Raw genomic sequence first — 128,380 nt, 5'->3', positions numbered from 1 at the left:
CTTTAAATAGAATATAATTATACACTAAATGCAATTTTGTTCTTAAACTGTAATGTGCTGCCTTTAAAAATCTACAATACCAAATAATAGCTATATATATACACTAAATATACATGTAGTTTCTTATTAACAAATTATCAAATTTTACCAAAATTGGCCATGAGAGTTTTTGTAGATATATATTTCATACAATAATGTGCCAGTGTGTCATAAAGACCCTGGAGGCATACATCAAAGGGATCAAACAGGAAATTACCATATGGCACTATTAAAGGGGTCCAGTACATCAAAGGGATAAAACAATTAAGACATTAATTTCTTAATTGGTAGTGATCATGTGATGGTCATTAGGAACTAGTCAAAACAGATTTTTATTAATTATAATAATATACCACATACTGTCTGTTTCCATAGTGATTCAAGTGACTTCTGGTTTAGGCTACTGCATGTATATGAATGAATGCATTTTTTGTATGCAAGAGCAGCTATTGTGACAGCTCAATAATAATATTAAGCAGAAATATTGAAGATACAATGAAAATGACTTCAATAATTACAAATCAGAAAACTAAACATTACATGCTATTTATACTGTTCACTGCTTTAAAGTATATACTTGATAAATCACAAAACAGCAGTATTTTCATTCTATATGTTCTAAAGATATATATTTAAGCCATTGCCTGATTTGGCCCTGACTTTTGTGAAATGCGGCTATAGCATAATATGTGTTATGATATATCTCACTTGTAATGATGGATGTCATATCAATATGTACATTTTAAACTATCATTATTATTACAACTATATACTGTGATCTTAGTTCAGATATAATAATTATATGTAGAAACCCAAATATTACCAAAAAGATCTTATTAAATGAGCTCCAATTTAAGGTAAAAAAAGCCAGATTACATGTAGACCACAATGATGACAAACTCAGTGACAATGGTTTTAGTACACTTTCAAAAGATGACCCAAAAAACGACAGTGATTCAACAATTGTAGATCTTAGCAAAGATCCTAATTCCGAGAATTCTGCATATAGTGGTGCCAGCGCTAGTCAGCTTAATGAAAACAAATCCGTAACAAACACAAACAATGGTATGACATGTACACTCTTAGAAAAGGAAACATCAAAGGATGATGTAATGAATTACTTGAACAATGACTCTGAAGACAATTTTAATTCCAGTCCTGTTGCCTCTCCATTACCAGATCAACCGGTGGACATGTCAGTGAATTGCGGCAACAGAGAAGATGATTTGATACATTTCATTAAGCAACAGGAAAGTACACTTCTCGACTCCTTGTTGGCAGATCTAGAACCTAATACTGGAAAAGAAGATTTTGAGGAAAATGAGGACACAAAGCAAATGTTCACAGAGAAAGAAAAGAAGATGATGCTCCTGTTCAACCTGGTCATTGGCTTACACTGAAAACAAGTGTACTCCTCATTTGGATTTTTGCAATTACACACTCATTGACTTCTTCTCAGCTGAAAGATCTTCTGACATTAAAAAACCTGCTTCTTCTTCAATCAAACCCTGCCTTTGAAAGCTTGTACAGGTTTAAAACTTATTTTTCAAATTTGGAAATGCCTGCTAGGAAACATTATTATTGTGCCAGTTGCTACTCGCCAGCTGACGTTGAACAGCATTCATGTGCAAATCCAACCTGTCGTAAAGATCTAACTAAGGTCAACAACAAAGAATACTTTCTGGAACTAGATATTCTATCCCAATTGAAAACATTTTATGCAAGAGAGGAATTTGAAGAAGGGTTAAAACATAAATTTTCAAGAGTTAAAAAGAGGAATGATAGCATTGAAGATGTGTATGACAGTCAACAATATCAAAATTTGTGTGTAAATGATGGCCCATTGAGTAAACCATATAATGTTAGTTTTGTTTTTAATACGGATGGCGTCCCAATATTCAAAAGTTCCAAAACTTCAATTTGGCCAATCTTTTTGATTATAAATGAATTACCGTACAAAATGCGAAAAAGTAGAAAATACATGATTTTAGCAGGCTTGTGGTGTGGTTCAGCCAAGCCATCAATGAACATCTTCCTAGAGCCCATGTTGAAAGCCTTATCAGAACTTGAAAAAGGTGTTGAAGTAACAACTTATAGTGGAAAAACAGTGAATATTAAGGGTTTTTTGCTTGCAATATCATGTGATTTACCTGCAAGAAGTGCTGTTTTAAATATTAACCAGCACAACGGAGAGGGCTGTTGCATAAAATGCCTACAGCTTGGGAAAAATCATCGAACTCAGACTGGTGGGAACATACGGGTATTTGAATATAAAAAGGGTGATCCATCAGGACCTTGTAGAACCCATGAATCCATAATGCAGGATGCTCAAAACATAACAGACATGAATAAGAAAGCTACTTCTCACATTAATGGAATTAAAGGGCCATCAGTTGTTATGTTTTGCCCCCAGGTTGATGGTGTGAAGAGTGTGGCAATTGATTATATGCACCTTGTTTGCCTTGGAACTGTTCGTCTTTTGTTGAAACTATGGTTCAACGTCTCTCATAGTTTGAACAATTTTTCTCTATACCGTTATACAGAAATTGTTGACTCCCGCTTGGAAGAAATAAAGCCACCACATTTAATTTCCAGACAGCCTCGTTCAATAAGTGAACATATGAAATTTTGGAAGGCATCAGAATTACGTTCATGGTTTTTTTATTACTCGATTCCATGTATTGCTGATCTTTTACCACCATTATTTTTGTATCACTACTGCGCATTTGTTGAAGGCATTTATTTGCTTTGTCAATCAAGTATTAGCCTGTCTGACATAGAGAAAAGTGAAGAACTCTTGAGGTACTTCGTATTTATGTTTTCGTCACTTTATGATGAGAGATATGTAACCATAAATGTACATTCTTTGTTGCATTTACCTCAAACTGTTCGAGATCTTGGACCTTTGTGGTCAGTTTCATGCTTCTCTTTTGAGAGCGTAAATGGAGAATTGTTGCAGTTATTTCATGGGACTCAAAGCATTGACCTTCAGATTGTGAATGCAGTTCATGTTTTTCAGATGCTCCCCTTGTTGTCTCAGACAATCTCAAGTCAGTCTGTTGCTTTTGAATTTGTTAGAAAACTTACAAAATGCAAGAAAATGCTGATTTATCACAGTTTTCTTTGCTGGGCAAACCTTATCAGAAACATATTTCAGAAGAGCTTAAACTGAACATTGTAAAGTTGGCAAATGCAATACAGTTTGATGTTAATTTCTACAACAGAGCAATTGTAAGGGGTGTACTCTTTCAGAGTTTAGATTATACTAGAGTGTCAAAACGGAATTCTTATACTGTTAAGTATTATCACAACAGAGTGTTCTGTTATGGCTTTGTAAAATGGTTTGCTGAAGTTAGTGATGGAATACATGGCAATTCTATTCAAATTGTCTGTGTCAATGAACTTATGACAAAGAATGTTTGTTTGTTTAATATGCATCATGATAAAATTGCTCCAGATGAACACATATCTGAAAATTTTATAGATGTAAAGATTCCACATATTCATTTTTTCCAGAAGAGTGATAAGGAATGTATTGTGCTTCTGAAAAATATAATGGATCTTTGTATTTGTATTGAAATGGAGAATTTTATTGTTGTTTGTGATGAACCAAATCACCATGAGAGAAACTTATAAGTATCAGATATTATTACACTGGACATGTGTAGTTACAGCATTTAATTTCTGCAGGTCAAACATGCATGCATATTCTTCACCAGAGTCTGTTCAACAAATTTTGTAATTGTACATTCTCCAAAAACAATGCTTGGGATAGAACAGTATGGCCTATAGTTTTAGACTATTTTCCATTGAATAGATAAGTATTGTTTTAAATATTTTGGGGTTACTTAAAGCACAGGTAATGCCAGATTTTCACATGCCAAGTTTCTCACTAATGTATAGTTTAATATTAAAGTCAAAAGACATTCACAAGAATAGTCATCAATAATTCCTATTTTATGCTAACCAAGAAAAAAGTTTATGTCCAGCCTATGCTTTTACCAGATACTTTCAAGCGGCTCTACCTGGTAATGGTCAACTTTTCTTGGACAGTAACACAACCTTTTCCTTATGATCAGTGTTATAGGTATATTGGTGGAGCTTATCATTCTCACCAATCCAAAATGTCTGCTTCCAAAATACAAAAGCTAGGATGTTGAAATTCTCAGCTTACCTAAAATACATCAGTCCTACTGTTGCAATACACCGTGAATTATGAAAAAATAAGTGCAGAACGAAATTGTCAAGTATTTTTTGTTTCGGATCTGTTGGTTTAAGGCAGCTGATCCTGCTTTTTAATAACACAATTGCCTATGTTTTAATCTGCTTGCTGACGGTTTTAGGCCACAGATAAAATTATGTACTGTATGATATTTCAGTTATGTCTGTCTCATTTTTGGCTTGCTGATGGTTCAAGGCACAGGCAATGTATATTTATTTTCATTTATTTTTCTGTCTCATTTTTGAATTACTGATACTTCAAGGCAGCAGACACTGTTACATTATATTTTTGTTCTGTCTCATTTGTGAAATGCTGAGGGTCAAGGGTTGCAGTTAATATTGTATGACGTTACATTTATATTGATGTCACAATTTTGAACTGCTTATAGTTTAAGGCTGCAGATATTGTCACATGACCTTACACTTATTTGAAAGTCATGTGTTTGAATTGCTGACCGTTCAAGGCCGCAGACATGGTTATGTGACAGTACATTATTTTTGTTTAAAGCTATTTTGTGCATTATTATATATGTAGGTTCATGTTAATGTTTATGATTTCTTGCAGTTTAAGACTTTTTATCTGTCTTGAAATATTATATATATTACTCAGTTCTTGTCTGTTCATAATTCAAGGGTTAATTATTTTGAGCTCTTAAGACATGTGCAATCCTCACTGGGTGGCAGTAACTCCTTCTGGTGTTCATCAAGTTGTTTTTTTTCAGGCCATTTTTATTACAAAAAGAATGTGAGGTTATGAACATAATTGGTGTAATGTGAATTTTTATGGTATTTTGAATAAATGCCAATTTTTCATTTAACACCAAATGCGTTGTTTTTCACATTCAAATTCTACACAATTTTTGATCTTACACCTCAGCCTTGGACAATTCATATCCTTGGACAATTCATAATTGTATAATATTGACTGTATTTATATTAAAGGCAAAAGATAACAAAATTTAAGAACTCCATTCAAAAACTGGTTATGCCAATCTTTAATTGAATTTTTAATAAGTTGTTGGTGACAAGAATTCAGTTAGACCTTCACATTTAAATTAGTGTTAATTTAGAAAGCTTTGTACCAAATATGCATAAAATGACTTTTTTTTTATATACTGAACAGCAAAAGAAAATATCCAGTTTTATAACTGGGGTATTTTTTATTTAAAAACTTCAATTTATAAATCACTCGTGTTTTTCATATCACATTACACTTGAAGAACTTTACATGTAAAATTTTAAAAAATCAATCAACCGTGAAGTCAGAAGTCCCACAATAGCCGTTTTGCACGAAATTCACGTGCATCTGTAATTAACAAATTTCTTTGTGAAATTTTATTGTCATTGGAAATATTGACAATTGGCTAACTCGAAAAACATCATAAAGTTTAAAAAATATTGTTGGTTGCACCGCACGACTGAATCAAATTTAGCACGAGCGCCCAGTTGGGATGTTACAATGCAGCTGATGCGCAGAAGATATAGCCTTTCAAACGGCTATTGTAGGAATGCTGACTTCACGGTTGATTGATATTTAAAAAATTATCACTTGAAGATCTTCAAGTGTAATTTTGGTATGAATTGAAAAATTAATTTTTATTTCAAAATTTACCAGTTATACATCTGGATAGTTTCTTTTGCTGTTCAGTATATTATAAGACAATCAATATTTTAAAGGGATAACATATTTTATATTGAAGTCTTGATGAATTATTGTGAGATCAATGTTTATAGTATGTTTTCATATCAATGCTGCAAATATTAAAGTTCATTTGAATATATTTATAATGTGTTTAGTTTTGAAAAATTGCCTCCTTTGGGGAGATAGTGTTTTTGCCATACATGTCCAATTGTCACAAAGTCTTGAACCCTCAATGTTTTCCTGAGATTACGGTTGTGGGTTTGAATCTTTTCCGTGGTTTTTGACCGCGGCCTTAACAATCCCTACTTCCAGCGGTAAACTGGACAGAACTGGTCATTGAGAGAAGTTATAACTAAGTTGTAGGAACTTTACATTCACTGTAGAATTAATTTATTTGGTTTCACTTTTGAAACAAAGTCCAATGGAACATTAACAAAACACACGATACATAATACAGTTTCAATTTCATTGTTAAGTACAACGAAATATCAACAAAACATTTTCTTTTTGCACCAAAGTTCAATGCAATACCATCAAAACACAATCTTCATTTTATAAGTCAAATGAGATACCAACAAAACATAGCATGTACAAACTGAAGTGTAATGAAACACTAAGAAAACATGGTTTTCATTCGCCAAAGTGTAATAAAACATCAATGAAACACTACTGATGAAAGAAAACAGTAACAAAATACTATACACTTAAAATCCTGAAAGTACAGTATTGGTGTTTTGTTAAATGCTGTACTAACAAAACATCCTAACAAAATATTAAAATATGTTTTGTTGATGTTTTGCTAGTGTTTTGTTAGTGTTTTGTTAATTTTTTTTTTCGTTTGGGCAGTTGGACAGTTTTGAATTATTTGATACTTAGATAAACTGAATGTTCATAAACAATAATTATATAACAATGAATTTAAGTCTAGTAACAGGTTAATTTTTCACAGTTTTGTCTTGATAGAAATCACTTAACATGAATGTATATAAATTCTGGCAGTTATGACAGTGGGTTGTTTACTTATACTAGATTTAGCTTGTTTCAGGATATTATGTTGGGGCATCAAAATCTATAGACCCAGAATTTTTTTGTTGACAATTATTTTGTGAACCACTTAGTCTTACTCCTGATTAATTGTAAAACAAAGATGAGCCACGCCATGAGAAAACCAACATAGTGGCTCTCCGACCAGCATGGATCCAGACCAGCCTGGGAATCTGCGCAGTCTGGTCAGGATCCATGCTGTTCGCTTTCATAGTCTATTGCAATTAGAGAAGCTGTTAGCGAACAGCATGGATCCTGATAAGACTGAGCGGATGCAAATGCTGGTCTGGATCCATGCTGGTCGTAAAGGCATAATGCTGGTTTTCTCATGGCGCGGCTCAGATAAAATTTTCTGTGTGTTTCCAATGGCAGTTGATAAAATTTACTTATAATCACCGACATGCAGCATTATAACCATCATTTTGTGTACATCAAAAGTAGATAAATAATACAGTGCAATAAATATAAACATACCGGTATATTTTTGTACAGTCAGATATGATAAAGCCTTTAATTTAATATTTTAATGAACAGTTAATGAATTGTGTACATTTGTACATCTTAGACGTTATTTAACTGTATTTTGTCATCTTTGACTGAAAATGTACAAAAAAGGTGTATGTGTACTCACAATAAACCTACCGCTGACAGTGACTTTATTTGAAGAAAATCCACCATTATATTTCAATTTGAATTGAAAAAGGAGAAATTATTTATATTGTTCATTGGCACAGATGCTGATTTAAAAATACGTTGTCTCACACATTTTTGGTCATTTTCAGCGCATCTGATTTTTAAAAAAAATCTGCAAGGTATTGTTTTCACTGATCGTTGGCGTCAGCATTGGTTAAATTTTTTGTTTTGGTTCTTCTTTTCTCAAAAACTGTAAGAGCTACAGCTTTGAACCTTTGCACACTTGTTTGTCTATGTAGGCCAAGAACCATAACTATGATATGCATATTGTTAGAATTATGGCCCTTTTTTGTTCTTAGAAATTTGATTTTCTTGGTTAAAATTTTTGTTTAGGTCCTTTCTCAAAAACTTAAAGAGCTACAGCTTTGAAAGTTTGCACAGTGTTTATCATCATTAGGGGACTATGTAGGCTAAGATCCTTTACTCTGATTTGCATTTTGTCAAAATTATGGCTCTTTTTGTATTTAGATTTTTGGTTAAAAGTTTTGTTTAGGTCACCTTTTCTCAAAAACTATAAAGAGCTACAGCTTTGAAACTTTGCACACTGATTTACCATCGTTAGGGGACTATGTAGGCCAAGACCAATAACTCTAATATGTATTTTGTCAGGATTAAGGCCCTTCTTGTACATAGAAAATCTGAACAATTATCCAGCACTTGTAGGCGAGCAATGGCACCCATAGGCAGTGCTCTTGTTCAAGGGTTAGTGTGTCAAAGGTAAAAGTTACATTCATATAGAGACACAAAACAATTTGCCGTCAGTATCTATGGTATGTATGGGCCTACATTTGTCAAACTCAATGCAATATTTAATTATTTTTTGTAAGTCATATACTTTCCCCATAAAATAAAAAAAAATTGAATTGTTGTATGGACTTGCTTGTGCCAAAAAGCTAAAATTAGAAATTAACGAATATTATTAGTCTTCTATAAAAATTTCTGATTTTACTGTTCTTGCAGATAATTAACAGTATTACCTATTATTGATAATTGTTGTGTAATAAATTATTTTTATACCGTTGTCAATAATTGTTTTTCTTGGAAATTGTGAAAAAACCATATATCCCCTAATTAACGCCCACCCCTTAATAAACAAATAGTCCTCTGCCATAAAAACGTAGGAAAAGTGTTAATTAATTTTCAAAAAGATCGGTACAGGTCATTAGTGTACACCAGCACTAAATTATTAAAATTCATTCATTAGAAATTGGTTTTATAGTTGATATTTACTAAATGAATGTAAAGTTTGATAAGAATAAAAGAATGACATTAAGGCCTTAATATTTACCTCACTCCAGCAAAATGTAAAAGTCTTGGGAGAGTTAATTAAGGAATATACGGTACAGAATACGTTAACGAGACAAATTTACTTGTATTGCTTCTTTTTATTGTACAATGTATAAATGTTTTGAGTAGATATATTTGCTCATTCTGTAAGCGAACATGGGCTCATATTGGGGCGCTTTTTATATAGTTTATTTATTATTCTGAAAATACAACAAAGAACTTCAGGTGGGCCTCCTCTGCTGCTTGCCATTGTAACTGTGAGAGTTGATAGAAGACCAAAATTAATGAGAAAGGTTCTTAAAAGGGTCTGAATTTAAGAACAAAGATTAATTATGATAAATGCTTCTAAGAAAATGCTTAAAAACCACTTGAGATAGATTGGTTGAACCAAACTATTGAATGAGTACTTTCAAGAAGCTATTGAACTAAATGAAATTGGTTCATTAAAGTGATTGAGGAGCCAGATGAGATAGATTCGTAAATTTGGTTAAATTAAAGAACCCAAACTATTGATTGAATCTTTAAAAGTGGCTAAAGAAGTAAATGAGATGGATTCATTTGTTCAAGTTACTATTTAGGAAGGAATAAGGTAGATTCTTAACCCTTAGCCTGCAGGTGGCAAGTGATTCTGCCTTTGCGACCGTGCAGGCTGATCATGATCTGCACTGTTCGCTTTTCAGTCAGCAAATTTTCTGTGAACTCGCCTTCGAATAATAAATGGTATTACCCGACCAGTCCATTTTAGAAATTTAGCACGGTGAAGGTTAAAGGTAGCAAAAGAATCCATTGAGATAAAGTTAAAAGTGGCTATAGAGTTTTTTAATTGGGAACTTTTTTTTTTGGCTTTTATTGACCGATACTGGGAGTTTTTGCTCAATAACAGCTATTTCCAAAAAAAAGTGCCAAATGTTTTGTCGTGACATGGAGGCCCTGATTAAGTTTAACCTGAGTTTTCTTTAAGTAGTTACTGTGAGGTAACACACAAGGTATTGTTGTTTCAAAGCCTAAGGCTTAGATGTTGGCATACAGCATTGTGTAGAGGTCCGCTACCAAGAAATCTTGTACTCATTTGAGTCAGGTGAGCAATATTGGGCCATCTTGACTCTCTTTTTTTAATTTATGGTAATATTTTTTTTAATGCTAGAGTTTATTCACCAAAATCAAAATGGGGAATTTGTTTGCCTTGGTCAAATTGAGCAGAAAGTTGAGGTGCGTGTGTGTGTGTGGGGGGGGGGGGGGGGGGGGGGGCGGGGGGGGGGTAATATCTTAGCCTTTGCCAGGTTTCTGTTCATCAAGAAAACTGGAAAATACATGAAAGAAGAACACTGGCTATTGTTTGGAATTTTTCAGAAATTTTTCTGCAAGGAATGTGTTATACTACTAGTGTTACAATATTTGTCATAATGTTAGGAGTAGTAAAGGTGAAAAGGGACCTCAAAAAGAATATGAGCCATGCCATGAGAAAACCAACATAGTGGCTTTGCGACCAGCATGGATCCAAGATCCGTGCTGTTTATTAACGGTTTTCTTTAATTGCAATAGGCTTTTAAAGCGAACAGCATGGATCCTGACCAGACTGCGCGGGCTCATATGCTGTTTATTGCTTTGTACATTGATTATAACATCAAAATAATGCACGCATTTTAAAATACTATCAAATCTTCTTGTTTCAGTACTGCATGCAAAAGGTATCACATTATGTATGCTAAAATTCATTGTTAAGTTGTATTACATTTTATAACCAAAATAGTTGAAACTCTGTAATCTCCAATTCCATGGGATCAAAGGTTATACTTGGATATTTGAAATTTGACTTAAAATGATATTGTGTGAATGTTCTTTTTGGGAAAAGACTTGAAAATACCTTCGAGATAGCCAGAATTTTGAGATAAGCATGTTTGAGATATTTGTTTAAACTGTACTTTATCATGCTGTAGATGAAACAGTCTTCCAAATTTACACGTTTTATGCTTAAAGTTTCAGTTCTGTTTACTTTCTGTTACTAGCTGAAATAAAGTATAATGATATATTCAGATGCTATTTGACAGTTAGTACTTTTATCTGAAGAAGAACATTTTGTTTAACTCTAGGTCCTTTTGCACTTGAAATTTTAAATTTTATTTATTATTTATTTTAGTATTATTTTAATGTTTGGATGTTTATATATGTTATGTGATTTAATTGATTTAAGTAGTTTATTGTTGCTTAACTTTCCAGCATCATTGATACTACTGAATTGTATTACCAATATAAATCAATAAAATTTATGTACATACTTTTTTGTTTTTTCTTCAAACATTATGTAGATTTTCATCCGACTGTATAAAGGAATTTTTGTTTACTGCAAAATAAACTAGAGTTGTCACAGGAGTGACGAATTATACCCCCACAATATGGCCTTGTCACAGAACTAAGCCAATGTCAAAGCTGAACTTGCTTGACCTTTGACCTACTGACCTCAAAATCAATAGAGTTCATCTGCTGGTCATGATTAACCTCCCTATGAAGTTTCATGATCCTCGGCCCAAGCATTCTCAAGTTATTGTCCGGAAAAGGTGTAAATGTTCCGGGTCACTCTGACCTTTGATCTTAAGCACTCAAAGTCAATATGGGGTATCTGCTGGTCATGACAAACCTCCATATTAAGATTCGTGATCCTAGTCCCAAGCGTTTTTTTAGTTATTGTCCGAAAACTATTTAAATGCTCTTGGTCACTGTGACCTACTGACCTCAAAATCATTAGGGGTCATCTGCTGGTCATAACCAACCTCCCTACCAATTTTCGTGATCCTAGGCCCGAGCGTTCTCAAGTTATCATCCGGAAACCGTTTAACTGTTTCGTGTTATTGTGACCTTGACCTTTGACCTACTAGCCTCAAAGTCGAAGATGACCTGTATTTTTAGCTCACCTGTCACATAGTGACAAGGTGAGCTTTTGTGATCACCCTTCGTCCGTCGTCCGTCGTCTGTGCGTGCGTCCGTCCGTCCGTGCGTGCGTGCGTCAACAATTTCTTGTCTGCACGATAGTGGTTTCATTTATGATTTTATTTTAACCAAACTTGCACACAACTTGTATCACCATAAGATCTCGGTTCCTTTCTTGAACTGGCCAGATCCCATTATGGGTTTCAGAGTTATGGCCCCTGAAAGGGCCAAAATTAGCTATTTTGACCTTGTCTGCGCAATAGCAGCTTTATTTATGATTTGATTTTTACCAAACTGGCACACAACTTGTATCACCATAAGATCTTGGTTCCTTTCTTGAACTGGTCAGATTCCATTATGGGTTCCAGAGTTATGGCCCCTGAAAGGGCCAGAATTAGCTATTTTGACCTTGTCTGCACAATAGCAGCTTCATTTATGATTTTATTTTAACCAAACTTGCACACAACTTGTATCACCATAAGATCTTGGTTCCTTTCTTGAACTGGCCAGATTCCTGTATGGGTTCTGGAGTTATGGCCCCTGAAAGGGCCAAAATTAGCTATTTTGACCTTGTCTGCACAATAGCAGCTTCATTTATGATTTGAATTTAATCAAACTTGCACAAAACTTGTGTCACCATAAGATCTCAGTTCCTTTCTTGAACCGGCTAGATCCCATAATGGGTTCCAGAGTTATGGCCCCTGAAAGGGTCAAAATTAGCTATTTTGACCTTGTCTGCACAATAGCAGCTTCATTTATGATTTGATTTTAACCAAACTTGCACACAACTTGTATCACCACAAGGTCTTGGTTCCTTTCTTGAACTGGCCAAATTCCATCATGGGTTCCAGAGTTATGGCCCCTTAAAGGTCCAAAATTGGCTATTTTGGCTTTTGCAGCCATATAGAGACTTCATTTATGGTTTTATTTGATACAAACTTCCAAAATATCTTCAACAACAATAAATCTTAGATTCCATGACAAATCAGATCCAATCGTAGGTTCCAGAGTTATTTTATATCTGATTACCTCCCCTGATTGTAATCAAAATGGATTTATATCAGTAAGTACTTATAGGACTTATTTGAAATTTCATTATTGTCATTAGTTGGACTGAGACAATCAGGGTAGATAACTATGGACTGATTTTATGTCAAATTACCTCCCTTTATTTCAAATTAAAATGGGTATATCTCTGTAACTAATGAAGATACTGATCTGAAATTTCATTTATGTCAACAGATTTATTTGGCAGAGCCTTCTTTTGTTCACTTACAATATTTTTTTTTAATTACTTCCCTTTTACGTTACTATAAATAGCTTATTTTTAGTAACTTTTTTATTATTGGCCGTAGGGAAAAACCGAGACCACCTTTCTGTGGTACAACATGGATGGTACCTCCAATTTTTAGGTGCATTTTGACATATCTGTACCTTGTAAGAATTGTTTTTTCTTTTTGGTTAAATTTCTTCCCTTTGTTGTTCCTGTCCTTTGGACTTAAATATTTTTACTGAGGACCTTCTTGTCCTCAAGTGCAATGATAACAGGTGAGCGATATAGGGCCATCATGGCCCTCTTGTATCATGTTATACCTGTGTACAAAAATTTATGATCCTAGTCCCAAGCGTTCTCAAGTTATCATCCGGAAACTGTTTTAACGGTTCCGAGTCACTGTGACCTTGACCTACTGACCTCAAAGTCGAACTGGCCTGTATTTCATGATGTTATACATTTGTACCAAAATTTATGAGCCTAGGCTCAAACGTTGGAAACCGTTCAATTGTTCAGGGTCACTGTGACCTTGACCTACTGACCCCAAAGTCGAACTTAACCTGTATTTTCTGATTTTACACCTGTGGACCAAAAATTATTTATATTGGTTAAGCCTTTCACGAGTTATCATCTGGAAACCATGAAAACCAATGGACCGACTCACAAGCTCACTCCTATATACCCGCCTAAACTTCGTTTTGTGGGGGTATAATCACATAAATGGTTGCCTTTTTTTTAGGTTTAACGTTACATAGACACAATTATAGGTCATATTGAGACTTTACAGCATTTCATGGTGAAGGAGGAGAAACACCCCAGGTGCACCTCCCGACATTTTTGTTGAGCCTGCTTGCGGAGAGCTCGATATAGTTGCCACTTTTGGCGGTTTGGTGTGTGTGCGTGCATCCATCTGTGCGTCCATGCGTGTGTCCGATTTTGCCCGGACCATAATTCTGACCTGCATGGACCAATCTTGTTTACATTTGGCATGAATGTTAACCTCAATGAGAAGGCATGTCATGCGCAAACCCCATGTTTCTATCTCAAAGGTTAAGGTCACAGTAACTGTTGGAGTTCAAAGGTCCAATTGAAGTTTGTCCGGGGCATTTCTTCTTCATGCATGGTTGGATTTTGATGTTAGTTGGCATGAATGTTCAACAATTTACATAAGCGTTTCTACTGAAAATATTAGTCAGAATCACACCAAACTTGGTCATTCGCTCTCTGGCATAGATTTGTCTCAAGTTTATTCAAATGGTTTTAGTTGGTCCTTGTTAGGGGCCATACATGTAAGCGCTAAAAATAAAAAAAAACTTCTCATGATCAACTTTAAGGATTTTCAGATAACTTGGTCATTGGTCTCTGTTAAGTGTGTTCAAGAGTCAATTAGCTTTTAGGCTAAAAACAGAAAAACCTTTATACAACTTCTCAAACTACTTTGTAGGATGGTTGAAGCTTTGCCTGTTGCATCCTTACATGGAACAAGCTTAAATATTTTTTTCAGTTTAGTTTACTCGTTTTAAGCACTACCAGAGCTGAAAAAGGAACTGTAACGACTTTTGCTCATGAAGTATTTTATGGACCTTTGCCAAACATGGTCTATAGCATAGACCTTTCAGAAATGTTTTGCTTGAACTCTTGTAGGGGCTGCCAGAGCTAAAAATGAACAAAAAGGCAATCATAGCCCTAGATCGCTCACCCGAGTCTCAGAGCTTAAACAGGCTAGTGGGTGTGCAACTTTGGAAGAGGACCATATGCTTCAGATGTAGAAAGTTCCAGGCACAAGTTGGTTACGTAAATTACTAAAACTGATGACATTAGAGTTCAAACACTATATGCTTCTTACTAGGTCTATATAATTGAAATATAAAATACCGACACAACTTGAGCAGGCTGAGAGTGTTTTGTTATTGTGATCTGCATCCAGCTGCTCATGACAACGAGTTGCTAAAAATATTCCGTTATTTAGCTCTAGTGGCCTCTACACTGGTCCAGATGCATCCCCCCACCGGCAGACAACCTTACACTTATGCTACAGACCAAGTTTGATGAAGATCCATCAAGCCATACATTAAGGCATTTCTATTTTGAGCTCAAGCAGCCCCTAATAGAGGCCACCCTCGCCCAATTGAACAAGTTTAAGAGCAGACCTTACAACTACGACCCAAATTAGAAGAAGTAGTTTCTATTTCTAGCTTATGTGACCCTTAAAAGACCAATGTAAACCCATTTGAAACAAGAAGCTGCGTTCAATAAACGCTTGATGCCCCCGAAGTCAACCTAAGTCGAAAACGAGGTAAAGGTCAAGGTCAAACTGAGGTCAGGTGATGTCTGAAGATGAGGAATGGTCAAAGGTTACATATGCATTAGTATAAAGTCATTCTAGTAAGGGGTATTGATGCTAGATGAAACGGTCCAATTTGGTTAACCTCGTATGGACGGACGAACGAACGGACGGACAGGACAATCACTATATGCCTCCCGTATCAGTAGATGCCGGGGGCATAAAAAAGCGAGAGGACCTTATTAAATGATACAGACCAAGTTTGATGACGATCCATTATGCAGTTCATTGTGAATAAGTAATTCAAAAGTATGTCTATTTTAGCTCTAGTGGCCAAAGATCCCCTATTTGGACAAGTTTGGGTGTGGACCCTATAATGATGAAACACATCAAGTTTGATGAAGAATTATCAGAATACCAAATTCAAGATTTGAGCCACGATATGAGAAAACCAACATAGTGCGTATGCAAACAGCATCCGTGCAGTCTGGTCATGATCCATGCTGTTTGCTTTCAAAGCCTATTGAAATTAGAGAAACCATTAACGAACAGTATGCTGATAGACTGCTGATGCGCAGACTGGTCTGGATCCATGCTGGTCACAAATGCACTATGTTGGTTTTCTTATGGCGCAGCTCATTTCAACTTTCAGTATACCATTGAAACAACTGTTTCAGCTGGTCAGGTAACAGAATGCAACAGGACTGCCAACATGTTTTGTCATTACACTTCCCTCTCCTTCAGGCCAACTTGATAGAACTAAAACAGGGAAGTAAAAAAAAAGAAAACAAAATGTATATGATTCTCTTAACATTTTATCATAATCAACATCAATAACAAAGTCAATATTGATTTAAAATCATAAACTATGGAGAGACTTTATTAACATACTGACAATTATCAGAACATTTGTACTGCATAATACATATACCTTAAACTGCGTATCAAAGAACTGCAAGTTTTCAATTAATTCATAATGCTTTAAAATATACATACATATCCCCCCATTGAATTGCTTAAAACTGTAAAACTTTTCTAGAATTTTAATACACGTATCCACAAGTAAACAAGAACAATATTAATTTCAGTTAACCTTTAGCCTGCTGGCAGCAAGCGATTCTGCCTATGCGACCGTGCAGTCTGATCATGGTCTGCACTGTTCGCTATTCAGTCAGTAAATTTTCAGTGAACACCCTTTGAATAATAAGTGGTGCTGCCCAAATTGAATTATGGACCAGTCCATTTTAGAAATTTAGCAGGGTAAAGGTTAAAAATCTAGTGCATGAAAGCTTAAAGTATCCTTTTTCAATGCAGATATACACTGTACAGTGAAATTCTGTCAATATATTACCAGTCCTAAAAATCCCAGGTCTGATATCTACATTTAACAGGATGGTTGTATCAAGTTATGACTGTTAAAGAAGTCTACCTCTAGATTTTAGTCACACAGTTTTTAATTTATCAAGAACTTTTACTTTTTATTTACAAACAAATAAGTCCCCCAATAGGATTTGAACAGCTGTTTGTCTGTATACCTTCACATTTTACTAACTCAAAATGGTATTCAAAGACATGCTGATCATGATTTACACTGGTCAACTGAATCAATTATAACCAGCATGATAAGGGTTAACCTCACTGATAAATAAAAGAATATCAATTATACCTAAATTACTGCACCATGTACATACAAATAACTTTTAAAAAGGGCTATTTTTAGGAATTTAACAAGTAAAAGTGTTTAAAAAATTGACAATTCAAAAACTGAAAATAGACACACATATCCTAAACAGTGATTTGTACAAGTTCAAATGCAAATGAGTAATATCATTACAACATAGCTGAATGTTGAACAGAGAAAATCACTGAGATGTATTATTTCAGGTAATATCATTTAGACATCTGCCAAATATTTTCCACTTCTGTGTGGTTTTCTTTTCTTATGTGATGCTATGACATCAGTCACTATTATGTAAGAAGTTGCAGAATTATGTCATAATTTCAGTCTTCTTTGTTTAACTTTTAGCCTGCTAAATTTCTAAAATGGACTGGTCCATCATTCAATATGGGTAATACCATTTACTATCTGAAGGAGTGTTTACTTGACAAGAGAATCGAGGAGCTAAAAAGTAAATATTGCCCTATTATTTTGCAATGTAGTCCTTGCCGTATCATAATCTGATATTACAATAAATGGAACATCATTTGTTAAATTTTCAAAATTTTACGAAAACAACAAATTAAATTGCTTTTCAAAACAGAAATTCAGATATTTTCTTATGTTTTTATGTCATCCAACTAAAAAATTCCTAACATAAATGTGTCAAACAATCCAACAAAGTTCTGGTCAAAACCATGAAATATGATACCCACAAAATATGATGTTTTCACAATATCAGAACTGTGCATATACTATAAAATCTAAACTATTTTTAGATCACACATGACTGGATGACAATCTAAATACAAAATTTTCTTAAAGTGGAATATGCTACATTTGACAATGCGTTCATTTAGAAAGAGCTTATTAAAACTTACTAACTGGCAGAAAAAAGATATAAAACTCTGACTACAAACAAAAAAATATGGCAATTCAAATATAACCTGGTCCACTTTAATGAAACAGCAGCCATTTTTGGGAACAGTGTTGTCATAATGATTGTTCTTTCCATATGTAGGGATTACCAAATATACATGTAGTACTGATGGCAAAATTTTGTTCAAAACAATCAAACATGGAACATAAATTTAAGGTATACACTTTTTACACATAAGATAATGTTCATAATATACTATAGTATAACATATAAAATATGATTCTCCTAGTCTTTAATCACTGCTTTATCACAAAGACATTGTCTGACGGGAACATCAACACTAAGACCAGTCAAGTAAAGAGTCTCCAGCCTATAGGAGTTTGAGCCTATCATTATTAAAAGAAGATTGTAAGTTTGAAACATTAACTGGTTTGCCTGATTCCAGAAATTATCTAACTTATAACTGAAAATCATTTACGAATCATTGGTACACGAATCATTTAGGGAAGGTAGCCAGAGGAAACTTTATGCATGATATATTTTCCCTTACCAGCTTTACGTTTTAACAAAGGATATTCTACATCGTTTGTCAGCTAGTCTAAGACATAGTCACCTTAGCGACTGAACCCATTTCATTGTTATAGATACTAAAGGTGTAGGCAACTCCCTGGGTCGTAACTCGTATCAAGACACAGTTCAGTAAGAAAGAACAAGTGGAACGTAATTCTAGTGGCAGTTCTGGAAACCAAGTATTAAAACCAAACCTTATACACATATTTATACATAATCGACCTAGTCATCTGTCTATAGCAAACTCAATCTACATTTTGCATTCCTGAGCTATCCATGACGCACTCAGGCAAATTTAAAGAGCACGTATGGATACGACAGTTAGAAACAAATCAGTTTTGACAACGGAACTAGGATCCGTTAAGCAAGTTAAACTAAACAATGACAAGATAATTATATTAATGTTGCATCCGGAGATACTTAAAGGTGTCATATACGTCATTTTCTTCAAATAAGAAAACAAATACGTCGGGGGCAAATGGATTTTATTTCTTATAGAGGGGCTGTTTACAAACTCATTCATTCAAAATCCTCCAGTAACTGCTATAAAGGAGACGTTTGCTAATGCAAAACAAATCAGATATAAAGGAAAAAATGAAATATATATTATTATGATAATTGCTTATTGCAAAGCAAACGGGGATTTTCGGTATTTTTACCAGTGGTGAAAAATCCATCTTACACTACGGGATGTAAGATGAATATTTTGCTGAAAATGACGTATTATGAACAAAATATAATTATGTAGAAAAATTATGCAGTAATTTATATTTGATTGTATAAAACAGAATAAAACTCCAATTCCTTGACCGTTCCTCTTTGTTTCTGATAATATTTTCCTCGATTAAACAGAATGTTATTTTATCAAAAAATAATAACATTTCGCGGCAACTTATAAAACGAAACAAAAACATAAACATTCATTTGTTATTTGTCTTTGAAATGTCATGACGTCTTTCCTATTTAGGAACGTTGGATTCCAGAACTTTGTTTAAATAAGCTGCTACGAGAAACAGATCGACAAAGGAAGCAGTTCGATTTATTTTATTACTTTCCAATGCAGTAGCCAGAGACAAATTTTAAGCGAGGCAATCTAGGGGGATCCGGGGGCATACCTTCCTCCCTGGAATTTTTGTCCCCAGGAAGGCTCTGGTGCGTTCTGAAGCCCTCTCAAACAGTGTTATATCACAGTAAAAACCGTCCTTAAAGCCCTATTTATCACAGTTACTTTTATATTTTAAGAAAAAACATATTGATAAGGATACTTGGAGATTTATCCTAGTCTAATATGGTTGCATACAATCATTTTATTAACTAAAAGGCAATAAAATCAGAAAACCATCAGTAAAGACATACAAGAACATGCTATTCATCAATTTACTAGTATATCTAGTTTATTAGTTTATAGCCCGAGATGGGGTAGGTACGGGATGGTGCTTTTGTCCGTGTTGGCGGCGTGGAGTGGGGGGGGGTGGGTGGGTGGGGGGGTGAGGTTGTGGGTGTCAGAGGATCTCCCCATAGAAATGTTTGAAATGCAGGTATGAAATGGTGGCCTGTGGTGCAATTTTTGGTCTAAATTTTAAGGTATGGTAGGGATTTCCCCCTCATTTTAGTGGGGCCAGTGGGCTCTCTTCCTAGAAAATTTTGAAATACAGATTCGAATTGGTGGCTTATGGTGCATTTTTATCTTGATTTTTGAGATGCTGTCTCCAGCTAAAAACAAATGATATACAGGTATGAAATGGTGGCCTCTGGTGCATTTTTTTGGTATAAATTTTAAGGTATGGGAGGGGTTCCCCCATCATTTTAGTGGGGTCAGGGGGACTCTCTTCCTGGAAAATTGTGAAATATAGATACGAAATGGTGGCCTATGGTGCATTGTTTGGTGTAAATGTTTAGGTACTGAATGGGAAACCATCTCATATTAGGGGGGTCAAGTGGCTCTCCCCCTGGAAAAATGAAATATATATATAAAGTGGTGGCCTCTTGTGCATTTTATGGTCTAAAGTTTGAGGTATCGATGTACCCTCACTTTAGTGGGCCTGCCGTTGCATGACTAAAATACTGTTGAAAAACGGGGTTAAACCCCCCAAAAAACAACAAAAAACCCAAACCACTTTATTGGGATCAGGTGGCTCTTTCCCAGGAAAAGTTTGAAATATCGGTATGAAAGAGTGGCCTCTGGTGCGTTTTGGGGTTTAAATTTAATAATGATAATAAACAATTGGGTTTAACTTTGATGAGTATAGTTAACTTCTCAGCCAACTGGGTGTGGAGAGGGGGATGGGGAACGGGCCTGGCAAGGATATCAGTACGACTGCTAAGATTTCTACTTCACCTTGCCTCAAGGATGCAAAGAGGCAAATGGTATTCTGATATATTTTATTGATATTAATATACTTTTTTGAACTTTTGTAACTGAATTTTTCATCAGTGTGATAGGCCTACTTTTTACCTGTTTTTTTTTTTTTTGGCTCCTCAAATTTTAACCGAGGCAGTTTGCCTCAGTTATGGCGCTGCTTTCATTATTTCTTGATTATGGAGTGCAAGAAAAAGATTCCATCGCTGGCTGTAGCCGCAAATGGGAATATCCGACTCTCACATAACTGTTCATGCGGTATTCGACTGAGCCTCGTTACTGCCTAAACAGTTACCCTCGAAGCCGGACATTCTCATCTCCATCTAAAACAAGTAAAAGACGTAATCTTCTAAGTTAAAAAGAAACCAGGAAACTTAAGACCTTTCATAAATTAAAAACCTCTTAAACATTATTTCCGGAAGAAACACTTGATGGATACGCTTACAAAAGTGATTGACCTAGTTCAGAAAGGCGATTGTCGAGCTAAAAGATGCATATACTTTATTACAGCAATTTCAAGAAAGTATCGCAAGTATCTCAGATTTTGTTGAAAAGGTCAAGTTTGTAAATTTCGAGTTCTTTGTTTGAGCTGTTTCATCTTGTTTTCTAGCAACATTGTTTCAGCAAAAGTGGCTGTCCAAAGTGGTTGTCAAATCCATTCTTTTGACTGGAATGTCTTTGGAAGGCTTTCAGGTGGACATAACGATGACTTGAGATTTGACCAAACCCGGAATTGGCAGGTATGTCAACAATCAGGTAGTTCAGAACAATATGTCAGAGGACACGACTTCACAGCATATACATTTCATGGAGCTAGACGCTGTATACAGAACTCTGAATATTTTTCTGCAAGGTATGCAGAAGAAAACAAGTACTTTGCGCCTTTTTCTAATTTGGTCGGAACCAACATTAAATCGAAATGTTTTCAACAGCAGAGAATCGACAATATCACTTGCTCATGGTAACAACACCCGAACGACTTAGCAAAGGAAGCACTATCGATAAGTTGGGAAAAATGCTAGAACGTGTTACAGTTTAATACAAGAAATCACTATTTTCTAATGAAATCTGAACAATTTTAGAACACAGTTTTAGTATATAAGTGTTATATTATCAAATCAAACTGCATGATTTTCATTTGAAAATGACTGGAATAAGTTATCTTTTACACAAATATTTTCGCAATGATGTCAGTTAGCATATATTTAAATTGCTAAGAATTACGTACTTTCAAGATAAAAGCTATTCACTTTGCGCCCTAACTTTTAGGTAACGTCATGATGTCGATGACGTCATTTTAGGAAAACAATATTTTAAATAGTTTTCCTGCTGTATTGTGTTCGCTATTACACCATTAGTGAACTAATATGAAATAAGGCAAAGCCTCCAGAAGAGCTCAATATATATATATATATATATATATATATATATATATATATATATATAGCCGGTGTCACGGTGACGTCATTATATCTTTTTGTCACGATCCCGTGGCTTTATGCTTATTAATGACATTTTTTCCATTTTCTGGCCACTGCTTGATCTTTTAAAAGAAAATCATATTTTTTTCAAACAATTTGAAACCTTTCTTGCATTTTTTTTTTAGTTATGAATAGTTTTCAGCAATCGAAAGAAGTTCTGTATTCACTACAGAGAGAAGTATTTCCTGTCAGCCTTTGTCCGCTAGGGTGCGCTTTTGAACAACTACCGAAGAAACTTTTAAAATCCATCACCAAGTGTGAAAGTATACTCGCGTTATTGTAAAGCTAGATTCTCGACCAGGCCCTCTTCGAGCTCGCTATAATGCCTCAGACCAGAGACAGGTAAATGGATTTGTTCTCAGAAGAATAAATATACAAGCACATTTTGTTATTCATTAACGTTTTCGTAAATTGTCTTATTAGCTTCTGGTTGGGCATGCGCATATACAAATGGTAAGGTTACATACCTCCATAAGCAAAGGCCAGAATTTCTTTGATGCAGGAATTAAATAATTACAGATATAAAATGATAGTGTGAAGGCATGTGCATATGTATGCATTGTATATTATTATGGAACTTAATATATGGATATAAGGCAAATTTAAAAAGAAATGCACACGTTAATCAATTTTGTGCAAAAAGTAGTTAAAAACCATGAAAATGAAATGGGTCATGTCATATGAGTATGATTCAAAGTGAAGAGTATATCTTATCATAAAATGTTAAGGATAATTAGAAGACAATCTATGTTATTTCTTTTTCTCCGTGAGAATGCCTTTTCGCCTGTCTGCCTGTCCATCAGTCAAATAAGGTTGTTCTTGCTACGATTTTATAAACCTTTATACATGAAACCTATTTTATAAGACGACGGCAGTCTGAACAATCTGAAAAATATACCATTATATTTCATCCATATGTTGTGCCTGTCTGTCTGTCTGTCTGCCTGTCTGTCAATAACGATGGAAATTAATCGTATATCTCTGTAATGGAAAAATATTCTGCGGCAACTAACAAGAGCTAAAAGAAACATTTTCAGATTTGGCCAGATGTTGTTTATTATGCATGACAGTTTTTAATAAAATTCTGTAAAATGTTCAGTTAAACTGTTCAGAGCATTATATATAGATTTTGACCAAAGAAGTTCCATATTGATAGGAAAGTTAAACAAAAAAGTTGCTATTTCAAATATGTTACTATGATAGTAGAGATGGTACCTAAAAAATTCAAATTCATCTTTACATATTTTTTACAGAGTGAAATGATAGTTAAGTGCACCAAATTACTAAATAACATTTTTATGGTTTTCCTCCTCTCCATGTAAAAATAGAAATTTTTGATATTTAAAATATGGCTTTCTCAAAATATCTGAATATACATAAATTCAGTAGAATATAGTGTAAGTTTAGTCTACTTTCAACACTTTGAAAGAACCTATACTGAACTTCCTTTTGTCTTTTAATAAAGTCAAAATCCAAGACTAGCCAAGAGACTAAACCTAATGAAAAAAATCTGAGTGAAAGAGGATGATATGCTCTTAATTATAAGCTTACCAAAACTATACCAAAAATGTACCTGAAAGAAAACATTAAAGATTTTATAATGTAAACAAACCCCTACACCATTTTGTCACCAATATTTTTCATTGAAGAAAGCACTCAGTTCAGGTGATAATTGTTGATATATAATAAATGAGAGGCCCTAACGAAATCTTTTTCTCAGGTTGTGTAAGCAGTTTAAGTTGTAAATTAATGTTGATATCTGAAGCTACCAGCTTACCTTGTTTACAAGAATAAATAAACACCTTGTAGTTTTTAAGGGTAGTTGACCAGTAACGCAAATCATCAAAGTAATCTCCATAATATTATGCTTTTTCAGCATTTATTCGATTTTCATGGAAATCAATGATCGTGAGAGTTCCATCCAGAAAATGTTGAATTGCTAAAAATACACTGCAGGGTAATTACCTATCAGTTACCTTAAAATGTTGTTCTTACACCCACTACCTTAAAATGTTGTGATTTCATTTGATGATAATGACTTTTTGTGTTACATTATTTGCAGCAAAGTACATTGGATAAGTATGAGAAAATTCTTCGAAATGACTAAAACATAAGAAACAATTCCAAAATGATCGATTGAAATGACAAATATAGCCTGTCTGGCTACGTTGTTACACAAACTTGATATCAATTTAACTTTATTTTAATTTTTCATTGTTGGATATATAAATTTTATGGTTTTTTTTTTTAAATTTAGTATGTAAATTTTGAGTAAGCCAATGTATTATCATTGGGAACAATAAATAACTTTGACTTTAAGTTAAAGAAGAAATCTTAATAACGTTTCTTAATGTCGTAAAATTTCTTTAATGGAATTTATGCATTATTTTACTTTATTTTCATGCACTACCAAAGTTTCTATCAGGGCCTTACTACAACTTATAAAATAATTGTCAGTGCAAGCCATGAGAAAAGCGTGCATATTGTATATTGATATACAATGAGATTTAAACAAATGTAGGCCATATTTTGTCTGCCTGATCAGTTGTTGTTAAAAGGACCTATTTGATTTTTCTTTCACTTTTGACCAATGGTTTATATTGGCTTCAGTTTATTGGTCAATTTAGAGTTGTTCCCTTTAGATTTTCTTGGGTAGGTACCATCTCTATGCTATGTATATCACCAGAGAGTATCCAAACGTTCTGAAAAAATTGGTAAAGCGTGAAAATATTTTTGTATGTTCTATGTAATTGCATTTACAGTGAGAACCATAAATGCAATAGGATTAATTGTTTTACTATTCCTGCCTTATTGCAAACCATTTGTGAATTTTTTTATCCTTCTTGACTTTTTCAAACAAAAATGAATGTTAACGTTATTTTAAGATGTACATTTGCATTCAAGCATTTTTTTCATTTTTGTGACCCCTTGATGCCCATTGTCCGTACGTCAACAGTTTCTAAAAAAATCTTCTTCAAAATTACTGGACAGATTTACATCATAGGTACGATCTTTTGTTGGCTCTCTTTCAAAATTGGCCAAAATCAAAATCCTTTAAGAACCGAAAGGAAAATCTTTAAGAATCTTCTTCTCAGAAACTACTAGTCGGGGAATTCAAAATATTTTGTAGAAATGATCTCTAGGTGACTTTCTACCAGAATGGCTTAAGCATTTCTATTTCTTTAAAAACATGACTGCCAGAGGGCGAGGCTCATTTTCCCTATATGACTTCTCCTCTGAAACCTGAATGCCTAGAGCTTAGATATTTGGTATGTTGCGTTGTCTAGTGGACTTTTATCAAGATTGTTCAAGTATTGATCCCGGGGTAAATACTGGTTCCTCCCCGTGGTCTCTTGAATTTACATAAGAGCTTTTAGGAAATACATAACTCTGAAATCGAGAGGGCAGAGCTTAATTATCTTAATTTTGGCATTGTCTAGTGGCCCTTTACTAAGATTGTTCAAATCGTGACACAGGGTCCATTTAAAGCCCTGCCCCGTGGTCACTTAGTTTTTGCATAAGTTATGTAGGGAAATATTTAAAAAAAATATCTGATCAAATTTCCTAGTCTGCTTGATTATAATTATTTCATGCCACAAGCAATTAGGTGTCACTTGACAATGACCCTGATCAACTGTCTTGTTGTTTTTTTAAAGATAAAACCCTTGAAATGTGGATGACATACATGTATATGTCAGTTTTGCTCACCGATCTTAAAACTGACTTCCAAATATCAGGAATATGACCGACTGACCTACGTACTTAATATTTCAGCATCAGTAAGACACTTTGAACATGTTCACACAAATGGAAAAAAGATTTCAATGCTTGCTTATATTTGACTTTCTTACCTGATCTGTTACATTTGTCAAGAAATTTCATATTATAGCATAAGAGCCGTAAGGGAAATATGGCATCATTAGTTTGTCATATTTCCTAGACTGGTTTAATATATTTATCTGATGACCCATACTACTAGTAATTTAGGTTCCCTTGACTCTGTAACTCATATTACTCAGATGTGCGATCCAGGGTCATCATGACCCTCTTGCATTTGTTTTTCATTTTTATACGTTTAAACTGCACTATATAGCCATAGCTAGATGCATCAATTGCTAATCAATGGAAAGTTCAGCAAATCTGAATTTTGACACACATTTTCAATTATAAGACAACACCTGAGTATAGTTGTAAAATTACATTGTTTTATAAATATGTGACTTTAATTAAATTCAAAGTCCAGATCTAATTTGGAAGCATGTCTGGGTAACGCACTGGTGGAGTTATTTTGTTCCTTTTTAATGTTTGAATAAAATTTATTACATATAAATATGCAAATGAACAATTTTAAGCACGGTTCTTCAAATAATTCTGCACAATTGTATAAACAGAAAGTAATAAAGAGACTTCATTGATCTGGATAATGTAGAATAAAGCCTATGTATGAGTTACTGGTGATCGTGTGTTCATTAAAAGGCAATGTCTCTATCTATCTAAAAATGAAATTGCTGTTGACAAGAAATAATTCCAATAATTTCTTCAAATCAGAAAGAAATAAACAGACTTCTTTCATTTAATACAATCAGTTATCTAAAATATGCACAAAGACATTTACAATTAATATATGCACATTAATTTAAAACTGTGAGAAGGTTCAATAAAACATGAAATGTAAAATGTTTTTTGATTTTAAAAACAATTGTGATTTTCCCACAAACTCCAATAATAAAACTTGCTTAAGGTCCAGATTTTTTAATCAGTCTTGTGAAAATGCAAGCAAGCTGCCATATCAATATCTGGTACAAATGAAAGTTTGTCTCCAGGCAGTCGACAAGTCACAAAAACTATTCAAAAGATATTTAAATTGAACGATACTGTCATTGCACACGTCAAAAATTAATAAAATAGGTCATTTGGACCGTCATGGGCTCTCCTTAGAGAAGCACCACTGAAAGACTAGAGTCATGCTTCTATCGATACCTTTGTAAAATGTATCTGAAAACCCCCAGTGCTAGTTTTCTGGGGGATTAGACTTTCCTTTCAGTCGAGTTATATTCGGCACATTCAAAAACATATCAATGTCGATGTGCTCATATGAGGTAGAAGCCCTTTCTACAGTTTATGGCTGTACAGTATTTGAATGATAAACTGTGAAACCGTATACTAGTATACATATTTAAATAATAATTTTGACAGTAGAATGACGAGAGTTATGTATACAGTGTAGATAGGTACAGACGAGGGATTTTAATAAAGGAATAAAACAAATGGAAAATATCTATTGGTAAGCAGAAAATTTTACAGAGATAGCCAACCTCCGGGAGGAACTGCATGGAAAATCAAATCCTATTGTACATATGTCAGGTAAGTTGATAATTATGGACATTTAAATAAAATTTCAAAAATTATACTCAAAATTTAACATTTTCTTTACATTTTATATGTACCTGACATATGTTACAATCCTCCCTTCTTTCCAAATTTGGAAAAAAAAACTTTCCGGTTTATATCCACGCGTCAAAGTGAGGTAGATTGAGAGGAGTGAGATAATTTACTACCGGGTATGTTAAAAAACCTACACCGTATTGTATTTACCTTAAGTATAATATCATAGAATTAAAATTTAGCTACAAATATTTATATAACATCAAAAGTACTGATTAATTGTTACTAAACTTAGTATGTAAATGCATAGCCCTCTTTTAAACATTTATAAAAGCCTTGTCCATACCCTACAGGGAGTTATTAGGGGAGTATACATACGTGAAGAAAGTTCACACCAGTGAGTTAAAATACGTGCTATACTAGTATGGATATACAAGTACTTACAAAGTTCGTTTCTATCATCTGTATTGTGTATCCATGTTGCTCTTTAAAATGGTGCATACACGCATTGATTTTCATTATCTTGAATAATTCTGGATCTCCTTTGGTTTTGCCCATCAATAATCCTACACAATGCAAAAAGCCGTGTTCATCTATTGTAAAAACAGCTGACCCACTATCTCCCGCACGAAAAAAATCTTTGGTCGGAGGAAGCATTTCCACCAGACAAATTGATTCATGAGAGCCACCGTAGTGTGAAGGACATGGATATATTCGCGCTTCTGACATGCGCACTTCCTCGGCAAACACAACTAATTGTATTGTCCCAGATTGGTCTTCGCCGTTCATTTCTTCGAAAGTTAGCGCACTCACACCTAAGAATACAACAGAACTATAAGTTACTGATGATTTTATTGACATATATATAAAATCTAGAAAAAAACTAGTCACCTAATTATTCTACAATTCTTATCATACACTCGATCTGTCATTACCCTACGTTTCATGGAGATACTACTCCAGCGCAGCAATAATTAAATGTTGAGTGACGCCTGTGAAAGTCATCCGTTCTTTTTTTTTTTTTTTTTTTTGGTTCCCCGTCTGGACATAGAATGCGTCCGAACGTTCGTCCGTCAGCCCTTGTGTCCGGTCCATAACTCTGCATTACTTGGTACAAATATTCCATGAGCTGATGTACCATGTGCAAAATCAAGACCCTAGCTCCAAGGTCAAGGTCACATTAAACATTGTTGTTGTGTCGTTATTGATGATTTTTGTTGTTTTTCTTTTGGTGTGATCTGTAACATTAATATGCATCAGTGTGTATTCATATAACTTGGCATAAGTATTCCCTTTTACAAGACATTGTGTCATGAAAGGTCAAGGTCACACGCACCCAAGTTTACATTTTTTGTACACCTCTTTTACCTCTCTTGTATATAGTACAAGCATTTTACTTAAAGCATAATTTCATTTTCAGTTAGTTGAAAAACTGGAAAAAAACATCATTGAAACATATTATACTTTCAATAAAATGCAAAATACAGGAAATAACCAATTTATCTGTACATATCAGTAAAATTTATGATTCTCTGACAATTTAATAATAGACTACATGTCAAGTCTACAGGAGTTTTATGCACCTGACAGGATCTTGTTTATTGGGGAATTAAGATGTCTGGCATTTGGGGTGCGTGGGGGTCACTTATATAAGAGATTTTCTTTGCCATTAAAGTCCCCGAAAGTAGACTTAAGGTCAGAGAGGCTTCCAGAAGTGAGTCTGACCGAGTCCCCGCAAGTGGATATTCTTTCCGCTGGCATAACGTAATTAAACGTATTAGCGTCTGATGGCCATTTCACGCTTCCGTAGAATCAACATTTATTACACGAAATTAATTTTGAAAATATTTCTGAAATGTCCAGGTCTGCAGCTTTCAAATACGGTTATATCTTACATCAGAGGTATATACTAACACTTCCAGACAACTTCAAAAAGGACCTTTTGAGCGATTTGATGAAGTTCCAAAATTATCAATGTATCCTTGCTCCGTTTAGGACCCCTGTGGGATTTGTGTTTATCCCGAGCTCAAATATCTTTTCGTAGATGAAAAGCTGAGATGTCGTACAAAAGCCCAGGTAATTTCATTCGTTACAAAAATTGACTCCCCATTAGCAAAATAAAATAGTCCACGCGCATACATTTAGACAGGGTGACCCCTGCTCGTTAGCCCTAACTATCGACGAATCAAAATACGGCTTTAGTGGCAGGGGCCAGTTTCGCATTTGACCCGGGTACGTTTTTTAAATAAAATAGACAGATGTGTTTTAGGTCAGTCATTTGCAGATAATACGGTACAGGCGGTACAGGTCACGCAAGGTGTGCATTTTGGGCCATTTTTGCCTCAAAACTTAGTGTCCTGAAACCTGCGTTTTACTCGTTTTTATCACAAAAGCAAAATAATCGACAGACTGAAAATGTCACACAATGAAGAACTAACTAAGTATGTGCAATACATTCGCTCAAGACTTGCCTTGAATTTATTGTCACGGTACGGACTTGGTCACGTAAGGGGAGATTATGTGTCAGGCAGCCGGTTAGCTCAGTCGGTAGAGCACTCGCCCTGTAAGCGAGGGGTCCCGGGTTCGAGCCCCGGACTGACTGCACATTTTTCTCACCCTGTGACATTTGGCGCCCAACGTGGGGCCGTGGCATTCTTGCTTGGTCAGTCTAACAACGCTTGCAATATTATGTACCTCCGGAATTCGAGGACGAATTTCCAATTTGTGGGGGTGTATGTCACGGTACGGACTTGGTCACGTAAGGGGAGATTATGTGTCAGGCAGCCGGTTAGCTCAGTCGGTAGAGCACTCGCCCTGTAAGCGAGGGGTCCCGGGTTCGAGCCCCGGACTGACTGCACATTTTTCTCACCCTGTGACATTTGGAATTTTCATGATTTTTTACGCACTGGTATCAGCACGGTGAGGATACGTACACCGGATGTTGCCATTAATTGATAAGGTATTTTCCGAAAACGTGATTATTTTTCGTCAACAAGGTAAGTAAAACCCTGATTTACTATTGTATTATACTACTACAGAAGAAAAGAGCATTACTTTTCATAACTAGATACTGTGTATATGCTCTTACAAGCGTAAAATGAGTCAATCTTAAGTAGAAATGATAAAATTTGTGATAAAATGACAAGTTTATCATTTGATTAATGCATGCCGTAAACACATTTCTCCCTATACCATAACCTATTTGCATTGTGGGGAAAATCTGAATCGAACGATTTATTTAGTTACATACAAAGAAAAATTGTGCAAAATTTCAGCTCTGTACATGTTCAACTCACGGAGAAATCGGTGATAAATGAGCGTCGGTGGTGTACTGTGTATTGAGTTTTCAAAGTAATATTTGTACTGTGTATTGCAGTTTGGTGTAATGAGTATTGATGTTGAAAAACGTGCATATTTTTCAGCATTTATGGTCATCAGATAGACAAATCATGTGATTTTAACATATTTATTCCCAACAATATACTTAACTATATTTGTATACTAACATTGCAAGTACAGCTGGTGGAAAGGATTAGAAAAAAAGACAAATCTTATAGAGTTCTTCTACTATCCTATCATTATCTTTGCTATTTTATGAATTTGTGTTTAGGTTTCAAGTTTGTTTAATAAATATTACAATGTACATGACTATTTGTTCTTTATCAAAGTAAAACATGGCTTTTATAATATTGCTTGTCAAATAATGTTTGGTAAAATAAATATGTCACAACAGAACCTATTTCAGTATCAATACCCACTCTTATGTGAACTCTAATGTACACTCATAACATTTATGCAGTAACTAGCTACTTCTTATAATTTCAATAAGTATTTGTCTGTTTGCTTTTCTCTTTCCTCTTAATGTAGCGTCAAAAATGCGGTCTCTGTTATGCAAGCCGTTGTATAATTGTAAAATCATTGGAAGAGTTATAAGCCTGCTCTTCAAAACAACTTGCAGTCTTCACTATACCTCATATTAACCAAGTCGATGAAAACATTTTGCGACGTCAAAAAATATAGGAAACTGTAAAATCACTTAAAGAAAACGTTTCTTGGCAAACAAACAAATTAAAGCTATTTATTCATTCATCTATTTTGTCATTCTTTCATCGACAGTGTAACAATATTCTCCGAAAACCTTGTCTGTCCATGGAATTGCACTCTGTGTAACATTGAAAGTTCCAAGTACACCACCGTGCATGTGTCTCTATATTATATTTTTGTACTGGTAGCATTGTGTAAATGTTAAGCTAGATGGCGTGGTAGGTAGCATACATTTTCACTACCGTCAGTGAACAGATTCCTCACCATTTGCCGAAATCAAAGGTTACTTTCTGTTCTATTGCAAATTGGTCCCTTTTGTAATCGGGTTCCTTTTTAAAACATGTATGTTAATATTTTCTGAATCGACAGTATTTTTTCTGCTTTTTTTTCTCTGCATATGTCTTTGGTCGTTAGCACACAGAACTATTCTCGTCATGTTGGTGGTGTTCAACAAAGTTACGTACAATGGTCTTAAATATGTTCGTAGAGCCAGTCATAAACACACATACACAAGTGTTGAATCTGCAACGGAAAAAAATCACAATATAATATTCATTAGTAGGACCGGGCTGTCTCCAAGATATTGAGAGTAAGTTTAAGTGGCGTCCCAATACAAAATTTTAAATGATACATGTACCTTTAACTGTACTGAACGGTTTCAGTACTAATGACTTTCTTCAACACGAATAGCCTCTGTTTCTTTCAAAATACGCTACAATTGACAAGCCAATAGTTATTGTTGGCGACTTAAACTTTCATCTAGACATACCTATGGATCGTGACGCTTCCAAGTTCAATAGCTGTCTAGAAACATTCGGTATGGAGCAACATGTTCAAGGACCAACACATGTTGCAGGACATACTTTGGATGTTCTTATCACAAGAGACACTGAAAATATTGTATCAAATATAGAAGTTACTGACCCAGGACTCTCTGATTCTGATGGGAAGATATCACGTGACCATTTCGCTGTGGTATTTCATATTCAAGCAGAAAAACCTGCTCCAATAAAGAAAACTGTGACATTCCGAAAGTTGAGATCCATTGACATTGAATCATTTAAAAACGAAATAAAATCTTTGGAGATTCTTGACACGAACACGTTAATTTCTGATGTTGACAAGCACGTGGAATCATTAAACAACAGTTTGATATCACTCATTGACCAGCACGCCCCTTGGCTTACTAAAACAATAGTGCTTAGACCGACTTGTCCATGGTATAATGAAGAACTACACGAAGCCAAACATCTGAAACGAAAACTTGAACGCAAATGGAGAAAAACAAATCTGACAGTGGATCATGGGATATACAGAAATCACTGTGCTTCTGTGAATAAACTGCTGAAACAAACACGTGTAAATTTCTGTTCTGAAAAGATAAAGTCCTGCGGACGAGATCAGAAAACTTTATTCAAAGTGACAAAGAATCTTCTTGGTAGAGTCGAGGAGGCCGTGCTGCCAACATCTTCCTCTTCCAAAGAACTAGCACAAACTTTCAGCGATTTCTTCATCGATAAAATTGACGGAATAAGAAATAAAATTAGGTCAGAAACAGAATTACAAACCGGTGTTACCACCGAGGAAATTTCGAACACGCAAATAGATAAACTTGTTGAATTCACTCCAGTCTCACAGGATGAAGTGAAAAAAGGTAATTTCAAAATCTGCAAGTAAATCCTGTGAGCTAGATCCACTTCCAACATGGCTTTTGAAAGAATGTTTAGAAGAACTGCTACCATTTATCACTTAAATAATCAATTATTCTTTGGAAAAAGCATATGTACCGAAATCCTTCAAAAGTTCGTTGATCACACCACTCATCAAAAAGTCAGATCTAGATGCAAATGTTCTGAAGAACTACAGACCTGTATCTAATTTACCGTACGTGTCTAAAATACTTGAAAAGGTAGTCGATGCTCGTTTGGAAAAGCCACTCGTCATTGAACAGTCTCCACGAAGAACACCAGTCTGCATACAGAAAATTTCACTCCACTGAGACTGCATTACTGAAGGTTCAAAATGACATTCTTAACTCCCTTGACCAAAATGATGTAACAATGTTAGTGATGCTTGACCTTTCGGCTGCTTTCGATACCATCGACCACAATACACTATTGCACCGCCTCCACGACCACTTTGGTATCGCAGGGAAATGAATGGATAGCCTCATATCTGAGCGACCGCTACCAAACAGTGACCATAGATAATGAATTGTCAAAACCGGTGCGAATGACATACAGTGTCCCACAGGGGTCCGTTCTCGGACCAAAATTTTTCACTAAACCAGTTGGTACAATATGCAAGAAACATGGACTAAATCATCATTTTTACGCCGACGATGGGCAGCTTTATTTATCTTTCAAACCAACAAATCCGGTCTCTCAAAAGGATGCTTTACACTGTGTTGAAAACTGTCTCTTAGAAATCGTATCTTGGATGAACAGCAACATGTTGAAAATCAATGCCGATAAAACTGAAGTCATTGTATTTACCTCTCAAACATATTGAATCGGTTACTGTGAAAATTGGAGAAGAGAACATTAAACCATCTAAATGTGTAAGGAATCTTGGTGCTTTTCTAGACTCCAAAATGAGCATGGAAAAACATATAAACTCAGTTTGTAGATCAGGGTACGGACAGCTACGTCAAATAGGCCATATCAAGAAATATCTTAATACAGATGCTACAAAATCTCTAGTAAATTCACTCGTCACTTCACGCCTTAATTATTGCAATGCGCTCTTGTATGGTGTTCCGAAGGTCTTGCTGAATAGACTTCAAAGTCTTCAGAACACTGCAGCTCGAATTATAACGAGAATATCGCGTTATGATCACATTACGCCGGTATTAAAAGAACTGCATTGGATACCAGTTACTCATAGAGTGGACTTTAAGATTCTAGTTCACACATACAAAGCATTGCATGACCAATCACCGGTCTATGTTAAAGACTTACTGGAAGTCTATCAGCCAGCAAGAAATCTGAGATCCAAGAACAACTCAAAACAACTAGTTGTTCCAAAAAGCAAAACTGTGAGGTACGGTGATCGTAGTTTTTCATCAGCTGCACCGAAGTTATGGAATGATCTTCCGGCTCCATTTGAGACGCTAAAAGCTTGGATGCTTTCAAACGATCATTGAAAACACACTTTTTCTTCAAGATTTATTGAAACTCACTTTGCACTGGAAAACAAGCTTAGCAATGGAAATTATTTTCTATTGTTAATTGTTCTTTAAAAATAAATATTGAGGACAATTAAAATGTAGAGTAAAACCTGATTCAGGCTAAATACCTTTTATTGTTGATTTTTTTGTGTTGTATTGTATGTCCATATCATTCTGTGATATGTAGTTTGTACAGCGCTTTTGAACGTTTATTTTATAGATGAAAAGAGCGCTATAAAAATCTGGTAAATAATGATAATAATAATAATAATAATAATAATAATAAAATTTTAAATGATACATGTACCTTTTTTTAGATAATTTATTTAATATCAACTTAAACAATGCTCAATGGAAGAACAGAATATATCTATACATTTAAAACTGGTAAGCATAACAAAAAAATATTGCCCACTGTTTCACTATGGTGACTGTGAGTTACGTTTAGAGCTTATTACATGATTTACAACAGAGTAAACGCTATAAATATCAATGTAAAACATCACGTATCTTCAGGACTAAAAATACTGTACTTTGAAAAGGAAATGATAATGTACATTTTGTAAGATTCATTCTACAAAACTCAGCGATAATGTAAACAATACACAGTACACTAAAATGTGATACAGGTCAATATACAGTACATATATTTACAATACACAGTACACCACCGACGCTCATTTATCATCGATTTCTCTGTCATTTGAACATTTACAAAGCTGAAATTTTACATATGTTTTCTTTGTATGTAACTAAATAAATCATACGATTCAGAATTTTTATCATAAGACTGTAAGTGATGATATCGGGAGAGATGTGTCCCCGATCTGCAATTATCAGATGATAAAGTTGCCATTTTATCACAAATTTTAGCGTTCCTTCATAAGATTGACTCATTTTACGTTTGTGAGAGCATATACACAGCATCTAGTTATTAAATTTAATGCTCTTTTCTTCCATAGTAGTATAATACAATAGTAAATATGTGTTTTACTTACCGTGTTGGCGAAAAATAAACACGTTTTCGGAAAATACCTCATCACTAAATGGCAATATCCGGTGTACGCATCCTCACCGTGATCAGCGCAGATTTGTGGAATTTTCAAATTAACTGTCCCTTGCCCCCATAAGAAAATTCGGCCAAAATTAAATTTCGAAAAATATCTTGATTTTGCGCAGTTTTACATAGTTTAGAACCTCAAGATTGATATTTTAAACTTTCTGGGGACTTAAAACGTTAATTGACGGCACAGTAGCTCAAAACTGTTACGGTTAGGACACATCAAGGTATGAAGGTCAATATGTACAGATACATTTTTTTTTAAATTCTACCACCATTAACAGTAATTTAGTACCGTAAAAACATTATTTTCATTATTCTTAACCCACGTAGCGCATATTTAGCCAATCAGCTCTGCATTTCGTCAATCAGGAGGATGCTTGGAGGGTGTGGACCCCATGATATAGGCAAATAGGGGGTGGGGGCATATTATTTTCGCAAAATGATGCGAAAGTGACTTTATGTCATTATTAATGACGGAATACGTTAAATTACGCCAGAAAATGATAAAAACGGACGTATTTTACATTCTTTGTCTCATAGCGACAAATTGTAAATTTTGGCTCATTTTGCGCGGGAGGGGTGGGCTAGTTTAGACGCTCACATACAGACATCTTTTCATGCTACTAAAATTATTTTTGTCTGGTTTTATTTGCAAAAGATGTATTAAAGTTCAGAAAAAGTAAAATCCGCTTTTGGTCATAAATTGAAAAATCTTAAAGTGGCATGGGCCAGATTCGCATTCGACCCGGGTACGTTTTTTAAATAAAATAGACAGATGCACTTTAAAGGCATTTATATTCAACTGGTTATTTATGATGTTTATAGAACTGAGGATTCCTGCGTACGAGTAGTTATTGTGTAAAGTAAATATGTACTTGAATCGATTTTCCTACCTCCGTGTAGACGGCCGGGTCTAAAGTCTTTCCTGAGGTAACGGAATTCAGACGAAATGGAAACGATCATTCATCCATCCAGATTCAGCTCAAAAAAGCGGAAAAGTAAACGGTTATGAGACACTTTTCTTCCCACCATTATTTTTGTCTGGCCACATGCTTTAAAAAGATGCATGTGTTTTACGTCAGTCATTTGCAGATAATACGGTACAGGTCACGCAAGGTGTGCATTTTGGGCCATTTTTACCTCAAAATTTAGTGTCCTGAAACCTGCGTTTTACTCGTTTTTTATCACAGAAGCAAAAGAATCGGCAGACTAAAAATGTCACACAATGAAGAACTAAGTCTGTGCAATACATTCGCTTAACACTTCTCTTGAATTTTTCAAAATTGGATTTTTCATGATTTTTTTTTGCACTGGTATCAGCCCAGATTTGTGGACTTTTTAAATTAACTGTCCGTTGCCCCTATAATTTCGTTTTCAAGTTAAGGATTTCTACTTTCATTTTCTTCACTTCCGGAAAAAGCTGAAGGTCGAGAGACGTCATTTTCTGTGTTGTCAAAAAACATAGATATGCCTGGCGAGATTACATAATTATGTGCCGGTGTAATGAAGTATTTCGACCCCCATAGAATAACGACCCCCGGTCAATATTCTATAGAAAATGTGAAATATTGACTCCCCTTATAAAAAACTGACTCCCTTTGAAAACTCTATAGAATAACGACCCCCGAACATTATTCTATAGAAAAACTGACCCCTCCAAGTAAAATACTGACTCCCTAAAGATGACTCCCTTCGAATCTCATAGAATAACGACCCCGGTTATTATTCTATAGAAAAAGTGACTCCTTCCATGTAAAATACTCACTGCCGAAATTACTACATTCGAACTCTCATACAATATCGATTCCCGGACATTATTCTATTTAAAAAAGTTACTCTTTCCGTGTAAAACACCGGCTCCTTAAAAGACTTTCGACGATAATATCTATTAAAAAGTGATCCCCACCAAACATTACGGACAATTTTACTAGATCTACAACTCTAATACCCTCCATTGCCAATAGTTAACATTTTGATTGTACTACTACTACTGGTGCCGCTACTTCTAATGCTATTACTACATGTACTTCTTCTTCTTCTACTACTACTACTACTACTTCTACTACTACTACTACAACTGCTACTACTGATACTACTATACCTGCTTCCACTAATACGTCTTGTACATCTACCTCTTCTTCTCCTGCTGCTGTTGTTGCTGTCACTTATTCCTCTGCTGCTGCTGCTGCTGCTGCTACTGCCACTGCCACTACCACTGCCACTACTACTACTACTACTACTACTACTACTACTACTACTACTTTCTATTGTTGCCGCTACCGTACTTTACTGTCACTGCTAAGTATTGCAACTTCTATTAATACTAAATTCTATGCTAGCAGTTTCTTGTGCAGTTTTCTTCTGAAGAATTACTTCATACCGAAGTTTGCAGGGATTATTTAGAGATAGACCCTAAAATTTTCAATGATAGTAATACATTAAATAAAATCTAGAAATTGATTTCCAAGTCCTTGAAATAACCAAAAATGATTTCACAAATGTGAAGTTTATGATAGTTTTGTTAATATCAATATCAGAAGTTTTAATTTTTAATTTAAAGTTGTGATCCACAAAGAATGACAACTCTTGCCTTGGGCTAGTACGTATAAGCAGAGATATCTATTAGTTTACTTCCGTTGCAATTACACAATTGAATGGAAAATGAAAACTGTTTTAGACACAATATCATACTTTTTTGCACAACAAAAACATTAAGGATTTATTCATTTGTGTTTGATTTACCCCTCAAAACATGGTTCCTATGATTCTGTCAACTAGCACATGGTAAAAAATTAACTTTTAACAAGCCAATAATAAAATGAAGTACCAGTAAGTAACCAATAGTGCAGATAATACAGTTTTGCTTGTATCAAAATGTCACAATAGAAGCACTTTTGTAATACAGAACACCTGGAAGGATTAGTAAAGGTGCAATTATATTGATCTCTATTTCCTATGCCTAGATTATTGACACTGGTGTGTTTTGTGAACGTATTGTGAATTGTTATTTTCCTGAAAAAAAATGTATACACCAAGATACAGCGTCTAGAAATAGAATCCCTTTTCCCGTTGCGGAATGCTCTGATTTCTGTGTCAAGTGATGGTATCTGGGGCTAATGGTCAAACGGAAGGACGGACGGACGGACGGACAAGGGCAAATCTATATGCCCCCCTCCCCCGAGTGGGGGCATAAAATGCAGCAATTAGGCCTTAGATACATGAGTTATCACTTAATTTGACCAAATGACCGGGGGTCTTTTTTTATGGGAGTCAATATTCTTCGTGAGGTTCAGTTTACTTCACGTGGGGGAGTCATAGTACTATGATCTGGAGGTCATAATACTATGACCGGGGGGGTCACTTTTTCTATAGAATAATGTCCGGGGGGTCATTATTCTATGGGGGTCGAAATACTTCATTACACCGGCTGTCCTAAAGATATGAGGTTATAGAAGCCGCCGGTATTGCAGCAGTTAAAGTCCCCGGAAGAGGACCTAAGTTAAAGGTCAGGAACTCTAGCAAGTGAGTCAATTTAGGTCATCGTAAGATGACATAGGGTTAACGAGGCTTGTGGGAGTAAGATTTTAGAAATCCCCGGAAGAAGACAACAGGTTAACGCTCTCGAAAGAGAGTCATAAAGGATTCGAGGACAAGGTGATAGACAGTTGTAAGGTAAACGTGTTCGCACAAACATTTAAGCAGACAAGCAATGCCGTAAGTAGGTATGTTCATGTAGAAAATAACGACAATACATGGAGTTTGAAAGCATTTGAATTATGCAGAAGTTTACCTGGAGATAATTAGAAGCTATAGGTAGGAATTTACTATGCAAAGTAAAAGTGTTACAGAATAAAGTAGTAAAAACATACACGGATAACAAGAATATTACATATATTATCAAATCGGGAAGTAAAGTAGATAACCTTCATACCCTTTGTTTACAAAGTAATGATGTATATCGAACTGCATAATATTAGATATAGTGTTCTGTGAATATTTTGAGCTGGAAATCAGAGGGCAGACTATTTAGGTCACTATTTAGATTCAGATGACTGGTCAGTTAGTGAACATTTTTACATTTTTAGATAAATTATGGGAAACGCATATTTTTGATAGATTTTCAACACTTTATGATAATAAAGCGTTAGATTCATTTCAAAATGGTGGGTCCCGGGCACTGAAGCCGTTGTTTAAACGAATGTTGGTCTAAAGAACTTAACTGGCTAGTTCCGCTTCCAAGTATGATTACAGAATGTATACAAAAGATGGCAAAAATAAATGTGTAGGTACATTAGAAATACTGGCAGTCGGCACCGGTATGGATATTGTTTGTAGACAAAAATGACAAATACAAAGTATGTGTGAAAGATGAGTATGCATTACCAGTTGTATGGTATGTTTGCCAAGGCCGAGAACACAATGGCGTTTTTAGTAAAGAACCATTTTCTTTCAGAATACTGGCGCTGAGATGAAGCTTAGCTGACAAAGACAACATTTAATTATAAATGAAAATGAGAAACGTTTACATATATTTATATAAGATTTTATGTTTTTCAGATGTTGACATAAGACACAATCTGAAGAGCAGGGGGATGGACGTATTTTGCATTTTGCTGCTTTGTTTGCGAGAAAAATGCTGTTTGCAGTTCAAAATGGTGTTATTTGTTTACTTTTTTTATCTAACAGAAGGCACATTTTGCAGTGGTGAGTGTGATTATTATATACAAATTTTCAAACGATAATACCCAGTTGGTGGCTATATAATTTATCTTTACTCGTTTTTGGTCTTTCAAGTTTATCGTTGTTTGTTAAAAAGTTATTGAAGGTACAACGCTAGTTTATAGTGACAAAAAAAAATCGTAATTGTAATTCCTGTACAAAACGAACTCTTTACGGGATGTTTATTGATTTGTACATATACATAAATTTATACAGTAATTTCAGATTTTTATCTGCTACCTTTAAAACCTGCCATTGCAAAATTATTTTGGTACAAGCAACATTTTGTTGTTTGATGTTGTATACAGGACAACTTTGTTGTTCGATTGTTCTACTGAGATGTCCTCTTGAAGTTTTCAATCTAGTATAAAGACTGGTAACTAGAAATATTTAAAACTGATATATATACGAGAAATATATATTTGTTTTCCTATAATATTAATATATGTACAATTAACAACATAGAAATGTCAGTTTATAAAAGTTTTCAGATTGAACAGCTGTTTAATTTCATTCTAATTATATCACAAATATTATTCATTGTTTGTGCATTAATAACATATCTTCATACTGGCATAATGAAACACATACTTTCTTCGTGTTTAACTCCCGTTTTTGTGTGGAACCTACATAAGTCATGTGGTCTTTCTTCTTCTCATTATTTTTATTGTTGTTATATAATTTTTATTAGTAGATTTACTCAGCACCCGTCCATTATGAACAAGTTACATACAGAGGCAGGCACTCCGGGTGCCAAATTCTCTTTCAGTACAGACAAAGAGCGGTCTGACTAGAGCGACAGAGCGGAGAAAGTCCCAGTAATAGAAAGAGAGAAATCGTTTAGAAAGAAAAAATTCTGGCTTACTGAACTTTTCTCTTTTATAATCACTTAGTGTACAACATCAATACACAAGTAGCACTGTTTCATTGGAAGAACCAATGCACACCTCATAGCTAAGTGGTCTACTCTAAAGAGCATCTCGTAAATGTCAGTGCTTGACTGGTATTTGAACCCTGGACCTGAGGATTGAAAGTCAAGCGTGTCACAAATATAACAGCGTTTCATAGCATTTATTTCACCAACATTTTCATTACCAGACCGGATTATAAAGTAATTAAGGGACTTGTGCTGTAGATTATCAAAATGATGTAAGTTTCAAAATTACAAAACAATTTCATGAAATGTTTCCTCTTTAATTCTCAATCCCATGAATCCATGAATGTGTTTTAAATATATTTCCTTCCCTTTTTAAATGTATTTTTTTGGGTAACTAAAAAAATCAAATGTGAGTCCACTGCAGGATGTAAAATATTGACATTTCTTTAGAGATGGTGCATTGTACCCTAGTCCTCAAAGAAATCTGCAATTCTATTTAGGTTCTTTCTAACATTTGTACTTAACGGACTCGTGCATATCATGAATATGAACTTTGACCTTTAATTGTTACCTTAACCTTGAAACCAGCCATCCAAAACTTGCACTTTGCACGTTGTCTCGATGTTGTGAAAATTCTCTTTTAGTCTTTAGGTCAATATGTCCTTGACCTTTGATCGACTGAACACAAAAACATACAAGATCCTTCCTTGGTGTTTAGTCGAAATGTCAAATTTGAAAACTACACCAATTACACATTGTTACTTACAGACAATGTTGAAGGACGGACAGATGGACGGTTATACGTCCCGTTTTATTCAAATAAACAAATTATTTGAAAACTACACCAATTACACATTGTTACTTACAGACAATGTTGAAGGACGGACAGATGGTCCATTATACGTCCCGTTTTATTCAAATAAACAAATTATTTTAAGGTCTATATAAGTTATATATAGTATGTATATTTAGAGACTTATGCCATATATAAAAGAAATGAATATAGGGAGATATCCTTTAAAAAACGTGGTAAAAGTTATGTCCTTGTGCGCTGCACTTTATCCCAATGTCCTCTGCCATTGTATACTATCTGCGTAAATTCCCTACATCAGTTGTAAAGTAATGCCCTGGACTGTAAAACTTACTAAAGGGACATTACTCAAAAAGTAGGATAGAGCAATGGTTTTATATATATACTTTTAAATATTTCTAATTGCCAATCTTTATATTGGATTTAAAAACTTTCTGTAGACCTTTCTGTAGAACAATCAAACAACAAAAAATGTCGTGTACACAGCATCAAACATAAAAATGTTGCTTGTACCAAAATATTTTTGCAATTGGAGGTTTTAGAAGTAGCAGAACAAAACTGTAAATTAAAGTATAAATTTATGTATATGTACAAGTCAATAAACATCCCGTAAAGAGTTTGTTTTTTACAGAAATTACTTTCCGTGCACGGATACGATTTTCTCGTCACCATAAACTGGCACTGTACCTTCAATAACTTTTTAACAACGATAAAATCTGGAAAGTAGATCCCTCGGAAGCACCGAGAACAATGCACACAATGAAAATTGCAGACTCGGTTTGATTGAGTCTGTTCATGAGCAGTAATGGAAAATGCAACACTGCCCACGCCCCCTAGCACCGGCTTAAGCAGTATTCAATCTTCAAATCTAAATGAATTGAAATCAATGATCCTGAAGGATAAGACTTAAGATGTTGCGATATGATATTTTATTCGGATTATATATTTCTCCGTATTAGGTATAGTAAAACAGACTAACAGAGCTGGTAGATTTGCATTTTTTTCTAGAGGATCCACTAGTGCATGTCCAGTGTTAATGTTACAGCAATACATGCAGATGGCTAAGCCCCGCAATGAGACAGAAACATATTTATTTCAACCCACGTGCAGATCAGAGTCGAAATGGCTTTTGACTTAATAAGAATAAAAAGCTATACACGCGGTATTGTCCAAAAATTAATGTCTGTACCGCCTGAATTGAAATAACACAAGTGATGCTTCAGAGATGTTTTAAAAGATTCATACATTGATGATTCAGTTGAAAAGAAATTATATATAACCAAGCAATTAAACAAATAGAAACGTGGAGTATAGACAATGTCAGTGACTAGATTATAAAGTATTGTTCTCATCTAAGAAGGGGTAATTTTGTGAACTTGAAAACGCTGTGCTAGCTTTTGATCGTTCTATAAAATCTTGCCTACAGCAATATGTGTTAAATTTGTTTTACGCAGATGCGTTGAGACTTGCTAGTTCTGCACGTTACGCAGTCTAGTGCAGAACGAATGTCTCAACGTTTATTCAGTACAGCGAGCGGTTCAGTGAAGCGTAATATTACGTGACTTTATATGAAAAGATAGGTTTTATTGGAGGGAAAGTCCAGTCGGCACCGTAAAACGTACTTTTAAAAATTGAAAACATACGTGATTATGTATACTTACATATATGAAAATATTAGAAATTAAAGATGTATTCATTTTACGAAATGTATTTGCATACTCGGATAGATTTCGTATTTCTGATAGTTCGAGGAATGAATTAGAGTTTATCTGTTTTAGTTATACACTAGGTGCATACGCTAAGTTTACATTTATGTGCCCCCACCCCCCGCCCGCCATGATTGGTGGGGGCATATAGATATGGTCTTGTCCGTGTGTGCGTCCGTCCGATGTTCGTGACGCGCCCAGCTCAAAAAGTTTTGATAAAAATTGATGAAACCTTGCATGAGTCTTTATCATGATATGAACTTGCGCACTTCCTGTTTTTCGTCTGGTTCCGCCCCCTATTTCTATAGTTATGGCCCCTGAAATAGTCAAAAATGCACCTTTTCACCTGGTGACACGCCTAGCTCAAAAATTATTTGTTGTAGATTCATGAAACCTTGCATGAGTCTTAATCGTGATATGACTTTGCGCATATCTTTTTTTTTCATCTGGGTCTGCCCCCTATTTTCTAGAGTTATGGTCCCTGAAATAGACGAAAATGCACATTTTCACCTTGTGACGCACCTAGCTCAAAAAGTATTTAATATAAATTGATTAAACCTTCCATGAGTCTTTATCATGATATGAACTTACTCATCTCCTATTTGTTCATCTGGGTCAGCCCCCTATATCCATTTATGGCCCCTGAAATATTCAAAAATGCACATTTTCACCTTGTGACACGCCTGGCTCAAAAAGTGTTACATATAAATTGATTAAACCTTGCATGAGTCTTTATCATGATATGAACTTGCGCACCTCTTATATTTTGTCTGCCTCCGCCCCCTATTTTCAGAGTTATGACCCCTGAAATTGTCAAAAATGCACATTTTCACCTTGTAATGCACTACCTCAAAAAGTATATGATATAAATGGATGAAAACTGGCATGAGTCTTTATCATGAGATAACTTGCACACCTCTTATTTTATGGCCAGCTCCAGCACCTATTTTTAAATAATGGCCCCTAAAATAGTAAAAGAATGCACATTTTCACCTAATTATGTGCCTAGCTGAAAAGTATTTGATATAAATTCATGAAACCTTTCTAGAGTCTTTATCATAATGTTACCTTGCACACCTTGCACACTTGGCATTCTTCTTGAGAATCTTAGCGCTTATTACAGAGTTATATGGCCCTTGATATAGCCAAATTAGTGGACTTTTTGTTTGTGATGCTCATAGCTCAAAAAGTATACGGCCTAGAATAATAAATTTTTTTCATAAAATGTTTGTTTAGGCTATACCCCATTAAGACTGCAAACAATTGAATTAGTTCCTCTAGTGACAAATGTACCAGTTGTGGGCACGCCCTGTGTACTACAGACCCATTCTAGTTTTGTTTGTCTCACAGAGCTCTTGGTTTGTGGGCGGCTGTCACTCCAGTGACGAATATTCGTTGGGCTTTACATACTTCTTCTTCTTCTTCTTTTCGTTCGCGACTACACTGTCAGACCAGTAGCCTCGATGAAACTTGTGGTTTGCCGCAGATCCTCAATGCCTCCATACAGTTTCTGGTGGATTGAGGTATCTATCGGCCAAGTCGCAGCTCGCTCCTGGTCATGCATTTTACATCTCTGAAGTATATGCTCCGCAGTCTGATCTTCTTCACCACATGGACAAGTTGGCGATGGTGTCAGTCTGTATTTCTTGTACATGTGAGCATTGAGCTTGTTGTGCCCTGAGCGGAGCCTGACCATCATCACTTGTTCAGACCGATCAAGGAGATGAAAAGCATCCTCCTCCATCCCTGGTCTCGTTAGTGCCTTGATGATGTTGACTTTCTGCTTGTAACTCACAGGTTCTGTTGGTTGTTCTGACTGAGCTCCTAGCGTAGCCGGTTTGTCTGCCTCTTCATTGCCTGCAAGTCCACAATGGGATGGAATCCTCTGAAGTGCTACTTTGCAGGTTATACTCAGGCTCTGCATTCTCCTAGCTAGCTGCGGAGCTTTATTATTGATCAGAGCTTCCATGACAGACAGTGCATCTGTAAGAAAGACGACTGAGGAGCTTTCTTCTGCCGAGTCTTCAACCATTGAGACGGCCTTCATGAGTGGTTACAACAAGAAGATAAACCAGAATAATAGACGCAATTTTAAATCAGAGACAGACATGTAGTAAGGAGAATCAATTCGAGTGAGAGATTTCCAGGAGCCTCTAGGCTTATTGCAAGGAGGGTAACTTTTACTTTTTGTGTTGAGAAATCACAGACTGATTTTCTAAACGTTGTCAAGAAGAACAGTTTGATTGACAGAAATATACAGTGTTATTTAGACATTTATCAGTGTATATTTTTCACAATGTCAAAGTCACGCAAAGGAATACGGCACGACTATAAAAAGATGCGTGAAGGTACCGCAGAAATTGATTCTGAGCCGACCGAGTCAGTTACAGAGGATGTCGTAAAACTGGAACAGGTGTGAAGAAAGTCTTCTTCTATTTCATTAATAGAAAGAGAAGAAGCCAGACTCAAAAAGTTACGAGAGAAAGAGGAGCTTCGCCAGAAACTAAAGAAAAAGAGAGCAGAGGTCAACGCCCTAAAAGGTAAAAGTGAACTTTCTATCGATAAACAAACTTCATTTAAATCAGAAATCTTATCAGAAGTTATGGCATCAAAATTGAATGTAAACGATTTGAGACAGTCCAAAAAAATTAAGAAAAGCGGCAAGAATAGAAGTACAGAAGTTGGGAATTTTTAGTTCCACTGAGCACCAGTGATTCGGACAGTACATCTACAGCTCTAGATTCAGACGACGATAAAGATAATGCGCAAGATCATGATAATAATGTTTCAAAATCTAAAAAGAACAAACGTGAAAATAAACATAAGAAATCAAGCAGAAAGTCTGGTATTGCTATGAAATCTTCAGACAGGGTTAAAAATAAAAAAACGTTATCCACATGCTCAGTTACGCTATGAATTTGTCAGTCGTCATGTATCTTTTCAAAATTTAGATATTAATTTGTTTGTTGCAGGTGAGCTAGAAATTATCTCTGATCCAAAAACAAAAGCAGCTGAACAGTCAGGTCGTTTAGAATTGTTAAAGAGAATAATGTATTTAAATACTTCTCATGATTTCAAAATTTTGAAATCCTATTATGCTGCTGTACTAAGGGAAATAAAACTAGGTTCAAAAACTTGGAATGATGATTTTACATACTTAGAGATAGTTCTTCTAAACAAAAGTAACTCTTCTCCCATTGGTAACAAGAGTTATTTGCATCAGGGCGTCAAACCTAAGAAATCCCTAGCGTCTCAGAACCTTAAAACAGACAATACTTTTGAAGAATCACACATTTGGTTCTGTTCACTTTATCAACGCAATCGTTGTGAGCACAAAAATAACCATACAATTGTTGTTAAAGGTAGAATGCGCCTGGCTCAACATATTTGTGCAACTTGTTGGCTCAAAGATAAAGTAAAGTTACAACACCCAGAAAGCTCCTCTTCATGTCCACATACTTCATCATGACAACTAAATCTAAAGACAAAATTCTGGAACGAACATAAAATTGAGGATATATTTTTACCAAAATTTCTCTTCAGCTCAGGTACACAAGATTGTGAAAAGTTGGGGACTTCGATTGATTCACACATTTGTAATCATTCAAAATCTTGTAAACTTTGTAATGAATTAGGTTATGGTCATAAAAATATAAATATAGCAGAAAAGGTCAAAGTACATAAATTAGTAAAGGATTCAGGGAAATATAATTTTGAGGGTTGTCGTATTAAAGTAAATCATAAGATCAATGTTAATTATATACGGTCATGGTTGACTCACTTTGATTATAAAGATTTACTGGTTTGTGACTTGTTAGAATTTTTGGTTTCCCTATAGGCTTTGAAGGTAATGAAGATTTGATGTCGCCTACCAAAAAGACATGGAAGTATAAAAATTATAAAGGGGCTACAGACTTTCCTGTTGAAATAGAAAATTATCTGGTGAAAGAAATGTCTCATGAAGCTGTTATAGGACCATTCAAAAATAATCCTTTTGAACATAATTTGTTAATTTCTCCATTAAATTCTGTTCCTAAGAAATCTGTGTCTGAAAGACGAATTATTTTAGATCTAAGTAGTTGTACATCAAATGCGGTCAATGACTATATAGACAAAGACTTTTACTTGAATGAGAAAGTGTCATTAGTGTTTCCAAAAATTGATGATTTTAAAAAGCTTATTTTAGCGAAAGGTCCCGGTTGTTTGATGTATAAAAATGATTTGAAACGAGCTTACAGGCAAATCAGTATGTGTCCTTCACAGTATAATTTAGTATCCTTTGTATGGAAAAAAACAACATATTTTTGTGACACTGTATTATCTTTGGGTTTACGTAGTGCAGCATCAATATGTCAAAGGGTGACTAATGCTGTCGCATTTATTTTATTCAGTATAGGAATACACATTCTTAATTATCTTGATGATTTTGCAGGGGTTGAGAGGCCTGAAAATGCTCAAATGGCATATTTGACTCTGGGTAAAGTGTTGGAGAATAGTGGTATTGTGGAATCTGCTGAAAAGAGTTGTCCCCCTTCTCATATCATGACCTTTTTAGGAGTGTTGTTTAATTCAGTAACAATGACTATGGAAATTACTCCTGAAAGACTTGCAGAGATTTTGTCATTATTAACAGAATGGTTACAAAAAGAAAAAGCTTCTGTGCAAAAATACAATCATTATTAGGAAAACTTAATTTCATAGGAGCATGTGTTAAATCCAACAGGATTTTTGTTAATCGAATCTTAAACTGGTTGAGATAACTTCATAATTCCAACATTCATGATTAACATGAAATTCCAATTCTGGTCAAAAAAGATGTTCAGTGGTGGAATGCATTTTTGCCTTTATACAATGGAGTGTCTATGATATCTCTGGGTACTTGGTTAAAACCAGATTCAGTTTTTTCTTCAGACGCATGCTTGATTGCGTGTGGAGGATTTTGGAATAGAAATTTCTTTCATGCACAATTCCCTTCTTTTATTTCAAATAGACAATTGCACATAGGAGCCCTTGAAATGTTGTCTCTAGTGGTCTGTGTTCATTTATGGGGAAGTTTCTTCAAACAAAAAAGGATTGTAATTTTGTGTGATAATCAATCGGTTTGTATCACACTTAATACTTGTAAAGCACGCTGCCCATTTTTGCAGTCTTGCCTTAGAGAAATTTGTTTCTTCTCATCTATCTATGAGTTTGAAATTAAAGCACAACATCTGTCCTCAGAAGAAAATCGAATAGCTGATCATTTATCAAGGTGGCAGTTCAGTTCAGTTCATGAATTTGAATTCAGACAATTGACTAAGGAATTTGATACAGTAGAATGGTCGGTTGATGATTAAGTTTTTAAATTTGTAAATGATTGGTAATAAACATTTTTAACTAGCTACATGTTGATTTTTTTTTCAGAGTCTCAGCTTGAAGTTTTGAGAACTGACTTAAAGGAATCCAACAAAAGAGCTTATGCTGAAGGTTCTCGCAGAAACCTCAGAATTCAATGGGAATCCTTTGTCTTATTTTGTTTGTATCTTAAACTTTGTTTTGTACCAGTAGCAACTGAAACTTTAAAGTTGTATGCTCAGTTTCTAAGTAGGTCTTTTAAGTCCACTGACTCATTAAAAAATTATGTCAGTGGAGTAAAAACTATACATGTATTACTTGGTTACAAAGTAGATCAGGTGAATGAATTTTTGCTGAATTTATCTTTGAAAGGAATAGCTAAGAGTTGTTTACATTTAGTGAAACAAGCAGAACCAATGACGCCAGAAATTTTGTGTAAGATATATTCTGTTCTTGACTTCGAAAACAAAGATGACATCACATTCTGGTGTTTATTTCTTTTTGCCTTTTTTGATAGCTAGGAAATCAAATTTAGTGCCATCTTCTTCAAAAGATCTATTAAATCCAAACTTTTTGCTGAGGAAAGATGTAGAAATTTCGGATGAAGAGTTGTTGATTTCAATGAAGTGGACAAAGACTATCCAGGCAGGAGAAAGGATTTTGTTTACTCTTTTGACCCCAATAAAAGGTTCAGTTCTATGTCCAGTCACAGTCTTTAAAAGTATGATCAAGAAGTTACCTGCTTCCTTTCAGTCTCAATTATTCATACTGAAATCAGGAAAGGCTGTGACATATCATAGTTTCCTGTCTAAACTCCGTCAAGTAATTAGTGACATTGGTCTAGATCCTAAAATTTTCTCCACTCATTCTTTTAGAAGAGGTTTTGCTACTCTGGCCTTCAGATTAGAAATTCCTACAGATCTTATTCAGTTAATGGGTGACTGGCGCTCTGATGCATATAACAAATATATACAGTATTCATTAAAAGATAAAATAAAGGTTTCACATTTTATTGGACAACAATTAGAAGATCTCAATTGAAATTAAACAATTCTCATAAATTTATAGATAATTCTTTATTTTGTCAGTTATGATTATCATTGCTTCTATCGGACTTCTTGTCATGCGTTTCGTCTTAACAGAGAAACTTTTCTGTTGTCGGTCGGATTTTTTAACTTACCGGACAGAATAGATATGCAAACTTTGTCATAACAGAGTCATAGCAGTCATTGATAAATATTAAATAAATTTGATAGTATTTGTTTCCTTTAAAAATTGGACAGATTATATGTTATTTATTTCGTCCTAACGGAGAAACTTTTCTGTCGTTGGTTGGATGTTTTAACTTTCCAGACAGAATAGATAGTCAAACGTCGACATAACTGGATCTTCCTTTTTATGTTTTTCAAAGAATATTTTACCTTAATTGATATAATTATTTGTTTGTTTTCAGGATTTGTGAGTATTTGATTGAAAGGTGGTCTTTGTTTTTATCTTTCACTCTTCTTTATAACAATATAATATTATATATAATTAAATAGGTAAATTAATAATATTATCAGTTGGAATTTTTTTATTAAAACGGACAGAATATATATACCAATACAGATATCGGCATAACTGGGTCAACAAGTGTAGTAGTAATATGTTGTGCATCACATAATAGTTCCTTAAGTTATAAAATTAATTAATAGACATATTTGCCTATTTCTATTTATTCTAGGTACTTTGATTCAATTATTATTTACAATTTATTTCAACACAGCTACCTTGTTTACAGGCCTTTAATTAAATACTATTTAATAATTTATGTTGATTTTATATTGGTATGTCCTGTGTAAGTGTTTTAACTCCCTTTATGTATTTGCAGGAGTGCGACAAGTGATTGTTGTTGGGGACTCCATTATTAAGAATATTCCACCGATCGAGGGAGTACAGTTGCAGTCTTTCCCAGGTGCCACCATTGGAAAATTCTCCTTTCTGGTTAGTCAGAGAAAAGTTGATTTAAGTGATAGCCATTATATCATTATTCATGTTGGTACCAATAATATCAGTAATCACCATTCACTACATTCTATGTCTTCAGATTTTACCAATTTAATTGCTGCCGTCAGACACGAAAATCCTGCAATAACGATTATTATATCCTCTATTCTCCCTCGACCGATGGACCATACTATGTCTGATAACAAAATAAAGGAGTTAAACCATTTTCTTGAGAATGTTTTGGCTGCTGAACTGAACTTTAAGTTCATCAGGTCTTATCGTCCTTTTTGTTTTAAAGGACAAGTCAAAACATTTTTGTTTGCCGAAAAAGATGGTGGGCTACATTTGAATTCGGAAGGCTCTAATCGTCTCAGACATTTCTTTTTAAGGGTGATCTCTACCTTACCATTTTAATCAGCTACAAGCTAGTTTAGATTCAGACTTTTCTAAAACAGACTGAGATTATGTGTTTAGAGATTAACTCTAGTCTTTTTCAAATTACAGATATAAGACACTGTAATGTATGGTAAGATGTTATATTATTATCTTGCTGCTTAATTTATGTTTAACGCATTTGGATATTTTGTTCTTATGCTACTTTTTTGTTCTTTATGTTCATTTATGCTTGTTATGTTGCTTTTGTTTTGCTTTGCTTTGGCTGTTGATTGGCGGATTGTGATGATATATTCATGAATTATATAGATAATAATCATAGTTCATATTATTTGTTTGACATTTGAACTTAATTTGAATGTGACACGTTATTCATTCATTAAATTTCATTATTATATTTGACGTCTTTCTTATTTACTTCTAAGCAAGGAGTTAATTGGCATACATTTTTTACAGTCATAGTAAGGAAATTCTGGTTTACAGAGGATAGAGATAATAATTAGTGAGTGCTGTCGATGTGTTGCAATGTAAAAGTTTGCAGACGATAAAGTGCAAGGACATTTCTTCTATTTCTAGATTCTTCATATAACATCTAACATATATACTAATATCACACCGTCGTTTATATGACTGAAAAATTGTTGAAAAAGACGTTAAACCCGAACACACACACTAATATCACCGTGATGAGTGTAAATGAACATAGTGAACAAAATATTATTAGCGAATTTATATTTATATAATACATATAATTAAATATTTTGTGTTTGTGTTGACCATTTTCAATAGGTCTATGAAATTGATGAAAACTGCGTGTTTGAACAGATCATAAACGAGTTTCAGGTGTTTACTGAGTGTGAAGAAATTTCCTATCAAGGTTAACGCTAGGTCACGTGGATTAGGTGCACGGTTAGTCTGTTTGTAAACATTATCGATCATTTGACCTATATATACGGATGTACGGGTTGCGATTTTCCCACGCTGTGAAGTGTTTAAATTATGCACTTCCTTTACGTTGTTCAATATTTTTCAGTTCGGAGGAAAACAGCGAAACAAACATAGTAGGATGAAATAAAATTACAGACCGTGTGTGTGTGTGTGTGTGTGTGTGTGTGCGTGCGTGCGTGTGTGTGTGTTCGGGTTTAACGTCTTTTTCAACAATTGTTAAGGATTACAGACCGTGTGACATATATTAAATATTTAAAGTGGGTATAGTGCGTTTTAATCGACCTGGCGGGGCGGGGCTTCGCGACAATCCACTGCATTATTGTGCAGGATGTGTAGTATATTCGGCAACCTGATTTCTTATTCAGTGGTCATCTACCTTACACTGTAACCATTGTAGCGTTGGATTTTAGTCATCGGTTTGCTTTACCTATTTTGACCCTGTTTTGAGATTACCATTATTTGCATAAGTCAGAGATTAACTCCGCCCAGCCAGGTCAAATAAAATGGACTAAAATTTGACCATTGTTCCAGAACTTGACCTATGTTTTGACTTTAGAGTTTAACGGTCAATCACGTTAGAAATTTAACATAGTGAGCTACCTGAAAACTTATTCGAAACTCCTTATTTTGTGTTTTACGTTTTTGTTTGTTTTGTGCGTTTTGTCTCTTTTGCATATTGTGTGTAGAATTACCGTCATAAACACTGCATAAAATCATATACCTTTCCATACATAATTTTTGTGTGCGGTGACTTCCAACACGGATCGTCTGAAGCCAAAAGTACTTCAGAGGACACACAACTTAAGATGGATGAAGTACTTAAATTGATTGAGAAAATGTATCAACTTATTCTTAAGGTTAGTAAAACTGCTCCGTCTACAAGTATAGGGACACCATAGTTGAGTTTGAAACCCAAAATATCTATAGTAAATCTCCCATCAAGTACCACCTCCATCACTGTTTTTTCTGGATATTAACCAGTACCCAAGGGAGAAGTACCGAACGTGGTTTAGCATTATGGGGTCAAATGCATGTCGACTAATCCAGAACAGATCCCATATTCTGTAGTTGATTAGAGGATCTATGCGTGGCACAGCCCGATCATGACCATACCACTAAGACAGACGGCTACTGTCCTTGATATTCTTACTAAATCTGATATTATGTTTACAGAGGCCTCAACAAAGGAAGGTCAACTGTCGCATTTTCAATACGTCACAGCCTTATAGAATCTGTCATTACCTATGGTTGCAGATTGGAGGCCCTAGTACTATCTATTATTAATGAAGGCCAACTTCCGGACTTAGCCCGTAATGATATCCTCCGTCACAAATTTTGGACCAGCCAAAGTCCGACATCCTTCGTTTGTAGACGAGACACACATATTATTTCCTAGATGTTTACAACTTGTTACTCTGGGAAATCAGAAAAATTGAGATGCAGATTTCTTCCACACTAACTTTGCCTAATGTCCCAGTTTCGCTTCCATTTGGAACAGCTGCGAAGTTACCAACAGCAAATCAAGCGGCTCTTTATGCTTAATACTCGTTTAATCAGCATTTGTCATCACTTTAAAAAGAAAACGGAGACTAAAATATCTAGTTTAGAATCAAAACTCTCATCTTTCAAAGAAAATGGTTGATATGAAAATTGAATCGAAATTTGATATGATTTTGCAAAAATAAGAAATCAGAAATCATGGAATGTCAGGAACCGTAACAAGAATAATTCGTCCAACCGTTAAGATAACAATGCCAACTATACTCCACCTCCCTCTTCGTTTTCTAGTACAACCCCCTCCCCCTCCGCCGCCCAACCCCCTAGTCTTCAGGTCAAAGTCGCGATAGAGATCAGGTCAGTTATCACGGAGGTCGAGAAAGAGGTGGTGACTGTTACCATGGAGACCAAAGCCGATGTAGAGGCCACGACAGTTACCTTGGAGACCAAAACAGTAAAGCGGTTACCATGACTACCAGTAAAACAATTAACCTCTACTGTAAAGGGCGATAATGGGGAAGGGCAGACGACAGTCAAGTCGGATTCCTTTGTAGATAGACCCATTGATACGACAAGCAAATTCTGTTCATTCAATGGGAAATGATTTAAATATTGTTTCAGGTTCTATGGTGTCTACTATGAGACATTCTGCTTTCCAGTCTTTAAGTCCCAAAGTTTCCATACACTGTTTGGATTCTCATGTTCTTTCATAGTCAGTTGCAGATGGTTTAGTACTAAAATACGATGGATACTTTGAAGCTACAGTTCTGTACCGTTTTTACCTTCTTTTTTATTTTAATATACTAGAGGAGAGTACCGTACCAAAGGAATGGAAATTTGCCATAGACAGTCTAGATTCTCGCACTTACCCAGATAAAATGTTTGGAAAAACGACCATTTCCGTTGGGCCTTTTGAAAGTGTTACCATAAACGGAATGATTAGAAATATTGACTAGCAAATTTCTTTAGATATGTCGTCTTTCTCAGGAGTTTCCCTGTGAGCCACCAATCAATGATATTTCAATGGACACATCCAGTATTAATCTTGGACAGACGCTTCGATTTATCAAGTCCTTGGGAAATGGAAAGGTATTTTCTGTACATCTACCGAGGATATTAGCAAAACTGAATAAAGCATAAAATTGACATAGAAGACGAAATCCCTTTTATAGAACACTATCTGCTTTGTATGAGGTCAGGTAACATGTCAAAGAAATGTTAGACGCCAATATTATTAGGGATTCAGACTCACCCTATATTTCTAATGTTGTTCTCGTTTGTAAACCGAACGATGCCCTTCTTTTATTGTGTGTGTTGACTGGCATACACTAGACAACAAAACTCGCAAGGACGTATACATATAGATTTTACAATACTATCAATCCTTTGACAGGCGCTAAATTCTTTTCAAAGATTGATTTTCATTCGGCATATAGGCATATTATGAAAGAACATTTACCCGCAACAAAGTGCAGTGTAGGCATATTCCATAACCCTGAGAATACGGCACCTTCGCCTGAGCTAGCCATGTCGGTAACCTACACAATACGATGCATCCACATCCTTAATAAAGGATGTTTCAACACGTCATATATAGGAGACCTGAACATGGCTGACATTTCAACGAGTTCGAAATCCCCATAGACTACACTATTAAGTGGCTATCAATGTTGTCTGAATTACTAGTACTTGTTTCATTTTCTTCCTGTAAGTATAGAAGACGGCCGTAACACACCCCCACTTATACTGTATGATGACGTAAGGCTCATGCTGAACTGATAATTCCCACCTTCATATGAGGTACTTCAGTTCCTACACTCGTTTGTGGTACAATCTCGGACGAAGCCCTATCTTACAACAGACAAATTTCAGTCGGAAATTTAGGATTTTACATATTGAACCTTGTAGGGTTTGGACTTTTCAACGTTGCATGGAGAAATGTATTGGCCTCTGAGAGAATGTTTGATATTTTTAGACGACTTGTTATATTTTCGTTATTTTAGAACCTATTTCAAGACTACAGTCGGGTTTTCAGAGACTCAGTTAGCACAACTTGCATGTCAAACCATCTAAATGTAATTTTTTTAAATCTGCTGTTTCTTACTTAGGACACATTTTTTTCAGACTGGTAGTGGATTTTCAATGGCTAAATTTAGGGGTTTACTTTTAAATTCTCCTGGAATTTTGAAATTGGGATTATTTTGTTCCATGAAACTTCTATTCCAATAAAAGTATCATCCTCAAATTTTCATGTCAATACTTTGGCGGCCATCTTGAATTCAAAATGGCAGCCTTGGATTTCAGTGATATAACCAATAAGAACTATACATCTTGGTCAAATTTAGATATACGAGGGATGTTCGAAATGAATTGCTTATTTCTATCTGGAGACTTCAAATTTCAGCCCGCCCGCTTAGCTCAGTAGGGAGAGCGTTGGTCTACGGATCGCGGGGTCGTGAGTTCGATCCCCGGGCGGGACGTATGTTCTCCGTGACGATTTGATAAAAGACCTTGTGTCTGAAATCATTCGTCCTGCACCTCTGATAATTCATGTGGGGAAGTTGGCAGTTACTTGCGGAGAACAGGTTTGTACTGGTACAGAATCCAGGAACACTGGTTAGGTTAACTGCCCGCCGTTGCATGACTGAAATACTGTTGAAAAACGGCGTTAAACCCAAAACAAACAAACAAACAAATCAAATTTCAAGTTAGCCCAAAAGGGCTCATTTCATGCCCTCGAAGTACTCCCCGTGGCTAGAAATGCAAAGTTTCAGCCGATGTATCCACTTCTTGAAGGCGTCACGGTACGCTGATTTGGGCACAGTAATAAGGTACTGATGAATGGCAGATCCAAGTGCCTGTCGGGACTGGTATTTCCGCCCAGCAAGGAATGATTTCAATTTCGGAAACAAAAAGAAATCACATGGGGCAAGGTCTGGGGAATACGGGGGGTGAGGCAAAACAGTTACTTTTTCTTTCTTCAAAAACGCCGTAACTATTGCGGAGGTATGAGCGGGGGCATTGTCATGTAGAAGACGGACATGTTTAAAACCAGTGGCAGGGCGTCGTTTCTGATAATACTTTTTCAGTTTCTTCAGTACTACGTCTTTGTAGTATTTTCCGGTGATGCTTTTGCCCTTTTTCACCGGCACTTTTATTGCGACTCCTTCACCAGAGAAGAAGATTGCATACAAAACCTTCTTTGCACTCAAAGAACATTTGGCAATTATTGGGCGTTTGCTGTGTTAGTGGCCCAGATCTTATTGCTAACCTTTCTGACGGGCTCAAAATAATGGACCCAGGTTTCATCACCTGTGACGACATTGGCAAACTGCTTTTTGTCATATTTTGGAAACATTTGAAGCAGCTTTTTGGCCACTTTAACCCGTTGCCTCTTTTGCTCATCAGTCAACAGATGTGGCACCCATCTAGCAGAAATCTTTCTGACTTTCAAATGCTTCTTCAAAATAAGGTGAACCGTTGATAGTGATATGCCTACCTTTCGTGCAATATCATGAACTGTAAATCTGGCATCTCCTTCAATGATTTCCTTTATTTTGGAAACGATTTCTTTACGAGATGCAGATTTTGGCCTACCTGATTTCGGTGCATTTTTGATGGACTCTACACCAGACTCAAATTTCTTTTTCCACCGCCGAACTGTGTCATAAGACACACAAGAAGGTCCATAAGCAGTAGAAAGTTCAGTCATCAGCTGCTTCAAAGAACAACCAAGTTTTGAACGAGCTTTGATGTAAGCCCGTATTTCATCTTTCTTGTCGACGCTTCTACCAACCATTTTTACTACAGTGGTCAATGATTGCGTGTATTCAAATGGCAAATTTTATGTCTTACACTTAGTCTAACATGTACATTTATACACCGTTGTGTAGGTATTGAATAACCCTATACAGGTAGGTATTGGTTTTTATCGTGCCCCACGTGGATATCGAGCTACGGGACAATAAGCAATTCATATCGAACACTCCTCGTATAAAAACCCAAATAGTATCAACATGCATTGCCCTTTCCTTTTCAGTTACTTTATGTAAATTAAGTTATTTGCATATTTATGAATATAAATGATTAGGCCACACCAAATTAATAAGTTGTTCATCGGATTTTTTTCTGAAAAAATTGAGGCAGCGAGCGAAAAAATAATTTAAATATTTTTTTTGTTTTTGAGAAAATCAGGAGCGAGCGAAGAGCGGAGAAATATATTTGTCTTCCTTTGGCTCTCGACTGACTAATAAAAACCTTAAAATAGAATGTATAGCCCTTTTAAAGTAAAAAGTAAGTCCCCAGGGATTGAGAAAATCTGACCTGCAGACGCACAACAAAGCGAACTCGTGAAAAAAAAAAGGTAATAACATTGTCATACAGTACACTGTAATCAAATAATGCATGCTTTTGAAAATGCTGTTAGAAAATATGTTATAAAAAACAATGCATAACCTTACACCATACATATCACATACATATGTGACTTGAATATTTACTGCTATGAAAATGTAGCATTCTTAGCTGACTTTACAAAGTTTTTGATACATCAAATATCTATGTGAGTGTTACTAGATCTATTTAAGCTTCTGATTTGAAACATAGAACAGTTATTTACTGTCAAAGTCTACACCAGGAGAAACAATACTCTTAAGTCTGAATCTAGACAGAGTTATGCCCCTTTTTAACATAGAATATTTTTAATTAAGTCCATGAACAGGCTCAATCAAACCGAGCCTGCAACATTTTCGTTTTTGTCGTGTTGAGCGACCTGTGAAGTTTCTACTTTTCTCTATTCTGTTATATAATGACCAATAGCTCTGTACTTTCTAAGCTTCTGACTATTATGCCCCTTTTACTGGCAAAGCTCTGATTCAGAAAAGTCGAGCATGATGTCTTATGTACAGCTCTTTTTCTAACTTTAAACTTTCATAACATATTAAATTTGTTGAAACAAAGTCTCAATTAAGGTCTGAAATCGAGATTAACGTGCATTAACATTAGTCTACTAAATGACTGGAAAATTTGAAAATCGAAAACAATTCATAATGTAAATTCCTTACCCCACCAACTTTCGTATGCAAATGCTAATCATTTGGACAGGAAAAACAGAAAACAGATAAGTGACATGCATCAATGAGTTTGTTTGTTTGTTTGTTTGTTTGTTTTGGGTTTAACGCCGTTTTTCAACAGTATTTCAGTCATATAACGGCGGGCAGTTAACCTAACCAGTGTTCCTGGATTCTGTACCAGTACAAACCTGTTCTCCGCAAGTAACTGCCAACTCTCCCACATGAATCAGAGGTGGAGGACTAATGATTTCAGACACAATGTCGTGCATCAATAAGTATTTACCCTTACCAAAATAATGTAGACTGATGTTATCAAATAAATTAGTATGTTTTTCTTCATCCAGTTTTCACTTAAATCGATTTTTGTAGCATGTAATTTGGTAAACATTTGAAGAAAATGGCGTAACTGTATAAAGGGGAAATAACTTTAATGCAACTAAATATAAGTGTTATGATTTATTATAGACGATGTGTGCGTAGTATGTATTTATTTTGATTAAAATCCAGTTGAGAACAATCTGGGACTGGAATTATAAGCATTTATACACTTTTACGTGCGTAAAAAGTAGCGCACCAAAAACTTTTGGCTTGATTTTTTTCAATGGGGCGAGCGCAAGCAAAAAACAAAAAAAAATATTTTTTGTGTTTCTGAAAATATACGAGCGGCAAATCCGATGAACAACTTTTTAATTTGGTGATGCCTTATGTAAAAATATGACCAAATTTTGCAAATAAATTAACATATATTAAAGTTAAAAAAATCATTTCTTGGTAATTTTTAGTCACTGAAGTAGTCAATTGGTACCAAATGAAAGGTAAGACACTGTGCTTTTGATAGTTTATCTATTTATGGTCTTATCTAGCAGATACCAGGCTTGAGTTCAATCATAATTGGAGGGTGTAAGAAATCGAATCCAGAACACGAAAATTCATTGTGTCATCATTTCTTGGTAAGTTTTAGTCACTGAAGTAGTCAATTGGTACCAAATGAAAGGTAAGACACTGTGCTTTTGATAGTTTATCTATTTATGGTCTTATCTAGCAGATACCAGGCTTGAGTTCAATCATAATTGGAGGGTGTAAGAAATCGAATCCAGAAGACGAAAATTCATTGTGTCATCATAGCTTGGTCTCGGTCAATTTTAGATATATAAGAACCCAAAGAGTATCAAAATGTTCCTAAATCATTGTCTTAACCATTCTAGTTATTTTATATTAATTACCTAATTAACATATTTATGAATATTAATGAGACTGTAAAAGTATGACCAAATTTCAATAAAAATGGGCGTCTATGAAAGTTATACAAACCATTTCTTGGTAAGTTTTGAGAAATATAGAGACCTATACCTCATTCTAGATTGAAGTGAATTATCGGAATGTCCCATATATCTCTTTTCGAGCAGGCAACTGGAAAAAATTATAACTAGGATTAACAGTACAGTATTTAGTTCATTGACGGGAAATATTAAGAAAAACTGCCCTGGAAAGAAGACCATGACCCACTCCCTACAAACTTCGATGTGACAAAGAAAATGACAGAATCCCTTGTAAGACGGCTCCACCGAGAATCAAATATCTGTCAGAAATATTCAGAGATTATACAAGATCAAGACTGACGAGATTTTATTGACAAAGTGGACGAGATTGAACAACTACCCGATCGAATGCACTATATTCCACACCATGCAGTGAAGAAGGATTCAGCCACGACGCTAACGTATAGTATATGACTGTAGTTGCCGAGAAACATCACAGAATTCCTGTTTAAACGACTGCTTATACTCTACCCCACCCACACTTTTCACATATCATGATTCTATTCCGACTTGGCAAGTATGCAGTGTCCATGGATATAGAAAAGACTTTTCTCTATGTATGACTGAATAAAGGAGATAGAGATATGACAAGATTTCTGTGGCTGAGTGACCCAGGTAACACTGACAGTCCATTCACGACATACAGGTTCAAATCCGGACTCTTTGAAGCCACGTGTTCACCTTTCATCTTAAATGCCACATTTCTCAAGCATCTAGAAAACAACACTTCTAGTTGGGTCAGGAGATTTCTAAAACGGGACTTTCCGCTTAAGCCGGTGCTAGGGGGCGTGAGAGGTGTTGCACATTTCATTACCTCTCATGAACAGACTTAATCAAACCGAGTCTGCTATTATTCTTCTTGGTTACATACTTTGCTTCCAAAGGATCTTTTTAAAGACTTTATTGTATGTGGACACTATAATATCAAGTTTTTCAACAGAAGAAGTTTTGAAGTTTTCCAAGAAACAAGAAATTTAATGCTTAATGGGGGATTCAACCTGAGATCCTGGGCTTCAGATTGAGGAAGCCATCCTGCTGGCTTACGGAAGGTCGGTGGTTCTACCCAGGTGCCCGCTCGTGATGCAATAATGCACGGAGGGGCACCTGGGGTCTTCCTCCACCATCAAAGCTGGAAAGTCGCCATATGACCTAAATTGTGTCGGTGCGACGTTAACCCCCTCTCCCCACCCAAAAAAAAATGGGCATCAGATAGTCAACAATTAATATCAGCCGCCCTAGAAGAACGTGTCCTTGACAACGGCGATATTACAAATGTTCTAGGCATGCTTTGGTTCACCGTCACGGACGAGATATCTTAACCAAATAAGGAACTTCCTGTAACACCGGATATGACAAAATGCACTATTCTACAATACACATCGAGAATATACGATCCACTTGGTTTACTAAATGCAGTCTTCTTCGAGATCTGTGGAAAGAGAAATATGCATGTGATACAATTCTACCAGAGCCAATTCAGAAGAAATGGTTTCAACTTGCAAGCGATATAAACAATGTAACGGAAGTGAATTTTTCACGCCGTATCTACGAATCATATGAAGCAGGCAACAACACTCTACATGTATTTGCTGACTCGAGCATTCAAGCCTAAGCGAAGTCACGTGTCGCGCCCTTAATGAAACTTACCTTACTGAAGTTAGAGCTGATGGCATCTGTAACAGGAGCTCGTTTAGCCAAAAGTAGGTACTGGAAGCCATAGATGTACAAAACGTCACATTTTGATCGGACAGTCAAATTGTATTACACTTCAAGACCTACATCAAGATTCGTTCAGAACCGAGTAAATGAAATGAGCGAGCAAGCACACAACCAGAAATGGAATTATTGTCCTACACGAGAGAACCTGGCAGATCGATCTGTTAACACGAGGCGTAACGGCAACACAATTCAAAATAAGTCAATGGCCTCAATGGAAGCTTTCCAAAACTATCACTATGGCAACCATTAACGACGAAACAGCTCAGTAGACGTCAGATTAATCAACCATGTTAGAAGGTTTACACAAGATTATAGATATCGCCAGATATAGCAGCTACATGAAATTGTTTCGAGTCACGGCGTACATACTGAGATTTATCCACAACTGCCGTGTTAGTATGGACAGCGGACGACACGATCCAATATCCGTCATAGAGCTACAAACTGCAGCATCCAGATGGCTACAGAACGTTCAGGGGTAAATGATTTAGAGAAAGAATATATATGTCTTTTTACTTGAGCCTCTACTCCAGCTTTACACCTTCAAGTTGTTCAGAATTTAACAGAAAAATCATTTCTGCAGGCATTTCGAAGATTTTGTAGCAGAAATGCACTACCACGTGCAATGGTTTCGGAAAATGCAGCGAGTTTCTAGTCTGCATAAAGATATTTACGCCAGATGTTTGAATCCGAGAGTATACGAGAAACTCTCAGTCAGGAAGGCTCACATCCCGACGAGAGCTCCCTGGCACGGCGTGTGGTGGGAGAGCTTAATATGAATTACCAAAACTACTCTAAAGAAAGTTCTAGGCCGCAGATGTATTATATATATATTAGAGGAACTCAAGACAACAACCACCGAGGTAGAAGCAGTACTCAACGATCGACCAATTATCTATGTGTCATCCGATGTCTCGGATCCAGTATCTTTGACTCCATCACACCTGTTATATGGTCAGCAAGTGACGTACTTCCCATCCCAAAATGTTCCAGTTGAAACGTTATCAGATCCAACGGTTGGCAGTCGTTCCAGCATTACCAAAAGAGCCAGGGTACAGAATCAATTAATTGATCATTTCCGGAAACGTTGGCGACATGAATACCTGACGACCTAATGTGAATACCACCGAGAAACGGGAAACAACCAACAGAAGATCTCACCTGGTGACGTTGTTCAAATCCATGAAGATACACTACGTGCGCGGTGGACATTAAGTGTTATTCAGGAACTCGTTTACGGGAAAGATGGACTTGTACGTGCCGCGAAAGTTAAATCAAACAAAGGAATTTTAGTGAGACCGATTGTTAAACTTTAACCTTTCGAAGACTGTTTATCAATGTTTTATGAAGAACGCGCTATGTTTTCCGTGAAAAAGACTTGCAAACTTTGTGTGACTTTATAATTGCTATCAGAGACTGATGATAGTGATTCAGCTGTGAAAATTGCATATTTGATTGTATAAATTTATCTAACGATTTATTGTCATTTTTAAAAAGTACTGCATCGGCTAATACGTTATTCAATGCATTCAAGATTTCCTATTTTAATACTGGACACTTGAGTAGTTAATCAATTTGCGGCCCCAAGTATGTTGGGATTAACGCTGTTATATGTATGACGTCATTTACCGCCATTGTATGTAAGACGTCGTTGACGTCACTTAATATGTATATGTTTTTGGATTTTGACGGTTACAGATAATAGATTTGTAAAGGACACAACGCGTTAATTGTTATATATCCCTACACACCAGCGTTGTTTTGCAACTGACCTTGCCAAGGCGTTGCCGCACTATGTTCCTTTAGTTTTACGTTTTGAGCATGCTGTCAATATGCGTTACTTTGTTCATGTATTTATCATGATCTAACTATACATGCATTGGTGCAGTGTTGCAGTTCAAGGAGGCTGAACGTTGCATTACCATAAATCAGAGTATATCACATATCGGATCAGTTGCAGAGAAGAAATTATGATAATGAAATGATTGCTTTGCTCCAGTTATGACAACCTTACAACAACCTCTGATGCCCTTCATTCTGCAATTAGCTGAAAGTAATTGCGAAAAGCCCATGTTCAACTCAGAACGTTTTGAATGCAGGGGCAATAAATAATAGTGTGTGTAGATAGCTTTGTTATCGTGGGCTGAAGATGAATTAAGTAAATACACTGAGTCTCTTAGTGTTGATGCAAATTGAATGAATATAAATAGCCTGAGTAATTTGAGTAACTCTGGAGACCATCATGAATTTAACACTAACATTAAGTTAAAAAATTCTGTTAAACTTGATTTTTGATTTAACCATATTTTTGATATTGCTCATATCTACATGCAAGTAGATACAGAAAATTACAAAAATATAAAAGCAAATGGGTTGGCCAACAAATTCTAACAACATTACATTAAGCCCTTCCCATCAGTGAAAATTACAGAAAAATACTATAATGGCGACACAGAAATTATTCACATGTACAAGAGGTGTTCAATTTATTACGAAAAGTTTTAAAAACAGCTTAATTATTTACTCGCATATCTAGGATTAATGGCAATAGTAAATCATTCTGCATCTTCTAGGCCAGCTTTCTAAAGTCCGGTTTATGCACGACTGCTTTGTTTGTTCCATTCGTCTTTAAGAGTCTTTTTAAGACCAATCATGGTATAGATCTTACGTTTTTGTAGCCTACGTTTCAGTATGCCCCAAATACTAAAGTCCAATGGAGCTGCATCTGGGCTTTATGGCATCCATTCTGCAGGAGTTATATAATTTACTTTGTGTTTGTTCAGAAAATCAATGGTCATTTTAGCAGTGTGACTAGAAGCCGAGTCTTGATAGAACACCATATCATTCTCTCTTCCAGGAAAAAGGCGCGGAACATCTTTTTTTCAGAAATGGCTTTAGAACCTTGCCTATGTAATACTTTGCATTGACTTTCACCCCTTGATTGATAAAAATCAAAGATGTCTTGCTGTAGAAACTAACACCGGCCCAAATTATAAACCCAGGTGCAAATGCATCTCGTTTTACGAACTTCAGTTTGTTTAGGTCTGTCTCATTAGAACGAACGTAGCAAAATATCAAAGCCCTAGCCCCTGTGGACTTGGACAAGAATATTTTCAAAGCTTTTCTCTAAGTAAATCTATATAAAACATGGGCGGGGTCATACATGGCACTAGGGAAATAATTTGAATAATCTTAGTAGAGGACCACTAGATTATGCTATATATCAAATATCAAAGCCCTAGGACCTGTGGTTGTAGACAGGAAGACTTTTTATGTATACACTGTATGTATAGGGAAAAGTGACCACGCCCTGTGTCAGCAATGTTTTTGACGAATCGGAATAATTTGAACAAAGTTGTTAGAGGATCAAAGAAGGACCATTTGTGTGAATATTATATTAAAATCAGACGAGTGTTTTGAGGAGATGTCGATTAAATAACTTTCAGCCCTGGCAGCGCCTGTGTGTAACCAAGCGGAACTATTCAAACAACTTCTGAAAAGGACCACACAAGAATCATCCAGGCCAAGTTTCATCAACACCCACCAAATGGTTTCAAAGGAGATGTTGTTTAGAAGAAGTGTAGACGGACGACGGGGGACGGACAGACGGACGCAAGACGGTGGGCGGTCACAATAGCTTTCCCCGAGTACTTTGTGCTCAGGTGAGCTAACAAGGGACCTTCCGGGCGTAGCCTATATTGATCCGAAGGTCATAATTTGAACAAAATTGATAGCTGACCACTAGATATAATACTAAACACGAAATGGTTAAGGTCTTGGCCTAATTGCTTTTTAAAGATTTTTCCTATCAATGTAAAACAATGGATTCTCTGGGCATGGCATTAATTGATCCCTGGGTCATGATTTGAACGATCATGGTTAAGACTACTATAGCATGCCACATACTTAATATCTAAGCTCAAGGCCTTATGTTTTAAGACAAAAAAATAATGATTTTTCCTTAACAAGTCTTTTTAAATAATATTCAACCCGCAACGGGGCCATTAATAACTCCAGGGGGATTAATATACGATGCTATATACCAAATATCAATGCCCGAGGCCATCTGGTTTTGTACAAGAAGATTTGCAAAGTTTCTATATTATATAAGTCTGTATAAACCATGTGTCCCCAGGGGGACTGAGTCATATTTGAATCTAGGGGAATTATTTGGACAATCTTGGCAGACCATTTCTTGCAGGAATCAGACTGCAGCTAGGATTTCGGGCATAAAGAAGTAAAGGGCTACTCCTTTCCTTCCCGTGGAAAACGGCCAAGACGAACGTTTGCATCTGAGCTGCCAGGGTGTCCGCCAAGAACAAGTAAAATATGAGCAGAAAGTGCGGAACACTCTGCTTGATGTCAGAAATAAGGTTCTGGTACGTAAAGTTGGCATGCAGGGAACCAACAAATTAGTTGATCGTTGGGAATAGGAACTTTGTATAGTCATTTAAGCTTGGACCATACAGGACACCTTACTTTCAATACTGTCTTGCTACCTCCACCTCCAAGCCCTCGACCAATTAGACGCAGAGCACCACCGCAACGATATGATAAGTGTGTAACTCCCGTACAAGTAGAGACCAAACGGAAATGCGAGGTTTTCGGTCTTTGATACCTTTGTACATGTTTTACGGTTTAGATGAACATAATTGTATTTGATAGTTCTGAAGTTATTTCTTTGCATGATTTTTTTTTGGGGGGCGTGGAGTGTTGGTAGAGAATTAACATTACAAGTATGTATTTTCATGTTTTCTGCAATATGACAAATGATAGTTATTTTTTTCTGGTTTACAGGACAAGGTACCCGGAAAGGACTTTCTACTAGCTTTATATCTTTAGCCACTAAGAGTGTATCTTGAAGTTTCGAGATGAATATATATCGCAGCAGTTGTTAAATGTAAGGGAGAATCTTACAGGATATCGCGATAGAAGCGATTGTATTATCTTCCCTTACAAGGAGTTATTGGTTTGTCATTTTCTGTTTCCAGATAACAATAATCGTATGCTTAAGTATTTCGTAGAGTGAGAATGAAATTTCTTCCTTTCTAGTCCCCCCACCCCCACAACCACCACACACACACACACATACACACACACCACTGGGTGGAAGGGGCGTAGAGATTTGGTCTTGTCCGTCCAAATAATGTGTTTCTTTTTTGTATGTGATGCTCATAACTCAAGCATTATATGGCCTAAATAATGAACTCTTTATATAAAATGTGTGTTGGATCTAAATCCACTTAAGACTGCAAACAATTGAATTATTGTCCCTTATTTGTGACAAATGTACCAGTGGGGGCACACCATGTGTCCTACAGATACATTCTAGTTTTTTCATGTACATATAGGTTCTAGATTAAATTTCTGAAAAATTGAAATTGCATTTTGCAGAACTCATTGTATGGAAATGTCAGGAGCCATTTCCATAAAGGAGGGGAATATTTAATCCTTGCAAAATTTTACGGTGTTCGCTGATTGTGTTTTATTTATATTAAATGTACTTATCGTGTCTATGTCCCTATCCAGTTTTCATTACCTAACTAAAATAATATACTGTTCTAATAAAAAAAACTCTTTTGAATTATATATGATTTCACTGCTTCCATGGCAACCGTTCATTTTTGGAAAGGACAAACATAAAGATGATATATGGTGATAAAACAATAAAAATGGAATCAAAATGGAGCTAAGATATTGGCATTAAAATCAAAAGCAGCATTTTTATGTTAATTAACTAATTTATATATTCATGAATATTAATGTGAATGTTACAAAATGACTAAATTTTATAAGAAAATGTTATTTTCTAAGTTTAAAATCAATTTAAATGTACCACAGCCAACGTCTCAGGAAACAAGATACCACTAAAATATAATGAAATGATATTACTAATTGTTACCAATAAAATAGCAATTATGTGAGCTATATTGTTTGGAAATATAGATTAAACACCTATCTGAAGAAGGATTCGGTATGTAACATACTTTACACATATTACGTTACCATGTTTTATTATATCAATTATTTATTAAATATAGCTCAGACAGTTTTGATCTGGTCTTAATGTTTCTCAGTGTTTTCTAGAATTGTATTTCAGTGTTTTCTAGAATAGTATTTTGTTAATCTGAAGATGATTTTTTTTCTACATTAGGTATTTTGGCTAATTTGCATGAAATAAATCTATGCTAAAACATGCATCTCTGGAAACAAGATAAAACTGAACAACATGGTAAAATAAACTGTGCTCAACAAATTTTTAATTATTAGAACTTTATCATATGAAAATATAGTGTAATTACTTACTTGCAAGAGGAATCTATTTGTAACATGCTTTAAACATTTTACGTTACCATTCCAGTAATCTTGTTATATTGTATTGTTATTTTCTCAGAAAATATTAGAGGAATATTTAGTTATCAAGTTATTAAATAATCTTACAAAATAATATAGTTCCATACTTCTCAAGCAATGCTTTCAAGCTTCTTCTCAAGCAATGCTTTCAAGCAATGAGATGTTTTTCCGTGACGGCGTATTAAAATACGTTACCACCGTATTTTGCTGTAACTAGAAATATGTAGGAAAAAAATCAAATCATTGATATCAATATTATGATATCATTGATTTGTTAAAACTTTAAAGTATTAATTCTGTCATTCTTTCTTTACTTTTTGTCAACAAAGAAATCATTTATTACACATTCAATGTTCCTTTCTCATTTTGCATGAATGCATCTATCAGTTCAATTATACTAATATCAGTTTTTTAATTATGTTATTCTTTTATTTGCTGGTTTCATTATTGTTGTCAATTATTGCATTTTACATTGATTATGTATTTTAGCTACGCAGGTGTTTACGTGAGACATAAAGCATTTTGTTTTTGTATTTCAGAAAAACATGCATTATATTGAATTATTTATGGGCATATTGATAAGATATACGACATTGAACACAACCTAAACATCAAAATTAAATATTCAGGTACTTTAAGTAATCTTTTTAAGGAGGTAGGTTACCTTGTTACCAGGGTCAATTCAAATTAGTTGAACCGCAGCAATGTTTTTTTCATTTTCATATTGTATGATATTTTAACTGTTACAATCTCAATTTCGTTTATGTCTGTCTCTTCAAGTTCAATTTCTATCCAGAACTTGACCCTCCAAGGGTATTTTATATTGAAAGAAGAAGGAAAATACGGATATTTAAGACTTTTCAGTGTATTTTAGTTTCATTGATATCCGTAGAAGTCTACATAACTGATAATATTAATAGTATGCCCGTTAACTTTCTAATATAAGCTTCTCTCATTTTTAAACCATTATGTATAAAAACGGTGTTTTCGACGGCTTCAGTGCCATTCTGTTAAGGAGCAGCCTGGAATATTTTGGTTTTATCATTAGCAAAATACCAAGCACTTTGCATGGTACCCTATTTTTCTTATAGTTTAAAGTAACCATGGCAACAGATGTTTTAGATAGCTTATATCTTTTTTTTTTCGTAATTTCTTATAAAAAGTATTGAAAGAATATCTTTCTTGTTAATGTAGTTTAAAACATATTATTTCTAACGTAAGTTGTATTTTCGTGTTATTTGCATTTATTCAAACAAATTACACAGATTAAAATATTTACAACAGTACCCTTTGTCTGGCATTTTGCATGGAAAAATCGTTCAACATGCTGCTATTATTCGCATGGATATTGTTGAAATTAAATTAAATAGACCAGTATAAACGCTTTTGAATTTTACATTTAGATATATAGGTCACGGGCTTCGTTTCCATGAAAACATCAATTCAATTCAAGAAACCGCAATTGTCTACTGAAATTTGAACAATTATTTTAGAGCTTAGTTTTAGTATATAAGTAACAAATTATCAACGGAAACTGAAAAATAAGTATTACAAATCAAACTGCCGTGTTTTATTTTATTTGAAAATGGCCGTAACAAGTAAACTTTCACCCAACTATATTCAAAAAAACATTGATTACCATCATCCATTTTCTTACATTTCGCATAACATTTCAATATAAGTACATAAAAGAAGCAAAATATTGATTATTATTATGAGCAAAAGACCCTTAAAAAGATTTCAGCAAATAACGGCTGTTTGAAAATAGTTCAAATAAAGAAAATGCACAGAATAACGTCCTTTCAAAATAAAATTTATTAATTTTGTGCGGTAACTGACACGTAACGTCATGACGTCATTTTAAGGCAACATTGTTTTGAAGCTTTTCTGTGGCAATTTATTCATATCATTATTTCTGTATCATTTAACCATAAAGCATCAGATCGGAGACAGATTCATGATTTGTTTTCAGAAGAATGGATAAACAAACACATTTAGTTTGTCGTAAACGTCGTCGTAAATCATCACGGTAGCTCCCGGTTGGACATGCGCACATACACATATTAAGGTAACCTACCGCCTTAATGCTATTCAAAACTTCTAGAAAGATACTGAGTGTCTTCTAAACGACACTTCAAGGTTGCTGAAAACATTTAGCAGTAGACTTTTAGAAGATCCTTTAGAAGCAAAGAACGCAACCAAGCAAATATTAGTAAATAGCGAACTAAGTTGGATCAAGTCTGTTTATGAGGGGTAATGAAGTGGGAAACACACATGACGCCCCTTAGCAGTGCCTTTAGAGATATTCTATATTAGTAAACAGGATCCAAAAAGGACCAGAAAATCTAACAACACTCGTCTGAAACCGAGTACGAGGAGACATTTTACAACCATTACATGGCACTTAAAGAATTTTTAGTGGTGGCAAATATTTTTAAGGTGATCCTTTGGAAGCATAACAACACAACCAAGCAAACTAATAGCTGACTTGATTTGATCGTGTCTGTTCATTAGATGTAGTGAAATGTGAAACTACCCTCACGCCCCTAAGCCTACCTTAAACAGTGTTCTGTTATATTGAATTTGAACGTATTGAACAGCAGTGTTGCAAGAATCACTATTTGCACGCCTTGGTTAAGATGTGAAGTACGATATTTTCACTTTGATGTTACGTAATATAGCGTATTAGCACTCTTGTTGGTTAGCTATGATGAATAATCTGTGGCTATATAACATTATTATTTATAAAATGGAACACAGCTGAATAAAGAAGATCATATGCTCTCCAAAAGGCACTTTATCTTTTATGAATGACATTTTATTACACTTTAAATCCGAAGCAATTTGTATCATGCTCTCGGGTCTCTTGCTACTGTTTGAACTTTTGACAGACAGGTCACGCCTTCTTCATAACCTTTTGTACGTAATTTAATTGATAATCAAAGTTTATTTATAATGACTGATGCATAGTTAGATTCGTCCTTTCGAGCTAGAGTTGGTTTTGTAAATGTTTTTATAATGCTACTACATGTATTTCTAAAATTAAAACAATACATTTTATAAAACTTGATTTTTACTCACAGGAAGACTGCACATTTCAGCTGTATGATCATATAAATGCTCAGATTGATATTATTGTGTGTTTTATTGAAATTCCATCTAGTATTATAGTTAGGTACATGGATGATGCAATGTATCTATTAGGCAATGTCTGAAATAATAGAAGAAAACCTTCTTAAAAATTACCGCTAACAGTTTCAATAAATCAGTAAATGACAATTTTGGATTCAATTTCTTCTGAAATATCTTTTAAAAAGCAATGGTAGTGGTAACGTATTTTAGAATGTGTTATGGAAAATAATCACACTGTCTGACAAGTAATGACGCATATTATATAATTATAGTACAAAATAAGTAATATTAGTTACGTTTATGGGACTATTGTTCAAGTAACGTAAAACGTGTAATAAGTTTGTTTACTATCAAAACTTTTGAAAGACTAAATTAAATTAGTGATTTGTAACAAAATATTAGGTGTTGTTTTTGTGTCAGAGTCTAAAACTCCTTTGTTTTGTTTAATGTTTTGAAAAAGGTTGCAGTTAAAATGAACGGAACAAGAACTTACCATAAAAATCGGATCTATTTCGATAAATCTGTCCAATGTCCTTCGGGACATATTTCGGATTTGCACTAACAAGTGTGACATCTCCCTCTAGTCCTGCTGGAATTAATATGGTCCCCAAAGGATAAACTTCATTACCGACGATATGATTTACTTTGACGCCAGATCTCATGCCTTCAATTAAAGAAGGTTTTGTCGTCAGAAAGCAAAGCTGTCCGGTTTCTTCAACCCGAACGAATGGTCCAACCCTTGCGATTCCTCCCTGACTTGTAATTGAACTTCCCATTCTCAGGGTACACTCTTTTTTCTTTGATGATGTCGCCAAAACGCCTGAAGAAGAAACATCATAAATTAGAGTTTGTGCAAGAAAGGTCACTAAAATACCTTTCTATGGTCAATATTAAAATTTCAAAACATATACATTTGGGAGAAGACATAATATAAAATATTAAGAAAATAAAAAAGTGTGGAAACTGTAGTTTAAAAATATATTATGTCGGTGTTCATGTTTTACATAAAACGGTGACTTTTATCTAATTCATGTTATGTTATCCTTATGACAATACAATTTTGAGTAAATTTAAGAATGTTTACAACATAGATCTTGTTATATTTAAATATTTAAAAAGCTTGCTTATTATTCCATACAATTATTATTATAAAGTATTTTTTCAATTGATATATATATGAGCTTATAATCATAAACATGAGCATACACGAAGAATGAATGGCATTGAAACAACACCTCTCAGGAGTTTACACTAGGTGAACGCAACAAAATAACTGCATGGTAATGAAATGTCATTACTTATTAGTTACTTTAAGCCTTACTCACTCGTTAAGCTGACCATGTTCTTGCATTACAAAACAGTGTAAGGAGCCTAGCGTGGTGATTCCATTACACACGTACTACATGTAGTTACCACAAAAACACATTGTTAAACAAAAAATGCTTATGTAAATATATTGAAATCTATTTCTTTACTCGTCTAAAATGATGATAATTCGAATTTTGCTAACTTCAACACAATGATAGAGGACATTGAGAAAAACTGCCGTGTGATTCTACATTACTTACTTTGTAAAACATGTCCCTCTATTGAATTAGATTAACATTAAAATACTGAAGTCCGACAATGTATATGTTTAAGAGCCATGCAATACCAAATTGTATTCCATTAATTATGGGGCCCGAGCGGTAAAGGTCGCTTGCTTCAAATCACTTGCTACTCACTGCTGTGGGTCCAAAGCCTTCCTTTGAATGTAGAATTCTTTCAAAGTCATCCAGCTGTATAATGGAATACCGGTGGTTCTACCCAGGTTCTAATCCGTGCCTGAATAATTTCTGGCTGAACGTATTGGATCTTCCTCCACCATCAAAAGTTATGGCTTATACTTGTTTCGTGTACACTAATAGGCTAGCAGGCTCTGTTTGATGACAGGTAATGAAATGTGCAACAACCCTTACACTCAAAGCAGAGGCTCTATTATAATAATATCACTACGTGACCTAAATTGCAACGTCAAAAGATAATAACAAATTGATACCTACAATTTAGTTTATATAGTTAGAAACACCTGTACTATTTCCGCGAAGGGAATCAGAAAATGTTTAGAATAACGAGCTTCAGGTACAACCATGATTTTTCATGAACATTTTAAGGGGCTTGAATAGCCAAGTACATTGAAAATTTCACCATTGCTTTTAGTATAGCTATGTTAACATATCACACTCGTACAACTTTTGCTACTTTATAGTAAACACGGATGCTACAGGTAAAGTGCAGTCATACGGTGAAAACAATAGGAAAAGCATAAAACTTTGAAGCAGGTAAGGATGTGTCTAACATTCAAAAGCGAATTGAAATGTGAAAAAAAATCAACATGACCGAAATTATTCAAAATGGTCGCCATTCATGAAAAATATGAAAACAAAGGGGCTATGATGGCCCTATATCGCTCACTTGAATTGCTTGCTTGAACGAATTTCTTTGCGTTAGATTCAAAAGCAAAAAAATATATATATAGTCGAGTAGGTCATAGTAAAAAAAAACATTTAAGATGATTATTGAAATTTGTTAAAGCTATAAAGGTAGTTCAAAATTCTTTGCTAGAGAGCTTCGTTAAAGTTGAAAGGTACATCAAAACTGTATAGGCAAACACTACCTGGTAATAAGATTTATGAGAGGAGTATTTCTTTTAAGGCCTGCCTTGCCAAGACACTGTGTAACATGGGATGTAAATAAGGTTTTGAGATATTTGTCAGGTGTTTTGTTGATAGTAGTGTACATAATTTAAAACACCTGACCATGAAAACTGTTATGCTGCTGTGCATACTGGCTGGTCAAAAACTCCAGTCATTACAATTAATTGATATCAGAAATATTGATGTGACAAAGGATTATCTAAAAATTAGATAAATTATGGTGATTTCTTGAAACAGTCGAGACCCAATTATCACTTACCTGAACATCAATTCAAAGCATATCATAATCAACAGCTTTGCATTGTTCTTTTCTAATTATCCTATATTTGAACGCAACAAAATAACTGCATGGTAATGAAATGTCATTACTTATTAGTTACTTTAAGCCTTACAAGAAAGTGATTAAAGATATTATAGCTAGGTGGGTGGATAAAAAACTCGTTAAGGATTTCTGCAATTGATACAAACATTTTCAAACCTCATAGTTGTAGATAAGCATTGGTCTCCCATGTGAATAAAATGCGGTTACCGCAAGCAACGATTTTATGAATGGCAGACTGGTCTAATGATTGTAAATTAATTTCCATGGCCGGACCACTGTTTTTGCCGAGCATGAAATAGGCCGTTATCGGCCATAATGTGTTTTTCCGCATAATTTTTTTTTCCTTTTTTTTTTTTTTTTGTTTGCTTTGATTAAAAGTACCGAAAGATTGCCATGTTAGGAACCGGCGACTATATTTGATACGCTTCAGGATTTTGCCACTGGTATTGAGAAATTATTAAAATGTGACAATAAAAAAATGAATGATATTGTAAATAAAAGAAATATAAGGCAGTTATTGAAATACTTCCATAAAGGAATTAGGAGCTGAAAACATCATAAGATTTTTATTATTTCAAAAGATATCATTTTTAGGAAAATAGACAAAATGTATAAAGAACGTATCCCTAGGCTATAAATACATTATTACGACTGCTAGAGATTTCCAGCGAGCAATGATTGGCTGAGTCTTTACCTGTGTCTACGTCACGCTGCGTATATTTAGAATATACAACTGCAGACGAAAAACAAATCTACATGAGCGCATGTAAGATGATACTTTTTTTACTTTATTGTCAACTATGGACATTTTATTGGGAGATATATAATATAATATAATTTGTTGAAATGTTTCGGTTACAAGAAATCGTTTGCATTCATTGTTTGAAAATGTGAAAAATAGATCTATTTGCCGACGTAGAAACCGTTCTTTATTCGTGAGAATGCTGGCACGTGGGTTTCAGAACGAGGCTTAGCGCGGGTTTTATAAACAAAGAAAAAAGGTTAAGATGGTAAGAGGGTAACGGTTTTAGGGTATGTTTCACCAAAGATGCGACGTTTTTCAGCCTCTCAACGGCATGTAATGCACCGCAATAGCAGTTATAGCTTTGTTAGCCGTTTTTTTCAAATCCAATCTTCAAAATATTAGCCGACAGCTCACTGGCGACTTGATGCTCTGCATTAAAATTTTTAAATTACTTGTTAATATAATTATCCACAACGAGCGGTATCTGTCATGACTGCCCGAAGGTGTGAAAACAACTTCGGCAAACTTCGTGTCAAACGTACTATCGACCCTGTTTTATGGCCTGACTATCATGGGAATAATCTGGTTTAGTCGCGTAATGGCGGACAGGTTTTTGAACAGTAATTTTTCATTTGGCATGGCCAGAGAGGTCTAAATCAAAGCTGGTTTCTGTTTAAATGTCATTGTGGGTGATTTTTGACATTTTGGTAGAAAACTTGGGAGATGAGGTTCTATTTGGTGAAGTGAAACTCAATTTTAGTATGAGTAGTACTTTCTGGTCACAGCAGTGTGATTTTGATGTGATTTTACAGTAAGTAAATGTGACAAGAGAAATCTCTCTTAGAAGATACATGACCCCTTCTTTTCATATTATGTCAGTTTTATCGTAGCTCTTTAAAACAAGAATGATCTTGGCGCCCACCAATAAGTCATTTTTGAATGTTCCAAATTTCAAGACTAGCTCAAGGTCAAAATCAAGGTCAAATTTCATTTCGGCACACAACACTGTGCATGTGTTCTATGCATGTAGTCCAAATTTGAAAGCTGTAGCTTAAGAAATGTGAAAGTAGGTCACTAGATCAATTTCAAGGTCAAAGTTTATTTTGGTACCCAAAACTATGCATGTGCTTCAAATGTGAAGGCTGTAGCTTGAGAAATGTGAAAGTAGGTACTACGTAAAAATCAATGTCAAATTTCAATTCAGAACACAAAACTATGCATGTGGTCCAAATTTAAAGCCTGTAGCTTCAGAAATGTGAAAGTAGGTCACTAGGTCAATCTCGATGTAAAAATTCATTTGGTACACAAAACTATGCATGTGATCCAAATTTGAAGGCTGTAGCTTGAGAAATGTGAAAGTAGGTCACAAGGTCAAAATCAAGGTCAAATTTCATTTCGGAACTCAAAAATATGCACGTGGTCCAAATTTGAAGCCTTTATCTTAAAAAATGTGAAAGTAGGCCACTAGGTCAATGTCAAGGTCAAAGTTTGTTTTGGTACACAAACCTATGCATGTGGTCCTAATTACCACATTACAAATATCAAAGCCCTAGGCTTTGTGGCTTGGCCAAGAAGATTTTCAAAGTTTTTCCCTATGTAAGTCTATGTAAACCATGTGACCTTCCAGGGTGGGGCCATATTTTACCCTAGTGAAATAATTTGAACAGTCTTAAAAGAGGACTACTAGATGATGTCACATACAAAATATCAAAGCCCTAGGCCCTGTGATTTTGAACAAGAAGATTTTCAAATTTTTTCCCTATATAAATCTATGTTAATTATAAAAATAAACAAAGGACCATAACTCACTCAAAATTGTTGAACCAGTCTGATTTTCAGGGGGACACAGTAAGGGTACCATTACATCAAGTTTGGTCAAAACCCACCAGTAGTTTCTCAGGAGATACGATAACGAGAAATTGTTAACGGACGGACGGACGGACCACGGACGCAGAGTGATTTGAATAGCCAACCATCTGATGATGATGGGCTAATAAAGTAAGCAGTTTTTCCCTAAAATTGGTCTAGCTATGTTTGGTAATTCATTAAAAATGTCAGTTTTATATAGAATATAATGGAAATACTATTTATGCTAGTTTGACCTTATTGAACTAATCATAATTAAACGATTATCTGATGGATCTTTATTCGGTTATGATTCAAGGGATGATTTCGTTTATAATCTATAAAAATCGTTTTAATGATAATAAAAAAAGAAACACGCCGTGTGTTTCAATAATTGGAAACAGTTGAGTTTTTCGCGGCGTAATTAAACAAAACTAACGGAAAGCTAATTGCTTCTGATTATTTGGACTAACCTCAAATTAGTACTATAGATCAAACAAAATGCCGACATATATCTCAACTATAAAATATTTGAAACTTCGTTTCTATCTATTCAATATCATAATCTGATACTGTATGCTTAACTTATTGCTTAACTCATTGCTTCGAAGTGGACATACCTCCAACCTGAGGCATTAAAATTTAAAACCATGAGCTCAGTATAGCAGCTCTAATCAACAGTACTAATCAATCATACGTACAAGAAGTTAAGTGATGTCTTCTATGTGATTGCATTGATTTATACAGTCCGCTTGAATCTTCAAAATTACATCATAACTGTATCAAATTTAATCGTTGCATTAAGTTGATAAGACTCATAAATGGTTCGAAATAGTTATTTTCTATGTCTTGGCTGACACTCAGAAACTGAAATCTGCTAAAATTGGACCAATGTTGGATAGTTATCCTTGAAAAATACTATGAAATTGACTGAACATGCTTTCAAGATGTAAGAAAACCCCACTTACTCCCAGATCTTAATATTTTCTCGGGGGAGTATCCAAGAACCCTCTCTTAAGAGAGAAAGGTGACGTGGGGGGAGGGGTTCTCATACTCTCCGACCCCCTCCCCCCACGCCACTCCTCCTGCATTCGGCACTCGCGGGACGCCTTCAGACTCCCATTGCCGGATTTGATTTAATTGGTGACCTAGTTTTTACCCAACATATTTAAATTTGACCTAGATTTCATCAAAGCTACCATTTTTATCAAAGTTTATGAACACCCTGCCTAAAATGCAGCCTCTATTGCATTCACAAAGTTTTTCCTTGATTTTACTCGGTGACATAGTTTTTTACCCAAGATGACCCCTATTTGCACTAGACCTAAATTTCAACAAGACAAACATTTTGATCTAATTTCATGTATATCCAGTGTAAAATGCAGTCATTATTGCATAAAAAAGGTTTTTCTTTGATTAGACCGGGTGAGCTAGTTCTTGACGTTAGATTACCCATATTCAAACTTGAGCTAGATTTTATCCAGGCAACCATTCTGACTAAATTTTATGAATATCCAGTGTAGAATGCAACCCCTATTGTGTATTCAATGTTTTTCTTTTATTTGACCGAGTGACCTAGTTTTTGACCCAAGATAACCCATATTTTAACTTGACCTAGATTTTATTCAGACAAATATTCTGATCAAGTTTCATAAAGATCCGATGTAAAATGCAGTCCGTATTGCATACACAAGCTTTTTCTTTGACCTAGTGACCTAGATTTTGATCCCAGTAAACCTTTGTTCAAACTTGGCCTAGATGTTATCAAGGCAATCATTCTGACATAATTTCATGAAGATCAATTGAATATACAGCCTCTATCGCATATGCAAGTTTTTTCTTTGATTTGACCGGGTGACCTAGTTTTCGACCAAAGATAACGCATATTCAAACTTATTCCAGATTTCATCCATATAAACATTGTGATCAAATTTCATGAAGATCCAGTGTAAAATGCAGTCCCTATTGCATACACACGGTTTTTCTTTGATTTAGACCTAGCGACCTAGTTTCTGAACCCAGATTAACCATATTCAAACTTGACCCAGATGTCAATAAGGCAACCATTCTGACTAAATTTTATGAACAGCCAGTGTTAAATGGAGCCCATATTAATTGCGCACACAAAGTTTTTCTTTGCTTTGACCGGGTGACCTAGTTTTTGACCCCAGATGACCCATATTGAACCTGACATAGATATAATCTGGACAAACAATTGTGATCAAATTTCAAGAAGATCTGGTTTAGCACTAAAATAGTTTAAACCAGTATTATTTAAGGCCTGGCTTAAACTTGTTTTCTAACCGATTTGTACTAATACTCGGCGGGTATATTTTCGATGTGTTAGCTAAGTGTAGTGAGGGACATCTCTATTATAACGCACTCGTTGGCCCCTTCTGTATTCTGTATAAATGATGCAATCGGAATGGGAGGGTTTTCAGAACAAGTCAGGTGTAAATCTATAAATACTATATAGTATCTTGGATTCCCACTTAGCACTGTGTGCAGCGAATGGTGTTGTAATATATTATTGTCGTCGGAATCAAGTTACAAATATGCTTAAACTTTCAGTGTTTAACTTTCAAATAAGGTTTACCTATTTTTTTCTGATTACTAAGTATATAACGTATTTCATATGCACTTTATATATATTGTATGGTTAATAATAGTAACAAATACTGTACTTCCCGTAGTGCAAATATAGTAAGCATGTCAAGTTAATGATAGCATCAAATATTGGACTTTCCTATTTAAATATAGTAACAATCCACAATTCATTGCTAAGGTAGCAGGGTACACTTAGATTGGAAAATTTTGGGCACGGCCAGCCTTACATGTAGCGACTCGTAATAGTGCACTTCCCTATTGAGCAGATCAGGGTGGCCATTTTATAAATTGTGTGCATGTTTTGTGCTTTTAATTAATGACTAGATCAGGACTCCCATACAAGAATACAGAAAGTTATCAGAACAAAAGTTGTACACCATCCATTAAAAATAACATGCCAAAATCATCAATTTTGCACTTTTTGAACAACCTACAGTGATCCCGTTGCAGGAACAGTGTCCAATTTTATTGCATTTCTCAATTTAATAGTTCCTACTGAACTACAGGATATTAATGGAATGGGGGCCCATCCATCTCGTTTTTTCACAAAATAGCAAAAATATTCCGGAGTATCAATCAACAAGCATGGAACCCTTCTATGATTTGGATTTCCCGCACCAAGGTGACTCATAGATTCATACAAAGCTAGCAGCAGTTAGTTTTACAACTGACATCAGAAGTTTACATGTATCAGCTGTTTAAATTTTCTAAAGAATTAACAAACATTATCTCTCACTTTAATTTACAGACATTCAAAATCACGAAGTTCTAATTATTACAAATATTGACGGGGGCCAAAATTCGAAGTGTACACTGCTACCTAAACATATCTGTAACAAACGTTTTTACGCACTCGCCAATTTGATAGATACATAATAAACTCTTAAGGAAAATGTAAATAAAGAAATTTCACAAGTTAAACTTTGTTTAAATATGACTATGAGATCCCATTTCAATAAAATATATGTTGAATTTTGCATTTACCTTTTTCTAAATTGGTGTATTTATCATTTATTTATCTGACACAGTTACAAAGTTAATTCAATATTGTTGAAGCAGAAACAGCTTATGTAGATAACGAATCAAATATTGTTGATAAAGACTCATAATATTTTTATATATAAACGGTTTGTCATTAGACAAAGATACGTCAAGGTTACCGCAGCAAGATACGGGTAAAATTTCACTTAGATATCTAGTTTAATGTTTTGCTACGCGTAATTGACCTTATTCACTCAGCAATATAATAGATAACAATAGGCCTATAATAGATTAAAGGGTTTCAAAATGTTCTATCTATAATTCTATCTTTCATATTTGACAGGTGGCACGCGCCAGTGTCCTTTAATGGTTTGAACATTCAAAATAACAAGGTGGGATATAGTTTATGTAAATTTATTTACAAGATATTTACAAGATATTTATAAGACATACAATATACAATATACAACCTAAACAAAAGAGCTTCTCTTTAGTAATTAAAATCTATATATACAATATGTTTGTAAAATCACTGGATGCCATTAGGTTTCACCCAGCTGTTGAACTCTAGGATAATGTCTCCATTTTACGAAAAACTGTTCATTTTGCCCTTTTCCTCTTGTCTTTTGTAATTATGTCAACGTCAAAGCTCTGATCTGGATCATCATACCGTAGTTCATTTTCTGCAATTCACTCTGCAATTCACTCTCATAAAATGTTCCTTTAATTTCTTCATTTTGCAAATCTGGGACCATATGAACTTATGGTTCATAGTGCCATCAATGACTTCCATCCATCAATAAAATGTTCCCGTGCTATCTCTCTGGAGGAGGTGTCTTTTCTGGATGTGACTGTTAGAAAGACTGATTCATTATGTATTGAAACAAGTGTTTATGTGAAAAATACTAACATTCGTCAATATGTTTTTCTGTCAATTTTTGACCGCACTCAGACGTGACTTTATCATTACTGCGTCGATAGGTGAAAGACAATCTATTTGTTTAATCAACCTGTATAATCTCTTGTTACGCTTAGGGGAGGCTACGTTCTTGGAACGTAGCTTTTCCTGTTGGATATTTGGACCTGGGGCCGTATTCATAAAGTATTTTAAGTATAAGTTTAAACTTTAGTTGAAGATTTTACTTACTTAAGTTTGTGGTGATTTCAGCTTAAGTCTAAGTAAAAACTTAAGTCCTATTCATAAAACAGCTTAAACTTAAGATATGTAAGAAATGACTTAAGTCAGAAAACAAAATAGCTTCGTGAGTACGATTAAAGTGTTGTTTTTCAGATAAAAGCACTTTAAACATAATTGTGCATGTGGTATCTGTTTTAAATTAATGTTTTTTTTTTAATGTTTTCGTCCACAATAACAGCCAAGAATTACTTATTAAGTTGTTTTATGAATAACAAATATACTTAAGTAAAATAAATTTCTTACATAAGTAATACTTAAGTAAATAATCAATTTCTTATACTTATACTTATACTTAAGATGCTTTATGAATACAGCCCCTGGTTTGTTTTGGGGTTTTTTTGTAGACAATTAAAGTCTAGGCAATATATAGACGTTGTGTTACGGTGGAGTAACTGTTAAATATTATAATTACCATTTGCGTTGTACTAGGTTTCATATAACTTCAAAACAATAACAAGTGAAGATGTTCATACATTTTATTCAATACGTTACAAGTATCAAAAATATACAACAGGTATTGAATTACAATATTGCAGTAATTTACAAGACAATGATGACAATAATCAGAACACTATTTTTTACATTGAACAAAACACATTTACATTTTTATAAAAAACGTTCAAGTGTTCATATTTTTCTAATATCCATATGGATACAAAATATTATTGTCTCTTATCAAACGCTTGTCAAACACTAATTTATAGTCTTCCCGTTAACGCGATGTGACCAACTGTATTGTATCTCTCTCTCTCTCTCTCTCTCTCTCTCTCTCTCTCTTGAGATTTATGAGCATTCAATACAGGGACTTTGTCATCTGGGCGACTTGTTACAAACGTTTTCAGAACATCAAAATTTACATTTTACATATCTTTTAAGTTAAGAGTGATGCCTCTTATTTTGCAATGTGTAACATCCCCATCTTTGTCCGGGCGCTGTAATTCGTATCCATAATTTTAGGTCCTCCGGTCACAAAGGTATGAATACGGTTTTAGGGGATTTCTTTAGTCAAGTCACCTAGTAAATAATCACCCAAACAGGGTTTAGATTCTCCCTATTTAGTGGTAAAAATAACAGAATCTATATCAGCATATAAAGCTCACTGCCCAAGAAATGAGTCACACCGACGGGTCCGTTTTTGTTCCAGTGACAATAGTCTTTGAACGATCATAGGCCATTGTTCTTATCATAATGGTACGGATTGCCATACTTTTTGATATTTTCTACAAAAATAACTCAAATCTCAAAACTCTACCCAAGAATAGGACGTATCTATTACATAGGCATTGTAACTAAAATACAAACTTCAAGTACGCACTATCTATTTTAGATATATGTGTAGCTAACTGCATCATATTAAGCAGACAGAAAAAAATATATTTCAGATATCATTTTCTAAAACAAAACAGACTTATTTAAGCTGAAAAAAAGACCCTGGGTAAAATATATGGAACAATGGAGACCACTCCGCTAAAACTGTATTGTAGGCTTCGGTGGCTATGCACATAGTATCTCATGCAAAGCATGCTCTTTTTTACCTCTAGGCACGAAAAAAACATGCATAATTAGAAGCAGTTACGGCAGAGATCATCACTTCGAAAAGAAAAATATGTACGGATCAAATCATTTAATGTCTTAAGGGGAAAGTGTGACATCTTTATAGTGAAATTTGTTAATAAACTGGCGATTTTTTTTTAATTTTAAAACCCACAGAATTTCACAAAGTGAAATATGTTGAGAAAGCTATTGCTGGAAAGAGAATGATCTCTGCTACCCATATATAAGCGTCAAAGTATGGGAAAATATCTAGAAATATGAGAAAATCAAAGAAAACAGTTTCAGGACTGTTAGGTGCATGACTGTGTTATCATGTATAGCAGGTAACATAGATAGCTTACATTTTTATTGCACTGGTATAACATGGACATGATCATGATTGACAAACAGTGTTCACATTTCACTCTATAACAAGATTGTTTCCCTTGTGTAAAGAGGGTTTAGGGTAAGTCTCTACATTACATAAAGCGATAAGACTTGAATCAATAGACAAAAATTTGATATAAACTAAGTAGCGAAATAAGTCAACGAACTTTGGAGTTCTTGATGTTACTTTATTTTTTATTCATAATTTAAAATTGATTTTTAATTTTTCTTATTTCGTCTTTGATTGTTTAACAGACCACACGACGCACCGAGTGACCCCCTTCTATATCCTATATATGTTACAGCTCGTTTTCGTAAACATCATGTTTGTAAAAATTAAAGATTGCGTTTTTTAACCTTAACTCAGGGTTCCATATGTTAGTGTGCCTTTTATAAGAAAAACGTGATCTGAAGCTAAAACAACAAAGCATAAACAAAAAGTAGAAAGATCATTTAGTAACTAGAGAAATTTTGGTTTGGAAACGTGTAAACACGTATGACCTAATAATCGAACTGTATATATACATACAAAAGAAACAAACACAGTGAAATCAGTCGCTTAAAATATTAAAACTATTTAAAGCACAATTATTTGCACTGTTAATTACTTACCTCCCGACATATCCGCCATTTTGAAATCAAGAACTGTAGTGGAATTATGTTTTGATGTAAAATACTAAGAGTTGTTGTCTTAAATAGTATAATATTATGATAAACTTCAGAATAGTTTTAGCACGGTCCACTTTCCTTAAAGTGGTCACTAAACTCCTACATTTTATTTATTTTTAAAGATAACAAAAGTAGATCATTCATATGGTTTCCCAATGTTGACACAATCTTAATTCTAATATTAGTATAATTGTTAACGTGACCTATTGTTTGTTTCATACTTGTCTTTATCGAATTATCTATATATTTTCTTTATTCTTGATATTTTCCTTTTATCAATTCATTGTTTAGCGTAATTATGTATCTTGCATATTAAAACGCATTGCCATTAACACGGCCAATTAATATCCTTAAACCGACCTTGAACAATGCACCCTATTACTGCATGTAAAGTTTTACGTGGTCACCGTGGTGTTAGTAAATACTACCATAGTGAGCTATTTTTAGCATCAGATAATCTTTTTTTGTTTTTCTATATAAAGAAACGTTTCAGTTACTATTATTACAGTTACGGTTAAAACAAAATTATTTATCAGTTACAACTTTTGTCCATTTATGCACTAGATTTATATTTTTCATTTAAACTAACGTTGCCACCCCTTACGCGGTGGATGAGGTGGGGGCGGGATTTCGAAAGCCAAGTCTGCGGCGTAGCATACAGTTGTAATTTACGTGCGATGAAAATAAATCACAGGCTGTAAACACGGGCTCCCACTCTTTATGAACTACACGAGAAATGTAAACAGAGACAGAGGGTAATTTTGTTTTTTTACTTTCTGTAACAAGTTTAAGTCCTTATTTCAAAAAAAGTGGGCAATGCTATTCCACTCCGAATTGGTTAAACTTCTAATTCATGCAGGTCGATCTGCAGAGCGAAGGCATTTTGTGACGTGAGAACTTTTGAAACTTGTGAAAGAGGACCGAAATAAACCGAAATTGAACATCTGTCTATGTATTTCGCCCTAATTTACATAAGTCAGAGATTTCAAAGTCATCGTGCGGATGTTGTTGAAAAAAAAATTGTCTTAATGTGTATAATGTACGTGAGTTGTTGGTGGATTATAACTGTGTATGTGTAATTTTTGCCAAGAGGAGAAGCCAGAGACACAGAGGAGGCGCTTAGAAACAGACTGGGAGCCAAGGCACATTTGATATCAGGGTGTTCAACGCTTTTTAATTATAAGTAAATGATCTGCTTTTCTTAAACTGCATTTAGATATATATCTTCCTCTTGTCTCTATTGTTACATGTGTAATGGTTCTCGAACATAGGGTCATTAGTTGTATATGATATTTTCAATATAAAGGGAATTTCTCATTTCACAACAGTTTTCACGGCCGATGACTTTTGAAATTTAACTGAATATATGTTGCAACGGCTGAAATAATCCTTTTGTATTTTGAATATTTGCTTTGATGTGTGTTAAGTCACGCATAAGTTTTGCTGAAAGTCTTATGGATGGACAAATGTTCATTACAGTACTCAAGTACAATTTGAATAAAGAAGTATGAAAATAGTTTACTACAAGTTACAGCTAAAATTAGTATCACACATATTCGAAAAGATAACTATCAAATTGAAATTGTCATGGTTTTTTCTTAGGTATTTATTCCAGGGTAAAGTTTTAGACTGTCCGTGTCCATTTCTCTGTCGTTCTATAGCTGTATATAGAAACGATAACCATAATGACTTATTGCTTCAGAACGACAGGCGAACGGATACGGACAAAACATTGATTTGAATCGGGGAATAAATATCTCCAAAACATATCAGTTTCAATTTGTTTGTTACCTTTCAAATAGCTGTAAAATTTAGCGATGCTGTTTCATATTTTCTTATTAAAACAAGGCTTTTTACAATTCCATCAGTAAAACTTTCAGTAAATCCTTTAGGTTTTAAAGGCACAGCAAAGCTTATATTAAAAAATTAAAGTGTAATTCCGAGAACAAACAAAACTTGTAATCATATCGATTGCCAAAAAGTTTTCACTACTCAATTAAATTCTACAGTTCTTTGGTCATGAAGACTGCTGTCGTATGGGAAGTCCCCTTACATTGCAAATATCAGCTTTATACAACTAATGAACTCATGACGCTATGTTCGAGTTCCATTATACATGTAACAGTAGAGACAAGAGGAAGATCTAAATGCAGTTTAAGGAAATCAGATCGTTTGCTTATAACTTAAAAGCGATGAACACCCTGATATTAAATGTGCCTTGGCTCCCACTCTGGTTCTAAGCGCCTCCTCCTCTGTGTCGCTGGCTCCTCCTCTTGGCCTAAAATACACATAGACGGTAGTAATCCGCCAACAAATTACGTACATCATATACTAATAAGACATTCTTTTAAACAACATACGGACAATGACTTTGAAATCAATGACTTGTGTAAATTAGGGCGAAACACATAGTCCACTTTCGGTTTAATTCGGTCTCAATACACAAGTTTCAAAAGGTCTCACGTCAAGAAATGCATTCGCTCTGCAGGTCGACCTGCATACCTGCATAGAAGTTTAACCTGAGTGGAATAGCATTGCCCACTTTTTGAAATAAGGAATTTGTCATAGAAAGTAAAAAAAAAAAATAAACTCACCCTCTGTCTTTGTTTACATTTCTCGTGTAGTTCCGGTCATCAGCGCCACCTCGGAAGCATCACTGGCTCTTTCTTCAACTCACCTCCTTAAAGAGTGGGAGCCAGTGTATACAGCTCGTAAAAATGCTCCTCTCATATTTGAAGTAGGTTGTGTTACAATCGAAATAATAAATATCTAAATAAGGTTTATCGTACAATAACCCTCGTTTGTCGTTCATCTGTGTAAAAATATATCACTCAGGCCTATATTCATACTCATATTAGACCTTTTCGGCTTAAATAAATATGTATACAACTATGGACATGTATTATGTTCTTCGGACAACTCAAGACAACAACAAATAACGTATCATCGGTTGATATTAGACCTTTTCGGCGGAAATGGAAATGTACACGACTACTTGACTGTATACGTATTTCGATTAATTTTGAGGGGTTTTCTCAGAACACTGGACAAAACACATTTTGAATAGCAATAATTTTAACGAATAATGCAGCAAGTGTACATACAAAGTCAAAATTGGAAGTACGTCATAAAAATTCTGGAGGTGCGATAAATAAGATCAGTTTTTTCCGTAAGTGGTCTAACTCAGCTGTGCCATGACTATGAGATTTGGTGTTTTAAAATATTTAACTAATGATTGTCTATAGAAAAGAGGCATTTGGTGATTTATATTAAGTTTTATTTGATTTGAATGAGCACTTTACCAAGGGGTGAAAACGTCAATTATTCACGGTGAAGGACAGACGGAAGACGGATACCGCATGCCTCGTGGGTCTTCGACATCCGGGGAATAAAAGCTCTGCTGGTGATTCAATAATAAGGAGATGGTCATTAGACAGTAAGAGGAGCTTGGGTTGCCAGATGTTGCTAAGACTTGTTTCCCCTTTATTTACATGCATAGAAACTTTGGTGCAAAACATCTGTTAACATAAAAAATACAGTCTCTAAAAGCAACTGTGTGCGTTTTTGCCAACCATAATTTTACTTCTTCTGTAAAGAGTATCATATACAAATAAACATGTATGAATGAATGAAAGGCATATGTGAAACAATAGGTTATGCACAATAAGAACTCATTACGGTGTAGACTGTTAGGCACAAAGGTAAAATTTTTGCCATGTCATTTTTTAAATTTAGTTGTAATAAGCAACATAGTTACTGCGCGAGAAGCAATACATAGATATGTGGATATCCTTGCTGTAATATTTACATTCGCCCAATTCTTTTCCATTGAAAATTTTGACGTTCATCTTTTTATGCGCAGCAAAAGAAAATGCGCCAAAGTTACGACAACGCTGGTCACAGATATTCCGTATGGTGCACAGGATAGCCGGGAAGCTGATTCTAATATTTGATGCAACAAATGTTTGCAATTTTTGATATAACCTTGTTTACAATGGATAGTGTAAATAAAAGAAATGATTTTTTTTCCAGAGTTTATGCGATATGAACGGCAAATTAAACATGACCGCCATCTGTAATACTGAAATATTTATTGAGAGTATAGCAAGCAAAACATCCTATGAGATTTTAGAATATATTTCCAGAAATTCATGTTTTCATAACTGACACAAGACTACTAATATCTATCAAGTTTAATGGTGGAGTGTTTATTTACTGACAGCCTCGCCCGTATTTTTAAATAGTCGTCGCTTTAATATAGATAGGAATACTAGTAGTTTGATGACTCCAGGTTTCCTATGAAATACGATTGTGATTTCAAATTTGTGTCAACATTTCACACTGGGCAAAACTGCGAAGCAAAAAGAAAAGGCAACTATATTCGATCATTTTGGAATATTTTATTCGATAAGAATCTTTCAATATTCAAAATTGCGATATGCAAGACCATTTCTAAGGGTGGTTGAAGTCAGCTGTGCCATGCTTATGAGACTTGGTATTAATATTAATAGCCCGGCTTATAAATCCTAAAATATGGCCGAACCTTGCACATTTTAGTAGAGTCTTAAGATAATAATACTGTTAGCAACGTCACACGATATATTCACGTCAGGATGACAACATAACAGAAGTCGATTTGAAATCAACACAGTTTTATCTAGAACGGCATTTAAACAAGTTTTATCATCTAGCAGAATGTGCGAACGGTATTTCTAGTTCAGAACGGCATTCAAACAGTTTTTACTATGTAGCAGAAAATTCAGAACGGCACTATATCATTATACTGGCGAACGGTATTTTTGACTTGTCTCATTGAACGTTGGTCACAACACAGTTAAATTTACTGCACTTACGTGAACGCCTGGCAAAGACTCCAAGTGTAAAGAAGATCAAATAGCTAAGAACGGCATTAACTTGAACGGCAGTCACATTTATCTAGACACAGCAATCTCAGTTAATTTCGACTTTGTTTTGAATTTTGCAGGTCAAAATACTATTTGTTTACTTTGTTTCTTGGCAATTTGACTGGGTGACCCAGAACGGTACTGATTGAACCCAACGTTCAAATATATAGAGAATCTGCGAGTGCCGGTCTACCGTTCAACCAATCAGAACGCAGGAACGGCAACTTGACTTTACCGTTCCAGCGATCCAAAACGGCAGACTCGGTCTACCGTCCCTCGCCGAATGCAAGAACAATACATAATACAATGGTAAAATATTGACATAATTAAATAGATTATTTGATTCTGAACCTTTACATATGCAATACATTAATGAAATATGTGTAATTTTCGTATAATCGCAAAACAAAATACTGAACGGGCAGCGCTACAATGTCCGACTTGACCGGTAAAGAAAATTGCAGTTCGACAGAAAAACAACAAAAACATGAACAAGAGGGTCATGATGACTCTGGATCGCTCACCTGAGTAATATGAGCTACATGTTTCAAATGTCAAACTGATGATAAAATATTTAAAAAAGTCAGTAGGTCACATTCATGGTCAATGAAATTCAGTTTTACGATTTGTGTGCAAAACTGTGTATGTCATCAAAATTTCAAGGCTGTATTTAAAAAAACAAGAAAGTAGGTCAGTAGGTCAAGGTCACAGTCAAGTGACATCATATTACTTGGTGTCATCAGGTAATTATAATTAAACAGTCTTGGAAATAGGATTAGATGATTTTTTAAGTATTTTCCTATATAACTAAGTGACCCCAGGGCGGGGCCTCTTTTAAACCCAGGGGCATAATTTGAACAATTTTGGTAGAGGACTACTAGACAATGCATCATACCAAATATCAAAAGCATAGGTCGTATGGTTTCAGACAAGAAGATTTTTAAAGCTTTTTTCCTATATAAGTCTATATAAAAGTTGGGACCCCCAGGGCAGGGCCTCTTTTCACCCAAGGGGTACAATTTGAACAATTATGGTTGAGGACCATAAGACAATGCTACAAACCAAATATCAAAGTTCTAAGTGTTGTGGTTTCAGACAAGAAGATTTTTAAACTTTTTTCCTATATAAGTCTTTGTAAAACTTGGGACCCCCGGAGTGGGGCCATATTTGACCCTAGGGGTATAATTGGAACAATCTTGGTAGAGGACCACTAGATGATGCTACATACCAAATATCAAAGCCCTAGGCCATGTGGTTTTGTACAAGAAGATTTTCAAAGTTTTCCTATATAAGCCTATATAAAACATGTGACCCACGGGGCGGGGCCATATTTGACCCTAGTGGGATAATTGAACAGTTTTGGTAGAGAACCACTAGATGATGCCACACACCAGATATCAAAGCCCTAGGCCCTGTCGTTTTGGACAAGAAGATTTTTAAAGTTTTTTCTTTCGGTTGCCATGGCAACCAGAGTTCTGCATGGAATTCAATTCTTTGAACAATTTTGAAAGAGGGGCACCCAAGGATCATTCCTGCGAAGTTTGGTGTAATTCTGCCCAGTGGTTTTCAAGAAGAAGATTTTTTTAGAAATTGTTGACGGACGACGCACGACCGACGACGCACGACGCACGACGGACATCAAGCGGTCACAATAGCTCACCTTGTCACTTCGTGACAGGTGAGCTTAAAATACACAACATACCTTAACAATTTGATGTTCTTAAGATTAAACATTGTAACAAGAGTAATTTTTAATAGTTGTGGGACTCTAGAACACGGAAATGTATGGAATAATTACATGTACACTGAGGTCGGGGTTGGCAAAATTGACATTCTAAAAACAGTAACACTTTGGCATATTATAACACTCTCCCCACCTTTCAAAGATAAAATTCTCCTGAACTTAACAATTCTTAAAATACAATTTCAACATTTCATAACAATTCTATCAACCTTGACTCTAACACGTAATAATCTGCAATTAAAAATCTGCATGTGACAATATATTAAGAACACCCTTTACTTAAATTAGAACGTAAGATAACTTAAGGTCACACCCTGTTCTTTGTAAAAATTGCATCATATATAAATAAATTTAAGTTGAATAATGCACAATTATTCATTAAAACATTTAAACTCTTGAACAACTTAACAATTTCAACCAGTTAAACTAGCAAAACTATTTTATAATAAATCTTATGTGTAAAATTACTTTTTACTTAACAGGCACATCATGTATTCCTAGGCACAGTTGTTATGCAAAACAACCGCTATCATTGTTTCATTGTAAAGTTCAAATGTAAAACTGGAAAATTATGCTATTTATCACTAACTTCTATTGTTTCAAGTAATCAGTCAATAATTTTAAACTAATGCTCTGTCTACATAACCTAGTATATTGTAATGACTCTAAAGTTTCAATGGCACTTTTGAGCAAGCTTGCAAAAGTTTATCATTTGAAATATCTCTACAAATGGTTGTTCCTTCTAACATTGCGGTCCATTTGTCGAGTCGGCGACCCTTTGAGACTGCCACTAGCTTGCTGAAAGTGTGGTACCTGGCCAGCTGCTCCGGTTTTGTGATGGGGAACGATTTTGCACCAGGGAGAGCGAGTAAATTAAATTCCTCAAGCATTTCGCTACGGTCAATTGCCGAAATGTCACCAAGCCTTTCTTGAAGAATTTGTAGGCACAGAAAATTTCCGGTCTGCACAAAGCTCCTTCCATCCTCTTGGTGGCCACTTTTTCGATACTCTCCCTTCTTCGATGGTCATAATTTTATCTTCGTTCCATCCTCTGTGAGCTGGTGGAAACAGGGGCATCGCACCCATGTGCATCATTTTTGATGCCCTATTAGCAAAGCTTACGTTTTTCGGTGGAACATGAATAAGTTCACTTGAGTTCATCATGCTGATTACGTCACGTTTTGGAATGGCAATTTTCCTGACGGTTGACTTTATTGGCAATGTTGCACCTGTCAGACCAGCATTCAATGCTGCTTGTTGTAAAATATTAGAGACCACATTATTATCCATAGGTTCAGAGTCATTGGATTTACTTTGTAAATTTGTTTAAAGGGTTCAGCAATCTTTGTGTCTTCCTCAGGAGCCTGGTCATGTAAATCAATTGGTTTTCTGTAGTGTCAGTGTCTTTCACGAGTGATAGATCTTGTGAATCAAATGGAGTGTCATGTGTGGCCTTTTTAGTTGTTCCTATGTCTTTCACAAGTGATGGATCTTGTAAATCATTTGAATTTTTTTGTGTGGTGTTTTCAGTCGATTCAGTTTCTCTTTGATTGATCGCACTAAGTACGTTTGTGGCTATGAAAGTTTCATTATCATTACAAATTTGATCATTAGTTGTTATTATATTGACCGATTGGGTTGTGTTCAATCCATAGAAAGTTTTTATACATTTTTCTATTGTCAATCACTTTGAAAATAGCATGCACACGTGCCAATTTTCCGCATTTAGTTCTATTAACAATTTTAGACCGTCAACGTGTTCAAATGTTGCACAAATTTCTTTAGTTTCGGTCAAACTTGATGCACACATTCCAATTCCATATATATATGTGCCATCAAACTAATCTTTTCTTTGCAAGCCGCAGGTGCGTCCCATACGGGGCCGCCACCGATACAGTCAATAAACTTCACGCCTTAGACCGCGGTAATATATCTCGCACGGCACAATAATCAGGTCTTAGCAATACTTGATGCGCACACCTCAAAACTATATATGTGCCATCAAACAGGTCCCTCCTAAAACAAACGGTTAAAAGAGGATGGTACCGGTCCATCAATTACAGTCATGGTAACTTCATACCAAAGACCACGCCCGGTTTGAATCTAACTTTATTACATGACTGATTTCACAAAACTCGTTGATTGTATCGACTTCGTTAATAACCTAAACTTATCATAGATAACTGTCTCACAACTGTCCCTCAATAAACACGGTACAGCTAACTCAACTAAATAACGCTTTATATGATTGCACGCTGTACAGCACACTTTCCACTTTGGAGGATTTCGACCGTGGTATGGAAGGAGGCGGTCGACATGGTATACTTTTGGCTTCATCTTTGGTGATATCTGGACTAGATATGTAACGTCATCAAGCCGCTTACCTACGATATATGGACCTTTCCATTTTGAAGTTAGTTTTGTACAAACACCAACACGTCGATTGGGATTGTAGAGCCAAACTGGCTATCCTTCCTTCATTTACCTTTTCTTTGCCCTAAGGTCATAGTGTCTTTTCTGATATTCTGCAGTTTTACGTAGACATTTTCTAGCATGCTCATGGACGTTTACCACAGGATCTTGAAGTTTTTTCTGCGTAAGCAGGGACGTCAGTTGTTTCTTGATCTTCTGGTTTTCCGACTACAGCTTCAATTGGCATGGCCACATTATGTCCCAGGACCATCATATTTGGGCAGGTGCCAAATACTCGGATGAGTGGATGCCCTGTAACTCATAAGAAGTTGTGGTAGGTACACGTCCCAGGTTCTCTGGTTATCTTCACAATACATTGTGTCTGCAGTGTTCTCATAAATCTCTCAGCGTCCCATTTGCCATAGGATGCATGCTACTAGTTTGGACTTTATCAATGTGAAGAAATTCACAAATTTCCTTGAAAAGGGTAGACGTATAGTTTGTACCCTGATCTGTAAGTATTTGCATTGGAGTCCCGAACCGACATATAAACTCGTTTACTAACACCTTCACGATAGTCTGTGATTCCTGGTTTTGCGTAAGCCTCTGTCCATTTTGTAAAGCAATCAACAACCACAAGTATATACTTATTCTTTGATTCTGAAACGGGCAACGGACCAAATATGTCTAGTGCTAACTTTTCCATCAGTGCACCGACACGAAACTGTTGTAGCGGAGCTTTCACATTAGCGGTCGTCTTCCTTGCGGCACATTTATCACAGGTTGAGCAGTATTTAGACACAGCGTCCTTCATACCGGGCAGTAGAACGATTGTTTCAACTTATTTATCATCTTGTCGGATCCTAGATGCGCTGACGATGGTATATCATGGAAATAAAGAAGCAGACTTTCACGTTTACTCAAAGGTACTACAAGCAGTGCTCTTTCCACACCTGTATTGGTTTCAAAGTAATTGCGGTGCAGAAGTCCATCATCTACTTGCAGTCGATCCCACATACGCCACAATATTTTCAAGACCGTTGTTCCACTCGATACTCTATCCCATTTAGGTCTATCAGCGTTGTTCACCTTGGCATGTAAAAGTGGAACTATATCTGGGTCAGAACTCTGTGCTTGTCGCAAACTTTCTAGGTCTAAGTATTTCAAGTAGGATCTCTCGGGACCGCAATTTCCAGGTTGGGTCACACTTACACACTCTCCAACAACCTGTTCTTTGATTTCAGACTCCTCTTGCACATATATTTAATGCAAGTACGAGGGATCACATTCATCATCGTCATCACTTTCAGTCTCACTTAGGCGTTCCTATCTCACACACTCTTTACAGGGTCGCCTTGATAACGCATCGGCATTTGAATGCTTCAAAACGGCACGATGGACAACTGTCAAGTCGTAGATCTCAAGTTCTCGGACCCATCGTGCTATCTGTCCTGACGGTCGTTTCAATTGCTTTATCCAACTCACTACCGCGTTGTCAGTCAGTTTGACCATATATATACGAATGGAAAGTTCTTAACGCCGTTACTACTGCCAATAGCTCTTTCCGCGTAGTACAGTAGGATTGTTCGTGTTTGCTCAGTGACTTGCTGATGTATGCTATGACCTTTTCATGTTCACCTTGTTTCTGCGACAATACTGCACCCACGCTTTTGTCGCTACCATCTGTGTCAAGAATGAAGCCAATATCAGGTAGTGGATATGCGAGAACAGGAGTACTTGTCAATGCCTCTTTCAGTTGAAGAAATGCTGACCCTGCTTTAGAAGTCCAAGTGAATTTTGGACCCTTCCCGCACAACTTATGTAGGGGGCGTGCAATACCTGCGAATCCAGGGACGTATCGGCGGTAATACGAGCAAAGGCCAAGGAAACTTCGCATTTGTTTCGCTGATGTGGGTATATGCCAATCCTTTACTGCGGAGATTTTATCCGGGTCAGTGGCCACCCCTTCTTCAGAGACAGCATGACCCAGAAATTTCGTCTTCGTCTGAAATAAGGCGCATTTAGATGGTTTTATTTTCAGATTTGCATCAAGGAGGCGATCAAAAAAATTGCACAATCTCCGTAATCTCTCTGCCACGCTATTGCTTGGGGAAATGATAGCATCAATGTATAACAGCAGGTCAATCCACTGTAGGTCTCTAAGTACGTCTTCCATCAATCTTAGGAAGGTCGACGGTGAGTTTGATCGACCAAAGAGCATGACAGTCCACTGAAATAGACCTAGGCATGTACTGAACGCCGTCTTTTGTCGGTCTTCGGGAGCCATTTCTACTTGCCAGAATCCAGACGACAAGTCCATCGAACTGCAGTATCTCGAATTGGCTAACGAGTCCAGGCATTCATCCACTCTAGGGAGTGGTTCATCCACTCTAGGGAGTGGATATGCATCTTTTACAGTTAAACTATTCAAACCCCTGTAATCGACACAAAATCTGACACTGCAGCCCTTTTTTTTTCACTAGAACAACTGGCGAGCTCCAAGGACTGTTTGATTTCTCTATGACACCTCTCTCTAACATGCTTTTTATTTCTGCTCGTTCAGCCTCGCGTTTAGCCATTGGCTGTCTTCGTGGAGGTTGTCGGACCGGCAGTGCATTACCCGTATGTATGCTATGTTGAACTCTATCAGTTTTACCAAGATCATCAGAGGATTTTGCAAATACTGCTTGGTATTCGATAAGGAGATCTTTGAGTCGTTCAGATTCTTCTGCAGAAATATTTTTAGAACTTCTCTCTAATAAGTGTTTTAAATGTTCAGGTAATTCCGTTTGATCTGCTCATTGCTTTTGAATTCTGTTTATATTTCTGCTAATGTTTGCTTCCTTGTCGATATAATGTTCACATTGTCACATGCCTGCCTGGAGTGTAAAGTAATATCATCTCTCGAACAATTCACGAAGTTTACATGAAGGTCGTCGTTAACCGTCTGTTCAACACCTAGTACTATGGCAGCATTATCAATGGTAAGTTTAGTTGGTTCAGTGAGTCAATACTCTGTTAAATTTTCTGATTGGTCAATGTAAACAGGTAACCAAATAGCGGAATTGGCTGGAACAACTGTTGTTCTTCGAACATGCACTCTACACGAAATTGATTTCTCACTGCCAATCCAAATTTTGATCTTGTTAAATTCCTTGGTTATTTGACCTTCCTTGTAATTTACTTCATAAGCATAGGCCAATAAGAAATTTGAATTTCATTGAATTTTCTTTCAGATAGTATTGTGACGTTGGAGCCATTGTCTATCAGAAATTTATTTTCGACACATAATATACTACCATTTGTATAGAAACCATTGTCAAATTTCTTATCCAATTTCTTATCGTGTCCATTTCTCACAGAGTCTGATGGTTTATTAACTGTAGGCCTTTTCTCGTCAGATGTCGAAGCCCGGCCTACTGACTCGACATCCTCCAGTTTAACGACTCAGATCCAGAGCTCTTTTGGGAAGTGTCAGATCTTCTCTGGTTTTGATAATTTCTTCTTCTATTACTTCCGTTGTTTTAATTACGGTATGCATTGTAGTGATCTCGGTTGTTTTTCGGACATTCCCTTTGTAAGTGCTGGTCTGAGTTACATATATAACATCTAAGTCTACGGCTATTTCTTTGTGGCTCAATCTTAGTTCCAACACCTTCTTTCTTCTCTTCCTTAGTCGAAACGGCTTTTTCGACTACTTCTAACCTTGAATCAATCTTCTGTAGGACATTGGTTAACTGTGGCTCCATACCACTTGTGTCGATTGCGCGAACATTGCTTTTTGTCGGTTTGACATTGGGTTGTCCGACTTTTGCTTCATAACGCTCAATGACGCTTGCTGCTTCCTGCAGAGTACTGCAGTTTCGATCCATACATCTGCATTTAGCTTCCACGGATACCAATTTGTAAAGCTGGTTTAATGCTATTACATCTTGGGCTTTGTTGTCCAGTTGGTATTATGCTTTCTTTGTCAACTGCCTCAGATCGTCACAATGGGCAAAAATACCTTCCCCCTGTTGACCTGTTGACGTTGACGACTCTCAAGGAGAATTAGCCACTTACCTTCATGAACACTGCCGCCAAATCTGTGTTTCATTTGATCAATCAATGTTTGGTAATTCCGTTGTTGTGTTTGATCCAAATTCATGTAGAAAGTACGAGCCTGACCCCGTAAGCATGAAGCGAGGATAAGTGCTCTCCTCGATTAAGACCATTCACCTAGGTCGGCGCAATTCTCAAAATGAGATAGGTATTCTTCCCAAAGAGTATCACCGTTGTATGCTTCTGGTTTGATTGTGGGAACAGCGTTGTTTTGTGGCCGATCATAGCTGTAAGGGTCGCGATAATGATTCGTTCGAGGAGGAGCATAAGGGTAGACCATCTGATCTGGGTAATAATTATTATGATTGCGATCATTGTAATCTTGGTTCTGCCTATATTGTTCGGAAAGGCGTCTATAGCAGTGTTGTCTGTTAGGGCTAAGATCTTGTTCAACATATCTCAAGCTTTCTCGGTAGTTAAGTTCATCTCTCCTTGTGTTATTACGCTGGTCGGAGTTGTCACGTAGAGACCTCACATCACGGCCAATCTGTGAAGACTTTCCACGCGAATGTCCATAGCGATCTGGGGAGATCCTCTAATTTGAGGTTCTATGTGTGGCCCTGCTAGGCTTGAAAGATCTTGGTGGTGTGGTATCACGGTGGTGTCTTGAAGAAGACATACTTGGTGATATTCTGTGGACTGATGGTGTCGGTTGTCTCCAAGGTAAGATGTATGGTGATCATTCAGGTCTGGTCTGTACACACTACGCTGGTCTCACCCAGATGTGTTGGACTGGTCTCGTCCGAGGGGTGGTTCTGTAGACTGGTTTCGCCCTTGGGGTGATAGACTGTGCTGGTGGCGCACAGGAGACGTTATGCTGTGCTGGTCGCACACATGAGGCGTTACTATGTGCTGGTCGCGCACAGGAGGAGTTACACTGTGCTGGTTATCCTGTCGATTTCTGGATAGTGACACATTTGATGAATCGGGTACATTCCTGGGTGTCAACATAGCATTATGCCCGTTTGATTCATTGTCAGATGCATCAAGATATCAAGATCTTCATTTACATAGAACACTCTGTCAACGATATTGAACTGAATTTCGGGATCTGAATCACTATCTCTGCTCATGATTACGGTAATTTATAACAGTTTTTCTTGGTAGTCGTTATTCAAAATATATTTCGTCTATTTCAAGGCGTGATTTCTGGATAGACGCTAGCTATCCTGGCTTCTGACACCAAAATATTAGCAACGTCACACGATATATTTACGTCAGGATGACAACATAACGGAAGTCGATTTGAAATCAACACAATTTTATTTACAACGGCATTTAAACAAGTTTTATTATCTAGCAGAATGTGCGAATGGTATTTCTAGTTCAGAACAGCATTCAAACAGTTTTTACTATGTAGCAGAAAATGCAGAACGGTACTGCTAATTCAGAACGGCACTACATCATTATACTGGCAAACGGTATTTTTGACATGTCTCATTGAACGTTGGTCACAACCCAGTTCAATTTACTGCACTTACGTGAACGCCTGGCAAAGACTCCAAATGTAAAGATGATCAAATAGCTAAGGGATGGCATATAAAATACTAATAAAAGCAGACCCTTTCTAATTCTTAAGAACAAGGAACGTATATAAAACTGAAGAAGAAATATTCCCTTAAAGAATATTTGCAGGGATATGTCAGATAGGTTTTAATTGTACCACGATGCTGCACACAGCTGTAAAGTGTATGACAACATGCACTTACCAAATCTTCTAGCATCATACTTAGACTTTTTCAAATACCTTTCAAATTACTACATGCACATATGTTTACTCATTTAGAAAAGTAGGGGCCTCCGTGGCCGAGTGGTTAAGGTCGCTGACTTCAAATCACTTGCCCCTCATCGATGTGGGTTCGAGTTTCACTCGGGGCGTTGAATTCTTCATGTGAGGAAGCCATCCAGCTGGCTTACGGAAGGTCGGTGGTTCTACCCAGGTTCCCGCTCGTGATAAAATAATGCACGGAGGGGCACCTTGGGTCTTCCTCAAGCATCAACGCTGGAAAGTCGCCATAAGACCTATAAATGTGTCAGTGCGACGTTAATCCCAACAAAATGAAAGAAATAAATCCAAACAATCTCCTTCTAAATTTTATTAATTGATTCTTTTCATTAGTTTATGAAAATATGATATTTTTTGTTAGCGACTTTCCAGCTTTGATGGTGGAGGAAGACCCCAGGTGCCCCTCCGTGCATTATTTCATCACGAGCGGGAACCTGGGTAGAACCACCGACCTTCCGTAAGCCAGCTGGATAGCTTCCTCATATGAAGAATTCAACGCCCCGAGTGAGGCTTGGCGCCGTCTAATGCATACTGAAACCGTGTTGTGTGATTTGGAGCGGCGTATCAAAATTTGATGCCATGCAGCCAAATGTGAATCAGTTCATAAGTTTGCCCTGTTATAAATATAGATTCTGGTTCAGTTTTACATAAGAATAGCTTAAAATTTGTCCTTAAACCGACCTTGTGGTAAAATTCTAACATTTAATTTGAAACTGTTCCTGCGACTTATCTGATTTATTTTCGTGAAACATGTTTCTTCTTAGTTTAAGCTTTGTCAGAAGTATGCTTCGTGAAACAGACTCAATAATGAAAATAACAATGACAAAATTAACAAACACTAAAAATCTCCCGAGTTAATTATTAATCATATGAAATAAATGTTAACATGTTTATGTTTTTAGAAAGTATGTCTAAATTACATGTACTTCACTGTGCAATGTTTTGTCAATTTTTGTTTGTTTGTTTGTTTTTTCGGTGATGGGTTGGGACGGAAGATCTTATGCCGTTTCTAAACAGTATTTCATTTAAGTTGGACAGTCAGTTTCCTGGATTTCATACAAGTATTAACTTTATCTCCACAAGTATCTGCTACGCCCGCTCGGTTCACAAATCCCCTTACAGGTCGTATGAAATCCAGGAAACTGACTTTCCACCTTAAAGAAATACTGTTTAGAAACGGCATAAGATCTTCCGCCCCAACCCATCACCGAAAAAAACAAACAAACAAACAAAAATTGACAAAACATTGCACAGTGAAGTACATGTAATTTAGACATACTTTCTAAAAACATAAACATGTTAACATTTATTTCATATGATTAATAATTAACTCGGGAGATTTTTAGTGATTGTCAATTTTGTCATTATTATTTTCATTACTGAGTCTGTTTCACGAAGCATACTTCTGACATAGCTTAAACTCATGTTGCGTTAAAAGTCTTCACATTTGACTGCATGGCATCAAATTATTATACACCGCTCTTAATTACACAAAGCGGTTTCAATATGCATTAGACGACGTCAAGTTTTAATAAATCATTCCATTTTACACTGCACGTATTCATGTTGTGTTAAACGGCTTCACATGAGCTGGATGGTATCATGTTTTGTTGGATGATTCCATACCACGGTGCATCGCAACAAGTTTTTCAATGCATCCTTCCGTGTTTAGATGGATGGAATGAAGTTTTGTGTTAAATGGTTTCAAAAAACAATGCGTCGAATGCAAATTTATTGCACGGGATGGAGTTTTAAACTAGACTGCGTTGAAATGTACTGCACTGACTGGCTTGTTTATGAATGGATTGTATATTTACTAATTTCGGCGGTAACCGCCGCACATACATAAGACACTTTCATGATGATGCATGCTAGTATAAATATATGCCGTAATTTGAAAAGTTTATCTATAAAAAAAGTTAAAGTAATGCAAAACTGAATCAGTGTAAACAATGTTAAAGAAAGACAAATAAAAAATGTACTTAAGGCCTCAACAGACGGTAGGTTCTAGTTGTACAACACTAATTATCTCAAAGATGTACAATTTTAAAATTGTACATCTTTCACATTCAGACAGTATTCCACTACCATATAAATCTGACAGAGATTTACCTAGTAAAAACATAGTGCATCAGGTACTGAAAAGAATGTAACCATTGATAATAAAAAATGATATTCACCTTGAATATGTCCCATGAATTTGATTACGCATGACACAAATGAGCCACGCCACGAGAAAACCAACATAGTGGCTTTGCGACCAGCATGGATCCAGACCAGCCTGTGCATCCACGCAGTCTGGTCAGGATCAATGATGTTTGCTTTCAAAGCCTATTGCAATTAGAGAAACTGTTAGCGAACAGCATGGACCAGACTGCGCGGATGCACAATGTCGGTTTTCTCATGGCGCGGCTCAAATCATTTAACTTTTAAGTGTCATCCTTTTTCCATTATGCATTGGAAGCCATTTTATATTCTGATTTGTGTTTATTTTTTGGGCAATTATTTTTGGAATTTTATTCACTCATGATCAACCAATAATTTACCCATTTGTTGCTTGTCAATAGAACATATCCTAATCTGTAAGTCAAGACTTAAGATTTATGAACTCAAGGAATAGCATTGTACACACGATAATATTTGGCTATACATCTTAAATTTAATTGGTGTCGTACATCAAAAACCTACCGTCTGTTGAGGGCTTTATATGGTATAAATAGCAAATTAGCAGTTTCCATTTTGGTATGTACTACATGGATGCGTTCGAAATACGCACCCCTTAACATTTAAAACACGAATATGTTTTGGGTTTTTTCAGAGCTGATTTTTATTTTACGCTTTGGCCATATACCTTTAGTATGATAGGTCAATAATTACTATGTAAGACTTTTTCATGCTTTGTATGAGTATATTATGTTCTGATGTCAATTTTCTTTCAATCTAAAAATATTCATCTGTCAGATATAAATACAGTTTGATAACATAAGAAATAAATCGCGACTTAGTACTTTTCAGTTGAATAGATCTTTCATTACGTTAGTTTGCAAAAATATACAGAATGATACACACATCATGCCGTTACAAAGAGTAAAACAGCTTGGTTAGATTTATAGAAACATTTCACTTAAAATATCACACCCATGACTTTATAGAAATCACGTTGTTAAAAATATCGCATTTTAATTAGATATATTAAAAACATTTTGGTTCAATTCCTGCGCATCTGAGCTCTGAGCCGTGATAAATCATGTGAAAAAAACTCTCGACGGCCTTTTTTTTATTTTTATTCTTACATGGTCATTGAAATGTAAAGATAAAATTTTGCTGGGCTTCATTTATTCAAGTAGCAATAAACCGGGCGTCATGCCACCATTTGACATCATAGTGGACTTCTTCATAATGCTGTCTTACCGGTCCGCACGTCAACCGTTGTTTATCACAGATTCTAACACAACCGAATTCATTTTCTTAGCTGATTATTGTGTATTATTATATATCAATACATTTCCCTGACGTCACAATTATTACGTCAAAGCGTTAGACGGCATACAGTCGCGCAAGAAAAGAAATCAACAGAAAAAAAGAAAATAGGCAAATACTAGCATTTGATGGATGTCGGCAAGGGTGTACTTTAAAGTCCTTCGTAGCGTGTTAGAATAATATTGTAACACCCCGGGTTTTATGAAAACCCGTCAGTCTATCTTTACACGTATTATCTACATAATTTTATGTTAACATTTACCTTATTGTTTCATAGTACTTTCTGTAGATCTCTTAAATCTTCAAGGTCTCCAGTCGTGTGAAGCATGTGGCGACACACCATACATAAAATACATAGTCTGACATTATTTATTTTACTTGCCAGTCTAAGCATAGAACAAGTAGTGGTCGCCATTTATCTATCTGCAATTTGTCTGTTCATCTGTTTCCTATTTTCCTTATTTTCCTTCCTAGCTTGAAGTGAAAGCCACATGATTCCGCGATTTCCTAGTTTTCCATACTGTTTACACTTATTCCATTGTTAATCCATAAAATCTGTTAAAACTACTGATGCCATCGTAAAATTTGACTTTGGAGCAATGTTTTGAGCTAAGTCTCAACATCCATTTCCTTGTTTTAGTAAGTTTAAATTGTAGAAATATGTAATTGATATTTACAAAAGTCACCAGATAACGCCATTTTCCCTGTTGCATTCTGGACGTTTGCTACTGACTGAAAAGCTTAATACTCTCTACTGAGCAGATATTGTAGTGCGGTAAAGCTTGTAACCGTACTTATCATAATAATTGATGTTAAAACTGAGGCAGTCTAATTTCTTAGAATATCGGCAGCCATTGTCTTGATTAACATTACTTAAGTTGGTACCACAGTTTTTGGTCACTACCAGATAAAGGTAGTTCTACCAACTTTGGGTCATTTCTACCACTGCCTAGTATATAAGCAGCGCATTTTTGGTCGCAAAATGAGTCAAGCATACGAAATTCTAGGGCAAACCTATGCTATATTTTTTCTGTGGAATCAAGAAATTTATATCGGAAACCTGAATCTAGAAACATTAGCCAATTACTTACAAAGTAAATAAAGCCTTTATATAGAAATCTACTGTAATGCCAAGAAACTTATTATATTTTGGCACTTAATGTATTTAAAGGCAAAGAAAATCTCCTATATAAGTGACCCCCCCCCCCCCCCCCCCCCCCCCCCCCCCCCCCCCAAATACCAGACTTTTTAATCCCCAACATACAAGATCCTGTCTGGTCCACTCTGATAAGGGTCCATAAAACACCGGTAGACTTGACATGTAGCCTAATTATTGTCAGAGAATCATAAATTTTATTGCCTACAGATAAATTGGTTATTTCCTGTGCATTTTATTGATTGGAGTGCTGTTTTTTGTTTTTTTTTTTGTTGTTGTTTTTTTTCAGAATGTACACAAAATCATTTTAATTGATAATATAATTTTGATTGCTCAGTCATGTTGAATAATTTCCCGGCCAATTAAATTATAACTCTTATAGCAAAGCAATTCTCACTGACCTCAACAATAAAGGAATTATTTAAAACTAAATATTTATTTAAAGAGAAATTACAAGTTTGTTTATTCAATAATTATGATCTTTTTATCAAAAGTAACAAAATAAAACCAGAAAAAGATAATTGCTGGATTTTATTAGAAATTATGTAAAGAAGCGTTCAGTTGCATTTTTAATAGATAAAAAAGGAATATGGACAGAAGGATTTTATATATTAAAATGCATAATTCAATTCCCCTTGTGTTGTCTAAATAATGTTTTTTTTCATGTATAATAAATCCAGCAATAAAGATATATCATTGTTCAAAATACACATAATTTATTATTTCTAAAAGCTATGTGCCTGAATGCATTTTTTATATTTTTGATAAAAAACAGCAATGATGAGATGTAATTGCTAGAAAACTTGATTTATTTAAAATATGATAAAAACACTGCTGTATCTTATCACATTGTTTATTTAGCCCTATTTCAATCAAGCTTTCTAAACTCGTTATAAAGGTGAGAACTGATTTGCTATAAAGGTGAGAAATATCACCTGCAATTTATTTACTGCACGGTAGCTATACAGTAGCTTATTATGATAAACAGAAGCAAGTCTATCAATGTTCCAGGCTTGTGTATTGGCCATTACCACCAATACGCAGACCTTATCATTCCTATAGGCCACATACCAGGCATACCAGAATCAGTGTCTTTAAGCCAGTTTTACAGACTTTTATAGCATTTTTACATTTTCAAAGAGAACATTGTACATCTAAAGGAGTGTTTGAATTTGCCTAACTTTATAAACCTGAGTTTGGTACCTATTGTCCCCGTGAGAGTAATTTCCGCGCATTGTACCGTGTATATTTCATATTTCTTTAGTATACAGAGACCTTGAACGTGATATTTAATCGAAGCACCAGTTAAATGAATTGAAGACTTAATATTTAGTGTATTGATTAGTTAAACAGCTAGCAGAATTATTAAATTAAAAAGTTTATTAATTTTAAAGCTGACTTTATTTATTCATCTGTGTTCCTTACTCCATACCATCTACAAGTATATTAATATAACAAGCGTATTACTGTATTGGTTAAGACAACTACCGTATTTATCCTAAGATATGAAGCAGTGTTTCATCTGATCTAGTATACAACTACCATACTTATCCTAATACACAGAGTTTCATCTTATCTGGTATACAACTACTGTATTTATCCCCAACATACAGAGTTTCGTCTTGTCTGGTATACAACTACCATACTTATCCAAGCATACAGTTTTGTCTTGTCTGGTATACAACTACCATATTTACCTTACATTCAGAGCAGTGCTTTACTCTGACTGGTATACAGCTACCATACTTACCCTCACATACCTAGCATTGTTGCATTGCCTTATCTGGTGAACAACTACCGTACTTAATCTCAAGTAGTTACGGTATCTTATCTGGTATACAGCTACCATACTTGTTCTAACATACAGAGCAGTGTTTTATTTCGACTGGTATACAACTACCATACTTACCCTTACATACAGGGCAGTATTTTACTTCGTCTGGTATACAACTACCGTACTTACCCTTACATACAGGGCAGTGTTTTTTTTCGACTGGTATACAACTACCATACTTACCCTTACATAAAGATCAGTGTTTTACTCCGACTGGTATACAGCTACCGAACTTACCCTAAAATACCGAACAATGTGGTAAATGAGTACCGTACTTACCCTAGCATACAAAACTGTATTGTGATACTTCATCTTGTGTACAATACTGTATTTACCGTATGATTTATCGCACGTTACCACAACATTGTGTGAAAGGAGAGCAGTTTAAGTAAGGTGGTTTCTAAAGAAGAGCTGTTTTACTCACAAGTTAGTGGCTCCTTGCCATTTTTGGTGGCAGCGGTGGGATCCTTCATCTATTGCAGGGAGTATCCAGTGATACGGACCATACGCATTTGGGAGGTTTTAATAGGCATTCAATAGACGCTGCCATTTATCGAGACGCAAAAGTGTAAAGCAACCAAGTCATGGCTAGTCAAGGTTCCGTTTACAGTGATGGTGTAATCTACTTTAACACACATGATTCTGCTAAAGATCAGAGACTTCCCAAACAGGAAAATAAAAGAGACTCCCTTCTAGTTAATGCAACGGTAGAAAGGCTCCAACATGAGCAAGATGTTGATGCTCTCTTCATTCAGATCCGTAAAAGGCGTCAATACTTCAGATCGCCAAGACCCAGATATGCACAAAAATGCTAGTCGACCTGATATTAAGCTCTCGGATATCGCAGATATAAGGCCCTACCAACACGTGACTAGTCCGTGGCGTGTCCAACCAGCCGATCATATTAAGATTCTAGTATTTACAGGCAGAGGGGGAGTGGCAAGTGTGGATGGCTCGCTTTGAAGCCTTAGCAAAGCGGTTTGCCTGGTCTGAAGAGGAAATGCTTGACCACTTACTTCCGCGTATCAAAGGACAGGCAGCCCAGTTCGTCTTTGGCCAATTACCGCCCGAAATGAATAGCGGGACTAGAATCATAGAGACAGGCCGTTCATTTGCCGTAAAGTTCAATAGAAGAAGTCAAAGGGCTGATGAAACGGTTGAAGGGTATGCGGACGATCTAAAGATGTTATACGATAAGGCCCATAGTTATAGAGACAGGGAGACCAGAGAGGAAGATCTTATTAGAAGGTTTCTCGACGGGTTGAGGGATGAAGAAGCAAAGTTTGGAATCGAGTTCCAAAAAGAACTTGAGACTATTGACGAAGCGTTGTTTTATACAGTAAATTACATTCAAATTAAGAACGGCTATAGTGGGGATAGACGAAACCTTAGGAGTATGAGACAGGGTACTGAAGATGACACATGGCAAAGTAGAGTAGAACGCTGAGGGAGATTCCAAACACGTAAAACAGTAGAGTCTAGCACATATCATAGAATCTAGCCAGAAGTTAATAGAGATGACCTGACTTACAGAGACAGACAGCGGCAACCCAAAGAATGATCCAAAACAAACTTCTGCAAGAAATTATCACGAGACTGGAGAAGTTGGAAAGTAGACATCAAGGCAACAAGAGCACCAACAGCAAGAAGGAAGTTGAATGCTACAACTGTCACCTTCTTGGACATTTTGCGAGAGATTGTTCACAGAAAAGTAGGTGAGAAGGGAACAGCTGTGTTGCCAATAAGGTAGAAGCCAGTAATGGGACACAAGCTTTAAACTTGACAGGGCTTGCCCTTGCGGCCAAAGGGAGGTCCCAGTAAGCGAGATCGGCCAGTCACCTGTGATAGCAAACGTCATGTCCACAGAGCAGCCACAACAAACAAACGAAGTTAACCCTGAAAGAAATAGTCTTACAGATGGGGTTTATTTGCGGGGCACTGTTAATGGAGAACCAGTGGTATACACGGCGGATACTTGAGCTTCCTGTGCTATTATCTCCGCAAGAATGTATAAGAGAATTCCTGAAGCAATACGTCCAAAACTAGATCACTATACTCGGGTTATGGGTGCAGGGGGTACGTCTATTAAAGGCCTTTGTAAAGCTGAATTTGAGCTTACTCTCGGCCCACTTGAGTTACGGCAGAATGTGTTAGTTGCAGAGATCGAGGATGATGCTCTGCTAGGGTATGACATTCTTAGAGGCATTGACGGCAAGTCGGCTGACATATTACTATCACGTAATAAGATCATCTTTGATGGAATAGAGATTCCATTGTTCCAAATTGGAAAAGAGAAACAAGCTAGACGTGTTGTTGTGGCGGACGACGTAAGTTTATAAGGAAAAGCTGAAGCTGTTGTGTACGTCTTTATAGAGCGTGTAGAAGGAGACGACTATTACAATGCAGATTACATTGTTGAGCCGACCGAAAAATTTAAGGAAAGCTATCCATTGCATGTACACTGGTAAAATTAAATCAGGGTCCGACATGTAAGATTCGTATATAAAACCCCTTTCCCTTATGAAGTGGCACTAAGACAGGATGCGGAAATCGGAACAGCTGAAATGATAGACAGAATTGTGAGCACGAAAACAGAAACTGAGCATGTGGAAGAGACAGATAATTTCGAGAGTGCGCGGAGAGTACAGGCAGTCAAGGCTGAAGATGAAAACTTTGCAGAGTTGCAAAGCAAAATGGCCTCAGAAGATGACGTGCCTGAGCATTTCAAAAATCTCTTCCACAGTTCCACTGAAGGTAGATCCAGCCGCGAAAAACAGGTCATTGCTGAATTGCTTGCGATGTATCGAGATACGTTTTCAAAAGCAGAATGAGACATTGGCCTAACTGATTTGACAGAGCACCCAATCAACACTGGTGATGCCCAACCAATAAAACAACGTCAAATGAGGGCATCTTTAGCTTAAGCAGAAGAGGAAAAGAAGGCAATTGAAGACCTTCTACATAAAGGCGGCATTTGCAAAAGCACTTTACCTTGGGCATCTTCAATTGTGCTTGTGAAAAAGAAGTCTGAAGCAATTAGGCCTTGTGTCGATTACCGCCGAGTCAACGCACTTGTTAAACCAGACGGGTTTCCTCTGCCACGTGTCCAAGATTTCTTAGACGCTGTTGCTGGTGCCTCATTGTTTAGCAGTTTTGATCTAACTAGCGGTTACTTTCAAATCCCGTTAAAGTAGGACGACATACCAAAAAGTGCGTTCTACTGCAAGTTTGGTCAATTTGAAATGACGCGTATGCCGTTTGGTCTAAATAATGCAGCTAGTAGGTTTCAGCGTACTATGGAAATAGCACTTCTGGGTTTGCAATGGGAGACCTATTTGGTGTATATCGAAAATATAATCGTCTATGGCTCCAGCTTTGAGCAGCACATGCAACGTATAGAACAGGCTTTAGATCGTATCAAGACGGCTGGATTGAAACTTAGGCCGGACAAATGTCACCTGTTGGAGACATTCGGTCATGTTGTTTCAAAAGAAGGTGTCCTAACAGGTCCTGCTAATGTCCTGAAAATTGCAGAATGGCCACGCCCACAAAACCCGAAGCAAGTAAAGCAATTTGTCGCAACCGGGTCATATTATCGCAGTTTTGTTAGAAATTATGCTAAAAGAGCCCGTCCCTTGATTGACCTCACAAAGAAAGAAACTACCTTTCACTGGACGGAAGCGTGTGAAGAGGCATTTAACCTCATAAAGAAAGCTCTTATGGGTCCTGAGACAATGGGTTATCCACTGAATGAGGCCGGAAGTTTCTATGTTGACACTGACGCGTCCGGTACCGGTATAGGCGCGGTACTTTCACAAGTACAGTCTGGTAGAGAGCGAGTTGTTGCGTAAGCGAGTCGGGACATGGATAAAGCTAAGGAAAACTACTGCATTACCGAGAAAGAGCTCCTTGCAGTGGTTTATTTTATTCAGTACTTCCGCCAGTACCTTCTCGGTCGTCACTTTGTGGTTCGCAGTGACCATCAGGCTCTGGTGTGGCTTTTCTGACTGAAGGAGCCCAATGGCAAAATAGCAAGATGGATTGAGATACTCGCCCCATTTGACTTTGAGATAGAATACCGTCCAGGCAACAAGATGGCTCACGGTGATGCTTTATCGAGGTGCCCAACACCTAAGGATTGCACATGCTGTGAGGTGGACATGAGTGAGCCACTTAAATGTGGACCATGCGCAAAATGCACAAGGCGAGCTCAAACCATGGCCCTACAACTACGAACATCTGGCGAAGAAACAATCCAGCCAGCTGAAGGAGACCCATATGCTGGTAGTTGATGAAACTCTCCCGGTTAGAGCTATTACAGAACTCCCTTCGGACAAACCTGTGCAGGGTATTTCACAACCTATTAGCAGAGAGACTAACAAGGGTTGGTGTTGGACTGAGTCTCCATAGGACATTGCCGCAAAACTACTCCTTGATCCTGATATAGAACCCATTCTTTCAGCCAAGATAGACGGTTGTAAGCCTAGCCGTGACGAAATAGAGTCCAAAAGCCCTGATAGCAGACATTACTGGATACTATGGGATATCCTCCTGGTAACTGAAGGTGTCCTGTGCAAGGCCTTCAGTAAACAGAATGGCACCAGAACCTATTCCCAACTGATTGTCCCAAGAGAGCTAAGACTCGACATACTTAGTCAAATGCCTAGTAGTATTCTTTCTGGACACCTTGGAGGAAAAGGTTTCCCAGAGATACTACTGGTATAATCTAAAGCAAGGCTTAAGGTGGTTCATTACGAGATGTGATGTCTGTGCCTCAGACAAGCCTCCAGCTCATACACCTAAGGCTCCCATGGGCCACATCAAAAGTGGCGCACCTTACTCTGGATTATATTTGACCTTTTCCACTCACTCCACGTGGAAACAGGTACATCTTAGTGATGACAGATGCTTTTACCAAATATGTCGAAGTCATGTCGGTTCCTAACCAGAAAGCAGAAGACTGTGCTTCGCGTACAGTGAATGACTTCATAGCAGGATGAAGAACACCTCTTCGGATACATAGCGATCAGGAATCAACGTTCGAGAGTAGGGTTTTCCAAGAGCTTTGCCGTCTCCTCTTTGTGAAAAAGACTCGTCCAAGTCCGCGAAATGCCCGCTGCAACGGCCAAGCTGAAAGGTATGACAGATCATTATTGGAGATGATACGTGCCTACTTGACTACTGAACAAGAGGAATGGGACCTGTATTTTAGCCGGGCATATCGTGCAACTGCCAACGAATCAACTAAGATGAGTCAAAACCTACAAAGTTTAGGCAGGGAGATACGTCTACCAGCTGATTTGGTCTATGGTCACCAACCGAACACTAGTCCCACAGATGTGCCACCTTTCTGCGATTGGGTAGAGGGACTACGATATCGAATGTTACAAGCTCATGAGGTAGCCCGTAGATATTTGCATCTTAGCGCCAAACGAAGCAAAGTATTGTATAATGCAAGGGTGGTACAGCACAACTATTTAAAAGGAGACTTAGTTTGGTGTCTTCATGAGACTAAAAAGGTGGCAGTGTGTCCGAAGCTTGAGAAAAGATACGACGGACCACTTGTCATCAAGCAGAAGATCTCGGAGCTTAATTTCGAAATTCAAATGGACAGAGAAGGATTCACCAAAGTCATCCACCATAATAAATTGAAAAGGTATGAAGGAGAAACACCACCAAAAGGGGGCCAGCTCTGTCTCGAAACACGCAAGAAGACATTAATTGTTCGAGAAGTTATTTAGAACCTGAATTATACAAGTGCATTATTATTTGTTGTTAATTTGTTGTTGTTATATTCTGGTCAGTTGGAATACAAATGGTGACTCGTGTTCTTAATCTATTTTTGTATAACTTCTGTGTCAGTTAGCTAAACTGAGCTTAAACAGTTGTCATTTTGTAACATATTGATAGTTTGTGTGCATACTTATTTACATAATGCAGATGTTCGTTAATTGTTATGTAGCATTAACCATTATATCGCAGAAATACAATGCAAACGTTTTAATCACAATTGCATTAGCCGTGATCACTGTGTTAAATATATACGGAACTTCAAGTGCAAACTATAAGCAAATGTTAAGTTCGAAGCGAGGCACTAGAAATGAACAACAGCCCCAGAACCAAAACCTGAATTAGATGAGTCTTATTCACAAGGCGTGTGTTCTATAAACAAAGCAGTGCCTTAAAATATTAACAAGAATAAATAGTAAGCGATAAAATGTCTTGCGCAAAAGGTGTCAAACACAACAAAGTGTATAAATGAATAAATGAATAAATAAATAAGTAAAAATAGTACGCCTACTAAGTAAATGTGTAAATACACTAATTTAAAAATTCCGTACCAGTTGAAGAGGTACAAGGTATGAGGTCATTGGTGTCTTATGGATATATTGAGGTAGCTTAACCGAACCGAAACGCAATGTAAAACAAGACAGTAGAATAATGCACGTGAAAAAAAATACAACCACACAGTATTGTATATCCCGATTATCACGTACTCAGCTTTATCATCCACAAATCTAACCGTAATTATCTATTGGGGGTTGACAGATACTTTCGTGGACTCAGCGACAATGGTACCATAGCTTCATAGATTGAAGTAAATCATGCTTATGATGCCTATTTTCTTATGTTACAGATCATGCTTACAAAGAAGCCATCAAAGATCCATTTACGTTATATATGCAAAGTTTACGGGAAAGAAGATTGCAAAGGGAGGTTACTAGGGCATGTACTTAAATACCATGTTCCAATGGACCGAATACCGTATAGCTGCAGTCTTTGTAATTTCCGCTGCACGGACAAGGCTACTCTAGTGCATCACTTCAACTTTTATAAGAGGCATACGGATGAGGCAGCAAAGAGCAAGCCGACAAACCTAGCAACCATCTTGAACCGGTCTGAGAATCCGGTCGATGCAAACTCACTTATTTACATACGGGAAACTAACCCGAGTTACCCCAGGATCTGCAGGAGCTGCTTGAAACAGATTCTAGTATTTTTGACCCTGCCTGATTGGTTAGCAGACTTCGACACATCTCCGAGAACTAATATGCAGAAATTGCAGCTACCTGTCTCCAGTGCACCAGAGTCAAGGAACCCAATATCAGCGTCTACATCAAACCTGGATGCAACAGTCTACGGGATCTTCCCAAGCACTTCTACAACCTTTCTTCCATCAACACCAGTTACCAGGATGAGCATTCCTCCTATCCCCACACGTGTTACGCCTAGGGCAACTGCCACCGTGACGACCCTGACCTACCAAAATCAGTCCCAAACAGTAGCTGGAACCCCGCTGGGTTCGTCTTTAACGCAACCGGTAATATCCATGCCAGCAGTTACTCCTGTTGCTGCTTCCACTGCTGGGTTAAGCGCGCCAGTGCTAACTTTTGGTAGCAAGCTGGATATCCAATTCTTCACCAGCCTGCCAGAACCAGTACTGAAACAGGGAGAGCATTCTACTGCCAGTACTCCAAAACCTGCCTCTGGACAGAAGGTGCCCATGCCAAAGGACATCCCTCTTCGGGATGAATCCGTGTATGTTTTTGACATAATTGATGGAGTTGATCCTGCTGACCCATTATTTCAGGAGTGACAGAAGGAACAGTTGAAGCTCCCTTCTTGTGAGGAGACCTCTAACGAGCATTAGTAATGAGACATCACCTAGGAAACCCTCAAGGCCGGGACGTGCGTAAGACTCATGTAGTCGCATACATAAAATGTCTATTAATACCACGCACAGCTGACCAACCCAGGAAATGGTCTTGTATACCATCATTTGGAACACTGAAAGATTCTAAACAAATTAAATATTCCGCAATAATCGAATATGTTTACCTCGTCTTACGCTCATCCTTCGTAGTAAGTCGCCAAGTATGAAATGTTTACACAATTTGGATCACAACCATATTCCATAGGAAACTTGGACCCATCAAATTATTTATATCTATATTAAAGCGATGATCATCAGAAAATCAGGAGTGGGGCTGTCAGTAAATAAATACTCAACCATTAAACTTAATATATATTTGTAGTCTTGTCCCAGTATTGAAGAAAATAGTTTTCAGGAAATATATTCTAAAATCGAGGCCTCAATAGCCTAGTGGTTAAGGTCGCTGACTTCAAATTACTTGCCCCTCAACGATGTTGGTTCGAGTTACACTCGGGATGTTGAATTCTTCATGTGAGGAAGCAATCCAGCTGGCATAGGCCTATGGAATTTGGGCGGTTCTACCCAGGTGCCCGCTTGTGGTGAAATCACGTAAGGAGGGGTACCTGGGATCTTCCTCCACCATCAAAGCTGGAAGGTCGCCATATGACCTATTATTGTGTCGATGCGACGTTAACAAAAAATCTAAATTCTCATAAGACATTTTGCTCGCGTTGCTCTCAATAAATATTGCACTGTTAACATATCATACTGTCTCCCAGTTATTGAAATAAAAATGTTACTAAAGGATATCCAAGAATATTCAACAAAAATACGCTCGCTTCGTTCGTTAAAACTACAAGTATTCTATTCTGTTCCATATGCTACAGCTTCAGGATGAAAGACAGTATTTATAAATATTCCAGCAAGGATATCCACATAATGTATTGTTTCTCGTGCAGTAATAAGTTGTCCATTAAAACAAAATTTAAAAATTTTACCTAATCGTCTACACCGTCATAAATTCTTATCATGCATAATCTGTGGTTTCACACATGCCTTCCGTTCATTTATAATACATGTTTATTTGTAAATGATACTGCTAGCAGAGGAAGTTAAATAACGGTAGACAAAGGTGCACAAATTGCCTCTCGCAATTGTAAATTTTATTCTATGTCGCACCGTGAATAACTGTCGTTTTCGGATCCTTATATAGATCTTATTCAAATCAAATAAACTTGGTATAAATCATCAACATCAAGCGTATATGCCTCTTTTTTCTAGACACCGAAAAGGTCTAAAATTAAGATCCCGAAACTCGGGTTATTCTTCGATAAATCTAACTTTGATACTTACTATTTCTTAATTATATTTGTACATTATTTATAACTGTACATAATGTCCGCCAATAAATAATATCCACTGGCACAAGTACGACTAGAACCTTCAGTCTTGACTTAGTCGATATTAGGTGCGGAAAATATAATATCACTTTTTAACATTGTTTAAAAATGAGGGGAATACCTAGCTAGCTCTGAGTTGGGTATTCAAATATAAAAGACGAATATCCTTCCAGAGCTGAATATCACCCTAGCACTGAGTTGGATATTCAAATATAAAAGACAAATATCTAGCCAGAGGTAAATATTCAGCTAGCTCTGAGTTGGGTATCCAAATTACCTAGGACGATTATCCAGCCAGAGGTAAATATCAAGCTAGCTCTGATTTGGGTATCCAAATTACCTGAGATGAATATCTAGTCAGAAGTAAATATCCAGCTAGCACTGAGTTGAGTATTCAAATATAAAGTCGAATATCCAGCCAGAGGTAAATATCCAGCTAGCTCGGAGTTGGTATCCAAATTGCCTAAGACGAATATCCAGCCAGAGGTGAATATACAGCTAGCTCTTAGGTGGATATTCACGATACATAAGAAAGCTGAATACACAGGCAGGATTGAATGCCTAACTAGCTCTACGTTCGTTATTAAAATAAAAAAGACGACTCTCCAGCCAGAAGTGAGTACACAGCTAGTTTGAGATGGGTAAACGAATACCCACACAGAGGTGAATACCCAGCTCGCTCTGAGTTGGATATTCACGACACATAAGGAAACTGAATACACAGGCTTAAATGCCCAGCTAGATCTGAATTGGGTATTCAAATTAAAAAGACGAATATCCGGCCAGAGGCGAATACCCACCTAGGTCTGAGTTTGGTATTCAAATTACCTAAGACGAATATCAAGCCAGAGGTGAATACACAAAAACATAAGATGAATATCCAGCTGGAGGGGAATATCCAGGTAGCTCTGAGTTGAGAATTCAAATGTAAAAGACGAATGTCTAGCCAGATATGAATACACAGCTAGATCTGAGTTGAAAATTCGCGACACATAAGAAAGCTGAATACGCAACCAGCATTGAATACCAAAATAGATCTGAATAAGGTATTCAATTAAAAAGACAAATATCAAGCCAGAGGTAAATATCAAACTAGATCTGAGTTGTGTATTCAAATAACATGAGACGAATATCAACCCTGAAGTGAAAACACAGCTAGAAGCTAATATATAAAAGACGAATATCCAGCAAGAGAATAGTACCCCAGCTATCCTAAGTTGGATTTTCAAATAACCTAAGACGAATAGACGAATATCCGGCCAAAGGTGAATACAAACCTAGCTTTGAGCTGGACATTTACGATACATAAGAAAACCGTTAAGATTACACAGCCAGGATTGAATACCCAGCTAGCTCTGAGTTGGGTATTCAAAGAAAGCTAGCTCTGAGTTGGATATTCAAACAAAAACACAAATATCCAGCCAGAAATGAATACCAAGCTAGCTCTGAGTTGGATATTCAAATTGCTACACAACGCAATACATATTATGACGTTCAAACTTTGAGTTATTTGAAAACATTTTAGTCGGTAATATTTTATCGTTTTTAAAGCAGATAGATATATATAAAAAAATCTAACATTTCATATTTTTATTTACATCTAGCAATAATATTATGTTTGCAGCTGATATTTTAACACACACTTATATACATTTTTACATAACTGATTTTAGATATGCTTTACATTTTTACATGGATGTTTCATAGATATGTTTTACATTATTCATAGTGTTCTTTACATTTTTACATGGATGTTTTTAGGTATGCTTTACATTTTTACATCAATGTTTATGCTTTACAGTTGGAGTTTGCAATATGACTTCTTCTCGGCGATATATGACCATTTTGTGTCGATTCGCCGTAAAATCTAACTCACTCACTCCAATAACCTATGACGAATATCAACCCAAAGGTGAATACCCTGCTAGGTCTGAGTTGGCTATTCACATACAAGAAAACTTACACAGCCAGGCTTGAATGCCCAGCTAGCTCTGAATTGTATATTCAAATGAATATTCAAATTACCTAAGACAGATATCCACTTAGCTAGCTCTGAGGTGCAGATCAAGCTACAAATGAGTTGGGTATTCAAATATAAAAGACGAATATCCAGCCTGAGGTGAATACACAGCTAGAGCTCTGAGTTGGATATTCACGACACATAAGGAAACTGAATATACAGCTAGCATTGAATACCAAGCTAGCTCTCAGTTGGGTATTCAAATATAAAATACAAATATTCAGCAAAAAAAATGAATAGCTCTGAGCTGGATATTCATGACACATAAAGAAACTGAATATACAGCTAGGTTTTGATACCCAGCTAGCTCCGAGTTTAGTACTCAAATTACATATGATGAATATCAAGCCAGAGGTGAATACACAGCTATCTCTGAGTTGAATATTCACGACAAATTAGAAAACTCAATACACAGTCAGGATTGAATATACAGCTAGCTCTGAGTTGACTATTCAAATAAAAAGACGAATATCAAGCCAGAGGTGAATATCAAGCTAGTTCTGAGTCGGGTATTCAAATTACCTAAGACGAATACCAAACCGGAGGTAAATACCCTGCTAGCTCTGAGTTGGGTATTCTTATTACCTAAGACGAATATGCAGCCAGAAGTGAATACACAGCTATCTCTGAGTTGGATATTTACGACATATAAGAAAACTGAATACACAGCCAGCCAGGAATGAATACCTAGCTAGCTTTGGGTTGGGTTTTCAAATAATTAGAAGAATATCTAGCCAGAGGTAAGTATCAAGCCTGCTCTTTATTGTGTATTCAAATTACCTAAGATTAATATCAACCCAGAGGTGAATACCCTGCTAGCTCTGAGTTGGGTTTCAAATAACCTATGTCGAATATCCAGCCAGAGGTGAATACATAGCTAGCCCTTAGTTGATTGTTAACGACAAATTAGAAAACCGAATACACAGTCAGGACTGAATACCCAGCTACCTCTGAGTTGGGTATTCAAAAATAAAGACGATTATCCAGCCAGAGGTAAATATCAAGCTAGCTCTGAGTTTGGTATTTAAATTATCTAAGACGAATATCTAGCCAGAGGTGAATCCCCAGCTGGCTCTAACCTGGGTATTCTCGACACCGAATACACAGCCATGCTTGAATGCCAAGCTAGCTGTTAATTGGGTATTCAAATTAAAAGAAGTATGTCGAAATAAAAACAGGAACCCCATTTCCTATAACAAAGCTTTAGATATCTGTGTTGAAGTATCTTAAAATATGCAAAGGGGGACTACAATTATCATAGATCATTGATATAGATTTATGATAACGTAAATGTCAACAAGCTGAGGTTGAATATTTGATTCTTGCTTAAATATGCACATAATTCCGCAAGTATTAATCCCTGCGTCTATTTATTGTGACCACCTGTTGAGATGTTTTCTATATAAATGAACAATCCCTTCAACAAGTTGTTACTAGAGAGTTTTGACAAATGTTTTAACAGCTAACTCTATTGTATTTCGGATAACTCCATTGAAGGGCAAGGTGACAGGAGCCTAAAAATTTAAACCATTTTTATGAATAATTTCAGAACCACTTGACCCAGATTGTAATAACCTTCCGCTTAATGCTACGGGGCGTGAGAAGTGTTGCACTTTCCATTACCTCTCATGAACAGACTCAATGAAACCGAATCTGCTATTATTCAGCTTGGTTGCATTCCATGCTTCCAAGAGATCTTTTACAGATTTTATTCATAGGATGATTAGAAATGCAGAGCAGACAGCCCCTATTCCTATTAATTTTGGATCATAATTACACCGTCCCAGTAGCCTCAGTAACATACCAACCCATTAAGAACGGTCTGTGACACTTTCAGAAGGACTCGTAGACTTTCAGAAACCGGTGTCAAGGGAGAAAGCATGGTCCTTATAGCCCTTGTTTCTTTTTTTCCATTTGAAACGGTCTGCGACCCTTTCAGGAGGGCCCGTAGGTTTTCAGGAATCGATGCCAAGAGAGATAACACTAACCAAGTAGTTACTGGTTCTTTTTAAATAATTAAAAACCGTCTGCGACACTTTCAGGAAAACGGTATCAAGGGAGATGACACCGTCCGAGTAGCCTCTGTATCACTCCAACCTACTAAGAACGTTCTGTGACACTCTCAGGAGGACTCGTAGACTTTCAGGAACGGTGCCTATGGAGAAAACGTCGTTCCGATAGTCCCTGTTTCTTTTCTAATTATTAGAGGTAGTCTGCGACACTTTAAGGAGGACTCGTAGACTTTCAGGAATCGGAACCAAGGGAGAAAACAATACCTGTACCCTTACAAACCCTTCAGAACTGTTTGAAACACTTACAAGAGGACTCGCAGACTGCGAAATCAAGAAAAATCATGCCCAAGATGGGAATCGAACCCGAGCCGCCGCGGCAATAAAAACTGTCAGGCGATCCTGACCAATACACCACGGAGGAATATGTACTGATTAAATGAGTATCATCATACGTTAGGAAGTTTACCTCCGATATCCCGTAAAAAAAAAACGCTTTTAAATTTTTGAATGGAAAAAATACGAAAAACAACTAATTCTCATGTGTTTAACTAACATAATTTATAATCTTTTTTCATTACTATTTTATTTATTTCTTAAAGAAATACACCAGGGTGAAGCCATATTAATTATAAAGTAACATATATCGTAGCATACGGAAAACTGTAATCCCAGGTTGAATATAGATTTTCTATTTATTCTACTTTCACTTTCAAGATGTTGATTGGCGGGCGGGAAGGTAATAAGAACGTGACCCTCTATCTCTTGTCTTCAGATCCAGGTTTTTCCAAAATCCAGTTACTTGTTTGTAGGGGTAACACATGGTTTTTCGTGTTATAACATCTACAGGATCTTTTTTGTGCCCGAGTCTGAGGAATTATGCAGACGCCACAAACACGGGGGAGGAAGTGTTACACGAAGGACGGAGTTCTTCTGATAACCTGTCATGTTTTCTTCTGAAAACTGTTACGGAGTTCCTGGAAAACGTTACAGAGTTCTTCTGATATCTGTATGACAAAACAAGGAATCGGTCGACAAAATGGTAATTATTTATCTTTAGAAAGAGAGAATGGGGTGTAAAACTAAAGTTTGATTATCAAGGTTGCCTAATGTTTTGTGCTGTGCAGCAGAAAAAGCTGTTTAGTCTAATAATCAGCGCCACTTCTTTGAAATCAAGACATTTTGAGTAAAATGTCGAAATCGTTTGCTAATTCATACATATTAATCTACTCATTCACGTTCTTCATCCTCACCACACGCAATAGCCTAATTTTAGTGCAAAGTTTCTTACATAAACCACTCTCTAACAATTTTATGCCCGATTTTTCAAATGTTACGGAGTTCAGATGATAACTCTGAAGATGTCACAGGGTTCTTATGATAACTTTTGTTACTGCCAGGGTGTTTCTTGAGCTATATTAAAATACTTTTTAGCTAATTTTATTATTTAGAAATGGTGTTAATCATGTTCTAATGTAAGATGTTTATCCACGGCACAGTATTATGGCTATATAATGTATGATATATATATATATATATATATATATATATATATATAGAGAGAGAGAGAGAGAGAGAGAGAGAGAGAGAGAGAGAGAGAGAGAGAGAGTAAAGTATGAATAGTTAACAAATGCAATAAATTGTATTGTTCGTTCTATCAATGGATGTGCCAATGTTCGTGAACAACGGTTTAGTGGATTCCGTTTGGATTGAGCATTGAATTAAAATCAAATCCTTTATCTTTAATTTAGGGTACATCTAAATGCTGAATTTGCAGAAGCTGTTTTTTTTCTGAAGTGGTTTATTTGCATTACTATTTATGACTGCTGTTGTCATCTCATGCGATTCAATTACTTGTCTAGTTATGCATATTCATATTATGACCTTTACGTTGAGTTAATACGTGGTAGGTTGAAATGGCCAATATGCTAGGTAAATCTTTAGATAATTGTCCTTTTATCAGGATGCGACAGTCAGATGTAAATACTGTCACAAAAGATTCCTGACACCGCCTGAAGCAGTTGCTCATGTTGTAAATATTCATCCTGAAAGGAAAGTCGCTACAATTCATGTGTCATCTATTGACATTCATGAGTCATATGATGCTGTAGCGTATTTACCACAGACTCAAGGTAGATGACCAACATGTTCGTATTTGGTGAATTTAAATGCGACTGGCGTAAATACTGCGATAAAACTTAATTGGTATTGTCATAACATCTTACAGAATGCATATAACTTACAATGCGCTGAATACTGCGTACCAAAAAGAGGGTTGTCATCCTCATGCATGCATATACTATTTGTCTTAAAGAATATCATAATGCGTGAAAAATGTGAATTTTAAAGTGCTGTTTATATCATCCTTCACCAGAACGACCTTTGTATTTGCCAAAATGCTATAAGGTGAATAGAAGGGCATTTTGAGTTCAGTTGGAAATATTGTAATGTAAGAGGATTCTGCACTTTCTTTCAATAGAATACACAATGTAATTTCCAAGCCAATTAAAATGAAAATAAGAATATATTTCTCTAACTGTTTGACACTGTACATCATTTATGTACAATTTGTCTTAAAGAATATCATAATGCGTGAAAAATGTGAATTTTAAAGTGCTGTTTATATCATCCTTCACCAGAACGACCTTTGTATTTGCCAAAATGCTATAAGGTGAATAGAAGGGCATTTTGAGTTCAGTTGGAAATATTGTAATGTAAGAGGATTCTGCACTTTCTTTCAATAGAATACACAATGTAATTTCCAAGCCAATTAAATGAAAATAAGAATATATTTCTCTAACTGTTTGACACTGTACATCATTTATGTACAATTTGTATATTAAACATTCAACATAGTTAGCTAGATCATCATTATGAGCGTACACAGACCCTTTAAAAGTAACATCTTTAGAATAAGTAATATAACACTAAAAAGTTATCATTGGAACTCAAAAACACTCATACCATACATAATACTGTGCCTTGGATAAATATTTTACATTAGAACACGATTAACACCCTTCCTAATTTATAAAATTAGCTAAAAAGTATCTTAACATAGTTCAAAAAACATCCTGACAGTAACAAAAGTTATCATAAGAACTCTGTGACATCTTCAGAGTTATCACCTGAACTCCGTAACATTTGAAAAATCGGGCATAAAATTGTTAGATAGTGGTTTACGTTTGCAACTTTGCACTAAAATTAGGCTATTGCGTGTGATGAGGATGAAGAACGTGAATGAGTAGATTAAAATGTATGAATAAGCAAACGATTTCGATATTTTACTCAAAATGTCTTGATTTCAAAGAAGTGGCGCCGATTATTAGACTGAAAAGATTTTTCTGACGCATAGCACAAAATATTAGGCAACCTTGATCATCAAACTTTTACACCCAATTCTCTCTTTTTAAAGATAAATATTTACTATTTTGTCGACCGATTCCTTGTTTTGTCATACAGATATCAGAAGAACTCTGTAACGTTTTCCAGGAACTCCGTAACAGTTTTCAGAAGAAAACATGACAGGTTATCAGAATAACTCCGTCCTTCGTGTAACACTTCCTCCCCCGTGACAAAAACAAACAAGATTTACCGCTATTCAAATACATAATATGTATAAACTAAAATAAATCTAAAACTTGCCGATAATCGTTCCTTTCCTTTTATAGTTGTTTTAATCATGCGTTATGGGGCCTTTAAACGTTTTAATTTCTGCATGCAATGCGCATAATATTATGTAAACCGATGCTTTAACAGCAGATAATTTCCTTGTTAACGCATATTTACTCTCCTTTGAAACGCCAATAACAGTAACCTTATGCTAGAAATGCATTTTTGAATTGTTCAGCTGTGTTATTATGAGGATGTTTTTCTTCCTCTTTTTTAATTGACAGTAATGTTAGGATGCTCATGCAAGTTTTGATTTTATAAAGATGCGGTCTTTCCTTTTATTTCATTTTTTGATCGAACCTTATGTTATCCTACCTAGGCTTGTAATTTCAAGAAACGTATATGGCATAATTGCGCATTTCGCGTAAATTTACTAACAGCGAAAAATAAACAACTGCAGGTGTTATACTAATGAATATTATATTATTTTAGCGTTTGATTGGATGCTACACTTCGATACGTTTTGTCTTTCTACAACTTGTAGTTTGATGTAAATTACAGGTCCCTACTATGTACTTATTTAAGAAGCTTTAAAATTAAAATAAACAGGCAAAATATATTTATTAAAAATGCTGAAACAAATTATAACAATTAGATATGTAGTAACTAAAATTGTGGGTATCTTGTTTTGCTGAGTTTTTGAAGTATATCCCCACACAACCTATTTTCGACCACAACCTATTTTCGACCGCCTAGGACTTTGTATGATAAAAATCTTTACAAGCCAAACTTATCAGTTGTGATTGTTTCTTGTGTAGTGCTGTTTCTTTTTGCTGGAAGGAAAATACCACCTGTGGTCGGATTTAGGTTGTAAATTTTCAGCATGACTTCCTACTGACGGCTTTCAAAATCATCATGCCAGGGATTCGATCAGTAAGAACTTGAAACTAAAAAGGTATGCTTTTATAGCACTTACGCTGATAGAAAGTGTGAGACAATAAACCAAAGATCTGGACTTGCATTTGTACAAAACTGGACAGAAAACTTGTTAAGCGGTCGAAACATGGTTGTGCCGGGATACTATAGTTTTAGTAGTCATTTGTTTTTTAAATAATATATTACAGGCGTTTGAAATATGAATGATTCAAAACGATTTGTATTCGTTCCATATAGATTATAAAGACGTGGCTGATAGAATTGTCCGAAACATTTTTAAACTGTTTTTTATACTTGAATATTCACATGTAGACGTTCAGATTAATGATCCTCAATGACTTAATTTTGTGCTCTTTGTGTTGACGCTGGAGACCATTATTGCAATAATGTGTAACTGTACATGCCAGGCTGTTTTCTCTTATAACATATAATATCTTAACAGAATATTTCAGTATAGACTTTGTATTTATAGATAAGATCTTAATGTTGTTTAAAGTACTCGTATCAAAGGTTAAGGTTAGGATTAGGGTTAGGGTTTGTTTTAATTCCTAAAGTTTACAACCTCGTAAACCAAACAATATAAAATGCTGTTAAAATAAAAACAGAAGCTTAACTGCTTGTTTTGTTCCAGATAAATTAATATAAATGGGTGGCAGGACACCGACATCTGAAAGTAGTTGTTTTGAAAAGGTCAAGAGGAATATTTTACGACTGGTTGCTACTTCAAAAAAGAAACCGAAACTTAAACCCTTCGCGCGTATACGTCATAAATCATTTGATTTATAAATATTTCTAATAATTCAGTTTCTAGGATTATGAAGCAAAAACAAGCGTATCTTTTCTGATGTAATAAGTCAATGGGATACAGTAAAAAATATGTATAAAATTGCAAATATCTATCAGTTGAATTTAATAGTATCATGGACACGTCTACAGTCTAAATCATGTATGGCGTACATATGACACTAATATAGTTAAAACAAACGAATCGGATGTTCTTTCGGGGTTCTTCCTTTATTTTCGATGCCTTTGTACGAGTTGAAGAATTGTCAGCAATTGCAACATTGGCGGATGTCTTAGCTAAATACGCTTTAATAAATATGCGCGAGACACCATGATCATATTAATAATGGACTGAAAACAAAAATTAAATAGATTCATAAAAAGCAAGTAACAAAACAATTCACTTTGAATAGATTTAATGTTTCGTATGGCTATGTTAATGAATTTAAATTATTGAAAAAATGTATCACATAAAAATACCAGCTATAAATACAGGAAATGTATTTGGCACATTACAGTATTAAATGAAACATCATGACATAAGAATAGCAGCTAATTCGAACTCTACAAGTGTATCTACCGGGATAAAACCGGGAGAAAGTCGAATTTGTAGTGTGTGTGTGTGTGTGTGTGTGTGTGTGTGTGTTGTTGTTTTTTTTTCATCAAATAAAATAAATCATCTAATATAACTTATCGCATAAAATTGAAAATATAATTAGAAATAAATTAGTATATGGATCTAGTTTCGGAAAACCGATCAGTTTTACACTCTTTTGGAGTGTTTCTTTATACTTGACCAAGGCGTTTCACAAAAGACCGTTTTTGTTTTCAATCTCATTTTTAGTTCCCACACATTTATGGGGGACGGGGAGCATACAACGTTGCTGTTGTGCGTTCGTCCGAACTTTTGTTGTCCAACTCCTCCTACACTATTAGCCTGCTCTGCTTCCGAATTTACATATCAACAGGCTTGATATGTAGTTGACCATACAGGAATGTTGTTGTTGTTCTTTTTGTGAATATTTTTACCACAGGTATGGCCCTTACTATTAGCCTCCTTTGTATCAAACATTCACAGATCTACAAGATTGATATGTAGATGACTATAAAGAAAGGTTTTTTCTGTGACTGTTTGTACTGTAGTTATGGCCCTTTGATAGATTTTGCTTTATGGGATAAAGAGAAAAATCTTGTGTGTCCAACTCCTCCAACACTATTTGCCTGATTTACTTCAAACTTTTACAGATGAACAAGCTTGATGTGTAGTTTACCATAAAGGAAGGATTTTCTTCTGTTACTAATTTTACCTTGTTAGTTTTTGCTACATGTATAATAATTATGGAATCCAGAGAAAGAAATGCGTGTCCAACTCCTCCCGGACATTCATGGATAAACAAGCTGGATGTGCAGATGACCATAAAGGAGGGATTCTTTTGTGAATATTTTATTGCAATTTTGACCCTTTGATAGTTTTGACTTTTAGACTTTATTTTTTTTGCATTTAAGGCCACCGGCCCATACAACAATAGTATACTAGTAACACAAGCATAGATAATAAAATATGTGTATGTTGTCATGACAAAATGTTCAGGTAAAAGTATACGGTAATACATAACTAAATGATTAAACAAAACGTAAGTGACGACAAGATGTTACATCTGAACAAAATTACATGACATTATAAATATACACTGTGCTAGGTTACATTGCATACCTAATAATTATAAAGTTACGATATTATTTAAGAGCATAATTTCATGGCATAATATATAATCTGTAATCTAATCTGTGAAAGATTACGCAGTAACAAGCAATTCTTACTAGACATTAAAACATTAAAAACTTTTAAATTAAAATTTGTGTATAGTTGGATGGCGCAAAAACTTATCAGTTATGTATCTTATGCGAATTATCTCATAAAGTGGACATTCCAGCAGGAAATGAAACTCGTTCTCAACAACGTGATCACAATGAATGCAAAAACGGGTTTCTTTTGATTAACTCATATATCTACTTTTTTCAATCATGAATTGATGAGATGACGTTCTAAAAGATACAATACTACGTAGGAATTTAAAAATATCTATGTGTTCAAGGTAATCTTCAAAAACAAATCTTTGCTTAAACCCTTTATATAATACCAGTTTCTTATTTTTAACCATTTCAACGTTCCAAATTTGTAGATACTGATCTTTAAATTTTGTTGTATATTGTTTTAAGAATATATTTGGATTGTCTATTGCTTGTTTCTCCCATATATATCCAAAGCCATTACTATACAATCTTTTTCTCAATGTAGTAACCCAGCTTTTATAACCAAGATGGTCCCAGTGTTTAAGCATATTGTAACATTTCTTTACATATCTATCATCAGGCATATTAACAATACGAATCCAAAATTTTACACATCTCTTTGAAGCCCAAATATACATAGAAAATCTAGCACAATCACCTAAAACAGGAGCATTGCAAGCATACAATGGTGCATTCATATACCTTTTACAAGCATATACATGAACACGTTCTATACAATCCCTGACTTCTAAGCCCCAAAGTTCTGAACCGTATTAAAACCGCAGATATCTTAGCATCAAAAATCTTAAAGAAAGTTTCATAAGACATTGGTAACAAATTATACATACTCTTTAAAAGGGATACGAGCACTTTTTTTGCTCTGTGTGCCACATGTTCAGACATTTTATACAATGACAATCTGCAGGTAAAATTTAAACCAGCATTACTTAAAGCATTTATAGTTTCTATGGCCTGGCCATCATACATCCAGTTTTCTTTTCTTTTTTTTTTGATATAGTACCACCATTTTTGAATACAACAATTTTAGCTTTTTCAACAATAACCTTCAGTTTCTACTCTAAACAGTACTGAAGTAAGACATTAAGTTGCCTCTGTAATCCATTAACAGTATCAGATACTAAGGCCACATCATCAGCAAACAGCAACAAGAAAATGTCAACATCATTTGGTAAAAGTTGTATGCCATGAATTCCACAACTTCTGATTACATTATCTAAATCATTTATAAATAGACAAAATAAAATTGGACTAAGTTTACAACCTTGTCTTAAACCAGGAGGGCAATCGAATGTTGCAGTACATGGTGCATTACTTCTTACACATGCTTTTACAGAATGATAAATACTTTCAATTGATTTAAATAGATTACCCTTTATACCATTTTGAATCAATGCTGTATATAATTTTGATCTATGAACAGAGTGAAATGCCCTTTTAAAGTCAACAAAGGCCACACACAACTTTTTACGCCTCATACTTAGGTATTTACTAATTAAAGAATATAAAACAAAACCATTATCAATAGCAGAGTAACCAGAGCGAAAACCAGCTTGTGCTTCGGTGATCATTTTAAATGCATTACAGTAAAAAGTTACTCGTGTAGTCAATATACTTATATACATTTTAAAATATCAACAAGAGCAATTCCTCTATAATTATCAGGATTATCAATGTTACCTTTTTATGCAAAGGAATTATTATAGACTTAGTCCAAGTTGATGGGAAGTGACCAGATCTATATATTTTATAAAGTTTCCTTATATATGGTAATAAGATTTCTATTCCATAAATAAAATGTTCCGCTATAAGATTGCCTGCAGAAGCTTTATTTGGGTTAAGAGATTTAACTGCTTCAATAATTTCATCAT

At 35.7% G+C, this 128,380-nt stretch overlaps 2 protein-coding genes and 2 non-coding genes across 6 annotated transcripts; 3 read left to right on the top strand and 1 right to left on the bottom strand.

Moving 5' to 3' along the window:
• Positions 1–26,834: 26,834 nt before the first annotated feature.
• On the bottom strand, positions 26,835–85,254 carry LOC128558991 (uncharacterized). 3 transcript variants are annotated; one of them, XR_008372010.1, is made up of 4 exons: positions 84,810–85,254; positions 72,377–72,703; positions 71,833–71,962; positions 26,835–28,555 (listed from the first exon to the last, which is right to left on the bottom strand). XR_008372010.1 is itself a non-coding variant. In XM_053549624.1 (3 exons), the coding sequence occupies exons 1-3, from the start codon at positions 84,826–84,828 to the stop codon at positions 28,155–28,157; spliced, it is 747 nt and encodes a 248-aa protein (XP_053405599.1). In that variant the 5' UTR covers positions 84,829–85,254; the 3' UTR covers positions 26,917–28,154. The 3 variants fall into 3 exon arrangements, 2 of the variants coding, with proteins under 2 accessions (XP_053405599.1, XP_053405600.1); XM_053549624.1 differs by lacking the exon at positions 71,833–71,962 and having other exon boundaries at positions 26,917–28,555; XM_053549625.1 differs by lacking the exons at positions 26,835–28,555; positions 71,833–71,962 and adding an exon at positions 31,188–32,306.
• Positions 30,270–30,342, top strand: Trnat-ugu (transfer RNA threonine (anticodon UGU)). The gene has a single exon. It is a non-coding gene; the product is annotated as a tRNA-Thr (tRNA).
• On the top strand, positions 30,523–30,595 carry Trnat-ugu (transfer RNA threonine (anticodon UGU)). Its single transcript has one exon. It is a non-coding gene; the product is annotated as a tRNA-Thr (tRNA).
• Positions 85,255–111,442: 26,188 nt separating the features above from the next.
• LOC128558864 (uncharacterized) lies at positions 111,443–112,024 on the top strand. Its single transcript, XM_053549092.1, has one exon. It carries the CDS (start codon positions 111,443–111,445, stop codon positions 112,022–112,024), a length of 582 nt encoding a protein of 193 aa, XP_053405067.1.
• Positions 112,025–128,380: the final 16,356 nt, after the last annotated feature.

Source organism: Mercenaria mercenaria, chromosome 8 (assembly GCF_021730395.1).
Source record: "Mercenaria mercenaria strain notata chromosome 8, MADL_Memer_1, whole genome shotgun sequence".
NCBI lineage: Eukaryota > Metazoa > Mollusca > Bivalvia > Venerida > Veneridae > Mercenaria > Mercenaria mercenaria.
This window is presented reverse-complemented; position numbering and strand designations above follow the sequence as displayed.

What these genes read in the sequence shown, in the direction of transcription:
- LOC128558864 (XM_053549092.1), top strand. Translation starts at nt 111,443, where the DNA reads ATGATACGTGCCTACTTGACTACTGAACAAGAGGAATGGGACCTGTAT.
- LOC128558991 (XM_053549624.1), bottom strand. An exon ending in AAATAGATCCGATTTTTATG is followed by an intron (nt 28,556 to 72,376) that starts GTAAGTTCTTGT and finishes TTGTATTCTTAG; the next exon opens with GTGTGAGTGCGCTAACTTTC.